The following is a 135103-nucleotide window of genomic DNA, read 5'->3' as shown; positions in this document are numbered from 1 at the left end:
CCCTCCCTCATGCAGTTTAATTGGTTGACATCGCGTGTATGATTGACAGGAACAGAATGTGAGGCTGATCAGACAGTCAAACTCAAAACAAATGTGTGTGTGCCTTTAGGCCTATATAATTATGTTTTTGTTGGTTTTTGAATTAGTCAATTATTTTAAATGCAATTAAAATCATTCATTATTAGCCTACATAATGATTTAATTTCTATAGGCTATATTTTTAAAAATAGAGTCGGCTCTTCAGATATGCGAGCCGGCTCCCGTCGTTCACCTACAAGAGCCGGCTCTTAGATCCGGCTCATTCGCGAACGACCCATCACTACTCTTCAGTCTCTCGCCAGTCTTCAGAGAGTTCTCCTCTTCTCTTCTCAGCGTCGCTGAACTGGTGCAACTCCTCTGTGAAATTCAGGTGTATGTTTTTATTTATCTGTATAATCATTAATGTGCTTTAAATCATTTTATTTAATGCGGAAGAACATACAGAGACGCAATGTTACTCACGAGTTAAACGAGTGTCGACTCGCGCATGCCTAAAAACACACGACTATATTCCTAAAGATAATGAATATAACTAATTTGGATGATAAAATGTCATCAGAACTGTGCACTGTTTGTTTATTGGCAGGTTATGGTGTCAGTCGCGTCGCAGCATATTTCGGCTGTGAGTGACGCAGGACGGCGGTGTAAAGTTAGAGGTTCCCCCGGAGAGGCGAGTCCATCTCCGGCACGGCAACCAGCGCCGATCCGGTGGATATTGGATAACAGACCAGTTGATTACACTTGAATTGCTTGAATGTTTAGGCCTAAATGTTTAATTTGTACTTCGAAAATGTTTGTTACATGAGTTTAAATGTAGGCAATATTGTATATGTGTTAAAAATAGTATAACAAATGCTGTATTGCTGTAGGCTACTCATCGACAATAAAGGCCAATGTCATGTAGTTATTCTGGTAGTTGTATGGAATATTTTTACAAAGGTTTAGAGGAAATAAAAAAGTTAATATTACTAGCATATAAACACAGTTAATAGTACTCATAAATATTTGTTTCTAAATGCCCCCCCCCCCCCCCCCCAATTATTTTTACTCAATTTTATTTGTTAATGTACCAAATGCAGTTACTCGGATCTATTTAATTTGTTTTACTTATATTTACTCTGTTAATACAGTGTATGTAATGGATTTCACTGCTTAATCTAGGCTAATCAGTATTCTAAGTGTAAAAATGTTTCACCAAAAAAAATTAGTAAATCATATTAAAAGTGTTTAGTGCATCACCACCAGAGTTCATGTCACATAACAAAAACATATTCCAGCTAATTTTCAACATTTTAATCACTGTTCTAGAAACATGTTTGACTCAACTTTGTTCATTTGCAATATGTTATGATTTGTTTTGTTCACAAACAACAGGCCCAGACAGTTCACAATTAATGTAAATACACAAAGTTACAATGTCATTGCTTTTCAACTGCTCTTTCAAATCCTTTAGGAAAATTAACAGTCTTCATAAAGGTCAGTGATACTCTGACTGTAATCCTCAAACCGGCTTCTGCACTGTACAATTTAAAATTTTTGCCAACTGCATATAAGTGAATCAGATGTTGGTCATCAAAACATGAAATCTGTATGAAACACATAAACAAATGACACAAAATGTGTATAAATTTTATATGACTTTAATTTGACTAGCACATGATTCAATATAAGAACTTTAAATGATTTATATATGAATTTTATATGAGTTTTATATATTTCTACTTATACCATACACATTTGCATACTTTTGTCATGTAAAACTCATATAAGTCTTTTAACAGTAGTCATATATAACGCAAAAATCCCATACAAGTTGTATGTGTGCTATTTAGTATGAAAGTGGCCATAATCGGTCTGATTTTGTATAAGACATGTATGGGCCTTATATGAAACACAGAAGGTAATTCTGGTCGATTTATGCAAGGAAGATATATGGTTGCTGTATATGAACCATGCAGGTTTTTTTCATATGGGCAGAGGAGGATTAAACGTTTTTATTGAGAATTAACACAGGTTTAGTTGTTTGGTCGCCATTATGGTGATCAGTGTTTCCATTAGTTGGGCAGTTTGACTCTTGGCTTTGTATCTGAGATTGGGACAGTGTTTACCAAAGCACATCATTTATTGCAAAGGAAACCATGAACAAAGATGATAAAAAACTTTAGTCAACATAAAGAAAAATTTGAGTGGTCAATTAATTTCATTAATGATCAAAAAGATGTATTAGTTGTTAATAGTTGTATTGTAGAGTTGTTTAATCCTCCTCTGCAGAGATCTTCACAGATTTAATGTCTTCTTTTCTCTTCAGTTGATTTCATCTGAGACTGTGTCTGAAGTCAGTTGTAGTTCTTGTGTTTCTCTTTCCTTTTTTAACATTAACACAGCCTTTGTGTGACTTTTAACACCCCGTTGGTGATCCTCAGATAAACATCGGGGAATTTGCGGTGTACAAAGATTTTCATGTCAAAAGTTTTAGAATATTTCTGAGAAAACACTAAAAACATGTTGCCCTGAAGCGATGTGTTCAACGTGCTGTTCAACCTGTTCGGTCTCAACAAGGACCTCAATCATTTCTTGTAAGTTTACATAATTCTCTCTCATATGGAAAACTACATGATTATTCAAAATACAAGTAAATATATATAACTTATTGATCAACTGACCCTTTGCTAAGCTCCGCCTCTTAGTTTCTGTCATTTGTGTGGCTAATTATTTGTTATATGATATTTACTTATTATATATTTACATTATGTTTTCTTTCTTTGCAGTTATGGTAATATTAATTATCTTCAGTATTTCAGATTATTGTTTCACTTATATTTGTTCAATAAACAGTGTGTTGGGTCACCAGTCCTGAATCCATTGAATGAACAAATCTCCCAGCTCCAGACAGAGGTAAATGGTGATGGTATTTTGACATCACATTCATTCTTCTATCACAATCCTTACAAAATACAACAGACAATTTTAGAGAATAATCCACAGCAAAAAGTGACAAACTTACTTTAGAGATTTAATGATATATAGACCCTTATAATGTAGTTTTCAGGTATAAATCAATGTATTGAGGTTGAGTCAGTGACATTACATCAAATCATTGAATTTAGATGTTACCATTTTTAGGTACATTTACATTTTTTTCAGTGGGTTGCAGAGAAGGGCAGATGCATTTTATGCTAATTTTAGTTGTGTGAGAGCAGTGGATTGGCTGCATGAGCTCAGAGCGCTCCTGTAGGGCCGTACATATGCAAATCACAGTCTGATCACACAAGATAAAGACTGGTGAAGATCTGATGTCTCCAGATCATCTCGCCGGCTGAAACGAATCAACAAACTAGACGAGCCATGGATTCTAATAAACACAAGCATTCCTGTGGGAAATGCAAGGCTCATTGCAATTCCAAATGCAAATGTTCTTGTCATGAAACAGCATCTGAAGGAACAGTGGAAGTGGACCCTGAATCGGCCTGTGATATTCTTGTATGCTGTACTGATTTGATTGACTGCAGTATTATGTGACAGTTTGCAGGACGTTCTTCAGACAGGTGAGAAACCTTTGTTTGTTTGAAAAACATGTGCGTCCTAAAATATGGACATTTTCTTAATTGTTCTGCAGATGAACCTTTAATCCATGTTCATTGAAATGAAGGCAAATTGTGTTTAAAATTCTTACATGTTGTCTAGTCACAAGTAGTGTTCAGTGTGTCATCCGTCATTGATGGTAAATGTTTGGCACTCTTCACTGCCATGCATTTCGCAATTTTTCTTTGCTGTTCATTCCAACCAAAAGCTGACGTCTGTCCAACATTGGAGCTTGGACCTGAATATCATTATCAACCCAAATCCAACTTCTGACCAATGTTGGAGTCTACATGCAGAAAAATCTTTCTAAATCCTTAGAAATTACTTACATCTTTAAAAAGAATTGACATGTGTCTGGAGAAAATATCTTGATTTTATTATATTGTTCTCATTCCATTGGCTTAAACATTGTGTTTTGTTATAGTTTTGATTTAAAGGTGCTCTAAGCGATGTCACACGTTTTTTTTTTTTTTTTTTTTTTTTTTGTCACATCCAGAAAACATCTCCTCACTATCCGCTAACTGCCTGTCCTCTGAACACACTGTAAAAAAAAACATGGTCTCTGCAGACAGCCCAGGCTCCACGAATGGCAACAAAAACAAACTGGGCTCACCCGCACCATGAAACACAACAAACTGTTCCAGCCAATAACCGACAAGAAGGATTTGGGGGTGGGGTTTGGTGCGCGGATGAGAAGGAGGGAGGGTCGAGCTAGCCTCCGTTTTGTTTAACAATACTTTGAACGTCAACAAGAAGTGACGTCACCCAACATCACTTAGAGCACCTTTAAAAAAAGAAAAGACAAAAAAAGCTGATGAAGTAAGAAAACCAAACATAATCTTATTGATATATTCTCTGAAAAAAATGTTTTAGAAGTAAACTAACTTTGTGAAAGGATGCAAGATTTGAGTAAGGATGTTTAAATCTTTTTACTTGGGAAATAAAACAACAATATTTAATGTCAATCAATGGTTTTTCCTGAAGTGTTTAATCTGTCCGGAGTGAATGGATTTGTGGAGACGCCGCGGCGTTCAGGACGAGTTTCAGATCCAGAACATCATCAACACAAAGACAGCAGAACTGCAAACCACAATCAACATCAGGACGGCTTATTATGAATGTTATACGCAAATTCAGTTCCAGCAAAAACATCAAAATAAACTAATCAATGAAAAGATGAAAATCTCTAACAGTAATGTCTGATTATAAAAGCGTGAGAGAAACTAGAAATGCTCTGAGATAAACTGGTATTACGCAATCATTTTCATAGAAAATAGTTTAAATTTCACATGAAAACGAGTCTGAAAACATTCTTTAGCTGTAGTGAGAAATCAATGTCTTCTTCTCTCTCTCCTTTTGGTGGATGTTTCATTTGACACAGATTTGGTTTTTCTTGTTTAGTTAGTCATATTTTAGAGCATGTAGTCGGTGTGTTGAAAACTTGAATTCAACAGTTGAGTTCTGTAGTTGATAATTATGATAATTTTGAGTTTTCCAGGACAACAATGATATTAAGAGACACAATGATTTGGTGGTGGTCAAACATTGGATAGATGCCAATAAACACTGTAAACACTTATTTGGTGTCGATGTCTGTTTACATTTGCATTAGTGACTTTCATTAAAACCCCTTACCATACAGACCCAATTTTGGCAAGTGGTGCATTCATGACATACCCACAATAAAAAGGTTGCTGCTCATAAGTCATTCTGAATAGACACATAACACACATAGATTTAGAAAGCCAACCCTTGAGAGTTTACAGTTCAAGACTCAAAATTAATCAGACTGTTATTAATATTGATATATTTAAGCTCCAACATAAAAACAAATAATAACGAATATATTTATTAAATGTATAAAATATTACATGAATGTAGTATAACAACTTATAACCACAACTAATGTGTAGCCACAAGTGTGGTCATGCTTCATTTCAAATCTGAGGATGATATCTCTAAAATTATCCATGCTGTGAAGACTTTAAGTAAGAGTATCTCTTACTTAAGAGTGTCAGGGGAGTTTTTTATTTATTTATTTATTTATTTTTAGAAAAAGCTGATAAGATGCTTATCAAATATTTGACTGCCCTGTAAACACCCATTTACAGTCTTTGACTATCTGGCGAGGAGAACTGGCCCATTCATGCTCTATTCATGTAAATTGAAGAACCTTTCACACCTCTGCCGGTATGAGACTTGATCTTCATTATTCTTTAATCCTTATTCTTTTGTTTGAATTCAGCCATTATAGCCTTTATTCTGGCATTATGCTTGGCCATCTACACCTCGAGATATTAATCCACCTATTATCTTAAGTCTTGTTAGAAAACAAACAAACAAACAAACAAACAAACAAAAAAAAATATTTTTGGGACCTTCTGTAATATCTCATAACAAGTTGCATTATGGAAAAGAAAAGCTCCTGCAGCAGGTGCATTATAGCAACAAGTAACATCACACAATATTAAAGATTAATATTAGGCAACACTTTTACTTAAAGCTCACTTTAAAACACCATTGAGTATTTGTATCATATTCCGGTCATGGTTTAAAATGGTTTTAAGTCAAAAAAAGATTATATACTCGGCCTGATATTAGACTACATAGCCTATAATAAAAGATAATGAATTTCTTTAGTCTGCCACAAAAAAAACTACAATGACTGTTGTAACAGTGCGTAAATCAGACCTTTCAGGCTATATCCCAACGCTAATAAGCCTTATGCCAAAATTATTATTACAACTAAATTGTCGGTCATTAAATAAGAAAACTAAATAATTAAACTAATGATTTGCTTTGTGTAACCCGACATCAGACATTAGGCTGAAGTATTTTTTGCACACAGTGCCATGATGAAAATGAACTCTAGCTTATCAATGAATATCTAAATTCGCGCCTACGATATCTTTGTAAAACTTAAAAAAAAAGAAAGAAAAAAGATGCCGCAGCCAATGAGCAGCTGGCGGGGGCTGACTGCAGGACGACCCAACCTCCATGGACAGTTCTTAATGTTTTATCAGACAATAACTACTCAAGATTTTGCTTTAGTATATATTTTGGGACAATTAGGGCCGGATTCAGGATTCGGGACAACATCTTAGATTGTTGGACTACTGTGTGTATAATAAAGTTCTTTTTTTGCACAGTCTCATTGCATGAAGTATACCACAAGGCAATTAATATGACGATAGCTCTAATATATACTGAGGTACACAATTAGCAAATTAAATTCACAAATTACATAGTAAACAGTCAAATTAATAATCACAAATGGAAGCAACATACCTTAAACAGAGTAGTGAGGCAAGATTAGTAAATAGACATCACAAGGCCTACTCTCTCATTCCTGCATTGAAAGATGCACTGAAAATGAGGCGCTAACTTTAACATGGTTAAAAGAGCCACTTTCAAGGAAAATAAGCTAATCACACTGATACATATTATGACGTAAACTCTCAACAGTGTTTTAACATCATAAATATAATGATTACATAATAAAAAAAAAAAAACAAACAAAAAAAAAAAACAGCAAATGCAAGACAAATATGAGAGAGAAAAACTACCTCTGCTTTCCCGTCCGCATACACCATTGCGTCTGCGTCTGAGCGCGAACACTTAATCCTCCTCTACTGAGATCTTCACAGATTTAATGTCTTCTTTTCTCTTCAGTTGATTTCATCTGAGGCTGTGGCTGAAGTCAGTTGTAGTTCTTGTGTTTCTGCTCGTCTCTTTTTCTGTTCTCTTCTTTCCTTCAGTGATTCTGCTTGTTAACAGGCTTATTAAGGCTGAGATGACTTCATATTTAATATAAACAGATTTTGTGGCTCAGATAAGGTCCAGTTCTGGTTTATTTCTTTGCTCTTGGCTGACATGTGGCATTGCTATGGCCTGCTTGTGGCCCAGATCTGGCAAACAGGAGTGCCAATGGCCATCATTCCCCGCTGCATGTGGGCCAGATCCGCATTCCACAAGTGCCAGATGTGGGCCGGATCTGGGCCGATGTTGCTATCTGGGCATCTTCTCCGTCACTAACATCTGTGACTGATGGGAGCGCAAGTACTCAGAGAAACACTCAGTGTTTATTTACACAGAGGATTCTTCACTTTCCAAGTCAGAAAGTGTTCATTTAAACACTTCAAATGTGGTTTATATGGGAGCCACTGGCTGTGTTAATTTAACTAATGGTGTTAATTACCGGATTTCAGTTTTGCTGTGTACCACAACCATCTCACCCTGTAGCCCAAGACTGGTCACCCACTGAATCTGAGCAGGGCTGAGTCTCAGTATCTGGATGAGAGACCTGGGAAAACTAGGTTGCTGCTGGAAGAGGTGTTAGTGAGGCCAGCAGGGGGTGCTGCTCACCCTGTGGTCTGTGTGTGTCCTAACGTCCCAATATAGTGATGGGGACACTATACTGTAACAAGCACTGTCCTTCAAATGAGACATTAAACCAACATTAAACTCTCTGTGGTCATTAAAAATCCCATGGCACTTCTGGTAAAGAGTAGGGGTATAACCCCGGTGCCCTGGTCACATTCCCTCCGCTATTCTTTATCAATCATGGCTTCCTAATAATAATCCCCATCAACTAAATTGGCTCTATCGCTTTCTTTCCTCTCCACCCATAGCAAGTGGATGCTGCACACTAGTGTTGGTTGAGGATAGAGAGACCCTGATATGATTGTAAAGCACTTTTGGGTGTAGATTATGGTAAAGATATATATATATCTTCAGTCTCATTAATTCATTCATACTTTTAAAGAATTTCTGCTTTGAATTCATGTGTTATTTTGTTTATTTTAAGCTTCTGGCTGGAAGGGTATTTGTACAGATTACATTTGCTTTAGGAACCGGATGATGTTTCCCATTGGTGCCGTAACCCGTCCCGACTGCTGCATCACCGCAGGACTCCATTCACTCTTCAGTTTCACTGAAAAACAAAAGATTCAATATTAAATGTTTGTTATGCCTCAACAAACACACACACACACAGTTGTAGTTTTAATGTGCGCTGAAAAAAAGAGGAAGCGGCGAAAGAGGAAGGGAAAAGAGCTTGAGGTTAACAGTTTTAAGTTTTAGCACCATGTTGCGTTGATTTCATGTTGTATTTTTATCAATGCAAAAACGTTCTACATAAACACCTGTGATTACTGATAAAACATAAACTTAAAGAAAGTCAAGGGTCAAGAGCCCAACTAAAGCAAACACTGATCTCCATAATGACCTCAAACAGAACATTTTCAATAAGACATCAACATCTAAACCTCTGTTAATTCTCAATAAAAACTTCTGTAGACGTCTGACAGAAATAAAGTCAGTCTGGTTAGTAATAAGTGAAGCTGGTAATGCTGTTTGTGCAGTTGTTGAAAGAATGTTTCAGGAACATCACACTAACCTTTAAATAACATTCTAGTATCATTAAGGAAACTAGACATTTTTATGTTCTTGGAATGTTAGAAATCAACGTTCTTATAATGTTGAATTTTAAATCAAAATTAAGTTGAAAGAACGTTTGAGGAACATTATACCTTTTAAAACACGTTCCTCTAACGTCAAGAAAACTGGACATTTTTCACATTTCCAGAACCAACACTGAATATTTGGAGAACGTTCTTATAACAAAAGTCTGTTAGCTGGCACCACCAATAGAAGAGACGACCACAGAAGTCACCACGATTGTTTCACGATGGCAATCTTTCGTCTGGGACAGCTGAAAACCATACAGTGTGTTCCGGACTTTACACTAACCCTACCCCTAAACCTGCCCACCACAGAAAACTTTCTGCATTTTACAATTTCAAAAAAAGTCATTCTGTATGATTTATAAGCTTGTGTACCTCAATTTAGGTCCCACAGTGACATGGGTCTGTGTGTATTCTGGTTAAAGTCCCCACCGGGATAGAAAAACATGTACATACACACTTTTTTGTCTTCTTTAAAAGTATAAAATAAACTTTACAATGTACCTAAAAAAAAAATCAGAAAGTGTTTCCCATATATTATTTATTAGATATATTTATTTTCTTAATCGACAAATTGTAGCTTTCCCCCCTTGTTTAAAGAATAAATGTAATAAAAAATGTAATGTTTTATGGGGTTAGAAAACTTAACATAATTCAAGATGTATTTTTGGAATCTGAAATTACATCAATTCATAGCTTAATTTTATTTTTAATGGAAAACTGTGTATATTTTTTCCAATTTTATTATTATTTATTATTGTTATTGTAACTGTTAAATGGCCTGTTAAAGTTGACAGCATCACTCATGATTAGATGCAGATTGTGCTTTCATTTTTAATAAACATTTATTAAAGTTTATTAAAATTCCCAATCTAGATGGAATTTAAGAAAATGTTCCTTTTGTAGGAAACAGTGATAAATATAGTGATAATAAAGCTAATGTTACTCACATTTCTGAACAGCATTCAGTGCATGAACCCAGTTTTTCAATTAAGAACTCAGTCCAAAAGTCGCAACAATTTTCCAAACAGCATTTGCATATCTTTTCCCCATCCACACAGGTCCTGTCGTGACATTCACAACTGCATCCGTTAGCGCAGTTGTCCTGGCAGTTCTCACATTCTTCTCTGCTTTTCCCACAACCCATGACTTGCAAGTTTAACTTCACAATCTGAAGCAGTGAGCAGATCTGGAAATATTCTCAATATATGAGTGATCAGAATGTCACTTAATTAAAAAGTCCTTTAGGAGGACAATGAGCATGTGTTTGTCTGACCAACCTTATATATTCCCAAACTTTAGGCCTATTTATAATTATCACATGGGTTCAGGGAGTTCACGGAGTTGCCAACCCGATGGTGATCATAAAGTCAAAGCTTGCATATCAATAATGTACAAACATGTTTGGTTTCAATATAAAGAAACATCATGTTTAGTGAACATTCTTATTGGCATTTTTATCTCAATTGGTCCAGTTTACAATCACGTCTTATGGGCTGTAACTAATTGTAAGTTTATTGCTACACAGCAAAAACTCAAGTGTTAAATAAACTCTCCTGGGAGATTATTTGGCTCCACAATCAAGAGTTTTAAAGTGTTAAAAAAGGAGAAAAATCTAAAGTATCAAGTCACCATTATGATGATCAGTGTTTGCTTTAGTTGGTCTTTTATCTCTTGAATTTTGGTTTGGTTGCAATAATTGAGTGATAATAGTTAGTGATCTGATGGTGTCAGTTATGTTTCAACTTAATCATTATTTGACCTGAATCGATGAACTTATTTGGAGCCTAACCTCTGATTTAGGTTTACTTTATTGATTATAGCGGCATTGTCCTTGTATGGCATAATATTTTTTGCATTTGCAACGTAATCCAAAGGATTTCTTAAAAGTTGTTTGATACAAAAACTTTTTAAAAAAAGTTAGATAAACAGTTTTTGAAAACCTGCACTTTGAAACACAATTTTAAAACAGTGTTTTCAGGCACCCAAAACACTGCTGTCATGTAAATGAACGGCCAAAACAGATACAAAGTTTTACGGTTTTAGTCGAAAATGGTGTCGCGTAAACAGCCTATAGTTTAACACTGGGGATTTTGCTGTGTACCTTTTAGGAAAACATACTGTGAAAATAATAATAATAATAATAATAATAATTTGCCACTGAGTACATGACTAATACAAACATTTTTTTAAATAAATTCTAGCTGCAGTATTCAGTATTAACTAGATGTATGTGAGTGTCATATTGGGTTATTTAGTATATACTGACCTGTTTTTCTTGAAGTCGTTGAGTCTCTTGCAGTCACTCTGAGTCTCTCAGCATTTGTCTGAATATGAACTGAATAAGAGTAACTGAAGGTGTAACACACGTAATATGAGGAAATGTCTCTCATATAGTGCAGAACACATACAGAACACAGAACACTTATAGCAGTGTTTTGGCGATATGACAACAAGAGTATGACAAGAAGTTCACCAGTTTAGCCTTAGCTTCAGAACAAAATGAGGGCCATGCTTTCATAACCACTTAATGATATTTAATGATACATATTAATAATAATGATACTTAATGATATATATATATATATATATATATATATATATATATATATATATATATATATATATATATATATACTAATGTAACTTCAGCTGACTGCATCAGAAATACTGTTACCATTAAACAAGAACTAAAGGGACACTGATCAACATAATGGTTCAACACAAATAGTTCCCCTTGTTAATCTTCACAAAGAAAAGAGGAACACTGTGCTTCATCCTTCATCATCTTCACTGGTACTGATCAACTGTTTGTTTTTGATTACATGTTCTATACTCTCCGTTATCTCTTAACACTTACCTCTTGTTGATTGTTTTATGTACATTATGCAAATAAAGTTGCAGCCAATTACACAAAAATAACCAAATAACAAATTAATTTAAACCTGAAATTCAACAAACATCAACAACTCTCATAATCAGTGATTTAACTTCAGCTGAGATCAGCAAACCTCATGACAATTATCAGCAGTAAAAAAACAACAATAATCATAATCATGTTCAGCAGCATCATCTGATCTCAATAATATTTGTTTCCTTGATCAAAACAAACAAGCATGTTGCCACAACAGACAAAGGAATTTGAACCTTAAAACATAGGAGCAAAGTGCTCAGTCAAAGGCAACACTAATCACCATAATGCATTAACATTGTTTAAATGGTTGCTTGCTATCTAGAACCACGAACAACAACTGTGTAACATTCTTCAAAAATAGTTTTTCCATTTACAAAAAAACAAAAAAAAAAACAGACCAGACCAGACAAATGCTAACTTGAAGTATGCCATTCCTTCATTAATGTTAATGATAAGCACAAAATACCTTATATTTTACTTAAATAGCATATTTATGTATTCAATTCTGTCTATAAAAAAAACAAACATGTACTGTATTAGACAAAACTGGGAATGATCACGGCACTTGCCATATATTTAGTTTCATTGCTTCTATTGCTTGCTATTGCTTTGGATAAAAGGGTCTGCTAAATGATTAAATGTAAAATGTAAATGTGTTAAACCTTTATTCAAGTGTGTTAAAAACACAATAGCTGTCAGTGATGTTAAAACCATATTTTCCACCATATGACCTTTCTTTTCTTCAACTAATTAAATAATGAAATTGTCTGTTGTTGCATTGATCTGGGGTCCGTGTAACGCTTTGCAGTTCTTTGTTCAATTTGCACCATCAAAATTAACCAAATGAAAAATTCATTTTCCATTTCTTTGGAATAATTCACAAACGGATAATTGTTTCTCAGTTTAATTTTCAATTCTACAAGCTGGGTTGTTGCGTCCGAGTCTGATTTTTGAACAAACATAAAAAATTACTCATTGCTGTGATTTTCCATTTCTCTGTGTTTTGCTCGCTGTTGGACCGTACCAGTTCCACTGGGGGGTGGAGCGGGGGGTGGGGATGCATTAACCATAGGCAGAGCGCTGTAGCGTTTGAAGATGGTGAGTGCGCGCGTGGCCGGGGCTTTCTCTCTGCTCGTTCTTATGCGGGAAAAAAAGAGATCCCGGCCAGTCTTGGAGCCCGAAACAGGAAAAGTGTAACATCTTAAATCAAAATTTTATAACCTATTTGGTCAGTAACTTCATCCAACGTCATTCATTAGATGAATGCTCAAGTCCGATTTTAGGCTATCCTCAAGTCCGAGTCCAAGCACGAGTCATCAGTCCGCGAGTCCAAGTCAAGTCACGAGTCCAGAGAATAGGGACTCGAGTCGGACTCGAGTCCGAGTCCAGCTAGGACTCGAGTACTCCATCACTGACCTAAAACAATAATTAGGCTAGCCTACTAATGATTACTTATAATAGTAGCTATTAATAAATCCTTATGTTATTTAATCGGTGATGGCTTATTCTGTTTGTCGACAACTTATAAACACATTAAATAAAAGAGGTTAGATAATTATAAAAAGTATGGAGATTGAGTCAAAAGGACCAAGATTGAGCGTGCACGCGCAATATCTCAGCGAGTCAGTGAATGCAGAGCGAATTTTGAAAGCGCGACCCGACATTCGTGTGAGAGAGAAGGAAATTCGCCTGCGAAGAGATTCGCTCTTGCGCATTAACAACCACTCAAGTGTTACAATAATACGCTCTTGACAGTCGTTATTAAAATTACACGATAGAAAGAAACTGCCTCAAAAGAACTATAGCTAAAGAAGAGAAGAATGTCGTGTCTGAAAGCTGGCGCGTTGCCACTGTCTGACATGTCGATAAATCAGTGGTGTCTAGTTTTTTTGTAGTGAGTAGTAATATAACTGTATATAAATATATTAATATATGAAGTGACTCTCATAGCAGCTCTGCGATGAAAGTACACATGTGTATCCTATCCTACATCATGTCTCAATACAGTGAAACGCTGAAAACACCACGAGTGTGAGTCACGCGTGCTTCAGTGTGTGTGTGTGTGTGTGTGTGTGTGTGTGTGTGTGTGCGCGTAGTGGAGCACACATTGAGCGCTCATTCCCAGAGTGGCGTAGAAAAATTGCAGTCTCTTTTAACTTTAATATTCATATACACTAGTCCATATCGAGATTTGATTCATTGTACAGCCCTACTTTTGATTTATTCGTTCAAAAATAGCCAAATTCCGTGACGTTCTGCTTAGAAAGCTCCATTTGTGACTGGATTCCGCGATTCGATCCGTGTCGCTTCGCAAACACAGACGGTGTGAATTTATGAATGAAAGTGTGAAAGTTCTGACACAAAACGAAGTTGTTACGTATCCTCACGCTTTTTTAAGTGGGTATACGGAAATCCTTGGCCTTTTCTAGTGGGTATACGGAAATCCTTGGCCTTTTCTAGTGGGTAGGCTATACGGCGTATACCTGCGTATCACGTAGACTACACCACTGCGATAAATCATGGACAGACTCAGACATGCCATACACATAACGCTACAGCGCTCTAATGCCTATGTTAATGCATCCACATCCCCCCACACCCCGCTCCACCCCCCAGTGGAACTGGTACGGTCCAACCGCGAGCAAAACACAGAGAAATGGAAAATCACAGCAATGAGTAATTTTTTATGTTTGTTCAAAAATCAGACTCGGACGCAATAACCCAGCTTGTAGAATTGAAAATTAAACTGAGAAACAATTATCTGTTTGTGAATTATTCCAAAGAAATGGAAAATGAAAGTTTGAAGCCAATTTTTCATTTGGTTAATTCTGATGGTGCAAATTGAACAGAGAACTGCAAAGCGTTACACGGACCATCTGGCTATGCAATGTCACGTGATTTCAATGGCAATTTACTTTATAACAATACACCTAAAAAAATCTTTAGTAGATACATGAAGATTTGCATGTTCTATGCATTGAGTTTAATGCCATCAGAATATTACATATATTTACACACTAATTTATAGGGCTAATAAAATTCATAAGAAATAAGGAATTCTCCAATTTTATAATTCAGCTTTCTGAAAAGAATACCCGTTCGTGCGATGTGATAGCCAATAATGTGCCTTCTCACGAATGTCAAATATAAAACCAACTTTTACCACTCAGATCACAAACTGGAGGCAGATATGTGCTTGTATATGACTGAAATTATATCACACATGCAATAAATGTACAGTTACAGCCCATAAGATATATGATTGTAAACTGAGATAAAAATGCCTATAGGAATGATAGCCAAACATGATGTCCCTTTAAATTGAAACGAAAAATGTTCATTATCTATATAAAGCTTTGACTTTATGGTCACCAATGGGTTGGTAACTCCATGGACATTATAAATAGGCCTAATGTTTGGGCACAAAAAAAGGTTGGTCAGACACCCCTGTCATTGTCAACCTAAAGGACCTTTTACTTCAATGACATTCTGATCACTCATATATCGACATAGAATATTTCCAGATCTGCTCACTGCTTCAGATTGTGAAGTTAAGCTTGCGAGTCATGGGTTGTGGGAAAAGCAGAGACGGATGTGAGAACTGCCAGGACAACTGCGCTAACGGATGCAGCTGCGAATGTCACGACACCACCAGTGTGGATGTGGAAGACATATGTTGCAAATGTTTGGACTGTTTGGACTGTTTGAAAGACCTCTATGATAATCTGGGATTAGGCACTGAATGCTGTGCGGAAATGTGAGTAACATTAGCTTTATAATCACTATATGTATCACTGCTTCCTACAAAATTAACATTTTCTTAAATTCCCTCCAGATTGTGAAACTTTAATAAATGTTTATTAAGAATGAAAGTAATATCTGCATGTAATCATGGGTGAAGCGGACATCTTTAACAGGCCATTTTAACAGTTACAATCATTATAATGAGAAAAATATGTTCACTGTTTTCCAGTAAAAAACTAAAACAAATAAACAAACATTAAGAAGCATCAGCAGCATGAATTGAATAATTACATATTTCAAGAAATACATCTTGAATTATGTTAAGTTTTCTCACCCCATAAAACATGATTACATTTTGATACATTTATACATTTAAACGGGGGGTGAAAGCTACAATTTATCGATTAAGAAAATAAATGTAAAATAATATATGGGAAACACTTTCTGAATTTGTTTAGGTATATTTTAAAGGTAGGGGAAGTTAATTTTATACTTCTAAAGAAGACTAAAAAAGTGTGTGTGTAGATGTGTTTCTATCCTGTGGCCAGTTGCATAAACTGTTAAGACTAGTCTTACAAGTTAGTCATCCAATGTTATTCTTTAAGACTGTTAATAACTTTTTAAAGTCAGTAACATAAAAACGTAGATTGGTCTAATTTGACACCGAACAGTAAGACTGATTACCCCTAACTAACTTCTAGTTGATCATAGGTCTTAAGACACAGTCTTAACATAATGGCTATGTTTATGCAACTGGCCCCTGGTGGGGACTTCAACCTGAATACAAACAGACGCATGTCTAAATTGAGGTACACGAGCTTATAAATCATACAGAATGTTTTTTTTTATATATATATAAATGTAAAATGCAGAAAGTTTTCTGTGATGGGCAGGTTTAGGGGTAGGGTTAGTGTAAAGCCCAGTACACATGCACGGTTTTCCGCTGTCCCAGACGAAAGATTGCCATCGTGAAACAATTGTGGTGATTTCTGTGGTCGTCTCTCCTATCAGTAATCCTTCATCGTACAGTGAGAGAGACGTTCAAAGACGGCCGCTGTCACGATCTTGCGACCAAAGAAAGCCTACGATCATTTTCTGACAGTGTCAGATATTCAACATGATCATCTCACAGTGTGTTTGCTGCTACGACCTACATCTACTGACCAGCCAATAAAAATACAACATGAAATCAACGCGACAACTCTAAAACTTAAAACTGTTAACCTCAAGCTCTTCTCCCTTCCTCTTTCGCCGCTTCCTCTTTTTTTTTCAGCGCACATTAAAACTACAACTGCCAAAATGTGATTCATCTTTGTCTTTTTGTTTATAACTAGCACATGCTGATGACGTTTATTCTTCTGTAGAAACTTGCATCGTAGCCTACGAGTCAATAGGAGTCATCATCGCAGTCTACATATATGTCGTATCCAAGTTTATTAGATCCATGTCGTACAGTGTGATTTGTAATGATCTTATAATTCCTAAAATTGTACAGTCTGTACCAAGCTTCAGGAGAGAGAATATACAGTTTGTACGGTACAAAAAACATTACCTCTATGTGTGTGTGTTTGTGTGTGTGTGTGTGTGTGTGTGTGTGTGTGTGTGTGTTTGTTTGTTGAGGCAAAAAACAAAAAAAAAAACATTTAATATTAAATCTTTTGTTTTCAGTGAAAATGAAACTGAAGAGTGAATGGAGTCCTGCGGTGATGCAGCTGTCGGGACGGGTTACGGCACCAATGGGAAACATCATCCGGTTCCTAAAGCAAATGTAATCTGTACAAATACCCTTCCAGCCAGAAGCTTAAAATAAACAAAATAACACATGAATTCAAAGCAGAAATTATTTAAAAGTATGAATGAATGAGTGAATGAGACTATATATATAAATTGCTATGCAATACTGTACACCCAAAGTGCTTTACAATCATATCAGGGGATCTCTCCTCAGCCACCACCAGTGTGCATCCACTTGCTATGGGTGGAGAGGAGAGAGAGTAATATAGACAGTTCAGTTGATGGGGATTAGTAGGAGGCCATGATTGATAAAGGCCAATGGAGGGAATGTGGGTTACATCCCTACTCTTTACCAGAAGTGTCATGGGCTTTTTAATGACCACTGTATAGTGTCCCCATCACTTTATTGGGATGTTAGGACACACACAGACCACAGGGTGAGCAGCGCCCCCTGTTGGCCTCACTAACACCTCTTCCAGCAGCAACCTAGTTTTCCCAGGTCTCTCATCCAGATACTGACAGACTCATCCCTGCTCAGATTCAGTGGGTGACCAGTCTTGGGCTACAGGGGAATATGGTCCCAGCCAGCACAGCCATGTGGGGCCCAAATGGGTTTGACCTGGGCTATCTAACTGGGACCCAGACAGTTTTGTCCTCGGTTTCCATGTAGGCCCCACATGGGTTTGCCCAGATGAAATGAACACTGCTTAGTGTGCACAGTACAGGCTGTTAAATGTAACACTTAATCAGTGTTGGAGGTAATGAGATAATTAAGTGATTGAATAATGATTGTGCATTAATGATGAACACCTGCTGTTAACAAGCATAATCACTGAAGGAAAGAGAAACACAAGAACTACTTCCAGCCACAACCTTGGATGAAATCAACTGAAGATAAAATACATTACATCTCTCAAGATATGATTAAACAACTCCACAAACAGCATTACCAGCTTCACTTATTGTTCACCAGACTGACTTTATTTCTGTCAGACATCTACAGAAAAGAATTAACAGAGGTTTAGATGTTGATTACTTATTTGAAAGTAATAGTTTGATTTGATGTTACCACTGTGGCGATCAGTGTGTGCTTTAGTCAGGCTCTTGACTTTTTAACATTAGTTTTTCTCAGGCAGCTGTGTCTGTTTGTTATGGTGAGAACAGCAAGAGAAAAGATAATCAGATGCTGTAAGCTGATTGATGATAAGAGTATAATCATCATATAGTGGCTTAGCTCATTGATTATGTGTGAGGTTTATACGGGTAGTATGTTATTCATTTTGTTTTATTGTTGTGATTCTACAGCAAAAAAAAAAAAAAAAATAGAATTTAATCAGAACATCAAACGATTTTTAACACGCCATTTACATATTTTGGGCTCCTGTGAGATTTACTCGCACACAGACATCAAGAATCAGCATATGAATCTCAACAATGGTGACATGCTTCATGGTGCAATGCATTCTGGGAGCCATGGATAAGTTTTGTATGATGCACTCAGAATGCATTGCAGCATGAAGCATGTCACCATTGTTGAGATTCATATGCTGATTCTTGATGTCTGTGTGCAAGTAGAACTTTCAGTAGTCCAACACGTGTAAATGGGGTTTTAAAAATCATTTGATGTTCTGACTAAACTCTGCTGGATCTCTTGCTGTAGAATCTCAACAATAAAACAAAATGAATGACATACTACCCGTACAAATCTTACACATAATTTCAGTGAGTTAAGCCACTACATGATGATTATATTCTTATCATCAATCAGCTTACAGCATCTGATTATCTTTTCTCTTGCTGTTCTCACCATAACAAACAGACACAGCTGCCAGAGAAAAACTAATGTTAAAAAGTCAAGAGCCCGACTAAAGCACACACTGATCGCCACAATGGTAACATCAAATCAAACTACTTACTTTCAAATAAATAATCAACATCTAAACCTCTGTTAATTCTCAATAAGAACTTCTCTAGATGTCTGACAGAAATAAAGTCACTCTGGTTAGTAATAAGTGAAGCTGGTAATGCTGTTTGTGGAGTTGTTTAATCAGATCTTGAGAGATGTAATGTATTTTATCTTCAGTTGATTTCATCCAAGGCTGTGGCTGGAAGTAGTTCTTGTGTTTCTCTTTCCTTCAGTGATTCTGCTTGTTAACAGCAGGTGTTCATCATTAATGCACAATCATTATTCAATCACTTAATTATCTCATTACCTCCAACACTGATTCAGTGTTACATTTAACAGCCTGTACTGTGCACACTAAGCAGTGTTCATTTCATCTGGGCAAACCCATGTGGGGCCTACATGGAAACCGAGGACAAAACTGGCTGTGCCCCAGTTAGATAGCCCAGGTCAAACCCATTTGGGCCCCACATGGCTGTGCTGGCTGGGTTATTTCACTGAACCGCGTCATTCTGTTTAATAGCTTCTGCTTTAGCTTGGTTCCTGTGCCTCATATATTCTTTGAGCTCTTGATCCAGCCATGGAGTTGAGACATTTCTTACAGTTTGTTTCCTTAAAGGAGCATGTTTGTCTATTACTCTGGTTATCAAATTATCAAAAATGGCCACAGCTCTAGCAGGATTCTGCTGCTGTGTAACCTCCAACCAATCTACACTCCTCATTTCTTCTACGAAATCATTCTCTTTTTTAACTTTGTATATGTCCTTTTATGAATAAAATTTTGACCGGATTTAGATACTTTTGTAATTCTTTTCACAGCTATTAAATTATGGTCACTGCAACCGACTGTAATAGAGACTGCCTCCGAACATAAATCTTTTGCATTTGTAAAAATTAAATCAATGAGAGTTGCTGAATATGTGCCATCGGCTTTCAAATTTACTCGTGTATAATCCTTAACTATTTGAGACAGATTACAAGTATTAGCTAAGAAAGTAATTTACCCTTTGATGTACAATTCGTAGACTTCCAATCTATATTAAAATCTCCTAAGAAGTAGATTTCATCTCCCATTTCACATGCTTTATCCAACAATTCACATATTTGATCCAAATACATTACAGTAGCATTTGGTGGTCTATAACAGCATCCGATAAGAACAGGCTTTACATAAGGTAATTGTAACTGTACCCATATTACTTCAACTCCTGGTATATTAAGATCTCCTCTAACTTTGACTGGAATATTATTTTTAACATAACAAGCTACTCCTCCTCCATACAAATTTCTGTCCTGCCTATATAAATTATAGCCATCTATATTCAATACAGGACTATTAATAGTTGAATCTAAATGTGTTTCTGAAATGGCTAATATGTGGAAATTATAATTCTGTAATATTTCTGAGATATCATTTATTTTATTCCTTAAACTACAGATATTCAAATGAGCTATTTCAAACATCCCTTTTTGTACCAAAAAATATTTTTCAACCATCTAACACATGTTTGTCCATCAATAATCATGCCTTTAGTATTACATTGAGCTCTCATTAATGCAAATATGACATCCAACCACTCACACATCACATACATACACACACACACAAATATCTTCAGCATTGTAATGAAATAAACAAAATACATCAGTAGAGCAACGCTTGCTCATGACAAATTATTCATTTTCCTAAACTAAATGTTAGCTATGTGGTCTTAAATAAATTCAAGAACAAGAACTTATAATATCAAGCTTATCCAAAATTTGAAATTCATTTTCTATTTACCTTGCCCACATCATAATTAGCTTAACAGAAAAATCACTCTTAAATTCAGTGTTGTAACTTATAGTCCATTTTATCTGTTATCACATGACCTTATTGTTTATCCGATCTAATCCCTAACATTCAATCCAGTATCGATTATGGTCTTTACATACACTTCTGCTGCACTGCGTTCTGTGAACTTCTTAGTCTCTCCTTTAAATGTTATTATCAGCGTCGCTGGATGAATTATGCCATGTCTCACCCCTGCGTCCTTCAATTTACTCCTTATTTCATGAAATCCTGCACTTTTTTTGCCATTTCTGTAGTGAGATCTGGAAAAATCCTTAACTTCATCCCTCGTACTTGTAGCACTCCCTCTTTCTTGGCGATTTTTATGATCTCTTCTCTCGTTGTGAGTTTGTGAAGACGTACAATCATCACTCGAGCTGCACTTTTCCCAACCGGCCCAACCCTGCGGGCCATCTCCACCTGTGGCTCCCCCCGTAGTTTATCTTGGAATAAATCCTCAAACAAAGCAGACATGTAGCTGGTCGAATTCCCTTTTTCGATGTCATTCGTCAGGCCAAATACACGCACGTTGTATTTGTGACTGTACATTTCAAGTCGCTCGGCTTTACTTTTCAACTCCTCGTTGGCCTTAATAAGTCCATCACACACAGTCTCCAGCTTTGTCACACGTGAATCCAGATTCGACATTGTCACATCAACTTCACCAAGCCTTTGTGTGCAGAAAGATATGTCTTTCGCGAGGTTATTTAGTTTATCCACCACCACGTTCAACTCCTCTCGCATTATATTACGTATGAGGGCTGGAAGCTCCAGCACGTTACACTCCTCACCAGCCATGTTACTTGCTCCCACTTGCTGAGACGCTTCTTCACCTTGTTTCGGCTGTACTTTAGACTTCTTAGGAGGCATAACACAGCATAGAGTCTTTATTGGTGGCAAACTTATATTTTGGTCACTCTTGCCGTAAGTTAAGCACCACACTGCACGATATTTAGACTAATTGTCAGAGCTCAGTGTCCTCACCGTCTACTCAACTCCGCGCATGCTCAAAACACTTCTGAGTTTGTGTTCACTTCTGTTAAGCTGTTCACTGTTGCTGGCTTGCATGTGCTAAACTTTTCCAAAAGCTACTCAAGTTGTTCAAGTCTCTGGCCACGGTTGCTGCCTTGCATGTGCTTAACTTTTCCAAAAGCTACTCAAGTTGTTCAAGTCTCTGTTACTGTTTTCTGTGTGTTTTATTATGATGTGTTTGAATGGGATTGTGTTTACAGTGTGCAGCTTTGGATGCCAAAATATCATTATTTATGACTTAATATAATGCCATACTTGCTGCACACCACTTCTCATAATTCCATTTAAAGACATCTATTTCTGTGTTAAAGGTTGTATCAAAATCCCTTTTTTCTGGCCCAAAAGAAGGGATTTTCTAAAAAAAATATTATATTATATAAATATATAATATAATATTATATTATTATTATATTATATTATATATATTATATTATATATTTATAGAAAACATAAATTATCACATTCATCTAATCTTTCCTAACGATCCGCTAGCAGCCTAGGTTCAGAGATCTGTACACAAAAACACTTGTTATCAACAAGCGGGCCGTATTAACCCATTGCGGATATGACGTCAGGTTGCTATGTGCAAGGAGCCCATTTGTGTGCATCTGTGTGAAACACGCATAGGAAAAAAAGAACGACAGAAAGAACGGCTCCCCTCCAGCCGCGACTCAGCTCCCATCGTTCATGTTTATGAGCCGTTCAAAAGAATCGGTTCGTTCGCGAACGTCACAACTCTAATGGTTTCCTTTGCAACAAATTATGGTTCAGTGAACACTGTTACAAAGACAACAACTAACATAAAAATATATAAATTGTCAAACCACCCAACTAGATGAAACACTGATCACCATAATGGTGACCAAACATTTTCATCTAAAAATTTGTTCATTCTCAAAAAGAACTTCTGTAGGTGAATGACAGAAATAAGGTCAAACTAGTTTGTAATAAGAGCGATTTCATGTCTTTTCAGTTGATTTCATCTAAAGCTGTGTCTGGAAGTCAGTTGTGGTTCTTTTGTTTCTCTTTTCTTCAATGATTCTGCTTGTTAACAACAGGTGTCTTCAATGCTCAATCATCGCTCAATTAATCACTTAATTATCTAATCAGTCCCTCCAGGATTTCACGATTTTTTTGTGTGATTTTTGCGATCAAAATGACTGATTTTGTGGTGGTAATTTCCAGAAATTTGTGAAAAAATTTGCGATTTTTATATTTTATAATTAGGACATCACATTTACCATAAAAGTATTATGTCAGATGCACAATAGTCATACATGACACAAATCACAAACAAAATGCATAAAGCTTGTTTATTTTGGTCTAATCAAATTCTCATCAAATTAACTTTTAAAACAACCTATGGGCACAACCAGGAACATCCAAGAAATGATTTAAATAATCAAGTAAACACTCAGTAATGAAATAAGAACAAAGGAACAAATAACAAAAAGAAACAAAACAGGACAAATAAATACAAGGATACAGTTACAAACAGTGGATAATTTACGTTTTTTTAAAAATTGTGCTGTAGCTATTGTTGTTGCTTGATTAACATTAACAACACTGACAACAGCAGGTAAATTAGGTTACTGTCAATTTAAGACTTACTACAGTAATGACAAACGTCACAATCAGTTATTACTGATAGTTTTACGTAAATACTCGCCAAGATTAATATTTTGAAGTAATTGTTGCTATGTGTATTTGTTCAAGCGCTATAAAGAGAATTTACCTGACAGGCGGTGACACGCAGTCAGTCACGCACACGCACGCACACACACACACACACTGCAGTCAGGCAGTCACTCGGTCAAAACAAAACAATTTACCCCCACTCTCGTGCAATATATCAGAATATTGCTTAGCCCGCTCCTTGGCGCTTATTTGAGAGGGCAGGTGAGACAAATTTTCTTTCGCCATGTTTCTAAAAGACCGCTCACAGACATAACGTTGCGTGCGCAACATCTGTATCCACGTAAAATGCATTGAAACTTTAATTAAACTAGAGATATTTCAATTGGGTGATTATAATTTAAAGTTTTGTGAGGTCTTTTTCATTTTTGTGATTATTTTGCGGTTAAATTAGGAATTATGCAGGATCGCAAAAAAATGCGACAATTTGTTGATTTTGCGTTGTATTCAGCGATCGCGGAATCGCGAAAAACTGGAGGGACTGTCTAATTAACTCTAACACTGCTTCAGTGTTACTTTTAACACCCTGCTGGTGGTTCCCATATAAACACCGAGCGGTGTAAATTTAACACCGGGGATTTTACTGTGTGTTCACTGGAGCTGATCAGTTAGACAAACCAATAGAAGAATTCCTACAGGAGAACAAGAGCTGATGAAGGCAGTGGATGAATGTGAGGGAAGATATCATGCCTTCAATAATGAGAAGAGTGAGGATTGAAATAAAGTCTCTGAACTACTGGAGAAGATCAACAACTCAATAGTGCAAACCACATGTGACCATGGACCCCCAGACGTGAATTAATCTTTATGTTCAGATAAATATTTACACAAAATACAAAATTTGCTGGGGGAAATAAAGCAGTTGAATGTGGGAGAACCTTTCGTTTTTTTTTTTTTTTTTTTTTTTTTTTTGCTATACCAACACTGAAATTAATGAAGTATGTTTCTTTATGACAGAGGGAGGAAAAAAAACAATAGATCAAATCAAACTCATGAGCAACATGCAAAGAAGAAGAAGCATTAACAAACCTCTTCTAAGTGAGTATTAAAACCATGCCAACATCAATGTGTCCATTCATCTATCTGTCTGTTCTTTCAATCAATCCACATACCTTCTGTCAAACATATTTGCATTGTCAGGTGTAAATATTGTTCTGTTGGGTAAGACTGGACCAGGAAAGAGTGCATCAGGAAACACCATCATAGGTGGAGATAGAAGACCATTTAAAGAAAGCTTTCCTGCTTCATCTGTGACCGAGGTCTGTACAGCAGCACACACAGAGCTGGACGGGCAAACAGTCACTGTCATCGACACTGTAGGACTCCCTGATACTGATCAAACTGGGTGAGACATTCACACAGGAGAGCAGGAATGTTGAGAAACGGATCCAGAATAATGTTGGTGCTCTTAAATCACACAATAGTGCTCTTTACTCACAGAGATCTGTTACATGAGACAATATAGAGATATCTGAGCGAACCAATAAAAGAATGTAAATGCAAAAAGTCAATTATTGTACCCTACTCTTCTCATGTAAAAAATAAAATCATAATCAAACTGAATTATTTGAAAATAAAGTAATTAATAATTGAATAGTGAAATTTGTAAATAAAAAAAGCCATATCAGTATGTATCAAGTGCATTATGCTGTTGTAAGAGTGTGACCTGTAGGTGGCACTGTTAATGTACTTTATCACACTGTCAAGGGGGAAACTTTTAAAACTATGCGTTTAACTTTTCATCACTATACATATCTACATCACTATACATATGTACATCATATACTTCACTTTTTGCTTTTATTAAGTTATTCTGTAATAAAATTACTATAGAAAGCAAAAAAAAAATACACTGCAGCTACATCGTCATTGTGCTATGCTGTGGTGAGGAAATGTCAAATGGAGAAAAAAAATTGTATGCACTATACAAACAGTTCATTTTTTTTTTTTAATTTAACAAAATAACTTGTTTATATATTTATGGATTGTTTATGGATTATGATGCTAGTATATTGGAGATTGAAAGTACAACTTAAAATTGTAATGTATTTAGGAAATGTCACATACACTGTGGTAAATATTAGGCTGTTCTCCGACTTAATTCTTTTTTTAGACTCTTCAATTTCTGTAAAGATCAACAGTATCAGATCAACAAATAGACACACAATTTGTTGAAAAAGATAACTGACCTATTAGTATGAGTGATTTTTGTTGTAAGAAGTAAATCTGTTTGGTTTTTTGTTCATATAGCTCCTCCAGTTAGAACCGTCCGCTCTTAACAGGACTCAAAAACCCAGGCCGTTCACATGGGATGCAGGCGCTCTAACAAGGAGGATAAAGACCGCAGTCTCTCGCGTCATTCGCTACAGCGCCTCTTGAGATCAGGGGAGTGAGGTTTATACGCACAGCGACTACTAGCCTACATATATATATATATATATATATATATATATATATATATATGAAGAGTTCAGATGCAAAAACCTCTAAGTGTCATCTGAAATTTTCTTCTAGAATGATAATTTTTATCAAGCTCGTACATTTAAGTTCAATAATTTCACTTAAATGGCAATGCAAATTACCTATTAATTGTCATTTAAGTGAAATTACGTAACTTAAATATACAAGCTTTATAAAAATGATCATTCTAGAAGAAAATTTCAGATGGCACTTAGAGGCTTTTGCATCTGAACTCTTCATATATATATATATATATATATATATAGATGTAGATGTGTATCTCCTGTTGAAATTAATTAATTAAAATCCATTCAAACTTTGCAAATTGTTGTTTCTTACAGTTTGTAAGAAGTTAGATTTTAGTCTGTTCCAAGATTTGCATGTTAGTTGTTAATTAGTTCAACAAACCATTCTTTATTTACATTAAATTGTTTTAGTCATGGACTGACCTAAACTAATTGCATTAATTTACCTGTAACTGTAAAATCTAATTAGTTATACTTTTAAAAAAGCATGCAATAACCGAATTACTTGTGAAATAGGAATGATATGTTGTACTGACAAATGCTTTGTTAGTATAGTTCACTTACACAAGAGTTCTAGTAACTAAAAAAGATACTTGATAATTTACATTAGATTTACTTGTGACTTAGTATTGTTACCATTGTTGTGTTTTGCATGCTCACTGTTGAAGTCTGTGTGTGATTTGAGCATGATCACCTGCAAGATATTGTCACAAATATAGAGTGATTATATAAACCCACAGAAAAATTTCACAAGGTGTTTATGACATAAGTTTTAATAAAGTTTACAAGATCATTGTTCAACATGAAAAACAGACTAATTAATGATTTAGTCATAAGTTAGGTCATCTATTTATTAAAACCAAATAACTGATTTCTAGTTGCATCACTGCATCAATAGGAAAAGAATTACAATAATATAGTTCCAAATGCGCATAAAAATAAATAAAAATAAAATAATAATTATGCTGTTCACTTTATTTATACAATTTATGTTGATTCAACACCATTGTATCAGGTTTCTGGTTTAAATGTGATTGCTTCATGTTAAATTGACTTGAAACAGTTACTTAATTCTCATTAAGAACTTTTGTAGACGTCTGACAGAAATAAAGTCAGTCTGGTTAGTAATAAGTGAAGCTGGTAATGCTGTTTGTGGAGTTGTTTAATCCTCCTCTGCTGAGATCTTCACAGATTTAATGTCTTCTTTTCTCTTCAGTTGATTTCATCTAAGGCTGTGTCTGAAGTCATTTGTAGTTCTTGTGTTTCTGCTCGTCTCTTTTTCTGTTCTCTTCTTTCCTTCAGTGATTCTGCTTGTTAACAGGCTTATTAAGGCTGAGATGACTCCATATTTAATATACACAGGTTTTGTGGCTCAGATAAGGTCCAGTTCTGGTTTATTTCTTTGCTCTTGGCTGACATGTGTGGAGTTTTATTTTTCTTTCTGCAACTTACTGAATATATAATAAACCTAATAAAATCGACAAAGCCGACAAAGTCTCTTCTAGTCAACTACCCACATAGCAACATTGTTTCGGCCCAGATCCGGCCCACATCTGGCACACGTGAAAAGATGATCTGGCCCACATGCAGCATGGAATTACGGCACTTGGGTGGGCCACTCCTGTTTGCCAGATCTGGGCCACAAGCAGGCCATAGCAATGCCACATCTCAGCCAAGAGCAAAGAAATAAACCAGAACTGGAGGATTAAACAACTCCACAAATAGCATTACCAGCTTCACTTATTACCAACCAGACTGACTTTATTTCTGTCAGACGTCTACAAAAGTTTTTATTGAGAATTAACAGAGGTTTAACTATAATGTGTTTCATTTAAAGTCACCATTACAGTGAATAGTGTTTCCATTAGTTGGGCTCTTAACTCTTATTATATCTTTTGTCTTCTTTGGCCGCTGGGACAGTGTGTTTGTCAAACACATTTGCAGCAGCAAAGAAAGCTAAAGTGAAATGAGATCAGGTGATGATGGTTACCTGTTGATGGTTTTATAATCATCATGAAATAACCTGTTTCACTGAGATAATTTGAATCTCACAATTGTGTTGTACCATTAATATATTCTCATCACAAACCCTGTGTTACTGTGGCATGAGATCCAGCAATATTATAACAATCAGTTAGAAGACTTTAACAAACATGAGCACGAAAAAAAATCCATGGTGACACACTTAGATATCAAAAATCAGCACATGAATCTCAACAAGGGTGACAATATTTTTTTTTTTTTAGATTAATTCAGAACATCACTGAAAAGCTACTAAATGCCAAAACAAAAACAACAGCAAAAAATAAAAGCACATATTTAGAATTAAACAAATTAATAGGACAATTTAGCTGCATAATTTATTCATGTTGCAATGCATGCTGGGAGTTTTGTACAATGATGGTACCCAGCATGCATTGCAGCAAGGTACTTTTGATTGTCACCATTGTTGAGATTCATACGTTGATTATTGATGTCTGTGTGTGTCATCGAACAGTAATGATTCATGCTCATGTTTGTTAAAGTCTTCTAACTGATTGTTATAATATTGCTGGACCTCATGCTGCAGTAACACAGGGTTTGTGATGAGAATATATTAATGGTACAACACAATTTTTAGATTCAAATTATCTCAGTGAAACAGGTAATTTCATGATGATTATAAAACCATCAACAGGTAACCATCATCACCTGATCTCACTTCACTTTAGCTTTCTTTGCTGCTGCAAATGTGTTTGACAAACACACTGTCACAGCGGCCAAAGAAGACAAAAGATATAATAAGAGTTAAGAGCCCAACTAATGGAAACACTAATCACTGTTATGGTGACTTTAAATGAAACACATTATAGTTAAACCTCTGTTAATTCTCAATAAAAACTTTTGTAGACGTCTGACAGAAATAAAGTCAGTCTGGTTGGTAATAAGTGAAGCTGGTAATGCTGTTTGTGGAGTTGTTTAATCCTCCAGTTCTGGTTTATTTCTTTGCTCTTGGCTGAGATGTGGCATTGCTATGGCCTGCTTGTGGCCCAGATCTGGCAAACAGGAGTGGCCCACCCAAGTGCCGTAATTCCACGCTGCATGTGGGCCAGATCATCTTTCCATGTGTGCCAGATGTGGGCCGGATCTGGGCCGACACAATGTTGCTATGTGGGTAGTGGGCAGGCCTAGTATGGATGTTACAGTTCTTACAAATGTAACATAAACAAAAACCTTTTAGGAAATTATACATGATGCTGTGTGGAAGGTCTCTAAAAATAGACTATGCAAAAGACACTGGAAATGTGAGCCATTGTAATGAATACATTTGTATACAGATTTTAATTTAATAAGGAAACAGTGGACTTGAGCTCATATTTCCTATATCAGAATAATAGGCAGATAGCTTTTAAAACAATATTGTCTTAGTTAAGCAGTCAGTTGTGTCAGTTAACCATTACTGTATATCAGCACATCACACTGTTAGACCGTACCAGTTTTTTTACAGTAAAATATTCCACTAGACCAGCAACTACAGTCACTGTCTGTTAGATAAAGACACATGCAGCATATCATCAATGTTTTTAGATCTTCTCCTGGACTGAAGCACAGGCTCTACTCTTCTGCACAACGGTGACCAACAAAACTATAATTGCGGATTTTAGTGTTTTTAGTGTTTAGTGTTTTAGTTCTATTTTTTTAGTGTTCTCAAATTAAATAAGTTCACAGTAATACTTTGCTCACGTTATTAGTGCATTATAATTTTTAGTTAATACATTTAAATGACAGTTGGTCAATTTAAGGCAGTCGGTTTCTGCAAGTGAAATTAGTTAACTCAAGTTTTAATTTAGTGCATTTTTACAGTAACATACTGTAGATTACAGTAAAGAACTGTACAATTAACAGTATATGTTGCCAGTATTTTACTGTAAAAAAAACCCTGGTAAGGTCTAACAGTATGGGGTTAAAATGGTGAGATGTTCAAATCTGTTTTCTGTTATGAAATTGGATGTTTTACTCCATTTGTACTGCTTCTACAACATTTTGTTCTTTATTGGAGCATTGGAATACTGGTTTTCAACTTAACAACACAACCCTTTATTGTCTTGTAAAGGATACACAAACAATGTTTAGTATATTCTAGGGCTGTGCGATATATATCGTGAGATTGTTATGCGCATCTCGTCAGTAAAGCCGGTTCCTTGATTAGTAGTAAATCACCATCACCTGCTTTCAGATGGAGCGGCATTTAGGGCTGAGGAGATAATTAAGTGATTAATTTAGTGATGATTGAGCATTATTGAAGACACCTGATGTTAACAAGCAGAATCACTGAAGAAGAAAATCACAAATTGTAAGTTACCATTAAGGTGATGGGTGTTTGCTTTAGTTGGGCTCTAGACCATTATATGTTTACTTTAATATTTACTGGTGTTTGTCTGCTGTTATTGATTTATAACAGTTAATTGAACAAAGTAAAATGTTATCTTATAGTGTTGGTTATGTTTTGACATAATCATGCTGTGATCTGAAAAAGGAAACTTATTGAGATAGTTTGGTTTAACTTGTTAGCAGCAGTTTAGTGATTCTTCAGCCTATGATTATCAGTACTTTACTTATAATTCAAAATATTTAATAATCATTTTTCTGATCAATAAACATTCAGATAAATTCATTTAAAACACAGACATCAATAATCAGCCTGTGAATCTCAACAATGGTGACAATAATAAAGCATGTTGCAGTGGCTGCCACCAATCACAACTCATTAATGGAGCCATCATGCATTGCGGTATGAATAAATTATGATCTGAATTGTCTATGTAATTTACTTTTCCTAATTGAATATTCTGCTCCTCACCATTGTTGAGATGCATAGACTGAATCTTGACATCTGTGTGTGCCTAAAAGAATGATTTTTTTTTTAAAACAACTTTTAAGAAATCCTTTATAATATATCAAAAATGCTGGGCATTTATGCAGATTCACTAACCAACAACATAAATCGAAGTCAGAAAGAAGGATTTTAATGAGTTCAGTGATCAAGTTCAAATGATGATTGTCATAATATAACCTACACCATCAAATCACTTTTTTCTTTGTTCAACTGGTGATTATAATTCAGAAACAACAGACAAACAAAATCTAAAGTTAATAATATATGGGTCAAGAGTCCAACTAAAGCAACCATTGATCGTCATAACGGTAACTTACAATTTGTGATTTTCTCCTTCAGTGATTCTGCTTGTTAAAATCAGATGTCTTCAATAATGTTCAATCATCACTAAATTAATCACTTAATTATATCATTAACTTAAACACTCTTGAGTGTGGACTCATACACTCCCAGGAGTGTTAATTTAACACTGGAGTTTTTGCTGTGTACAAAGAGCCGTAGTTAACTGACAAGCTGAGCCATATCGCATTAATTATCGCTGGCGATACGTCCGCGATATTAATGCGATATGGCTCAGCTTGTCAGTTAACTACGGCTCTTTGTAGTAAATGCCGCTTCATCTTAAAGCAGGTGATGGCGATTTACTACTAATCAAGGAACCGGCTTTACTGACGAGATGCGCATAACAATCTCACAATATATATCGCCCAGCCCTAGTATATTCCTGAAATTATGTAAATAGTGTTCGACGAAAGCACAGTTAAAAGCTACAGTTTGTGTATGTGAGGGCTGTGTGTTATTCTAGACTGAATGCAAATGAATCTTCCTCGGAGCTGCTGAAAAATAAGGAAAATGAGTTGCTTTGTTGTGTATTTGTTGCTTTTTTGACCCTGTTGAATCAACTTAGCTGAACAAATAAATGGTTAAATAATAATAGTAATAAAAAATACTTTTGTATTAGTTTAATATTAGGGTTAACTTGGGCTGACTCTTTTACTCTGCGGTGGATTTGCATATGTGATACAGATACAACATGTAAAGTAGTGCGATGAAACACTGATTATTTCTCAAGGTCCCTGCTTTCAAAACATTGTCAAAAGGAAATTGACATAATTTACTGAGCCTTTTGTCATTCCAAACCTGTATGATTTTAAAAATTGGCCTTCAAGTGGTTCATGTTAAAAATCAGATCATTGACAAAAAGAACTTCATGTACTTGTTTGTTTGGGAAACCTGGTTTAAAATGTGTTCAGAATTTGAGAGATTGATTTGTTTATAAAGAAATGTATGTTTCTATAGAACTATGTATGCATTCCATATTTCCATAAACAGACTCTGTAAAATTATCTCATAGTTTGAATAAGTCCACAATGTAGAAACAATGGATTCATCTATTCACACCGGTCATGAATATTAGACATGCTGAAGTTTGTAATGAAGAGCAGTTTGATGATGATTTTGGTCACTTTGGTCAAACTTGGGTTTTAAACATTGAAGATGAATGTGAAGCTGTGGTCGTCGTTGCAAACCCACTTTTTGAGCACAACTTCGAAAATATGCATTATGGCAAATATGAAGGTCTAAGATGATATAAAGGTCTAAGGATAGAGAAAAACCATAGTAATTTCATAGTAAATAGTAATTTTTTTAATCTCCTTTAAAGCAAATGTACCATGTTTTTAGAAATGTGATCTTTGTATTCATTGTATTCATTAATTCGTCTAAATTTGAATGTTAATTTGAATTTTATCAGGAAGGGTTGACAAAATCTGTTTTGTTTTTTTCCTCATTGGATGAACAGATAACAGTCATATAATCTTCTGACACACATATTTCTGTGTAGTCAGTCTAGTTGGGTGAAGAAACTCATATCAGGTGAGTCTCTCTTTACTTAAATGAGAATTAAATGCTTTAGTGTTTCTATCAATCTACACCTTTTTGCAGTTTTGTCATTAATAGCTGAAAAATGGAAATAAGACATCTTTTGCAAAATTTTTTTTTTAAATGTAACATACATGAAAATGAAAATGAAATTAAGACATCGTTTGCAACATATCTATTTAAAATGTAACATATATCTGTGAAATAATCAGAGAATTTACAATTTATATTTATGACACAAGTCAGTAATCTGAGTTTGAGAGATGGACAAGATTGTTGGGAATGTTGGGATTATCCATGCCGGGTCGCGTCGATCTGAGAAAAATAGGGAGAAGGTGGAACTGAGGAAATTACACATTTTGTGTGGAAAGTTGTATTTGAATTTGAGGAAGGAAAACACTGGACTTGGTTTCATATTTCCTCATTAAAAAGATGGACAGATAAATTCACTATATCATCTCAACACACACAAACTTGATATATCATGATATAATCTGATATACAGTGATCATCACCCGACACGACTGACTGAAGAAAAAGTCTGTGTGTTGAGATGATAGTGAATTTTAGGGCTGGGCGATTTAAATCGCGATATTGTTATGCGCATCTCGTCAGTAAAGCCGGTTCCTTGATTAGTAGTAAATCACCATCACCTGCTTTCAGATGGAGCGGCATTTACTACAAAGAGCCGTAGTTAACTGACAAGCTGAGCCAAATCACATCAATATCGCGGACGTATCGCCAGCGATACTTAATGCGATATGGCTCAGCTTGTCAGTTAACTACGGCTCTTTGTACACAGCGAAACATCCAGTGTTAAATTAACACTCCTGGGAGTGTATGAGTCCACACTCAAGAGTGTTTAAGTTAATGAGATAACTAAGTGATTAATTTAGTGATGATTGAGCATTATTGAAGACACCTGATGTTAACAAGTAGAATCGCTGAAGGAGAAAATCGCAAATTGTAAGTTACCATTATTGTGATGGGTAGTTGCTTTAGTTGGGCTCTAGACCATTATATGTTTATTTTAGATTTTGTTTGGCTGTTGTATCTGAGTTAAAACTGCCAGTTGAACAAAGAATAAAAAGTGATATGATGGTGTTGGTTATATTATGACAATCATCATTTGAACTTGATCACTTAACTCATTAAAATCCTTCTTTCTGACATCGATTTATGTTGTTGGTTACAGCATAACTGTGAATCTGAATAAATGGCCAGAATTTTTGATGTAATTTAAAGGACTTCTTAAAAGATGTTAAAAAAAAAAAATCATTCTTTTAGGCACACACAGATGTAAAGATTCAGTCTATGCATCTCAACAATGGTGAGGAGCAGAACATTCAATGAGGAAAAGTAAATTACATAGACAATTCAGATCATAATTTATTCATACCGCAATGCATGATGGGAGCCATTAATGAGTTGTGATTGGTGGCAGACACTGCAACATGCTTTATTATTGTCACCATTGTTGAGATTCACAGGCTGATTATTGATGTCTGTGTTTTAAATTAATATGTCTGAATGTCTTTTTGATTAGAACAATGTTTATTAAATATGAATTATAAGTGAAGTACTGATAATCATAGGCTGAAGAATCACAAAACTGCTGCTAACAAGTTAAGCCAAACTATCTCAATATGTTTCCTTTTTCAGATCACAGCATGATTATGTCAAAACGTAGCCAACACTATAAGATAACATTTTACTTTGTTCATTTAACTGTTATAAATCAATAACAGCAGACGAACAACAGTAAATATTAAAGTAAACATATAATGGTCTAGAGCCCAACTAAAGCAAACACCCATCACCTTAACGGTAACTTACAATTTGTGATTTGCTCCTTCAGTGATTCTGCTTGTTAACATCAGGTGTCTTCAATAATGCTCAATCATCACTAAATTAATCACTTAATTATTTCCTCAGACCTAAATGCCGCTTCATCTGAAAGCAGGTGATGGCGATTTACTACTAATCAAGGAACCGGCTTTACTGACGAGATGCGCATAACAATATCGCGATTTAAATCGCCCAGCCCTAGTGAATTTATCTGTCCATCATTCTAATGAGGAAATATGAAACCAGTTTTAAAAAAAAAACTGTGAAATTTACGGTAAAAAAAAAAAAAGTATTTTACCGTAATGGTGGCAACATTTTATGTTTTACATTAGTTTAAAGTCCTGCCATATGTTTATTCCACCCATGATCTCAATAAACATATGGCAGGACTTTTAATTTCTGACCCCTGGACTCTGATACCTCTGACTATATCTACACACAAATCAATTATAACTACACAACTGTAACACACACACACACACACACACACACACACAATTACTAAAACAATTCCGTTTTCTTCACAGCAAAAACTCCAGTGTTAACTTAACTCTCCTGGGAGTTTATTTGGCTCCAATCACAAAATTAATTTAGAGAAATTGGTTTACCTTGTTGATTGCAGCAGCGCCGTGAATCTACAATGTAATTCCAGAATTTTCAATATAATCCAAAATATTTCTTAAAAGTTGTTCTAATCAAAAGACTTTGTAAATTACTTTGTCGACACACTGACATCAATAATCAGCCTGTGAATCTCAACAATGGTGACAATAATAAAGCATGTTGCAGTGCATTCTGGGTGCCACCAATCAAAACTCATTCATGGCTCCCATCATGCATTGCGTTATGAATAAATTATGATCTGAATTGTCTTAGGCCTAGTCCACACGGACACAGGTATTTTTATAACCGGAGTTTTTCCTCCTGCGTTTAAAAAAAAATCCCGGCCACACATGCTCGGTTTAAAAGAAATCTACGCCTACATTAAAACGCAAAAATACGCTATCAAGCGCTGTCAAGAGCATGCCACACCAGCAGGCGGCGATCGTAAAGCCACGTTGGCCAATCAGAAGCCTGAATCAGAAGCAAAAACCCCGGTTTTACTGTCTACACGACAACACTGCAACCGGCGTTTCTGAAAATCCTCACCCGGGCAGGGGTTTTCAAAACTGTTCGGTTTTAGTGACCTGATACTGCGTTTCCGTGTGGACGACCGGCCGAACCGCGTAAAAAAAGTCACGGTTATAAAAATACCCGTGTCCGTGCAGACAAGGCCTTAATAATTTCCTTTTCCTAATTGAATATTCTTTTTGTCACCATTGTTGAGATTCATACAATGAATCTCAATGTCTGTGTGTGCCTGAAAGAAACAATTTTTAAGAAATCATTTGGATTCTATTGAAAAATCTGGATCTTATTCTGTAGATTCACAGTGATGCTGTAATCAACAATATACATTTAAGTCAGAGATTAGACACTAAATGAGTTCAGTGAGTCAGGGTCAAATGATGATTATGTTAAAATATAACCAACACCACCTGATAGCCTTTTCTTTTTGTTCATCTGGCTATTATAATTCAGTTACAACAGCCAAACAAAATCTAAAGTTAAATATTTAAAGGTCAACTGCCCAACTAAATCAAACACTGATCTCCATAATGGTGTCTTTAAAAAAGTGTTTCCTCCTTCAGTGATTCTGCTTGTTAATATCAGGTGTCTTCAATAATGGTCAATCATCACTCAATCAATCACTTAATTATCTCATTAACTTTAGCACTCTTGAGTGTTAATTTAACATTCATATTTGAACACTTTAACACTCTTGAGTCTGGAGAAAATTAAACTCCCAGGAGAGTTCATTTAACACTGGAGTTTTTGCTGTGATTTCTGATTTCACTAATTAGTTCTCTCTCCTGCTGAATTAGCACATCCAGGTGATTGGAACGAAAAACTGAGGAGGACTTTTACTTTCTGAACCTGGACTTTCCACCTCTGGTTATAGTTGAGTAATTTGGGCTTTGACCAGGTCAGGACTCTTACTAATTTTTTAAGGATAAAACTTAATGAATAACTCCAGAGCACTTTAGATTCTGAATTTCTAGGAAAACCACAGAGCATTATTTAATTGGACCACTGATTTGTCTAAACCCCAGTGAGGGGTAGGTTTTGGGGTGGATCAAGGGTAGGTTTAGGGGCGGGGTCAGGGGTTGGTCATTTGTACGAATTAGCCAATAGCCACCTCATAAACTATGAGAACTTGATCAAGTTTTTTTCTTCCTTTATTGCATTGTGCTTGACAATAACGGTTTTAAAATTTTCAATTTGAACTCTGATCCAAAATCAAATGCTTTGGAATGTTTTACATGTGTGTTTGAAACAGCTTTTTTTAAAGTCATGTGTCAATGCAATGGATAATTTGTTTATTCTCTAACTGTAAAGGAAACTCGTCCTCTGAACTGGTTTGTGGATAAACAGAAATAAACTGACAATGGTTTCCTTTCATAAAGGTGAGTATTCTTCTTGTGTTTACAGGTTGCCTCTCATCGCCCCAAAAACCTTATGAACTGTGAACACATGATGAATGTAGTTTTCTCAGACTCAGACTTTGTGTTTTTTATTGACTTTTTCTTCATATTTCAGGTTTTATAAAAACTCATCCTCTCATCTCTGCTATTCTGTGTAAGTCTAAACAGTGTTTTTTGATTTTGTCTGTATGCTGATGTAATGAATCAGATCTGGTTTATCCTTCACGTCACTTCACACAGTAAATTCCCCGGTGTTGATTGAACACTCTGCTGGAGTTTCCCTTATGAACACTGAGCGATGGTAATTCAAAGAAACACAGAAGCAGTGTTAGAGTTAATGAGATAATTAAGTGATTAATTGAGTGATGATTGTTTGATTATTGAAGACACCTGATGTTGAATCAGTGTTTCTTTTGGTTGTGCAATCTTAGCTTTTTATATCAGTTTGTGTTTTTTTGTAACAGTGTTAACAAAACACATACTTTGTTGTAAGGACACAATATACAATCATTATCAAGTTATATAGTTTTATTATAAAGAAATGTCTGACTAAACTTATAACTGACCAAACTATTGGTTATTAACAAAGGTGTATAGTCCAGGGGTCAGAAAGTAAAAGGCCTTCCCATATGTTTATTCCACCCGTGAGCCAGGAAAACACTGAGGAGTGTTCATTGAACACTGAGAATTTTGCTGTGTGTGTGGAATAAACATATGGCAGGACTTTTACATTCTGACCTCTGCAAGTCACTCAAGCACAGATTATTGTTTGCATGTTAGGATCCGTTTGGGAGATATTACTTTTCTTTCTGTTGAAACCTCTAGAATTCCTGAATCATTTGGTCATTCATGCAATAATTTTTATTGATAAATGATGGAGCTTTTTTGTTAGTTTGAACAGAAAAGGCTTGAGAGTTTCATAATGTGGAAAAGATGTGTGAGAATAATAATAATTTCTAGGATAGACAATACAATATTCTGTGAAAGAAAAAGTCATGATGACAGAACTTTGATTTTTGGGTGAACTATTATTTTAAGTATACTTAAGTATACTTGTATACAAGCTTATATTTATATATGTTTATTTGACTATTTTATTGTGTCCTAAACATGTTGATTCATTTGTATTTATAATTATTTTTTAGATGTCTCAAGACTGCACTTGGCCTTTTCAACTGTCTCACCGGCGACGACTGCAATAGGTAATGTACACTGAAAAAATGTTTTGTCATTTCAACTTAGAAAATGTACTTCATGTGGAAACATCTACAATAACTGGTTGAAATGAAATAAATTATTTAAGAATACTGATTATAACTGATTTCAAACAACCTTAAAAAAACAAGGTTTTATTTAAGCATAACTGTCAGTAGATATAACCTGTGAACCTGTAGATATAGCCAATTAAATAAAGTAACACATAAATTGGACAGGAAATAGGCCTATTTTAAAATATTAAATATGAAAATCTTATTCTTCATTCAGTTCTGAACAGAATCAGATTGAACAGATTTTTTTAACGCTTATCAAAATAGAGTAGTGCTACAGCGCTATTATTATCAGAGCATGTGAGCAGAAAGCAGGGAGAGGACGAGTGAACGAGAGGAGAGCGTCATTTACCAGCGTTGCCCAGCACTCCAGTAGGGGGTTCAGCGAAAAAATCGGCAGCTGGCAGCAGGAAGTAGCTGCCGCTGACAGCTGGAAGCCCTGCCATATTAGGATGGACCTGCCATTTCGTGGCAGCCAATCAGTATCGTCCAACGTAGTACACAGCAAAAAGTCCAGTGTTAAATTAACTCTCCTGGGAGTTTATATGGCTCCCGAGTCAGTGTTAAAATATGAGTGTTAAATTAACACTCAAGAGTGTTAAAGTTAATGAGCTCATTAAGTGATTAATTGAGTGATGATTGAGCATTATTGAAGACACCTGATGTTAGCAAGCAGAATCACCAAAGGAGAAAATCTAATTTTTTAAGACACCGTTATGGAGATCAGTGTTTGCTTTAGTTGGGCTCTTGACCCATAAACTGTTAACATTAAATTATCTTTGGTTGTTGTATCTGAGTTATAACTGCCAGATGAACAAAGATAAAGTTGATCAGGTTTTGTTGGTTATGTTTTGACATAATCATAATTTCACCTGAATCACTGATCTCATTTAGAGTCTAGAGATTAATCTCTGACATAAATGTATATTGTTGATTACCGCATCACTGTGGTTCTGCAGCATAAGAACTTTTTTTTCTAACTAGTCTAAAGGATTTCTTAAAAGTTGATCTGATAAAACAAATCTTTCTTTTAGGCACACACAGACATCAAGAATCAGTGTATGAATCTCAACTATGGTGACAAACAGAATATTCAATTAGGAAAAGGAAATTAGTAAGACAATTCAGATCATAATTTATTCATACCGCAATGAATGATGGGAGCCATTAATGAGTTTTGATTGGTGGCACCCAGAATGCACTGCAACATGCTTTATTATTGTCACCATTGTTGAGATTCACAGGCTGATTATTGATGTCAGTGTGTCTAAATTAAGTAATTTTCTAAGTATTTTTATCAGAACAATTTTTAAGAAATATTTTGGATTATATTGATAATGATAAAAATCATTTGCTTTAGAATCACAGGCTGCTATAATCAACAAGGTAAATCTGACTCTCTAAATGAGAGTTGATATTCAGGTCAAATTATGATTATCAAATCATAACCAACACCACCTGATCACCTTTTCTCTTTGTTCATCTGAGAGTTATAACTCAGATACAACATCCAAACAAAATTTAAAGTTAAAGTTTTATGGGTCAAGAGCCCAACTAAAGCCAACACTAGCCCCGTTTACATGTAGCATTGTATTCCGATTATAACCAGGTGCAAGTCCAATCAGAATGAAAATGCTCCATGTCAACACCTCAATCGGAATAAAAATGCTCAAACCGATTGAAATTTCAGTCGGATTGAAGGGGGTGGAATAAACCTTTTCATGAACCGATCAAACGAAAGATTACACCATGTAAACGAGCTGATCCGATTACTTTGAGCGTACGTCTTTCTGCGCATGCCTGGTTTTGCGCCAGATAATTCTGTCAGCTAACATTAACGTTACGCCTTCTGTTTGTGATCCGATGTGGATTCTGATCACCGTATAAGGTAGGAATATTTATACCTGATGCAAAAAAACTATGCACGCTAACCATTACCATAGTAAACATGGAAAATATGTACGCTTGAAGAAATCAGACAAATCATAATCCTGTTTTTATTTTATCTTTCAGTAGCCTATGTCTCGGACTATCCTCTTTTTCTCTGACTGAAAATATAACTGTATCCTTCTGGGAGAGAGTGCTAAAGCTCCTCAGGTCATATTTTTGGTGGCATATTTGTAGAAATGAACATTCTTTCTAAATGTGATGTAAATGCGTCCTGTTACTAGGCTACCAAATAAACAGAAACAGACGCGAATTAGTTTTGTGTCCTCTTTCCTTTGTAAACGTTAACAAACGTCATAAACGGTAAACCACTTTATTTCTGTGACTAATGTGCAATTTTGACACAAATTAATTCATTATTATAAATGTATCGATTTTTATTGTAAACCTGTGGTAAAACATCTATTCTTGGGTTTTAAAATTCAATTAAACAACAAAAATGCCAGCAAACAGTCGCTCTTGTTTTGCGATCGATCAGGCTGTTTCCAGTGATTTCTTTCTGATCAGTTTTCTGATAAAACTTCCTTTTTTTCTTCTTTTTTTTTTTACAATAATGATGGCCTATATTTAATTATATGCTATAATGAGTGTGATATGAGTATGAGAATGAAAAACTGATGCAAATAGGCTACAAGACAATAATTAACAAAGAACAATAGCCTAACGTTACACAATACAATAAAATGCCACGTTTATGGCTCGCACTGGCCCGACAGTGGAAACGCGTCTGATGCCTACAACTAAACGCGACAATTAAGTTATGCACCATCTTGACAGGATTGAAAACGTGGAAATAATGAGCTTCCAGATCCGTCAGACAAGCTGTGTGCGCATGTCAGAAAATGACTTCGATTGAAAGCGTCAGCACATGTAAACACCAGATCGGTTTAGATAACATCCCATGTAAACAGTCAACCGGAATCCGTCAATCAGAACAATCTCAATCAGAATAGCAAAAAAGTGTGCATGTAAACGGGGCTACTGATCGCCATAATGGTGTCTTAAAAAAAATAGATTTTCTCCTTTGGTGATTCTGCTTGTTAACATCAGGTGTCTTCAATATTGGTAAATTATCACTCAATGAATCACTTACATTTACATTTATCTGACGCTTTTATCCAAAGCGACTTACAATTGCTATATATGTCAGAGGTCGCACGCCTCTGGAGCAACTAGGGGTTAAGTGTCTTGCTCAGGGACACATTGGTGTCTCACAGTGGATTCGAACCCGGGTCTCTCACACCAAAGGCAGGTGTCTTATCCATTGCGCCACACCACCCACTTAATGTTAATTTAAAAATAGGGCCTATTTGGACAAAGATCCTGAAAGGAATTTTGCCCTTGCCTGTTCTCATTATTTAAGTTTAATAAATATACAATATGATTACAGGCATTTCTTTTTGTGTAAGTTATAGATTTCATTATTTAACAAACATGTACACTCATTCATAAATTACATTTATACACGCACAAATTCATAATTTCAAGTGTAGCTTAATGTTTGTTTTTTTTGTATTAGGCTATGTCTATTAACCCATTTAATCCCACCGGTCACAATAGTGACCGTAAAAAAGTGTTTCATTTCTAAGGCTATAAAAATGTTACTAAATGATCTATCAATGCATTTCCAGCAGATATTGAAATAATAAAGGGTCTCAATGAAATATGTGCAGTTTCGCATGTTTACTGTAAATTGTCACATGACCAGAGCTGTTTATTTCCTGTTTGCGCCAAGAGAAGAGGATGCCAGCAAGAAAGCTCCTAAAGAAAAGGGTGCTAAAGTATGTTAACATAAAGATAGGACATAGATTTTTGGTACATATCATGTTTAAGGTGTCTAGTATTGATATATGCATTTGCAATTACTCAACTTTGTTTAATGTGGTCATAGAACTCACAAACATGTCAACGGCAACAATAGTGACCGGTGGGATAACCCATTGTATCTACATACTAATACACATAGGCTAACTGTTCTACCTTACTATCTACCTAATTTTACACACACACACAGACACACACACACACACACACACACACACACACACACACACACACACGGTCACGTCTCTTCTGATGTCTGATCTCCACACACACACACACACACACACACACACACACACAGACACAGACACACACACAGACACACACACACACACACAGACACACACACACACACACGGTCACGTCTCCTCTGATGTCTGATCTTCACACACACACACAGACACACACACACACACATACACAAAAACACACACACACACACACACACACACACACACACACACACACACACCCACCCACACACACACACACACACACACACACACACACACACACACACACACACACACACGGTCACGTCTTCTCTGATGTCTGATTTCCACACACACACAGACACACACAGAGAAACACACACAGAAACACACACACACGCAAACACACATACACAAACACACACACACACACACACTCACACATGGTCACGTCTCCTCTGATGTCTGATCTCCACACACACACCCACCCACACACACACAGACACACAAAAACACACACAAAAAAAAAACATACACACACACACAAAAACACACACAAACACAGTGCATAGGTCAAATAGACCTATATTAAATCAATACAATGGTTGATACAACACAGTTTCCCACCGGTCACAATTGTGACCGATCATAAAACACACTTTTTCACACACTTTTCCATGAAAATTTCAAAAAATTATTATTGATTGTTTCAAAGGGATACTAATGACACATGATTTGGATATTTTTGTGTCTGGGAAAAATTTGGGATTAAATGGGTTAACTTCATTACTTGATTTATATTTGATAAACATTTTTTTCATCAAATAATATAAAATAATTACTAATAGAAGTATTTTATTTAAATAAGTACTCAAATTTTATGTTGATATAATAACTTATTTTTCTTCCTGCTGCCAGCTGCCGATTTTTCGCTGAACCCCCTCTCCAGCACTGCTACACACACCATGTTAAAGCACAGAAGATTTGCAAACAGAAACAAGTCCAGAGAAATTTTCCAGAGCACATTTTTAAGCAGACTTTGCTTTTACACACACCGTGGAGAGCACAGCGCGCACACACACACACACACACACACACACACACACAGCGGAGAACACGATATTGCAACGGACATTCAAACAGATATTTTATTACGAATATAGGACTGACCTGAAGGGAAATGCTATATCTACAGTAAATGCAGGTACACTCACTTACTCGATCACTTACAATACTCTTAGCAATATAAACACATGTTCTCATTGATATTTTTCATTGAAGCTTAGAGTGGTTGCTAGGTGTGTTGTGAAGTGATACATTGAACTGTTGGGTGATCCAGTCATAGCCATTTTTTATTGCCAATAAAACACAGCTATTGACCAATCAGAATCAAGGACTGGAACTAACCGTTTTATAATATAACCCAAAATCACAATTTCTTAATGAAGCAAAATTCACAGATCAGCAAGGAGCAGCCAAACACCATAGACAGTATATAAACTGGACACAGCGACCCCATAGGTTTCAACAGAGAAAAGTGAAGTCAATTAGAAGCACTCACTTCCTGATGGCTGAGCGACTGCGCAGACTCAAACTGAGCTTGATGACGTAGATGTGACGTGAGCATCCCGTCTGTCTTCTAGTAGCTGTGCCGAGAGAAATCTGAATAATTCCCTTCCGAAACTTGCAGAGATGGAGAGTGTGAGTAGGAGGTGTCCCTGAGCTAGGAGCAGGAGAAGCTTTTGCTAAGTATTCAGATTAATTACTTTGTCATTTTGCCTCCACGTCCCCCCGATTGCCCGCGAGCTTCTCCTCCTGGTAATTTCTCTACTGTGCGACAGAGAGTCGCGTGGTTATGACGCAATCGTTAGCCTATTTTTACAAAAACTGCATCTACGGGGCCATAACGTAAGATACAAGGTAATGGAGCCTTTTATACATTGTCGTGTTTCTTTAGAAATAAATAATGGACAAATGGAGTCTTTAAACGCCTCAGATGTAAAGTTATTCGCTGTCAAAGTGACGCCAAAATGAATGGGAGTCAATGGAATGCTAACAGCAGGTGATGGTCTGCTAATCAATGGCGGCACCCGGAGAAGCTTCAGTATTTTCCGAAACATTGACCCCCCTGCCAAACACACACCTTTTCTTCTTCTTTGTCCTTCAGAGCAGAGGTCCCGTAGCTGACACGAGTCACGACTACACTGCCCTCTATAGGACTGGTGCAGTCGGAGTGCGCATGTGTCGAATCTGTCCATCCTGAGCTTTAGTGGACACTTTTCTGAGCACCTCGTGTCTGATCTCTTCTCAGCTCAAACACTGACTGTCACTGAGTGAACAACAGATCTCTGTCTCTATCTCAATATAGTGCTAGTTTAGAGTCAGACCCGATCAAACCACTGATACAGTGTTGCTGAGGACACGACTGGAATAAAACACTTCACACGCTGCGGAGAAACTCACTTATTTTCTGTAAAATAAAATACTGCTGTTTTAGTCAAATCATTTATTTAATTTTTTTTATTATTTTTATTTGCATACGAAATATTGAGGAAACTGAATGTCAGATTGTTACTTTAATATTAGTTTAATATGGATTCCTGCTGGCAATGGTAATTTTAAAATGGTCATTTTCAGACCAAGAAAATGGAAATAAAATCTTAAAAAATAGTAATAATAATAATAATATGTACATGATTATACTGGTATGTAACATGTTTACTTCCAATTTAAACAAATTTTTTTTAAGACGCATTGATGTTTAAATAATCCTATAAATGCATTTGAAAAAATAGTGTGTATCGAAATGAATCGCTCTGAATTAGCAAACGAAGAAGAAGAAGAAAAAAGTAATGTCTAAAGCTGCACTTTTGGTTACATTTTGTAATAAACCATGTTTTTCAGAAATGTGTTATTTCTTAATATATTTTCATAAGCTAATCTCTCTGCAGACCCCTGCTACAACTACACTGTGCTGAACGATACATGGAGATCCATCAATAATACAGATGGCTTACATTACAATAACTCCAACTGTGACGGGTCTGTCTCCTGGAGCGGCTGGTATCGTCTCTTCATTAACAACACTAGCGCTCATATCCCAGACACGTGTGTTGCTCAGGACAGCTGTGGCACTGCTATCCCACTGTGGATACGTGGTGGACACCCAACAGTAACAGATGGAGTCGTCACTCGAGATGTCTGCGGTGATGATGGGAGTTACTGCTGCGCTTACGGATCTTTTCCCATTAAAGTCAAAGCCTGTCCAGACAATTATTATGTCTATGAGCTGGTTAGTCCAACTGGCTGCAATTTTGCATACTGTGCAGGTAATTATATTCACATGAGCTCTTTCTACACACTCATGATTTTTGTGTCTCTGTTCATTAATCACTATTCATCCAAACTTTCAGACACTGGCAGCATTAACACCAGCTCTACAACTGTCACACCAGTGACCATCTCACCTGGTAATGTTACACACTGTGTCTCTATTGGCTTATTTTCTGAGTGTTTTCTTATGTATGTAGGCTACAGATCAGGGCTGCATTTCCCAGAAGCATCGTAAGCCTAAGTTGATTGTAGAACGACTGACACAATGGTCTCTATGATCTATGATCAACTTAAGCTTACGATGCTTTTAGGAAACACCGCTCTGTATCATTGGATAGATGTATGCGTGTGTCAGAAGAATGAAATATTTACTGCATCACTATAATTAAAAACGTCAGCTGTTGTTGCCAGTACTTTACTGTAGAAAATACAGTAGCAACATATTGTTGCCTCCAATTGATTTGTTAATCAATACAGTAATTTCTCAGGGTCATTATTGTATGTCTTGCTCATGTGTCAGCGTTATTTAAATAAATGTTTATTTTATAATAAACCACAAAGCGTCCCAGCAAACAGAGTTTAGTTACAAGAACGTTCTCCAAATATTCAGTGTTGATTCTGGGAACGTTTACTTTATCAGCGTTTACTTTTTCTGGGAACATAAAAAAATGTCCATTTATACATTTATCAAATGTCCAAAATGTTATTTAAAGGTTAGTGTGATGTTCAGCTTCACTTATTACTAACCAGACTGACTTTATTTCTGTCACACGTCTACAGAAGTTCTTATTGAGAATTAACAGAGGTTTAGATGTTGATGAATGATTGTTTCGTTTGACGTCACCATTGATCACACATCTCTCATTCATCAACTCTGTACGGATGAGCATGGCCTGTTATGATTGGCCAGATTCAAAAACACATCTAATGGGATAATCTTTTTTTTCTTCCATCCTTTTATTTTGGGTTAAAAAAAAACAACCCAAAATATTTACAGACAAATTCAGGGTGATTTACAAATATGTGACAATTTGCAAATGCAGGAAATGTAAAATTATTATTTTTTAAATGTCACCACGTTTTGCATTTGGGAATAAAATTCTGTGCATATCAATTAGGTTATGCATTTTGGAATTGTATTTTGTAAATATGTTTATATTGAGACTATACCTTTGTACTGGTGTTTTCAGAATGTTTTTATAAGATATATATTTAATTTATAATATAATATATGTATAATACAGTACATATAATGTGTTTTCATGGACATATTTATATTTAGACTATGACTTCATATTGGTGTTTTCATAAGTTTATCTCTCCACAGACCCCTGCTACAACTACACTGTGCTGGACAATCCATGGAGATCCATCAATAATACACATGCTTCAGTCAGAAACTGTGACACGTCTGTCTCCTGGAGCGGCTGGTATCGTCTCTTCATTAACAACACTAGCGCTCATATCCCAGACATGTGTGTTGCTGAGTACAGCTGTGGCACTGATCTCGCACTGTGGATTCGTGGTGGACACCCAACAGTAACAGATGGAGTCGTCACTCGAGATGTCTGCGGTTACGCTGGGAGTTACTGCTGCTTTTACGGGTCTTTTCCCATTAAAGTCAAAGCCTGTCCAGACGATTATTATGTCTATGAGCTGGTTAGTCCAACTGTGGACTGTTCAGCATACTGTGCAGGTAATTATATTCACATGAGCTCTTTCTACACACTCATGATATTTGTGTCTCTGTTCATTAATCACTATTCATCCAAACTTTCAGACACTGGCAGCATTAACACCAGCTCTACAACTGTCACACCAGTGACCATCTCACCTGGTAATGTTACACACTGAGTCTCTATTGGCTTATTTTCTGAGTGTTTTCTAATGTATGTAGGCTACAGATCAGGGCTGCACTTCCCAGAAGCATCGTAAGCCTAAGTTGATTGTAGATGTGTGCTTGTGTCAGAAGAATAAAATACTTACTCTACCAGTAAAATACATTGTAAAAAAATAAATAAAAAAAACTGAAGAAAAAAAAACAGTAACACCCAACAGTAACAGATGGAGTCGTCACTCGAGATGTCTGCGGTAATGATGGGAGTTACTGCTGCGCTTACGGGTCTTTTCCCATTAAAGTCAAAGCCTGTCCAGACAATTATGTCGTCTATGAGCTGGTTAGAACAACTCTCTGCAATCTTGCATACTGTGCAAGTAATTATATTCACATGAGCTCTTTCTACACACTCATGATATTTGTGTCTCCATGTCTGTCTATATTTAAAGATGATTTTCTGATTGTTTCAGGAATATCTGCATTGTTTTCTATGGCAATGACATTGCATTAGTAGGCATACGACAAATACAACAACAGCAACATGGAGGGGTTTGCAACACAGATGTTGTCTTACATATATAAAAAAACAAATATTCACAGTTTATATAATATATATGTAAAGAGAGAGATGTCAGTCGTTCTCATCTCAGCTAATTAAGTTTTAATGTGACTCCGCCTACGGAGACCGCGCTATTCAAACGCAAATGTGAGGCGATCCATACAAACCTGTGAAACGCCCACATCCGCTGGATAAGGCCGGTGAAACACTGGATGCGTGGCGTTGTCTCAGCTGCGTGGCGTGTCCGTTTTTATTTCGGCTCCCATCCATGTTAACAGTTTAGAGTTTGCACACTGCCTGTGTGAGACGCGCGTCTCAGGCGCGGCACGAGCCGCGTGGAAAACGCGTGCATTCTAGAAATAGAACCGACGCCTATTTTTCACGCGACACGCAAGCGTCTTGGAAGCGTTTCCATGCAAAATTGAATAGGAAAATCTGTTTATTTGTCATTTTGACACGAATACATATTAATAAATGTCCTTTTGATGTTTAAAAGTGTCTAGGTTTTGACATAAATGCAAATATAAATGTAATTTTACAAAATATGATCGATTTTCAAATACTGCTGTATTGAATGAACAGCTTTTAGCAAACTCTTGCTATACTGAGATGAGGAATATATACTGTATGTGTTTTGTCAAAAATAAAGTCATCAACTAACTAATGAATCCTTTACTTTGAAATACGTAAAATGTATACTTTAGTTTTGAAAGACGTTGACTAGTTTTGAAAAGATTATAAAGTATGTATGTGCATGCATATGAGGAGCTCTTTTCCAAAACGGGATAAATCCATTTCAGTAGTTTTCAGGAAAATTACATTTTTTACCTAGACCCACACATTTTGTGAATATTCAATTTATCCTAATTAAAATGTTTTTTTTGGCTCAGTCTGAACACGTTGAACAATGATTATTAAATCAAACAACAATATTGTTGATGATAAATTCAAAGTTTATTTATTTATTTTTCAAAACGCTATAAATCCATCAATTTTTGAAAAAAAAAAATGATGGTTTGTCTTTTAAAAAACAACCAAGAGAACATGCAACATATAATCAGGTACTCATAGTATAAATGAATATAAATTAAATAAGTGCAAATGCATGAAATAAATAAAAGCCAAATAAAATAAATAGTAAAATAAAATAAAATAAATAGTAAAAATAAAATGCATATTTCCAGTGACATGTTCTAATATTGTCCACCACATAAAACAAATAATTTAAAAATAACACACATAAAAATACCAGTCCTTAAATACAACAATGTTAAAAAATACATTCAAATCATTTAGTAACACATTTAGGCTATTAGGCTATTAGAACTATTCAGTACTTTTAATGTCACGTTAGCAGGCTTCTTTACAGGAAAATATCTTAATCGCGAGGGGGAAACCTACAAAACAGTATTATACTAGTCAATTCTGAAACGAAAGTTGTACTCAGTCACCAAACACTTTTATGAAGGTCGCCTTGCAAACGGGCACATTCTCCGGATGTCTGTTGCACAAAAGACTGTACTTAACAGATACGTTCCGGTCTTTTTGTTTGTTAATGTCCTGGACTTTCGGACGCTTCCTTGTCACTTGCGTGATGTCCAGGAGATGAAGTATGGCCTGGTCCTGGTCAACCTTGTTTTGTTTTTCATAAAAATAGTTTAAATTTACCATCAGATCGTCCGGCGACAGCCTCTCGGCCTGACAGAAACCTTTGGCGGCAGCTTTGTGTTGACATCCCACTGTTGGTATTAACGCACCACCCGAGTGACGAACCTTCTTTTTTTGTTGTTTTTTGTGATTTTCTTTGTTCAGACTGCACTGTAAAAAAGAATACATTGATTTTATTGATATCTAATTAATAAAAATGAGGCAACAGATTACAAGCAATATTATTAATTAAATTTAACAAATTAGAATTGAGTAATAATTAATCAAATGAATTCCTTAAAAGTTAACCATTTAAAATGAGTAAAATTTACAAAATATATTTTATTGCCAACATTGAAGACACCTGGTGTTAACAAGCAGAATCACTGAAGGAGAAAACCATAATTAAAGTCACCATTGTGGAGATCAGTGTGTGTTTTAGTTGGGCTCTTGACCTTAAATTATTAACTTTAAGTTTTGTTTGGCTGCTGTACATGAGTTATAACAGCCAGATGAACAAAGAGAAAAGGTGATCTGATGGTGTTGGTTGTGTTTTAACATAATCATTAATTCACAATCATTAGACCTGAATCACTGAACTCATATAGAGTCCAATTTATGAGTTAACTTTATTAACTACAGCAGTATAATATTTTTAGCCTTTTCAGTGAAATCCAAATGATCAAATCAATAAAAAAAAAAAAAAAATATATATATATATATATATATTTTTGATTTTTTTTGGCACAAACACACACATCAAGATTTTGCGTATGAATCTCAGCAATGGTGACAAACAGATCACCTCTGAACATAAGCTCATTATTTATTCATGCAGCAATGCATGATGGGAGCCATGAATGAGTTTTGATTGGTGGAACCCAGAATGCACTGCAACATGCTTTATAAATGTCACCATTGTTGAGAATCACAGGCTGATTATTGATGTCTGTGTGTCTCCTTTTAATGTCAGAGAAACTTTTTAGAAATTATTTGCCTTACATTGTAAAGTTAAAAAATATTATACCGTACAAGGCCAGTGCTGCTATAGTTAATAAAGTTAACTTAACTCATAAATTGGACTCTATATGAGTTCAGTGATTCAGGTCAAATGATTGTTAAAACACAACCAACACCATCAGATCACCTTTTCTCTTTGTTCATCTGGCTGTTATAACTCATGTACAGCAGCCAAACAAAACTTAAAGTTAATAATTTAAGGGTCAAGCGCCCAACTAAAACACACACTGATCTCCACAATGGTGACTTTAATTATGGTTTTCTCCTTCAGTGATTCTGCTTGTTAACACCAGGTGTCTTCAATGTTGGCAATAAAAGATATTTTGTAAATTTTACTCATTTTAAATGGTTAACTTTTAAGGAATTCATTTGATTAATTATTACTCAATTCTAATTTGTTAAATTTAATTAATAATATTGCTTGTAATCTGTTGCCTCATTTTTATTAATTAGATATTAATAAAATCAATGTATTCTTTTTTACAGTGTGCGCTTTCTACCCCCAGGTGTAGGTCTCACTGGCTCATCAAGGCCATCAAAAGTGTTACTACAGTTTAAAGCACTCATTTTGAGGAATGAATGAACATAAACAAAGTAACAAACCTCTGTTCAGATCGCCGCCTATTTGGATTGCGTAGAACGCTCACCGAATTCTGATTGGTTGAGAGGATATATCCCGTTTAGGCTAAAAATAGGTTTGGCGCTTATCTCGTTTTGGAAAGAAACTGCATCTTGCAGTAGCCTACATTTTAAACAAGTAAATATAGCGATTTGTCATGAAACGTTGATGGAGCAGTGAATAGGTCCAGTACACAGCAAAATGACATGACAAACTCATTTTTTTTAAAAATGGCGTTTATCCCGTTTTGGAAAAGAGCTCTTCATATATATATGTGTGTGTGTATATATGAAGAGTTCAGATGCAAAAGCCTCTAAATGCCATCTGAAATTTTCTCCTAGAATGATCATTTTTATGAAGCTTGTATATTTAAGTTAGCTATAGGTGACACACCTGAATGAATGGCTCATTAAGTATGCAGGGACGTAGTCTCACCAGGTGTGAACTACTACATATGCATGATGCTGTTGGAGCGTTTACGCCCCATCCGCATATTGGCTTTCCAAACTAAAAGTGTTTCACAAAACTAAAATCAATGTATCGTTTTTTTGTGAATGATTAGGCAGGATGATTTTCATATCATTTTGAAGAAAAAAACACTAGGCGATGAAATCCATTAGTCAGAAGTCTTATTGCCACATATTTAGTATGTGTTTTGTGGCCTTATTTCAGAAACTTTAATTTTTTGTTTGTTCGATAACCATGCATAAACATAATGAAAACATGTACATACATGTGGCTCACATATTATGGAAGTCCTGTTTGTGCTATATAGAGTGAATTTACACCTTTGCCATTAATATGTTTATAAGCAACTGGAAAAAGCACAAATGTCAGGGCATGTCAGAACATCTCAAGGACCCCAAAAACACCCCAGACCCCAGAGGGTTAGTTTTTACAACATGGAAATGTGTACCCGACACGCTGGACTACTGCGTCTTCTGTGGCAGCAGCAGAACCGGGATATGCACAAAAATCAGATTTGGACTGACAGTCTGAGTGTAGCCTTAGAAACGCTTTGAACATCATAAAAAATAAGAAGTAGTAGTAGTAAAATCTTTATTTGTCCCTTTACAGGGCAATTTAAGTAGCTTCAACCTTACAAACATACAAATTTTTATAAAAGAGAAAACATCACAAACATTATGAAAACATCACAAACCCCGGGCATTTATAATGATTCTTCATATAGCTACTAATAAAATTCACGGTACCTTTATCTTTGTTTCAAATAAGTATTTACACTCATAACTGCATTTGAAACAAAAGACCTAGAAGTTTTAATGGTCCTCCACTTGGGCACTCTATATCGCTTTCCTGAGGGAAGCAGTTCAAATTCTAAAAACAAAATGTGAGATGTATCCTCTAGGATAGTCAAAGACTTCCTAAGAACATTTCTCTCACACAAAGTAGAAAAACCCAGCTGTACAGATCCTGTAATCTTTGACCCTAAATTAATAATGCGCTGAAGCTGGAATCTACTTTTAACATTTAATCCATAAAACCAACAGATCATAGCAAAGGTCAAAATAGTTTCAATAAAAGATCTATAAAACATTATCAATATAGATTTATCCACTTCAAAGGACTTAAGCTTCCTCAATAAATATAACTGTTTTTATGCTTTCGATATAATAAGATTTGTGTTTTCCACCCACCTAAGTTTATCATCAATTAATGTACCCAAATACTTATATGAACTGACCTTCTCAACCTCTTTACCCGCAATAACTACTTTAGATGGAGTTCCGACAGAATTATAAAATTCTATAGTCATATCCTTAGTTTTGGAGACGTTAATTTGTAAATGAGAACTCTCACACCAATCCAAAAAATATTTCAAAATGGGCCCATGCTCTGTGTCACCTTGCTTTAACAGACTCAGCACCACTGTAGCATCGGCATATTTAATATGTCTGTCTGGATATTGACTTCTGCACCTATCTGTATATAAAATTTATAATAAAGGTGAAAGAATACAGCCTTGGGGACAGCCCACTGAAGAATACAGTTCCCGGGAATGTTCTCCATTTACCCGTACTATTTGAGATCTTCTGGTCAGAAAATCTCAAATCCAGGCCACCAAACCCTTAGGAACATCAAATTCAGAAAGCAAACATTCAGCTAAAAGAATTGGTTGAATAGTGTTAAACGCTGAAGAAAAATATATAAGTAATAAACGAGCATGATGCTTACCGATATCCACATGTTTATATATGTAATTTAAGAGTGTCAGAGTGGCATCCGACACACTCCTATTTCTCCTATAGGCAAATTGTAGCAGATCCATCAGCTGACTAGTATGCTCTACGAGCCAAAATTTAATAATTCTCTCAAAACACTTCATTAATAATGATGTTAAAGAAATTAGTCTAAAATTGTTCATTTGTTTGGCGTTGGTCTTTTTAGGAATCGGTACAATAATGGATTTTTTTCCACACTGAGGGTACTCTCTGTAATTTCAATGAGGTCTGAAAAATGAAATGACTAATATCACAGAGTTGATAAGCACAGCTCTTCAAAACTCTCCCACTGACTTTATCAGGCCCAGGGCTTTTATTTTGTTGGGTGGTCTGTAAAACCCTCAAAACGGAAGCTTTATCAATTTGCAGATATTCCTCTGTTTTCAAACCAGAATAAAAATCCCTACTCATTTTGTTAAAATCGTGTGTATCGAATCGCCTAAAAAATCATTAAATTAATTTGCTATCTCTCCCTTTTCTATCCTAGACTCAGTCAAAGTAATTCCAGTAGATTCTTTATTTTTTGCTCCAGACATTACTTTTATTTCTTTCCATGCTGACTGAATATTTCCCTTAATAAACTTCTCCTCCACTGATGCCTTATTTCATTTTTGCTCTCCTAATTTCTCGTTTTACTTCCTTATTAACCTGCCTCTTTTCTAAATCTGTTCCTTGGTAAAAAAAACTGTTTATTCTCATTTAAAACATGTTTCAGTGATTTTGTCACCCAAGGCTTATTATTTGAGTAGATTCTTACATTTTTCCTAGGTATCACAGACTCTTCACAAAAGTGAATATAAGAACTCACAAGCAGCTAGGTCATCATTGTCTACACAAGAAGTTTTAAAAATATGCCATTCAGTCCGATCAAAACAGTCTTGTAACTGTAAGATATTATCATCAGTCCATCTTTGAAAAGACCTAATGGCTGGTGTTGTTCTCTGCAACACTGGTTTATAACATGGTTGCAAAGAGACTGCATTATGGTCTGCACAACCAATTGGGGGTCTGGAAAAGGATTTATATGCGTTCGGTATTGACCCATAACATAAATCAAGTGTTTTTTGATGACGTGTAGGACAGTCAATATATTGCTGGAAATTTAAAACTCCCTCCAAAGAACATTTGTTAAAATCCCCCATGATAAAATGGGGAGCATCCGGTGAACACAACTGATACCGCTGCACCACCTGACTGATGATATCCATTGCCTTCTGAACATCAGACTTCGGGTGAATATATATACCACTGAAACAAAAAGTTGCTGAAATTCTCTTGCCAAATAAAATGGCCGGATAGATACAGTCAATAGTTCTATATCAGCAGTACACATTTCCTCACGTACAATCACTGTCTTTGCCCATTGATTGTTCACGTACAAACAGACACCTCCTCCTTGAGACTTCCCTGTGACTGAAGGGTCACGGTCCAGCCGTAGAGGTGCCCCAAACCCGTCCAAAGACAGCTCGGTGTCACAATTCCTCCCGTTTAACCAGGTCTCTGTCAATGCAATCATACAAGCATCTCTGTACTCCCATAAACAGCGCACATTTGCTTGCAGTTCGTTTATTTTTCTACGTAAGGATTGCACATTCGCGAGAATTATACTGGGCAGTGGGATGCGCTTAACCCTCTGTGGTCTGAGCTGTTTTCTGGGCCCTGGAGGTGTTCTGACATGCTCTGACATTTGTGCTTATTTCTGTTACTTGTGACATGTTCATGGCTAAAGTCTAATTACACTGTATTCAGCACAAACTCTGCTACAATAATATATCAGCAGCATGTGTGTAAAAGTTTGTTGTTTTGAGATAATGACATTTATGCGTGGTTTGTGAAAATACCAAAAAAAAAAATCTCACTGAAATAAGGTCATGAAACCCATACTGATTATTTCTTCACACAACATGACATCATGACTTTGCGTAAACATACACGCCACTTTCAAGTCAAGTGGCGTGTTATTTATACGCATTTTGAGCTTTCCGCGTGTATGTCCACGCGCGTGTATGTGTACGCCGTTAAACGTCAGAGTGATTCCGCGTGTATGTGTACGCCGTTAAATGTCCGAGCGAAACGGAGGAAAATGTATATCTACATCTGGGGAGCAATATTTTTTTTCCTAGGATGGTAGGGGAACACTCATAAATGGTATTAACCCGAGTGATGGGTAGGTTTAGGGACGCGGTTGGGGTAGGTCATATATATTTATATACAGTAATGTAACGTAAATCAACGGCGTTGATAAACACGCTGAAAAGCGATTATGCGTGTTGATAACACGCCAAAAATGGAAATACGAATTGGCGTGTCATACATACGCCATTTCACGAGATCAGTCTGCTTCACAAGACTTTTGAAAATTGTATGACGTAGCCTAGAATATTTGCTCTAAAACTATGTGAAAATCACCCTGACCGCTCATTCAGATAAGACAATATATTGATTTACAATTTTTACGACGTGTTTTGTGTGAAAAAGCTTTATGCGGGAGCTCATTAATATGTAAGCTTTTCACACCTGAGAAAGACAAAGACCCTCCCCTAACGGCCCTATTAGGAGTTATCAGGCCCTATCATTCTGAGCAACCTTGCACAAAGAATGAGGAGATTTAAAAAAGAATGGCTTTTAGATTTTTTGGATTTATTTACAACACAACATAATCCAAAGATACACAACAAATGACAAAAAAGCACTCATTGAAAACAATGATCCAACGACAGAGACCTTTGTGCCATTCCTAAAAATATTGTACATACCTTTCATTTCCAAGGTGTTTGATTTTCACTTTACCATGTTCATGTACAGAGACTCATGTGAATGTTGAAGTCAGCAGGACTCAGTGGCATCTGGGCCCTGAAAGAAAAAAAAAAGTGAACATACTGATATCAAGAGAAAGGCCTGCACGATTTTGGGAATACATTTTAGATTTTTCTGGTTAAAATTGCTTTTTAAAATTCACAGAATACACACACATAATTGTTTCCAACAATATATAATATAATGAACACCAGGTTTGTTGTGCCTTGTAGGCATAGGCTATGCGCAGTGCTGCATAAAATAATAACAATAACCTATAGCAGCCTATACATCTTCCAAAATATTTCAGTAACAACTAAGCTAGAGAAAAATATATTGATTATCATGTTACTTCAAATGTTTCCATTCGTTATGATGATATGAAATGAGATAATAGTAAAAACATGAAGCCGTTTGGTGCTTTTCAAACGTGATCGCGATCCAAAAATATGATACATTCAAACGCGATCGCGCTCAAACATAAAACATTATGTTTACCATATACATATCTACATTTGACAAAACGTCAAAAACCAAAACCAATCCATTTCGTCTGATGAATCTTCAATATATTAAAGGACAAACAGTGCTCCGGGTAACAGAAAACACATAAACAAAACAAGGAACGGGAGAGAACTTTGGTGTACTAAACACAACAAACACACGAGGCACACGCTACCAGTCGCTACAAACAAGAAATTACCAAGTTTCTGAAAAACATGTTTTATTACAAAATGTAACCAAAAGTGCAACTTTAGACATTACTTTCTTCTTCTTCTTCTTCTTTTGCTAATTCAGAGCGATTCATTTCGATACACACTATTTTTTTCAAATGCATTTATAGGATTATTTAAACATCAATGCGTCTTAAAAAAAATATTTTAAATTGGAAGTAAAAAAAAAGTAAGAAAAAAACAGGGAGTTAGACTAAAGTAACAGCTTTCTCTGCGTGTATTCACTCAAGCAGCAGCATTCATTCAAACGGGCCGCGTTGCGCGCACTGCATACGTCACACTCAGGCTTTCAGAGGTTCGGATCTCTCATCCGTACAATATGAAAAGATAGATTACTTGGTATATACTTACAATTTAGGTTAAACTGCCCGCATTCTCCACCAATTATGTAATGTAGTGATTCCGACAGGTCAATTTAGCTCAAAAGGAATTATTAATTAATTTATAGGGAATTCGAAAGAATCACTTATTGCGGCCATGCAAATGACTCGTCCAGCGTTCATTTGAACTGGCCGCAACTATCAGCTCTGCAGCGGATATAAATATCCAAACTATAGTGAAACACTATTTATTAGCAAGGTAACTTAGATCAGCAGTTTAAGACATTAAATTTGTAAGCACATAACACAAGTAACACTTCTCTTTAAAATACAAACAAGACTTTACTGATTATTCTAGCACATAAAACTAATATCTAACACAAACACATGCACACACATTCATACGAGTTGCAGCAAGAAAGAGAGTGAGGAAAGAATGAGTTTTAAGAATGAGATGATGAAATTCCAAGTTTCTATATGCACTTATAAGACATGACCTGAACGAACCATCGATCATTAATTTAACCCTTCTATCGTTTCTTAGGCGGGTTATTAAATATATATATATATATATATATATATATATATATATATATATATATATATATATATCAATGCACCAGTTCAGCTTAAGAGTCTGGAGGCTACTTGCTTGTCTTTGCATTCCTTTTGGGGATTCCCTTCGTCGGCGTAAAAGGGGTTTCCAGGGTTCATTGGCTGGCATCTCCTCGTGCCTGGATAGATGTCTGGGGCGGCCAATCATGTGGTGTGCTGGCGGATGGATGGAAAGTCTTTGAAGTTGAAAGCAGGCTTTGCAGTCGAATCGTGGACCGAAACTTTGCCACAAAACTTAACTTAGAACCGAGACTCACAACGGAAAAGAAAACTAAGAAAAGAAAGAAAATTGAGACGAGAGTTGTTAGATGGCTTGAATGAAGCTGTTTAGCCCATGTTCTTCTGATCTTGATTTGAGTTCTTTCGTCTGCTCATCTACATGGTTACTTTTCTGTCTGGTTACTCCGTCATGGCTTCTCCATGATCTTTTTGAATCTACTTTTCTTTCTCAGTCTCAGTCTCTGTGGTTTTAAGAGATTTCAAACCCTGGGGTCATTCAGAGGTCCTTAAGAAGAAGGAGGTCTGTTTTGTATATCTGTTGTGGGATCAAGCAACCTCTGCCGTTATCTTGGTCGGGCCCTGAGCTTTTCCATCTCTGAACCAATCAGTCTTTTCCAAACCATCTAACATTGACAACGTTCTTCCATTAGTTGCTTGCATGGCCATAAAGTTCTTACCGTAGACTGGCTGGAGCCTGGATTTTATGGTTCTGGATTGGTGATTTGGAGTGTTGAGTTCTGTGTGGAATTATGTTGGAACAAATCACCTGGAGGATTCATTTGTGTTTGGTTCACCCTCAAACCCTACAATAGATAACATAAAACATACAAAAACTTGAATTTCACAGAGGAAATGCACCTATTCTGCAACGCTGAGAAGAGAAGAACTGTTCTGGACTGGAGAGAGTTCAAACAGCCCGCGCTCACTCAACTGTTGAGTTGTGTCACGTTAGAGGGTGGGGAGGGGTGTATTGTTTTAATTGAGTAAACTTACTCAAATTCTTAAGAGTGTGTTATATATTAACAATAATTTGAATTAAGTAATATTTTTGATTCTTCAGTTTAATTCTCCATTCTCAAATACTTAGATTGAAATTTCACAAATATATTAAGTGTATTATAAATAAATAATTGGTTAGTCAAATACTAAATTCTTTTAGTGAAAAAAAAAAAAAAAAAACTTAAATATAACTGTAAATTTGAGATAAAATTAATTGTTGGATTTTTAGTCAATTATTTTGGTATGCTTAACTCAAACAATCAAGTAAACGATATTCAGAGATTTTATTAAGTTAATAAAGTTAAATATTACTGTAATATTTACTAAGCCATATAATTATTTTTTAGAGAGTACTAACAACCCCACCAGCACCGGTACAACAGTCACACCAGAGACGACCTCAGCTGGTAATGTAGTCTGATCTTTCCTCTGTTGCATTGTGTTTTGTCTGAATGTTTGTGGATCTATAGAAATTAACATGTGTGTGAGTGTGTTTGTGTATCTAGATACAGATGATCAGAGGTGGACAGAGTGCTCATATCTACATGAGCTCTTTTTAGTTTGTGTTTAATTCATTAGTATTCATCAGTCATTATTTTTTTCAGCTGTTACTTACAACCCCAGCACCAGTACAACAGTCACACCAGAGACAACCTCAGCTGGTAATGTAGTCTGATGTTTCCTCTGTTGGATTTTGTTTTAGGTGAATGTTTGTGGATCTCTAGAATTGAACGTGTGTGAGTGTGTTTGTGTATCTAGATACAGATGATCAGAGGTGGACAGAGTGCTCATATCTACATGAGCTCCTTTTAGTGTGTGTTTAAAGGGGAACATGGCAACTCTAGCCATTTATTCGCCCTTTTTTTGTTGCGTGTTTTCTCAACGAGCTCCCCCTACAGCTGTCGGCTGTATATTTCACAACACTATAGTAAAAAAGTCTCACTTGCGGCACCCTCCTCCCCCTTTCTACCGCTGCTCATGTGCATTTGTTATTATGGGAGCCGGCCAACTTTATCGTGTGGAGCTATATGTCTACCGAGGTGGGTAATACATCATACACTGTATCATATGGCGTGTGTGTTTATGTTGAATTGCCATAAAGCAGTTTGTGTTTCTCGCTCATTCTCACTTCTTACGAGACTTCCTATTTCCAACTTACCGGGACGTTAGGCCCCATGTTGCAAGGTTGGTTTTCCGCCAGGGAATGCTGGGGGGTGCAGGGAAAGTCACCATTCTCACCAGAACAGGTTATTTAACCATCCAAAAGATTTCTACAGATTTATTAAGTTGAAATAGTTGTCAAGTTCCCCTTTAATTCATTAGTATTCATCAGTCATTATTTTTTTCAGCAGTTATCACTCTAAAAAGTTGAACTATGATTTACTAAAATTTTTTTGGTGAAACATTTTTACACTCAAAAAAATTTAGTAAATTTTAAAGCTGTGAAATCAATGAAATATACTGTATGAATTGAGTAAATGCAAGTAAAAAGATTAAGTAAATCTGAATTTTAATTAAATTCTTTACTTAAAAAAAGATTAAGTAAATCTTGAGTAAAAAAGTAATATTCAAAGATTTTATTAAGTTAATAAAGTTAAATATTACTGTAATATTTACTAAGCCACAGAATTATTTTTTTAGAGATTATTCACACCATCGCCACCACCGATACAACAGTCACACCAGAGACGACCTCAGCTGGTAATATAGTCTGATCTTTCCTCTGTTGCATTGTGTTTTGTCTGAATGTTTGTGGATCTCTAGAAATGAACATGTGTGTGAGTGTGTATGTGTATCTAGATACAGATGATCAGAGGTGGACAGAGTGCTTATATCTACATGAGCTCTTTTTAGTGTGTGTTTAATTATTTTTTGTTAAACACACAAATTGTTACCAAGCCACATACAAAGAAGGTTCCAAGAACGTGTTGTTATGAATTAAGTGATGAATTAAACTTTAGGACGCAGAAACATAGTACAACTTTAAAAAGTTTTAGCCCTACAGTTAATGGGGTACAATTGTGAAATAACTTGGAGATGGAGATGAAACGATGTGCAAACACATGTGCACATAAATATAAGTACAAACAACCCACATAGCAACATTGTTTCGGCCCAGATCCGGCCCACATCTGGCACACGTGAAAAGATGATCTGGCCCACATGCAGCATGGAATTACGGCACTTGGGTGGGCCACTCCTGTTTGCCAGATCTGGGCCACAAGCAGGCCATAGCAATGCCACATCTCAGCCAAGAGCAAAGAAATAAACCAGAACTGGAGGATTAAACAACTCCACAAATAGCATTACCAGCTTCACTTATTACCAACCAGACTGACTTTATTTCTGTCAGACGTCTACAAAAGTTTTTATTGAGAATTAACAGAGGTTTAACTATAATGTGTTTCATTTAAAGTCACCATTACAGTGAATAGTGTTTCCATTAGTTGGGCTCTTAACTCTTATTATATCTTTTGTCTTCTTTGGCCGCTGGGACAGTGTGTTTGTCAAACACATTTGCAGCAGCAATGAAAGCTAAAGTGAAATGAGATCAGGTGATGATGGTTACCTGTTGATGGTTTTATAATCATCATGAAATAACCTGTTTCACTGAGATAATTTGAATCTCACAATTGTGTTGTACCATTAATATATTCTCATCACAAACCCTGTGTTACTGTGGCATGAGATCCAGCAATATTATAACAATCAGTTAGAAGACTTTAACAAACATGAGCACGAAAAAAAATCCATGGTGACACACTTAGATATCAAAAATCAGCACATGAATCTCAACAAGGGTGACAATATTTTTTTTTTTTTAGATTAATTCAGAACATCACTGAAAAGCTACTAAATGCCAAAACAAAAACAACAGCAAAAAATAAAAGCACATATTTAGAATTAAACAAATTAATAGGACAATTTAGCTGCATAATTTATTCATGTTGCAATGCATGCTGGGAGTTTTGTACAATGATGGTACCCAGCATGCATTGCAGCAAGGTACTTTTGATTGTCACCATTGTTGAGATTCATACGTTGATTATTGATGTCTGTGTGTGTCATCGAACAGTAATGATTCATGCTCATGTTTGTTAAAGTCTTCTAACTGATTGTTATAATATTGCTGGACCTCATGCTGCAGTAACACAGGGTTTGTGATGAGAATATATTAATGGTACAACACAATTTTTAGATTCAAATTATCTCAGTGAAACAGGTAATTTCATGATGATTATAAAACCATCAACAGGTAACCATCATCACCTGATCTCACTTCACTTTAGCTTTCTTTGCTGCTGCAAATGTGTTTGACAAACACACTGTCACAGCGGCCAAAGAAGACAAAAGATATAATAAGAGTTAAGAGCCCAACTAATGGAAACACTAATCACTGTTATGGTGACTTTAAATGAAACACATTATAGTTAAACCTCTGTTAATTCTCAATAAAAACTTTTGTAGACGTCTGACAGAAATAAAGTCAGTCTGGTTGGTAATAAGTGAAGCTGGTAATGCTGTTTGTGGAGTTGTTTAATCCTCCAGTTCTGGTTTATTTCTTTGCTCTTGGCTGAGATGTGGCATTGCTATGGCCTGCTTGTGGCCCAGATCTGGCAAACAGGAGTGGCCCACCCAAGTGCCGTAATTCCACGCTGCATGTGGGCCAGATCATCTTTCCATGTGTGCCAGATGTGGGCCGGATCTGGGCCGACACAATGTTGCTATGTGGGAAAATATTTTTGAAAAGTATAGAGAAGAAATTATTTGCCACTAGGGGTATTTCTACCATGTTCAGATACTGCAAGTGTATATAATCCTTTTTTTTTTTTTTTACAGGTGAGGATGATGTTGTACTGGACTGATATTAAAATGCAACCCTAGATAATTAATGTCTTCATGAAGAACACAGAATTTAATTTCTGACTTGGCATCTCTTTCCATCTTGTAAATTTGACAGGTCATTTGCTGACAATGTTTTCCACAACATCTATCAGTCCCACTACTGCAGGTGAGCATGTTGCCGGACTGAAATGTCCAAACAGCAACCTGTTCAAATATAAATACAAACAAAATATTTTTGAAAAGTATAGTATGGTATTTCTACCATGATCAGATACTGCTAGTGTATATAATCCTTTTTTTTTTTTTTTTTTTTTTTTTGCTGTTGTTTCCTTGTTGTTGTTTTGTTGCTTTTGCACTGTGTTCCTTTGTACTATAGTAAAATGAGAATTTTTATTGTATTAATTTTGGGGATGGGCGCTTATAAGCTCTTTTGCTTCGGCCCACTCCTTTTGAGCAGAATGGTTACTGCTCAAATAAACTAATTAAAGGGGGGGGGGGGGGGGGGGGGGGGGGGGGGGGGGGGGGGGTGAAATGCTCATTTTCACTCAATCTCCTGTTAATCTTGAGTACCTATAGAGTAGTATTGCATCCTTCCTATCTCCAAAAAGTCTTTAGTTTTATTATATTTATAAAAGAAAGATAGGCTGTACCGAGTCTTTCTGGAAAAAACCGAGCGGCTGGAGGCGGGCCGTGTGGGCGAAGCTAAAGCTGTGTGGTAACGCGCCGAGCTAACAACACACAGAGACATTTGAAGCAGTTTTACTCACCGCCCAGTTCCAACGCACGACCGCAAACCTTTATCATTGTGACTGCTCGATCCTTAAGCATTAGACGATCTGCAAATCCGTCGATCTGGGCTTTGTTTATAAAACAAGCATCGTCGAAATGTCGAAACAGCCTTGCACAACCTCCGTTGATGCTCTGAAAAAACAAACTCCATCCACTGCTCCCTTAACGCTGGGTTCTTTGGGAATCTGTGCAGGGTTGTCTTGCCCTGGCAACCAAAAACCCACTTCTTTAGTGACACTGACTTCCCTAAAGCCGAGCATAGCGCTTTGATGGGCGTACTGCTTTCGCTCTCTTGCTCTGGTCTACGAGTGCGCGCGCCCCCGCGATCTTACCGGAGAAGTGCCCTTAGGACCTGTATAAGGAAATTACGTTACATCTGACGTCACACATGCCCATACTCGAAAAAAAACTTTCCGAAACTTGTGATAAACCGGAAGGAGCATTTTTGGAACAGAAATACTCCTTCAAACGTACAATTTAATTTTTGAAACTTTGTCCATGTTTAGCATGGGAATCCAACTCTTTAACAGTGTAAAAAAACTCAGTATGCATGAAATAGCATTTCACCCCCCCTTTAAACTAAACTAAACTAATTCATTAGTATTCATCAGTCATTATTGTTTTCAGCTGTTATCTATAAAGTTTAACTATGATTTACTCAATTTTTTTGGTGAAACGTTTTTACATTTTGACATTTTAATTATTTTTCAATTAAAAATAATGGCTAGTGCGGTGGCTGGGATTTACGTAAACCATCTGAGTTTGATTTAACATGTTTTCATCTGTTATGTTTTCAGTTTCTTTACTGCCTGTCACTTCCACAACATCTACCAGTTCCACTACTTCAGGTGAATGTGTTGCTGGACTAATATGTGGCTTCACGAAGAACACAGCAATTCAACATCTGAGTCTGATTTAACATCTGTTGTTTCAGTTGCTTTACAGCCGGCCACTTCCACAACATCTACTAGCTCTACTTCTGCAGGTGAGGATGATTCTAGACTAAATGTGACCTTTAAAAAAGAAAAAAAGAAAAATTATTTTCTTCTTGGTGAATGAGTATTTCATCATCTGAGTATAATTTAACATGTTTCCATCTGTTATGGTTTCAGTTTCTTTACTCCCTGTCACTTCCACAGGATTGACCAGTTCCACTACTTCAGGTTAATGTGTTGCTGGACTAAGATGTGGCTTTCAAAAAAGATTATCTTAATAATTATCTTCATGAAGTACAGCATCTGAATCTGATCTAACATTGGTTTCCATCTGTTATTGTTTTAGTTGCTTTACAGCCCGTCACTTCCACAACATCTACTAGTTCTACTTCTACAGGTGAGGATGATGTTTTACTGGACTGATATTGAAATGCAACCCTACATAATTAATGTCTTCATGAAGAACACAGAATTTAATTTCTGACTTGGCATCTCTTTCCATCTCGTAAATTTGACAGGTCATTTGCTGACAATGTATTCCACAACATCTATCAGTCCCACTACTGCAGGTGAGCATGTTGCCGGACTGAAATGTAGCTCTCAACAGAAGCCCTTCTTAATAATCATCTTCATAAAGATATAAATAAATAATTGGTTCGTCAAATACTAAATTATTTTATTGAAAAAAACTTAAATATAACTGTAAATTTGAGATAAAATGAACTGTTGGATTTTTATTCAATTATTTTGGTATGTTTAACTCAAACAATCAAGTAAACGATATTTGGAGATTTTATTAAGTTAATAAAGTTAAATATTACTGTAATATTTGCTAAGCCACAGAATTATTTTTTTTAGAGATTACTCACACCATCACCACCACCGGTACAACAGTCACACCAGAGACGACCTCAGCTGGTAATGTAGTCTGATGTTTCCTCTGTTGCATTGTGTTTTGTCTGAATGTTTGTGTTGTGATCAGAGGTGGACAGAGTGCTTATTTCTGCATGAGCTCTTTTTAGTGTGTTTAATTCATTAGTATTCATCAGTCATCTTTTTTTTTTTTTTTTTTTTTGCTGTTATATCACTCTAAAAAGTTTAACTATGATTTACTCAATTTTTTTGGTGAAACATTTTTACACTCAAAAAAATTGAGTAAATTTGAAAGCTGTGAGATCAATGAAATATACTGTATGAATTGAGGAAATGCAAGTAAAAATATTGAGTTAATCTGAATTTTAAGTAAATAAAGTAGCTGCAGTCCGTAGTTTTTCCTTTTTATCGCCATCTCTGTTCGAAATCTGCAACTGCAGTTATTCGCGGAATTATCAACTTTACGTGCGTTGTGCCTCGGCATGACACAGCGCGGATGAATCCAATGTTTTCAGGGGAATGTGAGGCTGTCAATCACCGCGCTGGTGGTGTGGATATGTCATTCGCTATCACAGATTATACTTTTTGGAAGTATGACCAACATAAGAATTTTCACCGGAAAATGTCGTCTGAACAAGCAAGTAACATCCACTTTTGTTCTGACCAACTAAGGGGAAAAAAGCATTGCAGTAAATCACGCTGATTAAATCTAACGATCGCTTATCAAATCACGTCAAACCGTGCAAATTATACTTTGTTCTCAAATTGTTAATGTTAACAACATCAGCATTGCATGACTACATTTAATGCCCTTCCGATATTTGTCCTTGTTTTCGCACGGGCCGGTAGCAGTCTCTTTTTTTCTCTGAAGTCTTTCACGTTTTACAGCGGATGAATCTCCAGTTGTCACTGGTGATTGTCATTTGAACCTTTCTGGATCCGCCATCAAATTGATAAGTTTAATTATATCAAGTGCTGTGAGAAAAGGCTATAAATCTCCACCTCCAACATCCTCACACGCAATATACCCTACTAGCCGAGACTCCTTCTTCGTGTGCACAGTTGTGACGTAATGACGCAAAGACATGCTCGAATTTCCCGCGGAAATCCACCAGTACCACTGGAGTTAAATAAATTATTACAAGCTTACCATTTTGAATCGAGCTACGGCAAGCAGAGAGTTCTGAACTCTGGCTGGTTATGTACTTGCTCAAAAAATTATTTTGGATCATTTTTAACCCAAAAAAGCTACGGACTGCAGCTTTAAGTAAAAAAGTAATATTCAGAGATTTTATTAAGTTAATAAAGTTAAATATTACTGTAATATTTACTAAGCCACAGAATTATTTTTTAGAGATTACTCAAAACATCACCAGCACCGGTACAACAGTCACACCAGAGACGACCTCAGCTGGTAATGTAGTCTGATGTTTCCTCTGTTCTATTGTGTTTTGTCTGAATGTTTGTGGATCTCTAGAAATGAACATGTGTGAGTGTGTTTGTGTATCTAGATACAGATGATCAGAGGTGGACAGAGTGCTTATATCTACATGAGCTCTTTTTATTGTGTGATTAATTCATTAGTATTCATCAGTCATTATTTTTTTCAGCTGTTATCACTCTAAAAAGTTTAACTATGATTTACTCAGTTTTTTGGCGAAACATTTTACTGTATGAATTGAGTAAATGCAAGTAAAAAGATAAGTAAATCTGAGTAACTGCATCTGGTACATTAACAAATAAAACTGAGTAGAAATAATTTAACATTTAAACATTTAAAAAACAATATGTATGAGTAATATTAACTTTTTTTATTTATGAGTAATATTGACTTGTTTTTTTATTTCCTCTAAACCTTTGTAAAATACAATTCCATGCAACCACCAGTATACATGACATTGGCCTTTATTGTGGATGAGCAATACAGCAAATTTTACAGTTTTAACATGTAGCCTATACAATATTGCCTACATTTAAACTCATTTAACAAACATTTTAGAAGTAAAAATGAAACATTTAAACATTCAGGTAGCCTAATTCAAGTGTAATCAAATGTTAACCAATCTCCACCGGATCAGCGCTGGTTCTCGTGCCGGAGACGGACTCGTGCTCTGCGGGTGAACTTCAAACTTCAGACCGCCGTCCTGCGTTTCACTCATAGCCGAAAGATACTGCGCGCGACTGACTCCATAACCTGCCAATAAACAAACAGTGCACAGTTCTGAGGACATTTTAGCATCCAAATTAATTATATTCATTATCATTAGGAATAAAGTCGTATGTTTTATGCAAGGCGTTTCAATCGCAAAAAGACAGGCATTTAGGTGTCGAATTACGCCTCTATGTTGTTTTGCTTTAAATAAAATGATTTAAAGCACAGTAATGATTTTATAGATAAAATGACACAGACCTGAATTTCACAGAGGAAATGCACCAATTCTGCAACGCTGAGAAGAGAAGAACTGTTCTGGGGCCTCATTTATAACCGTTGCGTACGCACAAAACAGGCCCTGAAAGAGGCGTACGCCACTTCCGAAGCATAAGTTGTGATTTATAAAAACAAACTTGACGGGAAAATTTGCGCACCTGCACGCAAACTCTGACCCATGCGTACGAAAGTTTTGGAGATGGAGCAGTTTGGCGACACCGATGGTGAGCTGGAGTTAAGTGTCTTTTTGGTCACTTTTAGACAGAAAATCTAAAGAAAATTAAACATATACAGAAAGATTATACAAATATACTTTCACTCACCAAGCCTATCACTTGAAGCAAATATCCATCCCTTCTTAAATGTCCGCGCCAGCGAGCGCGTTGGACCGTTTAGTGAAACTGACGCAAATACCAGTTTAAATAAATAAAATAATGATTTAAACTATGTTTTACTTCTGATATAAACATTTAGATTAAATATGCCATTCAAATTAATTGAGTTAAACACTTAAACATGAAATCATTACTGAGAAGTTACAACATTTTTTATATTCAAATTCAGTCAATAGAAATATTTGTTGTGGATGCGATGTTTTTGAACACTTTTCCTGTTGCGTGCTGTGTTTAAATGTTTTAACCACAGAGAATTGCTTATCATGATAATACCAGAATGTCTGAGAAAATAGTTTCGTGCAAATAATGCCCAAGGCCTATCTGCTTCAATTAAAAATACAATTCGGCCAGTGGGAAAGAGTGAGAAAAACTTTCTCTGAAATGTATTTTATACACTATTTGATTTATGTATTCAAAAACAAGGCAAGGATAGGCAACTACATGATTTTTATTAATGTAATGTGTCTTGTACCGTTAAACGTTATCACGTGGATGAATAATCATATGCAAATGATATGCAGATGAGGATCTGCTTAGTAAAACTAGGCGTTGTAAGCTCCATATATGGTTATTTCGGGGAGGAGACGCATGTGCGCACAATCTTCCGCTGACTGGGATTTACAAAGTGAATTCTGCGCAGGTTCTGGCGTACGAACGGTTTTATAAGTCTCAATATTTTTTTGCGTACGCCTTTGTTGGCTTTCGGGCGCACGTACACTTTTAGTAAGGTTCCTACGCAGTTTTATAAATGAGACCCCTGGACTGGAGAGAGTTCAAACAGCTCGCGCTCACTCAACCGTTGAGTTGTGTCAGGGTGGGGGAGGGGTGCATTGTTTTAATTGAGTAAACTTACTCTATTTCTTAAGAGTGTGTTATATATTAATAATACTGATTTGAATTAAGTAATATTGATTTTTTTTTTTTAAACAGATCAGTTTAATTCTCCATTCTCAAATATTTTGATTGAAATTTCACAAATATGTTAAGTGTATTATAAATAAATAATTGTTTAGTCAAATACTAAATTATTTTAGTGAAAAAAAACTTAAATATAACTGTAAATTTGAGATCAAATTAACTGTTGGATTTTTTGCCAATTATTTTGGTATGTTTAACTCAAACAATCAAGTAAACGATATTCAGAGATTTTATTAAGTTAATAAAGTTAAATATTACTGTAATATTTACTAAGCCACTTATTTTATTTTTTAGATACTACTCAAAACATCACCAGCACCGGTACAACAGTCACACCAGAACCGACCTCAGCTGGTAATGTAGTCTGATCTTTCCTCTGTTGCATTGTGTTTTGTCTGAATGTTTGGGAATCTCTACACTGTAAAAAAAAAAAAGTTGGGTCAACTTAAAAAAATAAGGCAACTTATCGCAAGCTCTTTTTTGAGTAAACTCCACAAACAGGGACTGAAGTCCACGCAACTAAAAAGATTACGTTAAAATCATAAGTTGCTTCAACATAAATAGTCATGTTTAGCTAATGAATAACAGAACAAAGTATTTTTAGTTGGCTGAACACAAATGGGCCTATTATCTTATAGGCCTATATTGATTTATTATATATTATTTAAATAGTTTAATTAAATAAGAGACAGACCATAACACGAGTCAGATAACTTTTTTTATTTAAACAGTTTGTGTCTGATGCACAACAATGACATTATCGTAGCAAGTCTTGAATTTGTTAACTCAATGCATGGTACTTACCAATGCATGTTAAAGAACATTAGCCTGAAGGTTCAGTTCACCCAAAAATGAAAAGTCAGTCATCATCAATCCATATTCAGTGCATTCATGAGTCCGAACAAGCGTATACTGCTGGTAGATCTGTAATGTCCTCAAGAACAATGGCCTCTTCCAGTATTAGTTGGTCAGAGTTGGTAGGGATGTAACAGCGGCATCTTCGGCCACAGTAAGGATTCAGATCTCTACATCTTTGGTGCCGTGGTCTAAAGGATCAGTATCCTGGGAGAATAATTCATGAGATAGGGGTATTAATTGAAGTGTAAATTTAAAAATAATAACAACAACAACATTATTATTATTTATGTTGTTGTGTAAATAACCTGAATACATGTAAAACATAAATAGATTAAAAAAATGACCAAGAAATGAAAATGAAAATGGTAATTTACCAGACGCATCCTGGGTAAACTTGTAGAGTTTTCATGCTGGAAAAGTGGCAATCCCTCAAGATCTGTTTTCTGACGTGTGGTAATGTCACTCACCTAAAAAGAAAGGAAAAAAATATATATATATATTTTAATCTGCAGATGCACTATGACCTTAACTCTTAATAATTTAACATAGGGATCTGCTTTGGGAGTTAAATGTATACAGCACACCCAAAAATGATAATTCTGTCATCTTTTACTCTTCCTCATGTAATTCCAAATCCATATGACTCGGTCCATAACAAAGATTTTTTTTAAAGAATGTACAGATTGCTCTTTTACATACAGTGGAATCAAAAAAGTAAAATCATAAAATTTGTCAATAAATCATATACAGTTTCCCAATTGACAACTGCATGAAAAACAGACTGATGTCATAATTAAGTTTATGATATTGATAACTGATATTATAAAGTTATTTACTTACTATTTTCCTCTCTATATGTGTTCATTAAAAGTAGATTCTCATGGTCGACGTTACAGATACACGAAAACTCCATGGAGATCTGTAAAAAACGAGTCAGTTAGAATCAAAGTTTTACTACTATAAGTATTCCTAAAATGTTCTAAAGAAATAATAATTAATAATAATCTTTAGAAATAATAATAAAAATAAAAATAATAATATTAACAGTTGCTATTAAATGGTTTACCTCATCCTTTAGAAAAAGTGCAGGTGGCAGGCCATCTCTCTCTGTACTCCTCAACTAGTGTAAATACATAATGAGCAAACATCTCATTTGATATGACAAAACATACAGTTGATTATAAAAATGATAAATACCAGACATGTTCAAGTCCCTAAAGGCCAAGTCAAGTCTTAGTTTGTACCTTTTTTTAACAATATTTCTTTCAGCTAACCTAGTAATTGTAATTAACAGTGTTTTAAACTTTCAAAACGGATTTCTACTTCAAAAATGTCTAACATAGCACATCAATTATTACTTAAATCATTAATGAATTACTTTAAAATAAAAAAAATTATTCACAATAAAAAAATATTATTTTTAAAATACATAACATTATGCCATTTGGAATGCAGGGAGAGTCACCACGAGAAAAAAAAAAAAAAAAAAAAAAAAAACTCAACGTGCTGTGTATTTTGAGCTATTTGAGCTGCCGTAGTTTGCTGTAGTTCTAGGCAGTGATGGGTAATGTAGTCTTCCAGAGAGCGCCGGTGGTAACAGTAAACAACACAAAGAGCAATATTCCCGTCAGTGTGTCGTTAATACATACCTGTGACTCTTTGGAAACGCTGGATTGAATAGGCAGGATAACATCAGCATTGGCCTCTTCCAGTATTAGTTGGTCAGAGTTGGTAGTGATGTAACAGCGGCCTGTAACAGTGATGGTGAATTACATCAGGCCATCAGTTTGGGAAGAGCACAAAACATCATATATGACAAATAACATACAGTCGATTATAAAAATGATTAATACATACCAGTGATTCTGCAGAAACGCTGAATTGAAGGCAGCACTTTGCTACCGACTTCTCATCCGTCTATGCTTCTCACCAGCTGCAGACAGAGACCTAACCGCCGAGTCTCACACTGCGCATGCGTTCAGGGTTCAAACTGCGCACGCGCTAACAAAAAACGCGGACTTCAATGAAAACTAAAACGATTTAGTTTGAACAACAAAACATTGTAAGTTTTCATCATTTAAGTAACGAATTTGTTGAATCAACTTAGTATGATGCATGAACACTTCCAATAAAAATATCTCAGTTCATTTTACTGTTTTATGTTTATTTGGAGAACTTTCAGTAAGTTGGCTTTTTTACAGTGTAGAAATGAACACGTGTGTGAGTGTGTGTTTGTGTATATAGATACAGATGATCAGAGGTGGACAGAGTGCTTATATCTACATGAGCTCTTTTTATTGTGTGATTAATTCATTAGTATTCATCAGTCATCATTTTTTTCTGCTGTTATCACTCTAAAAGGTTTAAATATGATTTACTCAATTATTTTGGTGAAACATTTTTACACTCAAAAAAATTTAGTAAATTTTAAAGCTGTGAGATCAATGAAATATACACTATGAATTGAGTAAATGCAAGTAAAAAGATTAAGTAAATCTGAATTTTAAGTAAATGCTTTACTTAAAAAAGTTTAAGTAAATCTTAAAGCTGCAGTCCGCAGTTTTTCCTCTTTGTCGCCATCTCAGATCGAAATCTGCAATTGCAGTTATTCGCTGAATTATCAACTTTACGTGCGTTGTGCCTCGGCATGGCACAGCGCGGATGAATCCAGTGTTTTGAGGGGAATGTGCGGCTGTCAATCACCGAGCTGGTGGTGTGGATACTGTCATTCGCAATCACAGATTATACTTTTTGGAATTATGACCAACATAAGAATTTTCACCGGAAAATGTCGTCTGAACAAGCAAGTAACATCCACTTTTGTTCTGACCAACTACCCACTGAGCAAGCGACGTCTGTGGACGTACAAAACAGGTTGAAATCAAGTCCGCCCGTCCAGGCCATGAACTGAACGTCCATTGACAGCCAGAATTAGTCTATTAATGACACTGAGAAATTATGTCCAATCCGGCCATAATCTAAACGTCCACTGACAGCCAGAAATAGTTCAGAGAAGACGTTCATGCTGACTATAATCTGGACGTCCGTTGACATCCAGAAACAGTCCATAAATGACGTGAATAAAGATGTCCAATCCGGCCATAATCTAAACGTCCACTGACAGCCAGAAATAGTTCAGAAAAGACGTTCATACTGACTATAATCTGGACGTCCGTTGACATCCAGAAACAGTCCATAAATGACGTGAATAAAGATGTCCAATCCGGCCATAATCTAAACGTCCACTGACAGCCAGAACTAGTTCAGAAAAGACGTTCATGCTGACTATAATCTGGACGTCCGTTGACATCCAGAAACAGTTCATAAATGACGTGAATAAAGATGTCCAATCCGGCCATAATCTAAACGTCCACAGACAGCCAGAACTAGTTCAGAAAAGACGTTCATGCTGACTATAATCTGGACGTCCGTTGACATCCAGAAACAGTCCATAAATGACGTGAATAAAGATGTCCAATCCGGCCATAATCTAAACGTCCACAGACAGCCAGAACTAGTTCAGAAAAGACGTTCATGCTGACTATAATCTGGACGTCCGTTGACATCCAGAAACAGTCCATAAATGACGTGAATAAAGATGTCCAATCCGGCCATAATCTAAACGTCCACAGACAGCCAGAAATAGTTCAGAGAAGACGTTCATACTGACTATAATCTGGACGTCCGTTGACATCCAGAAACAGTCCATAAATGACGTGTATAAAGATGTCCAATCCGGCCATAATCTAAACGTCCACAGACAGCCAGAAATAGTTCAGAAAAGACGTTCATGCTGACTATAATCTGGACGTCCGTTGACATCCAGAAACAGTCCATAAATGACGTGAATAAAGATGTCCAATCCGGCCATAATCTAAACGTCCACAGACAGCCAGAACTAGTCCAGAAAAGACGTTCATGCTGACTATAATCTGGACGTCCTTTGACATCCAGAAACAGTCCATAGATGACGTGAATAAAGATGTCCAATCCGGCCATAATCTAAACGTCCACAGACAGCCAGAACTAGTCCAGAAAAGACGTTCATGCTGACTATAATCTGGACGTCCTTTGACATCCAGAAACAGTCCATAAATGACGTGAATAAAGATGTCCAATCCGGCCATAATCTAAACGTCCACAGACAGCCAGAACTAGTCCAGAAAAGACGTTCATGCTGACTATAATCTGGACGTCCGTTGACATCCAGAAACAGTCCATAAATGACGTGAATAAAGATGTCCAATCCGGCCATAATCTAAACGTCCACTGACAGCCAGAACTAGTTCAGAAAAGACGTTCATGCTGACTATAATCTGGACGTCCGTTGACATCCAGAAACAGTCAATGACTGACAGCCAGAACTAGTTCAGAACAAAATGACAAACAATATCTGTAAATTAATTAACTGACTGTAAATTTACGGACTATTAACTGTTAAATTGATCTTGCTGGTCAGACACCAACAGGGTTCATGATGCACACATGATGCTTTTAAGTCCTCCTGGGAAGTTTGTATTCATGAGGTTTTACTATTTGTTTTTTTTTATGTTTTAAATTAATTTATGAAGCCACTGTAAAATTTATCATTACATGTTATATTGTTATACTATAATACTGTCATATTTTGTGCAGGCATTAGCTTACTTCATTGTAAATAGAAAAGCCTGGCAATGTAACTGCTAAATACCAAAGTATTGTGGTATTACATGTTTCTCACTGACACACTCATAACTCTTCAAGATCGGGCTTAAAGAAAATCCCAAGCTTCCTACTCATATTTTCATCATTGTGGCGGCGTTCATGTATGTTCAATTTGTAAATACGATCTTTATGATACAGGTATGTCTTGAGTGCATCAATAGCTCTAGTTTAGGGACAATCCATACAAACAATCTTTACTAAACAGACTGTCACAGTGAGAAGATTTTTGTCCTTTATTAATGCTAAAGGCCTAACCACTGCAGTTAACACCATGCTGTTAAATAAACGTCTGTAGACAAGTCTTAAGGTTAGGGTTAGGGTTAACCTTAATCCTTAATTTCTAACCCAGACCCGGTTTCACAGACAGGGTTTAGATAAAGCCAGGATTTGTCCTTAGTTCAATTTGGGTATTTCATTATAGCTTCTAAAAATGTGCTTTAGAACAAAAAAAAAAAAAAAAACATTACTGGCGTGCATCTTGAGACAAAACAATGGCACTGCCATAAGATATGTCAGTGCAAGTTGCTTTCAGGTAATACAGCTCAAACATGCATTTTAGTTTGGGACTACAGGCTTAAGTCTTGCCTGTGAAGTGTGAAACCCGGGGTATTATGTTGTAACTTGTATATAATTCTGCCAATGTTACCAAAGTGTTGCGTTGGACAGAGGATTAACTCTAAACCAACAGGTTGTGTACCAGTGCCTCACAGGGTGATAAAGGATGTTGACATTATTAGGCATAAGAGTGTTTCTAAAGGAAAGGTCAAGAATTTGTGAAAGTGTAAAAGGGTCATTATTGGTCACATGAATGTAACTGTCACCACCATGATACCAATTCATTAGATTTTCATATAGATCTACATACAGAATTGTATATGAATATGCAGTGTTTGCTCTGTTTAATATACTGTTTGCTCTATTAAATTGCGCTTTATCAGAACAGTGGTAAATAAATATTGTATATGGTCAGTTACTGTAAGTTCTTACAGTATTTTTAATCTTTAATTTTTAATGTTTAATTTTTAATCATGCACTGCAATGAAAAAAACAATTTAACCAATTGATTAAATATAACAGCCAGCCTACAAATCCTACAACCAAATAAGCAGCACATTATATATATATATATATATATATATATATATATATATATATATATATATATATATATTCATATTTTCCAGTAATTACAATGTTGCCACACTATTGGCTGTCTCTCCTCGCTGTTTTGAGCATGATTTGTTATTCTCTGTTTATTCTGACTGTCATCCAGCAATCTAGCCAATGACAACTATGCGCGCCTTTACGAGTCAAGTTTGAATAAACGTCAGTTGAGCGAGTCGGTGTTTGCTTTGCTGCTGCGCGGGATCTTCAATATTAGCCTATTCTGTGGGTTTTACATCGTTTAAAACATGGATTATTTTACATCGGACTGCTAAATGTTTATTTTGAGCGAGTTGCTGGATGTAAATGAAGAACAAACCAGGAATATGGACAAAGAATTTTAACAACGGACATATTGCAATCTACGGAAGGTAAATAACTTTATTTTATACAAATTCTGCTACGTCAAGATATAGTGTATTAAATTGAGAATCTAAACGCGATTACAGTAGATCAATATTATTAGTGCATACGGTATTCCAATGAATTAATGTTATGTGCTGCTAGCATGTGTAACTTGTCTATGATTAAAAAAAAAAAAAAAAAAAAAACTCAGCATGGGAGCTTTACAACGAGTGAACTGAGAATATTGTATCTTTAGACAGAAAGGAACTGTCACAGTCTTACTCTAAGAATCTGCAAACTAGGCTTTTGAATCTATTGTTGATCGCGGGATGGCTAACCGATCAGTTAAATTAACAGTCGTAATATGTTTTGGAGCTGTTGAGTCAATTTTGCAAGCTTTTGCAAATGTCTCCGTTAGTAAGTAAAACAAATAATAATATTGATGTGTATGTGTGTGTTTCCTTCATGATCCAGGCATTTTGGGAATAAATATTATCCAGCCACACGATGTTCAGATGCGGTGAGTATTGTCATAAAATACACGTGAAATAGAGGCAGAACATGTAAACTCTGCTCAAATGCACTGGTTCAAACCCTCCAGACAAGCTTTATCTTCTTGAGTTTACAGGCCTAGCTGACCCAAAAATAAATGTCTTTCAAAATGAAAGTATTTTCAAACCTGTATAACTTACTTTTGTGAAACACAGGAATTTTGGGAATAAAACAACTGTATTCATTGTATGACAAAAATAAAAGGCATTTTCCAAGATATCTTAATTATGGTTCTACATAAGAAACTCATACAATTTCAACATGAGGGTGAGTAAGCTACATAATGAGATTTTTTTTTTTTTGGATGAGCTGTTCTTTTAAGGACATTTGCTAAATTAACCATGTTTTTTTATTATAGTGTAGAAACCATGTTTTTATGGTGGATTGATTACAATAATTTATTAAGTGAGTATAGGAGCAGGCTTCACTGCATATATTAATAAACTTTTAGAGTGCTGGCCTGGATAATTGTAATACGTAAAATAGGAAAGAGGGCCACACTATGCATAACCTTTTATTTGCAAAAATGCATTTCGGCGCGTGCAAACTGATGAAGGCACGCGCCAAAACGTGTTTTTGCAAATAAAAGTTTATGCATAGTGCGGCCTCTTTCCTATTTTACGTATTACAATAATTTATTACCATTTGGTTAGTGTCGCAAAACATTGTTAATTTTTAGTAAGGGTTCTCCAGATTTATATAACACTTATGGAACATTAAAAAATGGTCCTATGTTACCCGATCAATAATCCTATTAACACACTTTTTAACAAAATTTTTATTTTTAGATCAAGCATTGGACTTACGGAGCAGAATAGGCACCAACAGATAAAAACAAGTCCATCACTAGTAAGTATCCACTGCAGTATCTGGTTACACTTTATTTCGATAGTCCACTTTAGACATTCTACTAACTATAAGTAACTTTTCAACTACATGTCAACTAACTCTCATTAGAGTATTAGTAAGCTGTACTAGACAGTCAATAGACTGGTAGGTTAAAGAGAACTCCGGTCAATTTTAACATTGAGCTCATTTTTTTGTACATTTGGAGTGCTGTCAGTACAGAGAACAACGACAAAAATCGCTGTTGCCTACACCGTGTTATCCTCTTTTTAAAATTTGCACCCTGTTGACTTCAATGGGGCAATATTTAAACCTGCTTTTAGCCTCTTAACATCCTTGATGTGTCATTACAAGTGCACAGGTCATGTGAGTGATTCCTTCAGAGTGAACACGGTGAATCTGACTGCAGTAGATGTGAAAGATATGAATAAAAATGATGTTATTTAAGCCAGCGCAAATACCTGTATTTACATCCTGTTTTCGGTTGAAGTCCACAGTAGTCGATTGTCGAGTTCACGCGCATAGGTTTAGTTACCTATGATCACGCGCGTGAACTCGGCAATCGACTACTGTGGACTTCAACCGAAAACAGGATGTAAATACAGGTTAAAGCTAGATATGGTGGAAGAGTTCCATTTAACATTTGTTTGGGTTTGCTATATTACACAAATTTAATCATACCGAAGTTCCATAGGTAAAACTTCTATTAATAGATGCGTTAATGTAACTACCTGCAGGGTTAAAAGAAAAGACGTCAAGAACACACAAACTTAAGGAACTTTTACACAACAACAATGTACTAAAAACGGAAGAGTTTTTTCTTTGTACAGATGACAACGTTATTAAAACGATTACCGTTTGGACAGATCCACTGTGTTAATCTTACATGTTCCTTCTTTTGGTGATGCACATTTTTCTATCAGACATAAGTTTTAGATACCAGACAAAACGAATGAAATGTGACCCATGCTAATTAATTCCCCCCTTTTACCTCTCTCTTTTATCTTTCTGTGGTCAGGATCCGTCATTCATCAGAACAGCTACCAAGATAAGTGAGTATTCGTCCTCTACCTCCTTTGTCTCAATGTTATTTCAACACAATTGGTCTCCAAAGTACTATATGTATGTGTTTATATTAGGGGTGTAAGATTAAGAAAATGTCATAATTCGATACAATTGCGATTTTCGATGCAAAAACGATTCTCGATAAATAAAAAAACGATTCACAGTATGTAAATGTAGTTACTTTTCCTATGTAGGTAATAGGGATGTGCATCTCCATAACTGAGGCCGATACGATACGCATCTTGATGCATAGCCAACGATACAATACATTAATGATACATATAAGCAGCTGCCAGCTACCGATGCAATGCAATACGATTCACTATTATTACGATCCGGTGCGATTCGATTTCGATTCAACGCATTGCAAAAATATGATGCTATGCAATTCAATATGGTATAGATAGTTAACTTTTATTTCTTTTGTTCAGACATAGGGCAAATCATAAAGTAGCTTAAGTGCCATCTGACTTTTAACACATGGCTCTCTCAAAATCAAAAGATTTGGTTTCCACAAAAAAAGCAGGTACTGTAGGCTAACTGACCAGAAAGCAGGTGCTGTTATTATGTGCTTCACGGGCCGTTTATCAGTTTGGACCAGTGCAGCGCGAGCCGATCTTGATCAAGCGACACTGTTACTACACGGCGCTAAGAGATCCCCACTGAAGTAATAACATCGCTGCGAGATCTAGTGAGAAGCATTCATATTTCTCTGTTATTAATGGATCAAACAGCGCTGATGTGGAAACATTGTGCCATGAATGAACAATCCAGTGTCCACAGATCAGCAACATTCACCATGGATTTACTGTAGTAACACTAACTGTAACCATGGAAGTATGGCAGGAATAGTAGGCTATAATGCTTTCAAGTTACATTACGTTGGTTTTATTTTGACATAAATAAAATTTCTGCCCTCAAATGTTAATCTGAACTAAAATAAACCTTTGTTTATAACTACAATATTACATTTCATTTTTTTCAAGGAGCTGTTTTACATGCTTCTAAGAGTCAATTATAGCTTCATCATTCCTCAAAGTAAAAAAAAAATCATACTTTATGATGTTAGGTTTAATAAAAAAAAAAAAAAGTTACAAATATTAAATCAAGGAAATTTCTCTGGCATTTCTTTCTTTTTCCTGTCTCAAAAACGTACCTTACCGTGACACAAGTGTATCGTATTTAACCGAACCATGAATTTTGTGAACCGTTAACTTACACCCCTAATATGTGTGTGTGTGTGTGTGTGTGTGTGTGTATATGGGGCTGTTTAAACCTGGCCACTTGATGCGTTTTCTCAGATCGGATAGCTATCTGTTTTATCACAACAATTCCATTTACACCTTACACCTTTTGCAAAACGGATATAAATCCGATCTTCGATTCCCTCACTATGCAAATTTAATGGCGTTCACGTCACCGAAAGCAACAGATATGAGCTGCATTTTATTGATCATCCGTTAAAGGAGAACTCCGGTCAATTTTAACATTGAGCTCATTTTTTTGTACATTTGGAGTGCTGTCAATACAGAGAACAACGACAAAAATCGGTGTTGCCTACACCATGTTATCCTCTTTTTAAAATTTGCACCCTGTTGACTTCAATGGGGCAAGTTTTAAAGGTCCCATTCCATGGATTATTTTTATTATTTTATCATGTTTCCTGGGGTGCCCTTATAATGTTAGTATGTTTTTTAGATCAAAAATTGTTATAATTTAGAAATAAAAGGCATATTTCCTAGCCTGATTTCATTCCCTGGTTTGAACGCTCTGTTTGAAGGGGCGTGTCTGCTGTGAGACTTCAGTGTAAACGCCCTCTGCTGTGATTGGCTGAAATGTTTGCATATGAAATATCTGGCATTACATGTGGAACTATCTGGAAAACTTTTACTATTACAGCTATTATACGTTTTTACTATTACAGCTATCGGGATTAACGAATCGTGAGAAGTTTTTTAAGTATTTAGATCTATTCCCATCACATAAAAGGTTGCAGTGATGAGCATATTGAGCAGATGACAGTCTGTTGATCGCGTGAAAAAAGATCTTATCACTTTCTGCACTCTCACTAATGATTTCACCAATGCAAACATGAGGTATATAAATACAGTAAGCGCTTCGTTGTGCAGTGTAACAGCGTCATTGATTTCATAACGAGTTTTGTCAAGTGTCCAGATAAACTCGCGCTGTGTGATTGACAGCTTGGGCGATTGGAAAGGGATTGTTCTTTGATCGCTTTCTGTATATTAATCACAGTTTAAGTAAGATTATTTTCATCCTACTAAGTGAAACGATGTGAAGTTGATCGCTACTTCCATAGTAAATCACTACTTACCGCTTGCTGGAATATAGTTGAAATTGTCCTCTTCGTCAGTATGAAACGCTGAGAGAAGCCTGTGCTTGATATTATCCCAGGTTAGAAAAACAGTCCGTGGTGAAATGGACAGAGCAAACTAACAACTTCGAATTAAACTTTTGCGGTATCCGATTATAGATAAACATCAACCGTCTGTTGACATTTCGCCATCAAAACGCCTGTGTTCCACGGTAAAAACACGGTTCTAGTGATGTCATTAAAGAAGGAAGTAGAGGGGTGTAGTCCAATCGAGCCGTTCGTTGTAGTCAACTTCTGTTAAATAAAATATCTCGCTTGTCATTGAACTTTGAGCTTTATAATTTTACAGATATTATTTATACTCTAACAACAACATTACACACTAACTAAAGTTTGAAACATGGGATCACGAAGAACGGGACCTTTAAACCTGCTTTTAGCCTCTTAACATCCTTGATGTGTCATTACAAGTGCACAGCTAATGTGAGTGATTCCTTCGGGGTGAACGCGGGTGAATCTGACTGCAGTAGATGTGAAAGATATGAATAAAAATGATGTTAATTCAGCCAGCGCTCATACCTGTATTTACATCCTGTTTTCGGTCGAAGTCCACAGTAATCGATTGTCGAGTTCACGGGCATTGGTTTAGTACCTATGATCACGCGCGTGAACTCGACAATCGACTACTGTGGCCTCAATGTTAAAATTGACCGGAGTTCTCCTTTAAAATTTCTAAATCAAAGACCGCAATAGGAGAGAGCGCAACAGCCTTGGTAATATCATTTCGTTTCTTTACTTTTAAAGATGATAACTGTGTTAAGCATCGGGGGCTTACTTTCACTTTGATTTCCGCTAGTTTGCAGGTTGGCTTGATGAATAACGTTAGATGGTCAGCGGCGATGCGGCAGTAGCGTCGTCATAACTGGCTATAACATGACATATAGCCTATAACACGCTCTCACACCTTTATTTTAGAGCGTTTTTGGGAGGAGTAAAATTTACATATGATATGTGGTTTGAACAACCAGATGCATTTACACTTGTCCAGTATCTTCTGGAATGCGGCCCAGACCTCCTCCTGAAGTGGTTTGAGCAATCAGATTCAAATGCGTCACGAATGTGTTTCGGAGGGCATTTACACCTGGTCTTTTCAAGATCGTATAGCTATCCGATCACCAAAATCGCATGAAGTTGTAAATGGCCCCTATGTGTGTGTGTGTGTGTGTGTGTGTGTGTGTGTGGAATGCCTTATATCAGGCTTGATGTAATTTTACTTGATTTGTGATTTATTTCATTTAATTGATTCGAGTACTCAAATTTTCAACTATGTATCTCTGCTATAAGCTAAACCACAACAGTGGCATTTGTATTTATTTATTTTACATGTTGATTTTTTTGCTTTGATTGTAGCTGCTGTCATGAAATGGGACCCAGCTGCAACAGAGGCCCAAATAAAGTCTGCAGCCGATCATCTGAAACTGCTTGCTGCTATAAATGAAGCTTGTGAACCTTATAGCAGCCATATTTTGTTAATTGTTATGTTATAGCCTATATTGTTTTAACAACATTTTATAGATTATTTAAAGGGAAAATGTGTTAATTTACAACTTAACTGTTCTGGTTTTTAAGTTTGATTGTGTTAATGTATACTTTATTCTTCCGGCTGTTAAGTTTTGGTCCAGCAGAACAAAATAGTAATAAAAATATATTTTGAGATTTAAATAGTTGATTTCTTGGAGTGATTAGTTTGGTTTACAGGAAAATGGTAAGCAGTTTATTACAGTTATATTGTTAAGATATACAAATGCAATTATATACACTACACAGTTATTCAATTGAATATTCAATATTATCAATATTCTTTAAAATCTTATTTAGGTCTATGGTCTGTGTGTCTGCAGTTTCATGACACGACAACCATTAACAATGAGTAACTGGGGTTTTCTCAGTGAGAACTAGCTCACTCACTGCCACTGTTTTGTAAATATTTGTAAGTAAATATTTTTTAAAGTTGGATCCTTGCAAAATGCACATATGGGATTTCCATGTCAGTATGGGTCTTTAACAGTCTTTGACATTTCTACTACAGAAAACACGTCTAATACAACTTTTATTCTTGCTGCCTTTAGATGTCTAACAATTACGTCTGTAGCACGTCTTTACTTGACATCTATACAATGTCCAGAAAAGACGTAAAAAAAACTTTCATTCTGGCTCCTGTGAGGACGTCTTCTGGATGTCTAAGAATGACGTCTTTGAGGACGTCTTCTGGATGTCTAAGAATGACGTCTTTAGCACGTCTTTAATTGACGTCTATACAATGTCCAGAAAAGACGTAAAAAAAACTTTCATTCTGGCTCCTGTGAGGACGTCTTCTGGATGTCTAAGAATGACGTCTGTAGCACGTCTTTAATTGACGTCTATACAATGTCCAGAAGAGACGTAAAAAAACCTTTCATTCTGGCTCCTGTGAGGACGTCTTCTGGATGTCTAAGAATGACGTCTGTAGCACGTCTTTAATTGACGTCTATACAATGTCCAGAAAAAAACGTAAAAAAAAACCTTTCATTCTGGCTCCTGTGAGGACGTCTTCTGGATGTCTAAGAATGACTTCTGTAGCACGTCTGTAATTGACGTCTATACAATGTCCAGAAAAGACGTAAAAAACCTTTCATTCTGGCTCCTGTGAGGACGTCTTCTGGATGTCTAAGAATGACGTCTGTAGCACGTCTGTAATTGACGTCTATACAATGTCCAGAAAAGACGTAAAAAAAAACTTTCATTCTGGCTCCTGTGAGGACGTCTTCTGGATGTCTAAGAATGACGTCTTTAGCACGTCTTTAATTGACGTCTATACAATGTCCAGAAAAGACGTAAAAAAAACTTTCATTCTGGCTCCTGTGAGGACGTCTTCTGGATGTCTAAGAATGACGTCTGTAGCACGTCTTTAATTGACGTCTATACAATGTCCAGAAAAGACGTAAAAAAAACTTTCATTCTGGCTCCTGTGAGGACGTCTTCTGGATGTCTAAGAATGATGTCTTTTAGACGTCTTCTGGACGACTTTTTGCTCGCTGGGTAAGGGGAAAAAAGCATTGCAGTAAATCACGCCGATTAAATCTAACAATCACTTATCAAATCACGTCAAACCGTGCAAATTATACTTTGTTCTCAAATTGTTAATGTTAACAACATCAGCATTGCATGACTACATTTAATGCCCTTCCGATATTTGTCCTTGTTTTCGCATGGGCCGGTAGCAGTCTCTTTTTTTCTCCGAAGTCTTTCGCGTTTTACAACGGATGAATCTCCAGTTGTAGCTGGTGATTGTCATTTGAACCTTTTGTGGATCCGCCATCAAATTGATAAGTTTAATTATATCAAGTGCTGTGAGAAAAGGCTATAAATCTCCACCTCCAACATCCTCACACTCATAGCCTACTAGCCGAGACTCTTCTTTGTGTGCACAGTTGTGACGTAATGACGCAAAGACATGCTCGAATTTCCCGTGGAAATCCACCAGTACCACTGGAATTAAAAACAGTATTACAAGCTTACGATTTTGAATCGAGCTACGGCAAGCAGAGAGTTCTGAACACTGGCTGGTTATGTACTTGCTCAAAAAATGATTTTGGATCATTTTTAACCCAAAAAAGCTACAGACTGCAGCTTTAAGTAAAAAAGTAATATTCAGAGATTTTATTAAGTTAATAAAGTTATATATTACTGTAATATTTACTAAGCCACATAATTATTTTTTAGATGCTACTCAAAACATCACCAGCAGCGGTCCAACAGTCACACCAGAGACGACCTCTGCTGGTAATGTAGTCTGATGTTTCCTCTGTTCTATTGTGTTTTGTCTGAATGTTTGTGGATCTCTAGAAATGAACATGTGTGTGAGTGTGTTTGTGTATCTAGATACAGATGATCAGAGGTGGACAGAGTTCTCATATCTACATGAGCTCTTTTTAGTGTGTGTTTAATTCATTAGTATTCATCAGTCATTATTTTTTTCAGCTGTTACACTCTAAAAAGTTTAACTATGATTTGCTCAATTTTTTTTGTGAAACATTTTTACACTAAAAAAAAATTAGTACATTTTAAAGCTGTGAGATCAATGAAATATACTGTATGAATTGAGTAAATGCAAGTAAAAAGATTAAGTAAATCTTAAGTATAAAAGTACTATTCAGAGATTTTATTAAGTTAATAAAGTTAAATATTACTGTAATATTTACTAAGCCACAGAATTATTTTTTTAGAGATTACTCACACCATCACCAGCACCGGTACAACAGTCACACCAGAGACGACCTCAGCTGGTATTGTAGTCTGATGTTTCCTCTGCACTCTAAAAAGTTTAACTATTATTTTTTTTGGTGAAACATTTTTACACAAAAAAAAAAAAAGAGTAAATTTTAAAGTTGTGAGATCAATGAAATATGCTGTATGAATTGAGTAAATGCAAGTAAAAAGATTAAGTAAATCTGAATTTTAAGTAAATTCTTTACTTAAAAAAGATTAAGTAAATCTTAAAGCTGCAGTCCGCAGTTTTTCCTCTTTGTCGCTAGCCTGGAAATCCCTAAATCTAAAAGATTAATGGTCTGGCGTCGACTAATGAAAATCGGCCACCTCGAGGGGCGGCACCAAGCATGCATTTGAAAATCTCACTGCACGCAACTGGATAACACTCTTACCGTATCCGGTCAGCAAAAGAGCAAAAACGTCCTTCTTGCAAAGGAAAGATTCGAGCGCCGTCTTCTGTTCCTCTTTTAGAGAAAAAGCCAAGTCTAACTCCTTCATTGTAGCGGCCAAAGCCGTATCAAACAAGTGGTGTTCATCCATAGCCATCTTGCAATGTTTACTAATGACTTCGACGTCACATCGCTGTCATCATCCGTTTAGCTCGCCTCTGGCCCGCCTATATCAGATAACCCGATGTGATTGGTGCAGCTCAGATCGAGGGGCATATTTAATGAGCTCCATTGCTCGACACCAGAGTAACTCGCTGAGCAAATTCAACTTGTGCTCTCGCGAGAACTCTGGATTACCAGGGTACTTTGTCGCCATCTCAGTTCGAAATCTGCAATTGCAGTTATTCGCTGAATTATCAACTTTACGTGCGTTGTGTCTCGGCATGGCACAGCGCGGATGAATCCAATGTTTTGAGGGGAATGTGCGGCTGTCAATCACCGCGCTGGTGGAGTGGATACTGTCATTCGCAATCACAGATTATACTTTTTGAAAGTATGACCAACATAAGAATTTTCACCGGAAAATGTCGTCTGAACGAGTAAGTAACATCCACTTTTGTTATATCCAACTAAGGGGTAAAAAAGCATTGCAGTAAATCGCGCCGATTAAATCTAACGATCACTTATCATATCACGTCAAACCGTGAAAATTATACTTTGTTCTCAAATTGTTAATGTTAACAACATTACAATATTACACAATATTGCCTAAATTTAAACTCATTTAACAAACATTTTAGAAGTAAAATTTAAACATTTAAACATTCAGGTTGCCTATTTCAAGTGTAATCAACCAGTCTGTTAACCAATCTCCACCAGATCAGCGCTGGTTCTCATGCCGGAGACGGACTCGTGCTCTGCGGGTGAACTTCGAATTTCAGACCGCCATCCTGCGTTTCACTCATAGCCGAAAGATACTGCGAGCGACTGACTCCATAACCTGCTAATAAACAAACAGTGCGCAGTTCTGAGGACATTTTATCATCCAAATTAATTATAATCATTATCATTAGGAATAAAGTTGTGTGTTTTATGCAAGGCATTTCAATCACGCAAAAAGACAGGCGCGACTCGTTTAGGTGTGGAATTACACCTGTATGTTGTTTTGCATTAAATAAAATGATTTAAAGCACAGTAATGATTTTATAGATAAAATAAAACATACACACGCCTTAATTTCACAGAGGAAATGCACTAATTCTGCGACGCTGAGAAGAGAAGAACTGTTCTGGACTGGAGAGAGTTCAAACAGCCCGCACTCACTCAACCGTCAGAGGGTGGGGGAGTAAACTGGGAAAACCCAGACAACTTCTGGCAAATTTAGATTTGCTCTGCAAGTAGTCTGGCAAAGAGCTCATTCAAGACCATTTCTAATCCATCAAAATCACGGCACCAATCAGAAACGTTGGGGCGGGCTTTAAACGATGACGATCGCTCTGATTGGTTTTAGGTCTATCCAATTGCGCCCAGAGGCATTTGAGCGACGTCTGTTGGGGAAGCGCACCAACTTTTAAATGCATTATTATATTCAAATTGCAAACACAAGAGGACAGTCTCCATGAAAGACCCACTGGCAGATGAACGTGCTACTACATTTCTCTCCGAAACGGTAGGAAATTAAATTAGATTTAATAGAGGATTTTAACTGTGACAAGAGGATTGACAGGGTGACAGGATGCACGCGACAGATCCGTCCGATAAAGATGACGAAGTAGTATGTCCCAAAGCTTGCCTACTTTTTTGCTACACATTCAAAAGTAAATACATTTTCTTCACAAAAAGAGTACATACTTTTATGGCGTAGTGTAACTTAGGCGAATTGGGACGCAGCATATGGCTTTACACGATGACGATCGCTCTGATTGGTTTTAGGTCCATCCAATTGCACACAGAGGCATTTGAGCGACGTCCGTTGGTGACGCCCCTTTGGAAATTAGTTATTAATGAAACTTTGCCAGACCATAACTCAGTTACTACTGAGAATGGTCTGGTTTTAACCAGGCTAGTGGGGGAGGGGTGCATTGTTTAAATTGAGTAAACTTACTAAATTTCTTAAGAGTGTGTTATATATTAATAATATTAATTTGAATTAAGTAATATTTTTGTTTCTTTAAATAGATCAGTTTAATCAAATATTTTGATTGAAATTTCACAAATATATTAAGTGTATTATAAATAAATAATTGGTTAGTCAAATACTAAATTATTTTAGTGAAAAAAACTTAAATATAACTGTAAATTTGAGATAAAATTACCTGTTGGATTTTTAGTCAATTATTTTGGTATGTTTAACTCAAACAATCAAGTAAACGATATTCGGAGATTTTATTAAGTTAATAAAGTTAAATATTATTGTAAAATCTACTAAGCCACAGAATTATTTTTTTTTAGAGATTACTCACACCATCACCACCACCGGTACAACAGTCACACCAGAACCGACCTCAGCTGGTAATGTAGTCTGATGTTTCCTCTGTTGCATTGTGTTTTGTCTGAATGTTTGTGTTGTGATCAGAGGTGGACAGAGTGCTTATTTCTACATGAGCTCTTTTTAGTGTGTGTTTAATTCATTAGTTTTCATCAGTCATCATCTTTTTCAGCTGTTATCACCATTAAAAGTTTAACTATGATTTACTAAATTTTTTTGGTGAAACATTTTTACACTAAAACAAATGTAGTAAATTTTAAAGCTGTGAGATCAATCAAATATACTGTTTGAATGAGGAAATGCAAGTAAAACGATTAAGTTAATCTGAATTTTAAGTAAATTCTTTACTTAAAAAAGATTAAGTAGCTGCAGTCCGCAGTTTTTCCTCTTTGTCGCCATCTCTGTTCGAAATCTGCAATTGCAGTTATTCACAGAATTATCAACTTTAAGTGTGTTGTGTCTCGGCATGGCACAGCGCGGATGAATCCAGTGTTTTGAGGGGAATGTGCGGCTGTCAATCACCGAGCTGGTGGTGTGGATACTGTCATTCGCAATCACAGATTATACTTTTTGGAAGTATGACCAACATAAGAATTTTCACCAGAAAATGTCGTCTGAACAAGCAAGTAACATCCACTTTTGCTCTGACCAACTAAGGGGAAAAAAGCATTGCAGTAAATCGCGCCGATTAAATCTAACGATCGCTTATCAAATCACGTCAAACCGTGCAAATTATACTTTGTTTTCAAATTGTTAATGTTAACAACATCAGCATTGCATGACTACATTTAATGCCCTTCCGATATTTGTCCTTGTTTTCGCACGGGCCAGTTGCAGTCTCTTTTTTTCTCTGAAGTCTTTCGCGTTTTACAACGGGTGAATCTCCAGTTGTCACTGGTGATTGTCATTTGAACCTTTCTGGATCCGCCATCAAATTAATACGTTTAATTATATCAAGTGCTGTGAGAAAAGGCTATAAATCTCCACCTCCAACACCCTCACACTCATAGCCTACTAGCCGAGACTCCTTCTTCGTGTGCACAGATGTGATGTAATGACGCAAAGACATGCTCGAATTTCCCGCGGAAATCCACCAGTACCACTGGAATTAAAAACAGTATTACAGCTTACGATTTTGAATCGAGCTACGGCAAGCAGAGAGTTCTGAACACTGGCTGGTTATGTACTTGCTCAAAAAATGATTTTGGATAATTTTTAACCCAAAAAAGCTACAGACTGCAGCTTTAAGTAAAAAAGTAATATTCAGAGATTTTATTAAGTTAATAAAGTTAAATATTACTGTAATATTTACTAAGCCACATACTTATTTTTTAGATACTACTCAAAACATCACCAGCACCGGTCCAACAGTCACACCAGAACCGACCTCAGCTGGTAATGTAGTCTGATGTTTCCTCTGTTCTATTGTGTTTTGTCTGAATGTTTGTGGATCTCTAGAAGTGAACATGTGTGTGAGTGTGTTTGTGTATCTAGATACAGATGATCAGAGGTGGACAGAGTGCTTATATCTACATGAGCTCTTTTTATTGTGTGATTAATTCATTAGTATTCATCAGTCATTATTTTTTTCAGCTGTTATCACTCTAAAAAGTTTAACTATGATTTACTCAGTTTTTTGGCAAAACATTTTTACACTAAAAAAAATGTAGTAAATATTAAAGCTGTGAAATCAATAAAATATACTGTATGAATTGAGTAAATGCAAGTAAAAAGATTAAGTAAATCTGAGTAACTGCATCTGGTACATTAACAAATAAAACTGAGTAGAAATAATTTAACATTTAAACATTTAAAAAACAATATTTATGAGTAATATTAACTGTTTTTATTTATGAGTAATATTGACTTGTTTTTTATTTCCTCTAAACCTTTGTAAAATACAATTCCATGCAACCACCAGTATACATGACATTGGCCTTTATTGTGGATGAGCAATACAGCAAATTTTACAGTTTTAACATGTAGCCTATACAATATTGCCGACATTTAAACTCATTTAACAAACATTTTAGAAGTAAAAATGAAACATTTAAACATTCAGGTAGCCTAATTCAAGTGTAATCAAATGTAACCAATCTCCACCGGATCAGCGCTGGTTCTCGTGCCGGAGACGGACTCGTGCTCTGCGGGTGAACTTCAAACTTCAGACCGCCGTCCTGCGTTTCACTCATAGCCGAAAGATACTGTGAACGACTGACTCCATAACCTGCCAATAAACAAACAGTGCACAGTTCTGAGGACATTTTAGCATCCAAATTAATTATAATCATTATCATTAGGAATAAAGTTGTGTGTTTTATGCAAGGCGTTTCAATCACGCAAAAAGACAGACGCAACTCTCGTTTAGGTGTCGAATTACTGTTGTTTTGCTTTAAATAAAATTATTTAAAGTACAGTAATGATTTTATAGATAAAATAAAACATACACAGACCTGAATTTCACAGAGGAAATGCACCAATTCTGCGACGCTGAGAAGAGAAGAACTGTTCTGGACTGGAGAGAGTTCAAACAGCTCGCGCTCACTCAACCGTTGAGTTGTGTCAGGGTGGGGGAGGGGTGCAGTTTTAATTGAGTAAACTTACCGTATTTCTTAAGAGTGTGTTATATATTAATAATATTGATTTGAATTAAGTAATATTGATTTTTTTTTTAAACAGATCAGTTTAATTCTCCATTCTCAAATATTTTGATTGAAATTTCACAAATATGTTAAGTGTATTATAAATAAATAATTGTTTAGTCAAATACTAAATTATTTTAGTGAAAAAAACCTTAAATATAACTGTAAATTTGAGATCAAATTAACTGTTGGATTTTTAGTCAATTATTTTGGTATGTTTAACTCAAACAATCAAGTAAACGATATTCAGAGATTTTATTAAGTTAATAAAGTTAAATATTACTGTAATATTTACTAAGCCACAGAATTTTTTTTTTAGAGATTACTCACACCATCACCGGTAAAACAGTCACACCAGAACCGACCTCAGCTGGTAATGTAGTCTGATGTTTCCTCTGTTGCATTGTGTTTTGTCTGAATGTTTGTGGATCTTAACCTGCTTACCACATTCCTCTCTATTGTTGTCAATAAACCTCCTGTTGTGCCTCATCCTCCGTGTCTGAGTCTACCTCCGTAACAGAAGTCCGGACCCAAAAACTGACCGCAACAAGATGGGCATCTTCCTCATGCCCTAGACCCAGCCGTACTGCTTCTCTCCATCTCCCTGGACCACCGCCCGGTCGAGGAATATATCGAGGAGTTCCTCGAACTCACGCACCAGGTGTCCTGGAATGATATGACCCTCAAAACCATCTTTTGGAGTGGTTTAGACGATCCACTCTTCAAGCAATTACCAGCTGCTGCCACCACTTGTTCCCTGAAGAGGTACATTAATAACATTTGGTGGCTGTGGTATTTGCATAATGGATCGTCCTACACCTTTGAGGAAGCAGTTTCGGACTCCCTTTGCGTCCCTGTCTCCCCACAGTCTCGTCCTAAAATGGCTGCCATTCCAAGTCTTGTCCCGTCAAGGCTGCCATTCCAGAGTGAGAGTCTCGTCCCGTCATTGCCGCCATTCCAGAGTCTCGTCCCGTCATTGCCGCCATGCCTGAGCCCTTGGTCAAGATGGCCGCCGCCGTGCCTGAGTCTCCAGTCCCGTCCAGAGTCCAGAGACGACTCCAGTCCCCGTCCAGAGACGACTCCAGTCCCCGTCCAGAGACGACTCCAGTCCCCGTCCAGAGACGACTCCAGTCCCCGTCCAGAGACGGCTCCAGTCCCCGTCCAGAGACGGCTCCAGTCCCCGTCCAGAGTCCAGAGATAACTCCAGTCCCCATCCAGAGTCCAGAGATAACTCCAGTCCCCGTCCAGAGACGACTCCAGTTCCTGTCCAGAGTCCAAAGACGACTCCAGTCCCCATCCAGAGGACTCCAGTCACCGTCCAGAGTCCAAAAACGACTCCAGTCCCCCTCCAGAGTCCAGAGACAACTCCAGTCCCCCTCCAGAGTCCAGAGACGACTCCAGTCCCCATCCAGAGTCCAGAGACGACTCCAGTCCCCGTCCAGAGACGACTCCAGTCCCCGTCCAGAGTCCAGAGATAACTCCAGTCCCCATCCAGTGTCCAGAGATAACTCCAGTCCCCATCCAGAGGACTCCAGTCACCGTCCAGAGTCCAAAAACGACTCCAGTCCCCATCCAGAGGACTCCATTCACCGTCCAGAGTCCAAAAACGACTCCAGTCCCCCTCCAGAGTCCAGAGACAACTCCAGTCCCCCTCCAGAGTCCAAAAACGACTCCAGTCCCCCTCCAGAGTCCAGAGATAACTCCAGTCCCCGTCCAGAGACGACTCCAGTTCCTGTCTAGAGTCCAAAGACGACTCCAGTCCCCATCCAGAGGACTCCAGTCACCGTCCAGAGTCCAAAAACGACTCCAGTCCCCATCCAGAGGACTCCATTCACCGTCCAGAGTCCAAAAACGACTCCAGTCCCCCTCCAGAGTCCAGAGACAACTCCAGTCCCCCTCCAGAGTCCAGAGACGACTCCAGTCCCCCTCCAGAGTCCAGAGACGACTCCAGTCCCCCTCCAGAGTCCAGAGACAACTCCAGTCCCTATCCAGAGATGACTCCAGTCCCCCTCCAGAGTCCAGAGACGACTCCAGTCCCCCTCCAGAGTCCAGAGACGACTCCAGTCCCCCTCCAGAGTCCAGAGACAACTCCAGTCCCCCTCCAGAGTCCAGAGACGACTCCAGTCCCCCTCCAGAGTACAGAGACGACTCCAGTCCCCCTCCAGAGTCCAGAGACAACTCCAGTCCCTATCCAGAGATGACTCCAGTCCCCCTTCAGAGTCCAGAGACGACTCCAGTCCCCATCCAGAGTCCAGAGACGACTCCAGTCTCCGTCCAGAGTCCAGAGACGACTCCAGTCCCTGTCTAGAGTACAGAGATGACTCCAGTCCCTGTCTAGAGTACAGAGATGACTCCAGTCCCTGTCTAGAGTACAGAGATGACTCCAGTCCCTGTCTAGATTACAGAGACGACTCCAGTCCCTGTCTAGAGTACAGAGATGACTCCAGTCCCTGACTAGATTACAGAGACGACTCCAGTCCCTGTCTAGAGTACAGAGATGACTCCAGTCCCTGTCTAGATTACAGAGACGACTCCAGTTCTCGTCTAGAGTACATATGCCCGTGTCCATGATGGCCGAACCTGGGGTCCTGAGCAAGGCCACGAAGGACCATCCTCCCTGGTCTCTCGAGTTGTTGGCGCCGCCCTGGAGTCTACATAACCTGCCTGCTTACCCTCTGGTCAAGACTCTAGGACACAAATATTTTCATATTGCTTAGATCTGCATTTATCAAGATAGTTTAGTTTATGGGGTTTAAGCATGAAGTACTTTAATTGGATTTCTAGTGTTGTCAGAATTATTTGGTGCCCAAGCAGTAGATTTAATACAACCTTACTTCATTTACAATTGTCAGTACAATTTTCATGTGTAAGGTTTGGTCAGGCAAAGTGGTGATTATTTCATACTCTGCTGGTAAATATATTTACATGTGCCCTTTGACCGCAGTATTATTGTGATTTTTTTTAATTTTTTTTTTATTGTATTCATCAGTCATTATTTTTTCAGGTGTTGATAGAACAGTCAGTCTATGTATATCTACATGAGCTATTTTTGTTGTGTGTTTGTTAATTCATTGGTATTCATCAGTCATTTTTTTTTTTCAGCTGTTACTAACATCATCAGCACCAATACAACAGTCCCACCAGAGACGACTGGTAATGTAGTCTGATGTTTCCTCTGTTGCATTGTGTTTTGTCTGAATGTTTGTGGATCTAGAAATGAACGTGTGTGAGTGTGTTTGTGTATCTAGATACAGATGATCAGAGGACAGAGTGCTCATATCTACATGAGCTCTTTTTAGTGTATGTTTAATTCATTAGTATTCATCAGTCATTAACTATGATTTACTCAATTTTTTTGGTGAAACATTTTTACACTCAAAAAAATGTAGTAAATATTAAAGCTGTGAAATCAATAAAATATACTGTATGAATTGAGTAAATGCAAGTTAAAAGATTAAGTAAATCTGAGTAACTGCATCTGGTACATTAACAAATAAAATTGAGTAGAAACAATTTAACATTTAAACATTTAAAAATATATATTTATGAGTAATATTAACTGTTTTTATTTATGAGTAATATTGACTTTTTTTTATTTCCTCTAAATCTTTGTAAAATACAATTCCATACAACCACCAGTATACATGACATTGGCCTTTATTGTCGATGAGCAATACAGCAAATTTTACACAGTTTTAACATGTAGATACAATATTGCCTACATTTAAACTCATTTAACAAACATTTTAGAAGTAAAAATGAAACATTTAAACATTCAGGTAGCCTAATTCAAGTGTAATCAAATGTTAACCAATCTCCAAGGGATCAGCGCTGGTTCTCGTGCCGGAGACGGACTCGTGCTCTGCGGGTGAACTTCAAACTTCAGACCGCCGTCCTGCGTTTCACTCATAGCCGAAAGATACTGTGAGCGACTGACTCCATAACCTGCCAATAAACAAACAGTGCACAGTTCTGAGGACATTTTAGCATCCAAATTAATTATATTCATTATCATTAGGAATAAAGTCGTATGTTTTATGCAAGGCGTTTCAATCGCAAAAAGACAGGCATTTAGGTGTCGAATTACGCCTCTATGTTGTTTTGCTTTAAATAAAATTATTTAAAGCACAGTAATGATTTTATAGATTAAATAAAACATACACAGACCTGAATTTCACAGAGGAAATGCACCAATTCTGCAACGCTGAGAAGAGAAGAACTGTTCTGGGGCCTCATTTATAACCGTTGCGTACGCACAAAACAGGCCCTGAAAGAGGCGTACGCCACTTCCGAAGCATAAGTTGTGATTTATAAAGACAAACTTGACGGGAAAATGTGCGCACCTGCACGCAAACTCTGACCCATGCGTACGAAAGTTTTGGAGATGGAGCAGTTTGGCGACACCGATGGTGAGCTGGAGTTGTGTCTTTTTGGTCACTTTTAGACAGAAAATCTAAAGAAAATTAAACATATACAGAAAGATTATACAAATATACTTTCACTCACCAAGCCTATCACTTGAAGCAAATATCCATCCCTTCTTAAATGTCCGCGCCAGCGAGCGCGTTGGGCCGTTTAGTGAAACTGACGCAAATACCAGTTTAAATAAATAAAATAATGATTTAAACTATGTTTTACTTCTGATATAAACATTTAGATTAAATATGCCATTCAAATTAATTGAGTTAAACACTTAAACATGAAATCATTACTGAGAAGTTACAACATTTTTTTATATTCAAATTCAGTCAATAGAAATATTTGTTGTGGATGCGATGTTTTTGAACACTTTTCCTGTAGCGTGCTGTGTTTAAATGTTTTAACCACAGAGAATTGCTTATCATGATAATACCAGAATGTCTGAGAAAATAGTTTCGTGCAAATAATGCCCAAGGCCTATCTGTTTCCATTAAAAATACAATTCGGCCAGAGGGAAAGAGTGAGAAAAACTTTCTCTGAAATGTATTTTATACACTATTTGATTTATGGCGTACGAACGGTTTTATAAGTCTCAATATTTTTTTGCGTACGCCTTTGTTGGCTTTCGGGCGCACGTACACTTTTAGTAAGGTTCCTACGCACAGTTTTATAAATGAGACCCCTGGACTGGAGAGAGTTCAAACAGCTCGCGCTCACTCAACCGTTGAGTTGTGTCAGGGTGGGGGAGGGGTGCATTGTTTTAATTGAGTAAACTTACTCTATTTCTTAAGAGTGTGTTATATATTAATAATATTGATTTGAATTAAGTAATATTGATTTTTTTTTAAACAGATCAGTTTAATTCTCCATTCTCAAATATTTTGATTGAAATTTCACAAATATGTTAAGTGTATTATAAATAAATAATTGTTTAGTCAAATACTAAATTATTTTAGTGAAAAAAACCTTAAATATAACTGTAAATTTGAGATCAAATTAAATGTTGGATTTTTTGTCAATTATTTTGGTATGTTTAACTCAAACAATCAAGTAAACGATATTCAGAGATTTTATTAAGTTAATAAAGTTAAATATTACTGTAATATTTACTAAGCCACAGAATTATTTTTTAGATACTACTCAAAACATCACCAGCACCGGTACAACAGTCACACCAGAACCGACCTCAGCTGGTAATGTAGTCTGATTTTTCCTCTGTTCTATTGTGTTTTGTCTGAATGTTTGTGGATCTCTAGAAATGAACACGTGTGTGAGTGTTTTTGTGTATCTAGATACAGATGATCAGAGGTGGACAGAGTGCTTATATCTACATGAGCTCTTTTTAGTGTGTGTTTAATTCATTAGTATTCATCAGTCATTATTTTTTTTTCAGCTGTTATCACTCTAAAAGGTTTAACTATGATTTACTCAATTATTTTGGTGAAACATTTTTACACTCAAAAAAATTTAGTAAATTTTAACGCTGTGAAATCAATGAAATATACACTATGAATTGAGTAAATGCAAGTAAAAAGATTAAGTAAATCTTAAAGCTGCAGTCCGCAGTTTTTCCTCTTTGTCGCCATCTCAGTTTGAAATCTGCAATTGCAGTTATTCACAGAATTATCAACTTTAAGTGTGTTGTGTCTCGGCATGGCACAGCGCGGATGAATCCAGTGTTTTGAGGGGAATGTGCGGCTGTCAATCACCGAGCTGGTGGTGTGGAAACTGTCATTCGCAATCACAGATTCTACTTTTTGGAAGTATGACCAACATAATTTTCACCGGAAAATGTCGTCAGAACAAGTAAGTAACATCCACTTTTGTTCTGACCAACTAAGGGGAAAAAAGCATTGCAGTAAATCACGCCGATTAAATCTAACAATCACTTATCAAATCACGTCAAACCGTGCAAATTATACTTTGTTCTCAAATTGTTAATGTTAACAACATCAGCATTGCATGACTACATTTAATTCCCTTCCGATATTTGTCCTTGTTTTCGCATGGGCCGGTAGCAGTCTCTTTTTTTCTCCGAAGTCTTTCGCGTTTTACAACGGATGAATCTCCAGTTGTCACTGGTGATTGTCATTTGAACCTTTTGTGGATCCGCCATCAAATTGATAAGTTTAATTATATCAAGTGCTGTGAGAAAAGGCTATAAATCTCCACTTCCAACATCCTCACACGCAATATAGCCTACTAGCCGAGACTCTTCTTTGTGTGCACAGTTGTGACGTAATGACGCAAAGACATGCTCGAATTTCCCGCGGAAATCCACCAGTACCACTGGAGTTAAATACATTATTACAAGCTTACGATTTTGAATCGAGCTACGGCAAGCAGAGAGTTCTGAACACTGGCTGGTTATGTACTTGCTCAAAAAATGATTTTGGATAATTTTTAACCCAAAAAAGCTACGGACTGCAGCTTTAAGTAAAAAAGTAATATTCAGAGATTTTATTAAGTTAATAAAGTTAAATATTACTGTAATATTTACTAAGCCACAGAATTATTTTTTAGAGATTACTCAAAACATCACCAGCACCGGTACAACAGTCACACCAGAGACGACCTCAGCTGGTAATGTAGTCTGATGTTTCCTCTGTTCTATTGTGTTTTGTCTGAATGTTTGTGGATCTCTAGAAATGAACATGTGTGCAGATGATCAGAGGTGGACAGAGTGCTCATATCTACATGAGCTCTTTTTAGTGTGTGTTTAATTCATTAGTATTCATCAGTCATTATTTTTTCAGCTGTTACACTCTAAAAAGTTGAACTATGATTTGCTAAATTTTTTGTGTGAAACATTTTTACACTAAAAAAAAATTAGTACATTTTAAAGCTGTGAGATCAATGAAATATACTGTATGAATTGAGTAAATGCAAGTAAAAAGATTAAGTAAATCTTAAGTATAAAAGTACTATTCAGAGATTTTATTAAGTTAATAAAGTTAAATATTACTGTAATATTTACTAAGCCACAGAATTATTTTTTTAGAGATTACTCACACCATCACCAGCAACGGTACAACAGTCACACCAGAGACGACCTCAGCTGGTATTGTAGTCTGATGTTTCCTCTGCACTCTAAAAAGTTTAACTATTATTTTTTTGGTGAAACATTTTTACACACACACAAAAAAAAAGAGTAAATTTTAAAGTTGTGAGATCAATGAAATATGCTGTATGAATTGAGTAAATGCAAGTAAAAAAATTAAGTAAATCTGAATTTTAAGTAAATTCTTTACTTAAAAAAGATTAAGTAAATCTTAAAGCTGCAGTCCGCAGTTTTTCCTCTTTGTCGCTAGCCTGGAAATCCCTAAATCTAAAAGATTAATGGTCTGGCGTCGACTAATGAAAATCGGCCACCTCGAGGGGCGGCACCAAGCATGCATTTGAAAATCTCACTGCACGCAACTGGATAACACTCTTACCGTATCCGGTCGGCAAAAGAGCAAAAACGTCCTTCTTGCAAAGGAAAGATTCGAGCGCCGTCTTCTGTTCCTCTTTTAGAGAAACGGCCAAGTCTAACTCCTTCATTGTAGCGGCCAAAGCCGTATCAAACAAGTGGTGTTCATCCATAGCCATCTTGCAATGTTTACTAATGACTTCGACGTCACATCGCTGTCATCATCCGTTTAGCTCGCCTCTGGCCCGCCTATATCAGATAACCCGATGTGATTGGTGCAGCTCAGATCGAGGGGCATATTTAATGAGCTCCATTGCTCGACACCAGAGTAACTCGCTGAGCAAATTCAACTTGTGCTCTCGCGAGAACTCTGGATTACCAGGGTACTTTGACGCCATCTCAGTTCGAAATCTGCAATTGCAGTTATTCGCAGAATTATCAACTTTACGTGCGTTGTGTCTCGGCATGGCACAGCGCGGATGAATCCAGTGTTTTGAGGGGAATGTGCGGCTGTCAATCACCGAGCTGGTGGTGTGGATACTGTCATTCGCAATCACAGATTATACTTTTTGGAAGTATGACCAACATAAGAATTTTCACCGGAAAATGTCGTCTGAACGAGTAAGTAACATCCACTTTTGTTCTAACCAACTAAGGGGTAAAAAAGCATTGCAGTAAATCGCGCCGATTAAATCTAACGATCGCTTATCATATCACGTCAAACCGTGAAAATTATACTTTGTTCTCAAATTGTTCACAACATTCACAACATTACAATATTACACAATATTGCCTAAATTTAAACTCATTTAACAAACATTTTAGAAGTAAAATTGAAACATTTAAACATTCAGGTTGCCTATTTCAAGTGTAATCAACCAGTCTGTTAACCAATCTCCACCGGATCAGCGCTGGTTCTCATGCCGGAGACGGACTCGTGCTCTGCGGGTGAACTTCAAACTTCAGACCGCCGTCCTGCGTTTCACTCATAGCCGAAAGATACTGTGAGCGACTGACTCCATAACCTGCCAATAAACAAACAGTGCGCAGTTCTGAGGACATTTTAGCATCCAAATTAATTATAATCATTATCATTAGGAATAAAGTTGTGTGTTTTATGCAAGGCATTTCAATCACGCAAAAAGACAGGCGCGACTCGTTTAGGTGTGGAATTACACCTGTATGTTGTTTTGCATTAAATAAAATGATTTAAAGCACAGTAATGATTTTATAGATAAAATAAAACATACACACACCTGAATTTCACAGAGGAAATGCACTAATTCTGCGACGCTGAGAAGAGAAGAACTGTTCTGGACTGGAGAGAGTTCAAACAGCCCGCACTCACTCAACCGTCAGAGGGTGGGGGAGTAAACTGGGAAAACCCAGACAACTTCTGGCAAATTTAGATTTGCTCTGCAAGTAGTCTGGCAAAGAGCTCATTCAAGACCATTTCTAATCCGTCAAAATCACGGCACCAATCAGAAACGTTGGGGCGGGCTTTAAACGATGACGATCGCTCTGATTGGTTTTAGGTCTATCCAATTGCGCCCAGAGGCATTTGAGCGACGTCTGTTGGGGAAGCGCACCAACTTTTAAATGCATTATTATATTCAAATTGCAAACACAAGAGGACAGTCTCCATGAAAGACCCACTGGCAGATGAACGTGCTACTACATTTCTCTCCGAAACGGTAGGAAATTAAATTAGATTTAATAGAGGATTTTAACTGTGACAAGAGGATTGACAGGGTGACAGGATGCACGCGACAGATCCGTCCGATAAAGATGACGAAGTAGTATGTCCCAAAGCTTGCCTACTTTTTTGCTACACATTCAAAAGTAAATACATTTTCTTCACAAAAAGAGTACATACTTTTATGGCGTAGTGTAACTTAGGCGAATTGGGACGCAGCATATGGCTTTACACGATGACTATCGCTCTGATTGGTTTTAGGTCTATCCAATTGCGCACAGAGGCATTTGAGCGTCGTCCGTTGGTGACGCCCCTTTGGAAATGAGTTATTAATGAAACTTTGCCAGACCATAACTCAGTTACTACTGAGAATGGTCTGGTTTTAACCAGGCTAGTGGGGGAGGGGTGCATTGTTTAAATTGAGTAAACTTACTCAATTTCTTAAGAGTGTGTTATATATTAATAATATTAATTTGAATTAAGTCATATTTTTGTTTCTTTAAACAGATCAGTTTAATTATCCACTCTCAAATATTTTGATTGAAATTTCACAAATATATTAAGTGTATTATAAATAAATAATTGGTTAGTCAAATACTAAATTATTTTAGTGAAAAAAACTTAAATATAACTGTAAATTTGAGATAAAATTACCTGTTGGATTTTTAGTTAATTATTTTGGTATGTTTAACTCAAACAATCAAGTAAACGATATTCGGAGATTTTATTAAGTTAATAAAGTTAAATCTTACTGTAAAATCTACTAAGCCACAGATTTTTTTTTTTTTTAGAGATTACTCACACCATCACCACCACCGGTACAACAGTCACACCAGAACCGACCTCAGCTGGTAATGTAGTCTGATGTTTCCTCTTTTGCATTGAGTTTTGTCTGAATGTTTGTGGATCTCAAGAAATGAACATGTGTGTGAGTGTGTTTGTGTATCTAGATACAGATGATCAGAGGTGGACAGAGTGCTTATATCTACATGAGCTCTTTTTAGTGTGTTTAATTCATTAGTATTCATCAGTCATTTTTTTTTTTTCAGCTGTTACTTACAACCCCACCACCGGTACAACAACCAAACTAGAAACAACCCCAGCTGGTAATATAGTCTGATGTTTCCTCTGTTGGATTTTGTTTTGGCTGAATGATTGTGGATCTCTAGAAATGAACATGTGTGAGTGTGTTTGTGTATGTAGATACAGATGATCAGAGGTGAACAGAGTGCTTATATCTACATGAGCTCTTTTTAGTGTGTGTTTAAAGGGGAACATGGCAACTCTCTAGCCATTTCTTCGCCGATTTTCCCTTTTGTTGTTGCATGTTTTCTCAACGAGCTCCCCCTACAGCTGTGGGCCGTATATTTCACAACACTGTAGTAAAAAAGTCTCACTTGCGGCACCCTCCTCCCCCTTTCTACCTCTGCTCATGTGCATTTGTTATAGAGCCCGACCGATAAAGGATTTTTAAGGCCGATACCGATACAAATATTTGGTGATTTAAAAATCCGATATTCCGATATATCGGCCGATATATATATTTTTAAAAAATCCAGAAACGCGTAACAAAACATGAACAGTTCTGATAAATATTATTTATAAAACTAGAAACTTAAGATATGAAAACAACCTTTGAACAAAAAAAAAAAAAAAATCAACTATTATTATTAATATTGACAGTAATAATTAAAAAAAATCAATGATGATGATTATTATCATCATTATTTGTATTATTATTAAACAAGACAAAGGTCATTCCGTGTGTGTGTGTGGTCATGGGTTCAAAACAAGAACTGATAAGATTGTAAATGTGTACCTTGAAATGCAGTGTAAGTCGCTTTTGATAGCGTCTGTCAAATGTCCATTTGCATTTTGATTATTTCGAGAACCGTTCATCCAATCGACTTCACAAGGGAGTGTAGTGTCGCATTTGGTGCAATAGCCTATAGATGGACACGCGAGATGCCACACGTTCAGAATTAATAAACTTTTAGTAAACTACAGAACAGCACGAGCGGGAAGCGGTGCACCTCACGCGGGCAGGGCTGGCGCGTGAGCAGCGCGTATTTTTTTCGGCGTCCATGTTAATCAATGAGTGCATTCACACCGGGAGCAGGAGCAGGAGCAGCGCGTGAGCGTCCAGCAGGAGCGTCGCGTGAACAGCAGTGCAGCGGGTGTTTCGGCGCCGAGTCTATTTTTGCTGCGCCGCTTACACTGAATTAAAGTGACAATGCATTGATCATGGCCAAAATACACTGCAGTTTTATCCAAAAAGTGCATTGATAATATCTATTGTGTTTTAAACAGTCAATCAAATGACCAACAGCAATTTAAAAAGAAAACAAATGTCCAAAAACAAACTTGTTGCCCGAGTAATAAAAACAAAATGAACCAAAAGTTATATAGGCTAAATGAAATTATTAATAAAATAAGCTTCTTGACAAGTCTTTTCTCTTAAATGTATTTGAAAACGAAATAAAGCAATGCCAACTTATCCATTATGCTCCGAGAACGGACACTGCAGTGATATAAAACGCACACGTCTGTTAAATTAAGCAATACTTTTAAGGTAGTCTAATATTTTTCTGACTAACAAATTACTGACACAGTAAAGGGTAGATTTAAATAAAGAGAAACGAAATTTAAATAAAGAAAAACGAAATTTAAATAAAGGAAAACGAAATTTAAATAAAGAAAAACAAAATTTAAATAAAGGAAAACGAAATTTAAATAAAGAAAAAACGAAATTTAAATAAAGAAAAACGAAATTTAAATAAAGAAAAATGAAATTTAAATAAAGAAAAACGAAATTAAGTTAAATTAAAAACAAGATTAATTTAGATTGATAATAAGGGGTAAAAAGGCTAATACATTTTGTTTCTACTATTATTCTATTTTCCACAATGTCAAAGCAACGCAGCTTAACCCAAAACACAAGCTCAGGCATGCACTTCACAAACTCCGCTGTTCTGCGCTCTAGCCTTTCCGCGTGGCTCGAGCCGCATTTTAGACGCGTGTCTCACACAGGCAGTGTGCAAACTCCAACCTGTTAACATGGGAGCCAAAATAAAAACGAACATGCCACGCAGCTGAGACGCTCACGCCACGCAGCCAGTGTGTCGCCGGCCTTATTCAAGTGCGAATGAGAACTGTTTCGCGGGGGATCCCAGGTGTGCAAAACAAAAAAAAAAAGAAAAGGAATATTCAAATGTCAAATTTTCAAATCGAATACCAACCCACCGAACGAATATTCGAAATATTCATTTATCGGCCATTATAAATGCCGATACCGATAGTTTGGAAAATGCCTAATATCGGCCGATAATATCGGCCCGCCGATATATCGGTCGGGCTCTATGGTGTTTTGCATGTAAGAGTTTCCATGATGCATATGGGCAGATCTTGTAGCAACAGGGGTGGTAGCCATGGTTGCGAGAGAGAGTGACAGTTGCCCAAACCAATCAATTGTTTCGTCCCGGATGGAAATAATGAGCTGTGTTTATTGCAGATTAAAAGGTCTACAGTCACTCGATTTTTATACTCTCTTTTTCAGAGCACTTACATTTTAATTATGTATTGGTATATAAAGACAGTTTAAAGGTGCAGTGTGTGATTTTTAGCGGCATCTAGTGGTGAGGTTTGCGAATTGCAAACAGTCAGTCACTCACTGCACATCCCTCAAATTTCAAACTCGAATGAGAAGCTACGGCGGCCGACATAGGATCGGAAGATGTCGTCGTCTGAGTCAGCAGAGAGTAGCAAGTCAAGCAATGAGGTTTCTTTATATTATATTTTATATTAAATTATATTTACTTAATTATTCAGTAAAACCACATGTTATTGTGATTGTTATTTTTACTTGTTCATCATTGTGTTAGTCTTTTATTCACTGTCTTTACCATAGCCTGTTTCCATGCTAGTTAGTATCAGATAAGAGCATCAAAGCAGCTAGGTAAGGGGAAATAGCTACCGTTACGATGTCCGAGGCGTCATTCAGACAGCATGTTTTTCTCCACGTTTGCAGAGTCAGGGACAACCTGAGTATTCTGCTGCGTCTTTTTCTGCTGCTTCTCATTCAAGTTAGTGACGAAACGCGCTCTGTAGCCCTGTTTGTTCGCTGTCGGCTACGGTAGAAACATGACGTCACAATATGTCGACCTTCATAGAAGGGGGTGCCTGCGGTTATGTAGATATAAATGACTCCTTCTAAGGTAATAAAAACATAACGGTTCATTAAGTAAGGTTTTTATACACCACTGAAAACATAGTTATGGATCTTATATTGCATTTCTGTCAATAGATCCTCAGAAATATCACACATTGCACCTTTAAACAAACAAAACAAACAAAATTCTTACCTACCCTACCTTTAATGCAATAGTTTTAAATAATTTGAATAAAATCTTTTTATTACACAGGCGAACTCAGAAACCAGCAGGATATAAATGCAGTGTAGTTTTAATAATAATAACAATATTTATGTCATGACAACTCTCTGAGAGATTGGTATGGTAACACAGATTGGCATGTTAATGGAAATGGCAATGCTAATGTATTTGTTCTTGTTGGAATAGATCTGCTATGCTGTTGCTACTGCTGAGAAAGTCTCTGAGACTTTCTACTGCCAATACATTCACAGACATTGCTGTGAGCATGCAAGGCATAATGCTGATCCACATGTAACTTACAAGAAATAACCCCCAAGAAAGCTTGAGACATGAGAAAATTGCAGAGCCTTCCTTACAAAACATTTTCTTTAGATGATTTACAGGCTGTACAGCCAATTCAGATAAAGCTGAACAGTTACACAGCTTTTCCCAGCTGCTCTAGATTTCACATATCATATATGAATATATGATATATGAATATATGATCATATATACATATATGCAGGTGTTTGTCGTTCTCCATAAACATTTGCAATTGCTGATAAAACACAAAATGAAAGTAAAGGGTCAAGAGCCCAACTAAATCAAACACTGATCTCCATAATGATGACCTCAAACCAAACATTTTCAATAAGATATCAACATCTAAACCTCTGTTAATTCTCAATAAGATCTTCTGTAGACGTGTGACAGAAATAAAGTCAGTCTGGTTAGTAATAAGTGAAGCTGGTAATGCTGTTGGTGGAGTTGTTTAATCAGATCTTCAGAGAGTTAATGTCTTTCTGAATAAAGTTTTAGTTTGTGTTCTTATTACTCTTTCGAAAGATGATTGAAAGAATGTTTCAGGAACATCACACTAACCTTTAAATAACATTCTAGTAACATTAAGGAAACTGGACATTTTTATGTTCTTGGAATGTTAGAAATCAACGTTCCTATAATGTTGAATTTTAAATGAAAATTAAGTTGAAAGAACGTTTGAGGAACATTATACCTTTTAAAACACGTTCCTCTAACGTCAAGAAAACTGGACATTTTTCACGTTCCCAGAATCAACACTGAATATTTGGAGAACGTTATTATAACAAAAGTCTGTTAACTGGGACTGCATGCACACATTAGCATAGCTAATGAAAACTTTGCCCTTGAAAATAAATGAATGCATCTGTCACAAACTGCTCTGAGACACAAAGGTTGAGGATCCAAATGCAGTGTTTATTGAACAGAGTAATCCAAAGACATAATCCAAACTACAGGCAAGGTCAAACACAGGCAGGCAGTGCATACAAACAAACACAACAAGGCAGGGAATACGGCCAAAAGAGTAATCCACGGAACAGGCAAGAAATCCAAAACCAAGAGACATGGAACCAGGGAGAATGCTCGGAATTACAGTGTAACACTAAACAAGACTTCACAGGGAATGAATGTGAAAACCAGGCTATTATAGGGTGAGTGAACAAGATGAGACACAGGTGAATGTGATCATGGCTGATTAGTCTTGAATGACAATAGTCTGATGTGGAGTGCCCTCTGGTGGCTCTCATGGGCACTCCAGCGGGTGACTGTTACAGCATCATTCAAGTTATGCAGCTAAACACGTTAACCCTGTTGAAAGCACAAATGCTTATTTCACTTGAACCATTTCTCATATACATAGCGTAGACTGTGTATCCTCACTGCAATTACATACAACAGACTGCTTGCTGCGCCATAAACACAATTACATAAACTCTGCAGATTAAATGCTTAGTAAATCACGCCACAGACTTTTAAAGGGGTCCTATTCGCTTTTTCAACTTTAGTTAGTGTGTGATGTTGCTGTTTGAGCATAAAAAGATCTGTACAATTTATCGAACATTTATCGAAGGCCAGCTAGTAGTCCCAGTGCTTATAAACCTCACTCCTCTGATCTCAAGCGATGCTCTAGCCACTGATGCTAGATGCTGCAGCCATAACCTCCTTGTTAGAGCACCTGACGCCCACGCCAGAGACACGGATTTGGGGCCCGGAAGGAGTGAGTGAGGGGTTACACATGGTTCTGAATGTGGCTTTCAAGATAAACTCCTCCTAATGAAACATCTGAGCCTGATTTAATTTTCCATCTGTTATTGTTTCAGTTGCTTTACAGCCGGTCACTTCCACAACATTTACTAGTTCAATTTCTTCAGGTGAGGATGATGATAACCCGTCCGTTTACACGTTCTTTCAACTGTATCCGATTCATGTGTTTACACTTGCCATTCTATCTGAAACATCGCACATGCTTAAAGGGTTAAATTCTCTTGCATAGATGGAATGCTTGATGCTAGCGAAAAATGCGAAAACTCGAAAAATGCTTGATGCTAGCTCTGCAATATATGCTAAGTTCGCCAAACATCACCATGATTTTGAGGCAGAGGAGGATGAAAAGTGCCATCATTGCAGCCTGCGCATGTGCTTCAGTTATTGTGTGCGAGAGAGATCTCAGTACTGGCGGGAGCATATTGTGTTTAAATATTGGCTTTAACGAGGAGCAATGGCGTTTGTCCACATTCCTCTCCTACGACGACACAACGTTTCGTCCGGCCACCCATCACTTTGCAGATGCGCTTTGGGGCTGCTCTCGTCATTAAACCGCGGAGACGTTGCCTAATGCTTCATAAAATCCAATCTGCCTATTTACATGACAGTCGCCATTAAGATGAGCAAAGTTGTGTGCCATTGGGTAAGTTGTGTCAAAATGGAGGCCCACTGTCTTAGACTTTGAAAACCCCTGGGTTAATGTGTTGCTGGACTAAGATGTGTCTTTCAAAAAATATTCTCTTAATAATTGTCTTCATGGAGTACAGCATCTGAATCTGATCTAACATCGGTTTCCATCTGTTATTGTTTTAGTTGCTTTACAGCATCACTTTGCCATCACTTCCACAACATCTACTAGTTCTACTACTACAGGTGTTTTACTGGACTGATATTGAAATGCAACCCTACATAATTAATGTCTTCATGAAGAACACAGAATTTAATTTCTGACTTGGCATCTCTTTCCATCTCGTAAATTGTACAGGTCATTTGCTGACAATGTCTTCCACAACATCTATCAGTCCCACTACTGCAGGTGAGCATGTTGCCGGGCTGAAATGTAGCTCTCAAAAGCAGCTCCTCCTAACAATTGTCTTCACGGAGATCACAGTAATTCAGCCTCTGAGTCTGATTTAGCATCTATTTCTATCTGCTATTGTTTCAGTTACTTTACAGCCGGTCACTTCCACAATATCTACTAGTTCTACATCTACAGGTGAGGATGACTCTAGACTGAATATGGCCTTTTAAAAGAAACCCTCATGAAGAACACAGTTCATCATCTGAGTTTAATTTAACACAGTGTTCCCATACATTGATTTATTTGTGGCGGCCTGCCACAATATCAACATTGACCACCACAAATAGATTTCAGTACCTCCCATTCATTAAGTACACTGTGGTGACACGAAAATAGATTTAAATTTCTCATAATAACATAAAAAGTCTTTGATGTTGAGTTTTGCACCATTGCTGTTAAACAACACTGTTAGACCTTACCGGGTTTTTTTACAGTAAAATACTGGCAACACTGTTGCCAGTAATTTACTGTTAATTGTACAGTTCTTTACTGTAATCTACAGTATGTTACTGTAAAAATGCACCAAAACTCGAGTTAACTAATTTCATTTGCAGAAACCGACTGTCTTAAATTAACCAACTGTCATTTAAAAGTATTACTGTGAACTTATTTCATTTGAAACCACAAAAAAAGTTTTGGTAAATAAAGAGATTTCCACTGGACCAGCAACTACACAGTCACCGCCTGTTAAATAAAGCAACATGCAGCGTTTCATCAATGTTTGTAGATCTTCTCCTGGACTGAAGCACAGGCTCTACTCTTCTGCACAATGGTGACCCAAAAAACTAGATTTTACAGTAAACTACTGGCAACAGTGTTGCCAGTATAAAACAGTTTTATAACTTACAGTTTATTACTGTTAAAATACATTTTGTGGGTGTGACTTTTTATCTTACACTGTTAACCCTTTCAACCCCACAGGGAAATCCACACTACAAAGAGTAAAAGTAACATTGAGACAGTGTTGCAGTGAGATAATTAAGGGAATATGTAAGTGATTGTTGAGCATTAGTGATGAACACCTGCTGTTAGAACAGAAAATAGAGAAACACAATAACTACGACTGACTTCCAGCCATTACACATTATTACACTTATTATTACCAGTATGACTTTATTTCTGTCATACATCTACAGAAGTTGTTATTAAGATGTTTAATTGAAAATGTTTGTTTGAAGTTACCGTTATAGAGATCAGTGCTTGCTTTAGTAGGGATGCTGATGCTAAAACATTCATTTTTCTTTTGCTACTGTGCTACTGTGTTTTTGCAAGTCACACTTGTGCGCACACAGTTTATGAATGATTGCGGTTGTAATGCTTATGGTGACAAATTCATCATATTGCAGGTTCATTCACTAAGGAATTAATTCTTATTCATTCAGAGTTTTATCCTCGATCAAAAGTGTTACATTAGCACCACTGTGAAACTACAGCAATAAATTGCTATGACTCATTTTTTTTTAACACATCATGCATAAACCAAAAAAAAAAGCTACACTATATAATAGAAACACAGAGATATCACAATTTAGCACATTAATCTCAACAATGGTGGCAAAACATTTTTTATTCATGCAGCAGTGCATGCTGGGAGTTTAATATTATCCTGGAACCCAGCATGCATTGCGACATGAAACTTGTCACCATTGTTGAGATTCATGTGCTGATTTTTGATGTCTGTGTGTGTCTAAGTCAAGCAGGAGTAAAATAAAATTTTATGCACTATATGATTGTTATTTTTCAGAAGACATGATTACAGAAATTTTGATTTCATTTTGTAGATACACAGATTTATGCTAAATATGACATACCCATAAATTCAATGAATATATACAGGAAAAATCTGAAAATCAGATAATCCAAGATGATTGTAACATCATCTCAAAAGAATAAAAACACCTGATCAATTTCCTCTTGACTTTTTCCTGCCATAACAAATGTGTTTTATAAACTCACTGTTACAGCAGTCAGAGAGAGATGAATGGGGAAGAAGTCAAGGGACAAGAGACCAACTAAAGCAAATACTGATCTCCATCATGGTGACAACAAACTTTATTATTAACTAAATCTCTGTTAATTCTCAACAAGAACTTTTGTACATGTATGAAAGAAATAATCGTAAACTGGTTTGTAAACTGGTTTCACACTCAGTGTTGCCGGAAGTCAATTGTAGTTTTTGTGTTTCTCTTTTTTCTGTTCTTGTTTCTCTGTCCTTCAGTGATTCTGCTTATCAGGTGTTCATCAGTGTCTCAATTCACTCACTTCTTTTCATTCACTCTGTCAAGGGGACTATATTAGTGAACTACTGTAGGGAATAGTGAATGAGGGTATAGGGTGTGATTGGGAAAACAGCCTCTTAGTGTCGATTTTGAGCACTGTTAATTCACAGTATATTCCTGTAGGCTATTTTTGTTTTCTACGGTATATTACTGTTTTAATGGAAAATGGTATGATATTGTCAGAATTACGCCTTTTTTTACAGCAAGGGCTAACAGTGAAACTAAAATCGAAGCACGAAAAGACTGTCTTTATTAAAAAGGATGTCTGTTTGCGCTGTGCAAAGATAAGTGCGCACTTCGCGGGATCAGCACATGATCAGCTCCGCGGGTTCGATTCTCAATACCGGTTCACAGTAGCTGCGTTTCCATTACCCTTGAGAGTGTGCAAATTAATAATGCAAATTGAACATACGACCAATGGAAACACGTCATTTTGCAAAAACTCCCGTATCTCGGGAAAAGTTTTAACGTTTTTTAAAAGTTTTTGCAAAATGACGTGTTTCCATTGGTTGTATGTTCAATTTGCATTATTAATTTGCACAATTTCAAGGGTGGTTTTTCAGGCAATTTGAAAAAGGAATATTTAGCAAAAATGCAATGGAAACAGTTTTTTTCGCATTTACAGGTCACCTGGCATCATTCATCACATGATCATTCTTTAAAGAAGGTGCGGTATGTTTAGACAGAAGATGAGACAAAGTTATTTGTTAAAGGGGGGGGTGAAATGCTCATTTTCACTCAATCTCCTGTTAATCTTGAGTACCTATAGAGTAGTATTGCATCCTTCATATCTCCAAAAAGTCTTTAGTTTTATTATATTTATAAAAGAAAGATAGGCTGTACCGAGTCTTTCCGGAAAAAACCGAGCGTCTGGAGGCGGGCCCTGTGGGCGAAGCCAGAGCCATAGAGAGAATCCGTCGATCTGGGCTTTGTTTATAAAACATTCATCGTCGAAATGCAGGGAACAAACAGTCTACACAACTCGTTTTTGCCCCGGAAAAACAATCTGCATCCATTGTTCCTAACGCTGGGTTCTTTGGGAAGCTGAACATGGTAAGCTTTCCCTTACATCCAAAAACACACTTTGTTTGGAGACACTATGCAGCGCTGCCGATGATTTCCTGTTGAAGCGCGTTGATGTGCGCGGTCTCGCTCTCCTCTGGTCGACGTGTGCGCGGGCGAGCTTTTCCGAGAGAAATGCTCATATAAGGAGTTCCACTCTGGTCTACGTCATTAGATCCACGGTCGAAAAAAAACCAGCCGAAACTTGTACCAACCCGGAAGTAAGATTTTCGGCACAGAAATTCTCCGTTATTCATCCAAAATATTTTTAAAAAACTTTGGCCATGTTAAGCATGAGAATCCATCTCTTTAACACTGTAAACAACTCTGAATACATGAAACACCATTGTACCCCCCCCTTTAAACTATGCATTATTCTTTATGAACTATTCATCCGGAAATTCTGAATCCACAGTTCTTCTTTGAAATCGTGTACTATGACCTCACAGAAACGCCTCATACATTCTGCTCCCAGTATAAGGGGCAATCCTTGCCATTAATGCTTGGATAACGCGCCTACGTAACCTTCAATTAAAAAGAATGGCTAGTGCAGTGGCTGGGATTTACGTAAACCTATATCCATCACCATGATTTTTGGAATCACTGATAGCGAGAGGGAAAAAATCACATTTTAGTTGTATAACATCAGTTAATGGAAACGCTGTCATTTCGCAATATTTTGTATCGACCTTTAGAAAATATCACAAAAGTTTTGCGCATATCTGTAATGTACATGCAACTAATGAATGCAGTGAACTCCATCTGTGCATGAGTTGAATTTAGCATACATTTGGGAATGTAGAGGGCACCAGTTACGCATTATTTTCACATTTGCATAATTGACGATTACAGCATTTCACTAGATTTATAATGTAAAATTGCTTTCCGCCAAAATAAAAGCTTGACTGCAGTTTACGTCAAAATTAAAGCTCACAGGTGTATCGATTGCATGGCCCAGAAGGGACCGAGGTCCACCCAACCCAGTTTCACAAAATGACAGTTTCTGTTTTGTATTGTTTCAGTTCCTTTACACATGGTCACTTCCACAACATCTACCAGTCCCACTACTACAGGTGAATGTGTTGCCAAACTGGAATGTGGGTTTCAAAAGAAGCTCCTCCTAGTAATTGTCTACATGAAGAACACAGTAATTCAGCATCTGAATCTGATCTAACATGTTTCCATCTTTTATTGTTTCAGCTTATTTACAGTTGGTCACTTCCACAACATCTAGTTCTACATCTACAGGTGAGTATAATTCTAGACTGAATGTAGAGTTATAAAATAAACCCCTCACTGTCATCTGAGTTTGATTTAACATCTGTTTTCATCTGTTATGTTTTCAGTTTCTTTACTGCCTGTCACTTCCACAACATCTACCAGTTCCACTACTTCAGGTGAATGTGTTGCTGGACTAATATGTGGCTTCATGAAGAACACAGAAATTCAACATCTGAGTCTGATTTAACATCTGTTGTTTCAGTTGCTTTACAGCCGGTCACTTCCACAACATCTACTAGCTCTACTTCTGCAGGTGAGGATGATTCTAGACTAAATGTGACCTTTAAAAAAACGAAAAAAGAAAGAAATGATTTTCTTCATGAAGAACGATTATTTCATCATCTGCGTATAATTGAACATGTTTCCATCTGTTATGTTTTCAGTTTCTTTACTCCCTGTCACTTCCACAGGATCGACCAGTTCCACTACTTCAGGTTAATATGTTGCTGGACTAAGATGTGGCTTTCAAAAAAGATTCTCTTAATAATTGTCTTCATGAAGTACAGCATCTGAATCTGATCTAACATCGGTTTCCATCTGTTATTGTTTTAGTTGCTTTACAGCCCGTCACTTCCACAACATCTACTAGTTCTACTTCTACAGGTGAGGATGAAGTTTTACTGGACTGATATTGAAATGCAACCCTACATAATTAATGTCTTCATGAAGAACACATAATTTAATTTCTGACTTGGCATCTCTTTCCATCTCGTAAATTGTACAGGTAATTTGCTGACAATGTCTTCCACAACATCTATCAGTCCCACTACTGCAGGTGAGCATGTTGCCGGACTGAAATGTAGCTCTCAAAAGCAGCTCCTCCTAACAATTGTCTTCACTGAGATCACAGTAATTCAGCCTCTGAGTCTGATTTAGCATCTATTTCTATCTGCTATTGTTTCAGTTACTTTACAGCCGGTCACTTCCACAATATCTACTAGTTCTACATCTACAGGTGAGGATGACTCTAGACTGAATATGGCCTTTTAAAAGAAACCCTCATGAAGAACACAGTTCATCATCTGAGTTTGATTTAAAGCTACACTGTGTAATATTTTAAGATGATTTTTTAAGATGATGAGTTATTTCAAAATTATACGTTCTCATTAATGTGTAATCACTTCAACCAACTAATTAAGTATTCTCGTAAGTGTATAATCTGCTATTTAGAATACATACGAGCGAGTCGCTCGAATGGTGGAAGCCATGTTGCGCATCCATCTTGAAAATACATTAGACAAAGAGGGACATACAAGCTTCGCCTTTCGCGTTTTTACACTCAGTTGCACCGTGACGAATGCGAGAGGGAGATTTGCTCGCGTTTGCCGGCAGATTTGAAATAATACGGCCACCATAGGAGTTAAAACGCCTTCGGAATGGGAGGGGCTAGAAAGTAATATTCAGTTGGTAGTCATATACAATTTCACCGCTAGATGGGAGTAAATCCTACACAGTGTAGCTTTAACACAGTGTTTCCCATACATTGATTTATTTGTGGTGGCCTGCCACAATATCAACATTGACCACCACAAATAGATTTCAGTACCTACCATTCATTAAGTAGACTGTGGTGACCCGAAAATAGATTTAAACTTCTCATAATAACATAAAAAGTCTTTAATGTTGAGTTTTGCGGCATTTCTGAAATCGAACTAAAATCAAAGCACGAAAAGACTGTCCTTATTAAAAGACTGTCTGTTTTGTGCTGTGCAAAGATAAGTGCGCACTTCGCGCGATCAGCACATGATCAGGGCTGCGTTCTCCGAAACTACCTTAACGCTACGTCGTTCTTAAGTTGTACCTTAAGAAGTACCTTATCGTTAATACGTGTTTTCCGAAACCTTCTTAGTTAAGTATACCTTCTTTAAGTCATACGTTCGTAAGGTTGGTCTGGAGCGCTCTTAGCTATACCTTATCGCTGCTGACGGTTCATACCGCTAGTGGCCACCACTAAGCAAAAAGCTTTTTTACATCGCAGTTTAATTACACATAGAAAATTTTATATGAACATTTAATATAAAATCTGATGTAGTATAAAAAATACATTTTTTCTTTACTTTAAAATTTTACACATAAAATACTTAAGTTGTTATAGCCTACACCCAGTGTATGGAAGTGTTTTCATTAATAAAGTTTCCATACACTAATGGTTGTTAGCTTTTTTAATTACTATCCTAAGGCACATCAGCTGGCGAACCATTTGACAGAAAAGGCTTAGGAGTCTATATAAAGAAAGATGAGTTTACACAAACTTTATAGCTATGGCAGCAAGACAGCGAGTACTTGTTTTAAATCAAAGACGGCGCCGTCCGCGGAGCCAGTTAGTGTATGTCAACTACATGGCTGGTGGATAATCAGCATACGTTGTGGAGAACATTAACACACTTATGGCCGTGAGGGTTTGGGATTGCACACTTGCTAAATTATAAACACATACTCATATTTATTTCTGCATGTACATATTTCAATGAGCCCAGATAAATTCAGTTTGTTCTATTTCTAAAACGCTTCTTTATAAAGAACATTGTTTTCTCAATACTTTACCTATACCGCTGTGAAGGAAAGAGCGTACAATCGATCATCGAGGCATCGATATCAACCTATTCAGCGCCTCCACCATGGACAGCGCCTGCTAAGGTCGAACTTAAGAAGGTTTACTTTAAGCAACATCCTAAGGTATAGTTCGGAGAACACACGTAGGAAATGTATACCTGTAGTTAAGGTGTACCTTTTGAGTCTTCGTAGCGCGCTAAGAGACAACGTTATCGGAGAACGCAGCCCAGCTCCGCGGGTTCGATTCTCTATACTGGTTCACAGTAGCTGCTTTTCCATTATCCTTAAAATTGCGCAAATTAATAATGCAAATTGAACATACGACCAATGGAAACACGTAATTTCGCAAAAAGTCCCATATATCGCGAAAAGGTTTTAACGCTCACATGAGGTGGTTTTTCAGGCAATTCGAAAAAGGAATACTTAGCAAAAATGCAATGGAAACAGGTTTTTTCGCATTTACAGGTCACCTGGCATCATTAGGAGCCAAGCACCGAAGGTGCGGAGGCACCTATTGTTTTTGTTCGCGTTCTTATTATTATTAGGGGCCAAGCACCGAAGGTTTTATTATTCTTCCGACTGGGAGTCTATGGCAGCCCATAGAACCGCTTGCGGGAAAGTTATGAAATTTGGTACCCTGATAGAGGACAGACTGAAAAGTCACCATAGCAAATTTGGTGTCTTAAAACCAATCCCTCTAGCGCCACCACCTGTCCAAAGTTTCACTAATATTTTTCTAATAACTTTTGAACAGTAAGGCCAATCAACAAAATTCGTTTTTCCTCTGATTCCTGAGCTCATGACGATTCGATTGCACCCTATGACGTCATTTTCCGTCATAAAAATATGTCCGCCATTTTGAATTTTTTTAAAACACTACTTTTTCGAACTCGTCCTAGATGGTTTGTCCGATTTGCACGAAAATTTAACCAGATCATCTTCAGGAAGTGCTGACCAAAAGTTATGGAATTCAAATTGATTCGTCAAACCGTTTTCGATAAACACGCGAACAAATTTTACGTAGCGCCTGCAAAAACAGTCGTAAGTGTGTATCTCCGCAACGGTTTATCATATTCAGACCAAACTTGGTACATGTCATCACAAGCATGACCTGAGGCTACATGCTGCGTTTCGGCACAGCGCCACCTACTGGTCCGGAGATATGAAAAATTTATATTTTTGCTTATAACTTCTGAACAGTTTGTCCAAAAATCATAAAATTGGTCTCATTAGATTCAGGGCAACATGCCGATTCGACTGATATCCAATTTTACCATATCGGCCATTTTGACTGTCGGCCATTTTAAATTTTGGGCTAAAATGCTGTATTTTAAGAACGCATGAGCGGATTGTTACGAAACTTGGTATGGGTCATCAGCACAATGTCCTGAAGTAGTGTGAGAAGTTTCGAAACAGCGCCACCTAGTGGTGAATTATTTTTTTTCAAATGCTTATAACTTTGGGTGTGGTCGACTTATTTTCACGAGACTCATCTAATTAGACTCCTGAAACCTTGCCGAGTCCTACGATACCAAACATGCTAGGTTTCGCCTTACGGTTTGTGTAGCGTTGTGATTTAGCGCTTAAAAAACATTTGGCGATATCTTCGAAACCGCTAGTCCGATCGAGACGAAACCACCGTCTGAAGTTTGAAAACATAGGTCGATAACTAAATGCGAATGCCCAAATGCAAAAATATTGATAGTAAGGGGTAGTAAAATTCAATCAAAGTCATGTGTCAGTCATTTTTTATGTGTTTTTTCATATAAATGTATATAACTCTGAAGTGAATTGAGATATTTTCACCAAAATTGGCACACATATGTATGGGCTCACTCTGAGGACACATAAAAAAAATGGTGTGACTGAGCCTCTTGGTGGCACTATAATAGAACAAAACATGAAATTCCCATTGACTTCAATACAATTTTGTGAAATAAAATGCTATATTAAACAAATGCATTGGTGTAATATTACGAAACTCAGAATGTGCCAACAACACCATCCCCTGAAGGTACTCAAAATATTTTGAAACAGCGCCACCTAGTGGTCAAAAGTTATAACAAAATTTCCAAAAAGGCTAATAACTTTTGAATAAATCTGGCTATTGAAATGCCACTGGTCTTAATAGATTCCTTGGGTCAAACCGAGAACATAGATACCTGTCCGCCATCTTGATTTTCAGTCAAAACCTACTTTTTCGAACTCCTCCTAGACCGTTTGTCCGATTTTCACCAAAATCGAATCGTATCATTTCCAGACCGTGCCGACTAAAAGTTATGGATTTCGTGTCGATAGACGAAACCGTTTTCGTATAGCGCAGCAGCAAAGTTGAGGCATGATGCTAATAGCACTATTCAGGCTTTATCTCTGCAATGCCTTGACATATTGACACCAAAGTTTGTATGTGTCATTGTCACTTCACTCTGACCACATCACATCAGTTTTGTAACTGTGCCACCTATTGGTCGAAAGTGATAATCCATTAAATCATATTTTTATTTACTGTTTCTATGATTTTTCAGGCATTTTTCCTAAAATCCTCTTTAATGTCTTTAAATTGCTCAGTGTCGCAGTTGGTCTGACACTTTCAGCAATGTTGGCATGTCTTGTCATCTGATTGTGCTTGGCCCCAGTAATTGCTGCTTGCAGCTATATTTCTTCACATGATCATTCTTTAAAGAAGGTGCGGTTTGTTTACACAGAAGATATGAGACAAATTTAATTGTTAAAATATGCATTATTCTTTTTGAACTATTCATCCGGAAATTCTGAATCCACAGTTGTTCTTTGAAATCGTGTAATATGACCTCACAGAAACGCCTCATACATTCTGCTCCCAGTATAAGGGGCAATCCTTGCGATTAATACTTGGATAACGCGCCTACGTAACCTTCAATTAAAAATAATGGCTAGCGCGGTGGCTGGGATTTACGTAAAACATCTGAGTTTGATTTAACATCTGTTTTCATCTGTTATGTTTTCAGTTTCTTTACTGCCTGTCACTTCCACAACATCTACCAGTTCCACTACTTCAGGTGAATGTGTTGCTGGACTAATATGTGGCTTCACGAAGAACACAGCAATTCAACATCTGAGTCTGATTTAACATCTGTTGTTTCAGTTGCTTTACAGCCGGTCACTTCCACAACATCTACTAGCTCTACTTCTACAGGTGAGGATGATTCTAGACTAAATGTGACCTTTAAAAAAAGAAAAAAAAAGAAAAATTATTTTCTTCTTGGTGAACGAGTATTTCATCATCTGAGTATAATTTAACATGTTTCCATCTGTTATGTTTTCAGTTTCTTTACTCCCTGTCACTTCCACAGGATCGACCAGTTCCACTACTTCAGGTTAATGTGTTGCTGGACTAAGATGTGGCTTTCAAAAAAGATTCTCTTAATAATTGTCTTCATGAAGAACAAAATAATTCAGCATCTGAATATGATCTAACATCAGTTTCCATCTGTTATTGTTTTAGTTGCTTTACAGCCCGTCACTTCCACAACATCTACTAGTTCTACTACTACAGGTGTTTTACTGGACTGATATTGAAATGCAACCCTACATAATTAATGTCTTCATGAAGAACACAGAATTTAATTTCTGACTTGGCATCTCTTTCCATCTCGTAAATTGTACAGGTCATTTGCTGACAATGTCTTCCACAACATCTATCAGTCCCACTACTGCAGGTGAGCATGTTGCCGGACTGAAATGTAGCTTTCAACAGAAGCCCTTATTAATAATTATCTTCATAAAGAACACTGAAATGCAGCTTTTGAGTCTGATTTAGCATCTGTTTCCATATGTTTTTCTTTCAGTGTCTTTACAGCCGGTCACTTCCACAACATCTACTAGTTCTACTTCTACAGGTGAGGATGTTGTACTGGACTGTGATATTAAAATGCAACCCTCCATAATTAATGTCTTCATGAAGAACAAAGAAGTTCCTTAAAATAGGACTTGGCATCTCTTCCCATCTTGTAAATTTTACAGGTCATTTGCTGACAATGTCTTCCACAACATCTATCAGTCCCTCTACTGCAGGTGAGCATGTTGCCGGACTGAAATGTAGCTCTCAAAAGCAGCTCCTCTTAACAATTGTCTTCACGGAGAATACCACAACATCACCCAGTCCCACTCAAATGAAAGGGAAGGAATTTAAAAGGAATTTTATTCTGAAAGAAATTTAAAATGATTTCATAAGACTTTTCTCATTCCAGGTCTGATTATGACACTGCAGGACGAATGCAATGTAAGTTGTTGCAGGGTAAATTTCTGTAACAACAGCTCAATAATGCAAAATAATGTGTACTGTTTTGTATTATTGTCAGTGTTGTTGTTTATAATATGTAGTAGAATATTAGAGCAATTAACTTTCATTTGACTTCAAATACTCCACAGTGCACACATGTTCAGTTTTCAGTTTATTTTTAAAGCTCAATTGTGATTTCAGAGTCAGACCACAGGGCGATGTGTAGAAAATCTTCTTGACCGGATAGAGAACATTACAGATGAAGTGCTCCCCTTGACCGTAAGACAAAAATGACAAAATAATCATTATTTGTCACTTCCATAAATTATCCTGTAGCCAATGCTTTCTTTTGTTTCAACGTTTACAAATAATCCTATTTATATGATTACTAAAATAGGATGTGAAAACAATTTTTAATATGGTCCTCAACGCATCAGAGAAGGTTTTAGTGTCATCATCTGCTGACCCAAATAAACTGGTGTCAGATGGAAACCGTGTGTTGAAAGCCAGTGAGAAGCTGGTGTCCATGCTGGTGAAGCCAACAGACACATATGCCAATGTCAGTTTTTATCTTGACACTGTGGGTAAGTGAAAACCAAACTAAGAATACTGTGAAATTACTGACTTAATGTGCTCAGTAGAGGACCTTTTGACTTTTTTAGATGGCCTAATTGTTAATACGGATTCCATTACATACAGTAACTGTATTTTTTAATCAGAGGTTGAAGTCTTCATCGTTGGACCAAATGCAACCTTAGATAAAATTCCTCGACTTAATACGACAAATTCTTCTGTGGACATTGATCTCATTGGGATTGCCAAGAACAACGATGACAGTATGTGACAGGTTTTAGTTTGATTAAATGAACAAGAAAACTATAAAAGAGACATCACTAATGACAATAAAAAAGAACGTTGATTTGGTTTATTGCATGTAAGCTTCTGTTTGTGTCACACAGGATCAGCTGCTGTGGGTTTCATGAGTTATAACACAATGGAGAATCTACTGAAGCCCGACTTCTTCAACACATCAAATGACACGATTAAAACCATGATGTCCACTGTGATCTCAGCTACTCTTCCCAAAACCACCAACACTAAACTCACCAAACCAGTCAACTTCACCCTCAAACACATCAGAGTGAGAGACTGAAATGTGTTTTTGTCCAACCTGAGAACTGATGAACATCTGGAAACATCTAATATTCAGTGTTGTTATATTTTCTGCCTGTTCTTTCTTCTTTTTGCAGGAGTTTGACCCCATCGGTTCTCTGTCCTGTGTGTACTGGAATATCAGCGAGTGGATTGTAGATGGTTGTTCTGTTTTAGAGACCAACAGCAGCTACACTGTGTGTTCCTGTGTTCATCTGTCCACATTCGCTCTCATCATGCAAACCAGCCGTCCACCAGAGGTACGAGAACATTTATAGTGAGCATTGAAGAACAGCACAGATTTGGCACTCATGTACTCTGACATGTTTTCTCAGAGCGACCCACCGCTGGACCTGTTGAATTTGGTGTGTGTGATCGTGGGGCTGGTGTTCTTCAGTTTGGCCCTGTTGACCTTTGCCCTTTGTCAGTGGAGTCCTAGAGTAAATAATGTGGCTCGAATCAACATCTGCATCAGTCTACTGTTGGCTCACCTTCTGTTCCTGCTCACACAACAGTTCCTGAGCCTCATACGCCCTCATCAGGTGAGAATGATGAAGGAGCCCTACAGCTCAGCACAGTCTCACTGAGAATCATCATAACCGTCTCTCATGATCTCCAGGTGTTGTGTGCCGTGATATCAGGTGTGCTGCACTTCCTCTTCCTCTCCGGCTTTGTGTGGATGTTCATTGAAGCTGTGCTGCTCTTCATCTGTGTGAAGAACCTATCACAGATCAGCTCCATTAATAGGGAGGTGCTTAGCAGAGAATTCCTGTGTGTGATTGGATATACGGTTCCTCTGGTTGTGGTGGGCATGTCTGCTGTGGTGGGTCCTAAAGGCTACGGAAGTGAACAGTGAGTTTAATTTGAGTGACTCATTGCTCAAAATCTTCATCCATGTTTGTTCATTGATTATTTGGCTATATCTTCCTCCAAACAGGTGCTGGATTAAAATCGATGAAGGTTTTATCTGGAGTTTTCTGGGACCGGTTTGCATGATTCTATCAGTAAACACATTTCTCGTTTAATTTTGCTCATGACTTTGTATTAAATGGAAAACAATTGGATTAATTAATTTTTTTTTTACTTTGCAGTCAAACACAATTCTTTTCATCAAGATCATCATCCATCTGAACTCAACTCTCAAAAATCTGAACGCTGAAGTTTCACAGATGAAACAAACCAAGTAACAAACATGATTGAATTGCTCTATTAAAAAAAGAACATATAGTCAAGTAAGACACATTAAGTCTCTTTTTTCTGTTTCTCTGCAGGATTATGGTATTTAAAACACTGGCTCAGTTTGTGATTCTTGGTTGCTCCTGGATTCTGGGTTTCTTCACTAATGGCAGGAAGGAGCTGGAGATCCTCTTCCTGATCTTGAACTCCCAGCAGGGAACCTTCATCTTCCTGATCTATTGTGTACTCAATGATGAGGTCAGATATTATACATCCTACTAAGTAAACCATTTCAGTGTCTCCAGAGACAGTATAAGGAAGAAACTACGGTGACGCATTGCTGCCACATACATATTATTTTTCCACTCAATTCGCTAGTTGCCCGTGGCCGCTATTTTGGATTTCAGATCTGCGAGTGTACGCGTAGACACTTCCGGTTTCGCATTACGCCCGGTGCAGGGAGCCGGAGAAAGCCGAAAATTATCTTTTATAGTTGTTTATAGAATCAATTATCACTTAAAATACTACTAAGATCCATATTACTATCACACGAGCCAATGGCAATTAAATGCACGGATGCATAGTCAGATTAATGAATGAAATACAACTGTTCACGAACAGAAGATTGTATTTGACTCATGCTGCATACACATACGCAATGACAATTATGCCTACTGTAAATATAGAGTTACAACTACGATTAGAGTTGTTTGCATAAAATGCACCGTGAACATTCACGTTTGCCCTGTGATAGGCTACAATTTATCTCCATAAATACTATTTTCTCAATTCTGCGCATATATTTTTACTTACTTACATCAGTTGCTCGATCAATATTATCATCACATATTTTACATTTACATTTTTAACTGTAGGTACCACAAACAATTGAATATAGGTAAGTTTGTGTATATTTTACACGTAGTAAAATACTGTATGTGCTGCTTATAAACTCCAGATAGATAATGATTTATGAAACAGATCTTTACTCATCTCACTTGCACACAATAAATGCAGTAATAGAAAGCATAGAAACACACAGGTGAAATACACTGAAAATGATATGCATTTAAAAATGTGGTCGGGTTGAAGTCATCCCTCCGGATGTTCTGCATCCACTCGGCCCGTACCGCAGCGTCAACGGGGAATGCATGAAAGATGACTTCTCTGTTGTAACGTGACAAAATGGCACATAACGGCACACAACGATGAAGTGCTGAGGCTGTCACCCTCTGATAGGCAAGTCACCTCTCTTGAATCCTAAAAAGACTCATTGTGAAAAAATATCTCTGTGGTAATGGAACTCGGTCGCTGTTGTCTCTCGCTCTCACTGTCAGGTCACCGGAACTACTGGCCCACACACTCAATTTCGAACGTCGACGGTCGCCGTGCATGGAGCGAATTATGTCGTAATAACGAGATATGTCGTTAAAACGACATAATATGTCGTAATAACAAGATGTTATGTCATTAAAATGACATATTTTCATTACTACAGATTAGCAGATGAGCCCAGAATACGAACATTGCGTTTAATTGCACATTAGGCTAAGCGTTTTACTCCCATAGAAAACCCTTATAATAAAGAAAAAGCTTAATGTTAGGCTACTTCAGTGATAAAGATCAAATGCTGTACACACCTTATTAATAAACCATACTATCCTACAGAAAAGCAGATGAGCCCAGAATATGAACGCAACGCATTTAATTTCACGTTAAGCATTTTCCTCCCATAGAAACCCTTTATTATAAAGAAAATAAAGGTGGCTCTTAACGTGTCTTTCTGTGGGAGGATGGCATTGCGGTGCACAGCAAATCCTTTAAATGGTATTCAATGCAAAACAAAAATCATACTTCCCAGTGGGCATTTGATGTCAATTTAACATCAATATGACATCACATTGATGTCAAAATTACGTCACGAAATAGGTCAAAAATGAAAGTCATATTGACGTCAAAGTGTCGATGTCAATTTGATGTCAAGATTTTGACCTCTGCTGATGTCATTTTGCCAAACAAAAAGGTGAAATGTACACTTATTACCAGCTTCACTTAAAACTAACCAGATTTAATTTATTTAATTTCCAGTTTAATGAAATCATATTTTGCATTTTAAAGTCACCATGATGGTGGTTAGCGTTTGCTTTAGTTGTGCTCTTGACCCTTGACTCTTTAATATACAAAAAACATTAATCTATGGCATTACTTAGACGCACACAGACATCAAGAAACAGCATATGAATCTCAACAATGGTGACAATCAAACAAAATATACAGATAATCAGATCAACTCCAGCTGCATAATTTATTAAAGCCGCAATGCATGCTGGGAGATGTGGGTGAGTTTTGATTGGTGGTACCCAGCATGCACTGCAGCATGAAGCATTTCATTGATTGTCACCATTGTTGAGAGTCATACACTGATTCTTGATGGCGAAGTAATAATGTAGAGGAAAGAGTTTAATGCACTAAAATGTTTTTAAAATCATTTGATAAACAACACTGCTCTCATGCTGTAAAATGTAATGGATTCTATTATAATACAACATAAAAACCACAAGTCCTATATAATCAAAACATTAGACACGGAACATGATCAGTGGTTTAGGCATTTACATGATGATATCATCATCATCAATAAACAGCCAACATCTCCTGATCTCATGGCTTTTTTAGCTACAACACATGTGCTTTATAAACACACAGTTATAGCAGCCAGAGAAAATTTTATATTAAAGAGTCAAGGGTCAAGAGCACAACTAAAGCAAATGCTAACCACCATGACATGGAGGCGCCGGCGTGATCACTCGCATTTTCCTATTAACAGTGGAAAAAAATTTAAATACTCAATCATTTCTGGTCATACAGAAAAGAATAATACATCAGTCACAACTACTTTTATTTGTGTAAACTCACAACAACAAGAAAACGTTGTGCCTTTGTAAAATAAAAGAAAATGAACAGGGCACGCTTTCATGGTCTCCGTGAATTTGAGCGCGTCTCAAAAATGAACTGAAAAACAGTGTATAGACAAGTCTCACAGACATGAGAATTATAGCTATCTATATAAATCTTATAAGAAATGTCCACCAACGAAAAAATCCAATCGGAAGCAAATACGTACAGTACCATCTGATGTAATCCTGTCCTTATGAAAGGCGCATCTACTTTACAGCGGAGATGTGTGGAGATATGTTTGCAGCCTACACTGATTTAGAAAACACTAGTTCATTAATAAACATTTAAAATGCTTTGTTATTTTTTCAGACACATTTATTATCATTAGCCTACTTTTGCCGGTGCTTTGCGGCAAGATTTATGCATGCACTTGAGCGCGGAATATAGGCTATAGCCTACATGCACCCAGGATTGAATATAAATGTGCGATTAGTCCTAATTACTTAAATGAATGACTACTAGTCTAGAAAAATCTTTAGTTTATGGCAACTCTAATCAATAGCCTACATTTAATAGTTGACATTATTTAATTAGTAATTAGTATCCAGCTTTTTACATTAAATTAGTTGAGTTAGCATAGTTAATGAACTGATAAAATAATAAAATAAGGTTTAAATTAAGATACTAACCATATATTTCTGTATAGCATTGCTTATTCCACCACACAAAGGACTGTTTATAAGGTGACAATCCATTATAGACTACATGTGAAGATTGTAGGCTGTATCTTGAAGACTTTTGTATTGTATTGTATCTTCTGTTATAAAGACGAAGATTGACATTTCGTTAATTAAAAAAAAAAAGAAAAAAAGAACACAATGTTGTAAAAAAATAAACAACTTAGGCTATGTTCTGTTAGATGTGTTTGACTACTTTTTGTTTAATTATATCTCTAGGTAATGAAGATATAGCCTATTAACAAAAATAAATCTTATATATAATATATTGTATAAAAAAAAATAAAAAAAACGTATAGGCCTATATAAAATATATTTTAAAAAAGGGCCTCATTGATTAATTTTGCCTGGGGCCCCCATTCAGTGTAGGTTCGCCTCTGATTGGGGGCTGCTACTATTTGCTTCAGCTTTTTGAACGTAGAAGTGTGATAAAGACATGATAGGCTATCAATTTTATGTGGATAAAGGCATATTTTGTACATGACTACACATGTCCTTATAAGGCCAAGAAAATATATTGTTAACGACATAGCATCTCATTATTACAAGAAAATATGTCTTTTTAGCGACATAAGATCTCATTATTACGACATAATTGAGTGGAAAAACTAATATGTATGTGGCAGCAATGCGTCACCGTAAGAAACACATCTAAAAATGCAAATCTAGTCTCTTTTCTTACCTGTTTAATATAAACAAACTCCATTACGGTTCATGAGTTTCATCTCATCTTGTGTCATTCTTGTCCAGGTTAGACAGCAGTACATGAAGTTCTTCAGAAGTCTTTGCTGTGGATCCAAACAACACTGAGGACTACAGCTAAACTTAAATATTTGTAAATGTTGGCAAAAACAACAACAACAACAAAAAAAACTGAAAACTATTTGTGTGTGCATTGTAAAGGGAAATAACAAATGAATTTAAATGATGGAATCAGTTATTTATTATATTATGTTATCAGTTATGTTATAAATTGTATTTTTGTTTGTCAAGCTCAGAAAGCTGACTGTTTCTTCTGTAAGGACAATTTTTACAGTATATTATTTTAAATATTCATACACCTCATACTTAATATGTCATATAAATGCAAAATGTATTTTCAGGATGCAGGACCACAGGTTTTATGGGTATTGTGATATACATTTAAAAATATACTATAAAAGTAACTCAATGAACAGCTAATGTCTCTGTATTTTCATTTGGCTTAAATTGTGTATTTAAACACAAATTAATAGATTACATTTTGCTTTTGTTCAGGTTTTCCTGTAGTATTTGAATGTAATTTTATTACAAAAAATCTCTAATTGCATTGAAATTTATTTATTTATTTATTTTTACGTTCCACAACAAAAATGCTCCATAATAGACTGACTCTGGATTGAGAAGAATATTCTACACAGTAAAAAATTGTCCTGAAAATTAACGGTAAAATACTGGCAAAATTAAAGACTATTCTTTGAGTTTTTTTCTTTGTGCGCAGCCATACAATGTTACAGAAGCATCCAGTGGACCAATAGAAGTGATTTTTGCCCCTTCTTTTGGTTTTTATTTTGGAAATGGACCTGCCAGCTGTTGCTAGAGCTAGAGCAAGGGAACCGATCACTGTAAGACCATGAGACTTTATATAGTGCATCTCCACAAATGCGTTTGTGGAGTGGTGTGAGTAATGGATCTGAACAACTTTTAAGAGATCCTTTGGATCAGGCACGTGCACACATAGACATCAAAGGGGGCTTGAGCACCTGCCCTTTTTATTCCTGGAGAGAAAGTGCCCTTTTTTCTGGGGTGCTTTTTTTTTTTTTTTTTTTTTGAAAAATAATATATATTCCTGTTTGCGTACAGCTTCCCTGTCAAACAAATATATTTATTGAAGAATAGTATATCTAAATATCAGGTCAGGAGTTCTGAAGCGCTCCCTCTCTCCCGATTAAAACCCGATTGTATTGCTTCCGCTAAAGAAAATAGTACGCTCCGTCTCTACGGTTAGAGTCCATAGCAACGCTCTGTTTTTCATGGCAACGGTCTGTTATACTCCGCACAGCGGTCTGATATCAAGAAATAACAGACCGCATTCTACATTGGAATTCAACCAAGCCATGTAATGAAATAAGTTAGTAATAAAATAAGCATACATCACCACCAGGTGATATGCTTTAGTTATTTTGTTTATCCTATTTACCTGCATTGCCCTGTCAATTAGATGCAAATGTGCGCATTTTAACTAGTTGACGCCTAATTTGCATACAGAACGTCCCCAGTTAATGACTTACATCAAGAGTCTTTCCCCCTGAAATTTAGACATCTAAATTGGTGAATTTAGAAGAAATCTACAGATGCAAACAGATGGAGGATACAATCTAAAAAATGTAGTAAATCTGAGTAACTGCATCTGGTACATTAATCAATAAAACTTGTGTAGAAATAAGTTAACATTAAACATTAAAAATAACAATATTTATAAATTAACTTTTTATTTATGAGTAATTTAACTTTTTTTTTATTTCCTCTAAACCTTTATAAAATAGTATTCCATATAACCACAAATACATACATGACATTGGCTTTTATTGAATTTTTACTTAATTATTTTGGTAAGTTTAATTCAAACAATCAAGTAAGATTTTCAGAGATTTTATTAAGTTAATAAAGTTAAATATTTCTGTAATATTTACTAAGCCACAGAATATTTTTAAGAGTGTAGTAGGTTTAAAACAAACTCCATCTAAATGTGGATTTTGAAGGTTTTATTTGATGATAGTCCTCCCTGCTCCTCAAATGTGAAACTAAGTCCATGTCAGTCACCATCAGTTATTGTGTATGTGTCTGTGTGTGTACATGCATAGCAATAATAATATTAATGTATTTGATTAAAACATTAAGGCAATTCAGTATTCTGATGCTTGGTTGTGTGAAGCTAAAAAGTTATTTTGCTTGTGAAACAAAAAGTATTTAAACAATTAATAAATATACAGTATACTAACTAGTAGCATTGAAAATGTTTTCAAAACATGCACATTGTGGAATGGTTTCCTTTGCTGCTCTATAAACCTAGTGAATACTAAGGAGACCATGGTTTCTGTGTGAACTGATTATTTTGTAGACATCTTTTGAAAATGAAACAATTGCATGAGTTTGAGGAAGATAAAATTAATTAACTTTTTAAATTAATTTTTTAAAAAGGAAGTCAGAGTTGCGTTAATATATATACTTTTTTGTTTAAAAAAAGAAAAAAAATACGGAATTATGAGAAGTGCCCTTTATTTCACTTGAGCCCCTGCCCCTCAAAATGTCTGTGCACGTCCCTGCTTTGGATTACATTGAAAATTCTACAAATATTATTCTGTACAAGGACAGTGCTGCTATAATCAATAAAGTCAACCTAACTCAGAAAATAGGCTCTAAATAAGTTGTGATTCAGGTCAATAAATTATTAGATTAAAACATAACCAACACCATCAGTTCACCTTTTCACTTTGTTCATCTGGCTGTTCATCTGGCTCAGTTACAGCAGCCAAAAATCTAAAGTTAAAAATGCAAGGGTCAAGAGCCCAAATAAAGCAAACACTGATCACCAAAACTTAACATTTGTGATTTTCTCCTTCAGTGATTCTGCTTGTTAACATCAGGTGTCTTCAATAATGCTCAATCATCACTTAATTATCTCATTAACTTCAACACTGCTTTTAGCACTGACCAAAAGTTATAATTTGTTATTAAAAGATGATTTGGCCCTTTTTTTTTTTCTTTTTTTTTTGCCACAGATCAGACATGTTTTTTGAAATACATTGCTAGAATCATTTTTTTTATTTTTTTTTTTAAGAAACAAACAGACATCAGGAATCAGCATACATATATCTCAACAATGGTGACATGCTTCATGCTGCAATGCATGCTGGGACCTACTATGGTACCTACCAGAATGCATTGCAGCAGGAAGCATGTCACAGTTGTTGAGATTCGTATGCTAATTCTTGATGTCTGTGTGTGTGTGTGTGTGTCTAAAGATTTTTCCCATTAATTAAAAAAAAAATAATAATAATTCTCATTTCATAATTAAGATTGTCTCATCTGTGACACAAAATTATTGTTGGTGAAAATAATATTTTAATAACAAATAACCACTTTTAGTCAGAGAAAACAGTTAATTATTTTTACATTATGATGCTGTAAACTATATCACCTAATCATTTTCGTTTCTGGCTTTCTTTGCAACACATTGTGTGTTTTGGTAAAAAAACTGTTATAAAGACCACAAACTGGGTCCATATGTGCTCTGAGCAGAGTTAATTTAACACTGGGGATTTGCTGTGTGTATCCTTGATTTCTATAATAATGAATTCCTTATTTAGGCTTTTAGGGTTAACTTTGGCATACTCCCAAGGCTCAGTTTCCTAACCTGGGTTACACTTTCTCATATGCTTACTATTCTACAAAGTAATATAAGAGTGATGACAAATAACCAACTGCAAATTCATACTGTTTAATGAAAGTCACGAGTGCAAATGTATACAGTACAAACACCAGCACCAGATAAAAGTTTACAGGAGTTGATCAGCATCTGTTCATCATTTGACCACCACCAAATCTGCTAGAAGTGTCTCTTAATATCATTGTTATCCTGGAAAACTCAAAATTATCATAATTATCAACTACAGAACTCAACTGTTGAATACAAGTTTTCATCACATCGACTACATGATCTAAAATATGACTAACTAAACAAGAAAACCAAATCTGTCAAATGAAACATCCACCAAAAGGAGAGAAAGATGAAGACGTTGATTTCTCACTACAGCTAAAGAATGTTTTCAGACTCGTTTTCATGTGAAATTCAAACTATTTTCTATGGAAATTATTGCGTAATACCAGTTTATGTCAGAGTATTTTTAGTTCCTCTCACACTTTCTCTAGAGTTATATTCAGACATTACTGTAAGACATTTTCATCTTTGCATTGATTTGTTTTTTTGGTTTATTTAGTTGGAACCGTATTTGTATGTACGGATAACATTGTCTTTATGATGTTTAACATTCATAATGACACTAAAGCCGTCCTGATGTTGATTGTAGTTTGTAGTTCTGTTGTCTTTGTGTTGATGATGTTCTGGATCTGAAACTCGTCCTGAACGCTGCAGCGTCTCCACAAATCCATTCACTCCGGACAGATTAAACACTTCTGAAAAAAAACATTGATTGACATTAAATGTTGTTTTAAAAGTAAAAAGATTTAAACATCTTTACTCACTTCTTGCATCCTTTCACAAAGTTAGTTTACTTCTAAAACATTTTTTCAGAGAATATATCAATATAATTATGTTTGTTTTTCTTACTTCATCAGCTTTTTTTTATTATTATTGTTTTAAATCAGAACTATAACAAAACATAATGCTTATGCCAATGGAATGAGAACAATATAATTAAATGAAGATATTTTCTCCAGAAACATGTAAATTCTTTTTACAGATGTGAGTGATTTCTAAGAATTAAGAAAGGTTTTTCTGCATGTAGAGTCCAACTTTGGTCAGAAGTTGGATTTGGGTTGAAAATGATATTCAGGTCCAAGCTCCAATGTTGGACAAACGTCAACTTTTGATTGGAATGAACAGCAAAGAAAAATTGTGAAATGCATGGCAGTAAAGAGTGCCAAACATGTACCATCAATGACGGATGACTCCCTGAACACTGCTTGTGACTTGACTAGACATTTACAACACTATTTGCTTTTTATTTCAATGAACATGGATTAAAGGTTAATCTGCAGAACAATTAAGAAAATGTCCATATTTTAGGACGCACATGTTTTTCAAACAAACAAAGGTTTCTCACCTGTCTGAAGAACGTCCTGCAAACTGTCACATAATACTGCAGTCAATCAAATCAGTACAGCATACAAGAATATCACAGGCCGATTCAGGGTCCACTTCCACTGTTCCTTCAGATGCTGTTTCATGACAAGAACATTTGCATTTGGAATTGCAATGAGCCTTGCATTTCCCACAGGCATGCTTGTGTTTATTAGAATCCATGGCTCGTATAGTTTGTTGATTCGTTTCAGCCGGTGAGATGATCTGGAGACATCAGATCTTCACCAGTCTTTATCTTGTGTGATCAGACTGTGATTTGCATATGTACGGCCTTACAGGAGAGCTCTGAGCTCATGCAGCCAATCCACTGCTCTCACACAACTAAAATTAGCATAAAAAACATCTGCCCTTCTCTGAAAACTCAAAAAAATGTAAATGTACCTAAAAATGGTAACATCTAAAATAAATGATTTTATTGATATCAAAAAATATGATGTAATGTCACTGAATCAACCTTAATACATTGATTTATACCTGAAAACTACATTATAAGGGTTAAATCTATAAAGTAAGTTTGCCACTTCTTGCTATGGATTATTCTCTAAAATTTTCTGTCATATTTTGTAAGAGAATTGTGATGGAATAATGAATGTGATGTCGAAATAGCATCATCATTTATCTCTGTCAGGAACAGGAAGATTTGTTTGTGCATTCAGTGGATGAAAGTAACTTTGAATGAGTGTTTAATAAATCATTAAATGAACTTGAGAGTCTAGACATAAGAAAACAGGAGATCAGTGTTTGTCATTAGGTTTCTTCAGGACTGGTGACCCAACACACTGTTTATTGAACAAATATAAGTGAAACAATAATGCGAAATACTGAATATCATTAATATTACCATGACCTGCAAAGAAACAAAACATAATGTAAATATATACGTAATAAGTAAATATCATATAGCCAATAATTAGCCACACAAATGACAGAAACTAAGGGACGGAGCTTAGCAAAGGGTCAATTGATCAATAAGTTTTATATATTTACTTGTATATTAAATAATCATGTAGTTTTCCATATGTGAGAGAATATGTAAACTTACAAGAAATGATAAAAATGCTGCGGTTTTTTAGCGAAACTTCCAAAGAAGTACTTGTGGAGACCGAACAGGTTGAACCGCACGTTGAACACATCGCTTCAGGGCAGCATATTTTTTGTGTTTTTTCAGAAATATTCTAAAACTTTTGACATGTAAATTCCCCGGTGTTTATCTGAGGATCACCAACGGGGTGTTAAAAGTCACACAGAAGCGGTGTTAAATGTTAATGAAATAATTTAGTGATTAACTGAGTGATGATTGTACAATTATTGAAGACAGATGCTGATAATGAGCAGAAACACTGAAGGAAAGAGAAACATAAGAACTACAACTGACTTCAACCACAGTCTAGGATGAAATCAACTGAAGAGAAAAGAAGACATTAAATCTCTGAAGATCTGCTCTTCAGAGATTTCATTAACAGTGGTATATACACAGAATTAACAGTGGTATATACAGGCATGTGGATGTTTTATTGAAAATGATTCATTGGAAGTCACCATTATGATGAACAGTGTTTGCTTTATTGGATCCATGACATTTTAATATATATTGTATTGCGGATTGTGTTTATAAGACACCTTTATTATGGTAAAAAGTAATATGATTAGACATTTACTGACAATGACATAATTATCAATTACTGGTTTGTTGTGGAAGCTTTTTCAGTCAGATGTCTTCAAAAGTGGTTAATTTCCCAAGGCTTTGAATGCACTTGCTTGTCAATGGAAATATGCTGCAGGAAAAATATTGTGTGACAGTGCCAAATTGTGTGTTACATGGTCCATGACACATTAACATACACTCACCTAAAGGATTATTAGGAACACCATACTAATACTGTGTTTGACCCCCTTTCGCCTTCAGAACTGCCTTAATTCTACATGGCATTGATTCAACAAGGTGCTGAAAGCATTCTTTAGAAATGTTGGCCCATATTGATAGGATAGCATCTTGCAGTTGATGGAGATTTGTGGGATGCACATCCAGGGCACGAAGCTCCCGTTCCACCACATCCCAAAGATGCTCTATTGGGTTGAGATCTGGTGACTGTGGGGGCCATTTTAGTACAGTGAACTCATTGTCATGTTCAAGAAACCAATTTGAAATGATTCGAGCTTTGTGACATGGTGCATTATCCTGCTGGAAGTAGCCATTAAGAGGATGGGTACATGGTGGTCATAAAGGGATGGACATGGTCAGAAACAATGCTCAGGTAGGCCGTGGCATTTAAACGATGCCCAGTTGGCACTAAGGGGCCTAAAGTGTGCCAAGAAAACATCCCCCACACCATACACCACCACCACCAGCCTGCACAGTGGTAACAAGGCATGATGGATCCATGTTCTCATTCTGTTTACGCCAAATTCTGACTCTACCATCTGAATGTCTCAACAGAAATCGAGACTCATCAGACCAGGCAACATTTTTCCAGTCTTCAACTGTCCAATTTTGGTGAGCTCGTGCAAATTGTAGCCTCTTTTTCCTATTTGTAGTGGAGATGAGTGGTACCCGGTGGGGTCTTCTGCTGTTGTAGCCCATCCGCCTCAAGGTTGTGCGTGTTGTGGCTTCACAAATGCTTTGCTGCATACCTCGGTTGTAACGAGTGGTTATTTCAGTCAAAGTTGCTCTTCTATCAGCTTGAATCAGTCGGCCCATTCTCCTCTGACCTCTAGCATCAACAAGGCATTTTCGCCCACAGGACTGCCGCATACTGGATGTTTTTCCCTTTTCACACCATCCTTTGTAAACCCTAGAAATGGTTGTGCATGAAAATCCCAGTAACTGAGCAGATTGTGAAATACTCAGACCGGCCCGTCTGGCACCAACAACCATTCCACGCTCAAAATTGCTTAAAGGTGCCCTAGAATGTGAAATTGAATTTATCTTGGCATAGTTAAATAACAAGGGTTCAGTACATGGACATGACATACAGTGAGTCTCAAACACCATAGTTTTCCCTTTCTTATTTAAATCTCGTTTTTGAAAAACACCCCTGAAAAACAGGCGAATCTCCACATAACACCAACTGTGACGCAACAGTTGGGATCATTAATATGTACGCCTCTAAAAATTTGCATATGCCAGCCCATGCTCAGTGCCAGGCGGAACTGCGCAGCCGAATCATCAGAAGTTCTGCAGGTGAAGAAACAAGCAGGAGGATCATAGGGAAAATGGCAGATCTATCTATAATCTGATACCGCTACAGTTTAATTCGAAGTTGTTAGTTGCTCTGCCCGTTTCACCACGGACTGTTTTTCTAACCTGGAACATATCAGCCAGGCTTCTCTTGGCGTCTCAAACGGACGAAGGGGGCAATTTCAACTAACG

General features: G+C 36.5%; 1 protein-coding gene and 1 long non-coding RNA gene across 2 annotated transcripts; one reads left to right on the top strand and one right to left on the bottom strand.

Annotated features, from left to right (window-relative positions):
• Positions 1-33129: 33129 nt before the first annotated feature.
• On the top strand, positions 33130-127043 carry LOC307152184 (uncharacterized protein). Its single transcript, XM_079860598.1, has 42 exons — positions 33130-33176; positions 37470-37537; positions 37671-37709; positions 45758-46135; positions 46220-46276; positions 47467-47835; positions 47920-47976; positions 94511-94561; positions 96961-97020; positions 98351-98410; positions 98829-98888; positions 101727-101786; positions 107447-107497; positions 108376-108426; positions 108556-108606; positions 112835-112885; positions 113013-113060; positions 113159-113209; positions 113296-113346; positions 113477-113527; positions 113646-113696; positions 113818-113868; positions 113998-114048; positions 118634-118684; positions 118771-118821; positions 118952-119002; positions 119131-119181; positions 119294-119344; positions 119474-119524; positions 119649-119699; positions 119876-119907; positions 120109-120186; positions 120305-120491; positions 120627-120743; positions 120867-121048; positions 121158-121319; positions 121395-121601; positions 121679-121911; positions 121997-122063; positions 122151-122242; positions 122331-122493; positions 126621-127043. Exons 2-42 carry the CDS (start codon positions 37519-37521, stop codon positions 126678-126680), a joined length of 3705 nt encoding a protein of 1234 aa, XP_079716724.1. The 5' UTR covers positions 33130-33176; positions 37470-37518; the 3' UTR covers positions 126681-127043.
• Positions 70624-72403, bottom strand: LOC307152859. Its single transcript, XR_013820072.1, has 3 exons — positions 72220-72403; positions 70945-71037; positions 70624-70774 (listed from the first exon to the last, which is right to left on the bottom strand). It is a non-coding gene; the product is annotated as an uncharacterized lncRNA (long non-coding RNA).
• Positions 127044-135103: the final 8060 nt, after the last annotated feature.

Source organism: Squalius cephalus, assembly GCF_949319135.1.
Source record: "Squalius cephalus genome assembly, chromosome: 2".
Classification (NCBI taxonomy): Eukaryota; Metazoa; Chordata; class Actinopteri; order Cypriniformes; family Leuciscidae; genus Squalius; species Squalius cephalus.
This window is presented reverse-complemented; position numbering and strand designations above follow the sequence as displayed.

Excerpts from the sequence above, each read along its gene's own strand:
- LOC307152184 (XM_079860598.1), top strand. Across the intron at positions 47,977-94,510 it reads ACCAGTGACCATCTCACCTG|CTGTTACTAACATCATCAGC; the intron begins GTAATGTTACAC and ends TTTTTTTTTCAG. Across the intron at positions 97,021-98,350 it reads ACCAGAACCGACCTCAGCTG|AGATTACTCAAAACATCACC; the intron begins GTAATGTAGTCT and ends ATTATTTTTTAG.